Source organism: Carcharhinus amblyrhynchos, chromosome 22, assembly GCF_965287045.1.
Source record: "Carcharhinus amblyrhynchos chromosome 22, sCarAmb.v2.hapA, whole genome shotgun sequence".
Taxonomy (NCBI): domain Eukaryota; kingdom Metazoa; phylum Chordata; class Chondrichthyes; order Carcharhiniformes; family Carcharhinidae; genus Carcharhinus; species Carcharhinus amblyrhynchos.
Genome location: NC_137345.1, coordinates 12,222,231 through 12,366,409, shown reverse-complemented (window position 1 = coordinate 12,366,409; position 144,179 = coordinate 12,222,231). Strand labels below are relative to the sequence as shown.

Here is a 144,179-nt window from a genome sequence, read left to right as displayed (position 1 = left end):
ATACACAATATTAAAACAAGTGAGGTTTTAAAGTATGAGGCTGCCATAGATGAATAAAAGGAGAAGAAATAAACTTAAAATGAAGAAGGGGATATCATAGATTATAGAATCCCTACAGTGCAGAAGGAGGCCATTCAGCCCATTGAGTCTGTACCGACACAATCCCACCCAGGCCCTTTTCCCGTAACCTCACATATTTACCCTGTTAGCCCCCCTGACACTAACAGACAATTTAGCATGGCCAATCCACCTAACCCGCACATCTTTGGATTGTGGGAGGAAACCGGAGAACCCAGAGGAAACATACACACACACACAGGAAGAATGTACAAACTCCACACAGACAGTCACCCGATGCTGGAATTGAACTCGGGTTCCTGGTGTTGTGAGGCAGCAGTGCTAATACTGTACCACTGTGCCACCCTTATATCTATACCCCTGAATCTATCTGATGCCCCTGAATGTATATCCAATTATACAAAAGAATATTGAAAGAGATTAAAAGAGGGCAAAGGAAAGGAAGGACTGAGGGTGAGAAAAACTGTAAGTACATTAAAAAGAATAGTAAAATATTCCACAAATAGATCAGGAAAAATAGAATTGTTAAATGGTTTCACCCTTAATTGGAAAGGATAGTCAGGGATACTTAATGGATACTGGCATCAGTGTTCACAAAGGTTATTGAGAAGGAAATAAATCATCAGTTAATTAAGTGTGAGGCAAGAAACGCAGATGGCATGGTAGTACAGTGGTACCAGTACGGGTACATGGTAGTACTGCTGCCTTACAGTGCCAGGGACTCAGATTCAATTCTTGGCTGTGGGTCACTGCCTGTGTGGAATTTGTGGGTTCTCCCTGTATCTGTGTGAGTTTGCTCCAGTTTCCTCCCAAAGTCCAAAAAGTTGTGTTGGTTAGGTGCATTAGTCATGCTAAAGTCACCCTCAGTGCACTCGAACAGGTGCTGGAGTGTGATGACTAGGGGATTTTCACAGTAACATCATTGCAGTGTTGATGTAAGCCCACTTGTGACTAATAAATAAACTTTTAGAATTAAACTTCTGAAGAAGAAATGAGGCAGACTCTACAAATTGTATTTCAGGGCTCTATTCAGGTTGGGTGTATGTCAGAAGAACGGAGAGTGGTCAATGCTAATATCTGCTTTCAAAACAAGAGACAGAACCAAGCCAGATAATTATAGGCCAGTCAGTTTAATACCTGGGGGACCTGTCATTTTGGAATCTGTAATCAAAAGACGAAACTACAGAATTTATGGAGAAGGAGGAAATAATTTGAAACAGCTAATAAAAGTTTGCTGAAAGGTACATTGTGCTGGATAAACCAGCTGGAGTTTTCTGAGGACGGGCTTTGTCCATTTGAGATTGCAGATATTGAACAGAATCATAAGATAATTACAGAGCAAAAAAAGGCCATTCAGCCCATCGAGCCTCCACTGACTATAATCCCACCCAGGCCCTATCCCCATATAATCCCACGTGTTTACCCTACTAATCCCCCGATGCTAAGAGGCAATTTAGCATAACCAATCAACCTAACCAGCATGCCTTTCGGAAGAAAGCTGGAGGACTGGAGGAAACCCACGCAGACACTGGAAGAGGGTACAAACTCTGCACAAACAGTGACCCAAGCTGGGAATTAAACCCAGTTCCTTGGTGCTGTGAGGCAGCAATGCTAACCACCTTGCCATCGTGCTGCCTTATGACGGAAATAAAATGGATACAGCATACATGGATAGGCAACAAGCCAAAAGAAAGAGGATTAAAGATTGTGGGGGTTGGGGAGAGGACTAGAAAACTGCATTAGAAACTAATTGGGAAGGAGGGAATGGAGAATCAGAGAAAAATATAGCTGTGAGACTACAGTGAAGTCCCAAAGGGTTCTTTCAGAAAACAACAACTGGCATTGATTCACAGAATAGTTCAGAACAATGGAATTCAATTCTGAATCTCTGCTTGAACGCCAGAGAAATGTTATCACACTAAACATCATAAAATCTTCAAGTGATGTGTGGCAAAGCTAATGACTAGTATACTGAAAAAATATTGACATATTTACTTTAACGCACAACAACAGCAGAATGTTTTAATGCAGTTTATGTAATAATAAATACAGCTGTAGTAAAGGACACAATGAAAACAGAAGGTTAACCACTCCCATTGAGCAAGGGAAGAGCTAGCTCTTCCGTCATGATTTCCTCACCATTAACACTTCACTAGAACATTCATCTCATAATATTTCGGAGGTCAACATGCCACAATTAACACACAAGTGTGATTTAGGGAACAGTACGGCAATAAATGTGCCAAACCTACCTCCATACCGACAATTGGATTCTGCAACATACACCTGTTCTTGACAGTTGCCTATTTACCGTACTTTAGATCTGAAGGATTAAGTCAAGTTAGCATTAACAATTGGCTCTGTATGAGTATAGCACCTCAATTAGTCAGCTCCAACAGGCAATGGAAATGGAGTAGCAAAAATTAATTATTAATCAAATAACAATATTATAGGCACTCACATTCTAGCAATTTATAACAGTGCCAAAGGTTTTGATATAAATGCAATCAATCAATCAGTAAATGGGGTTTAACATTGTGCAAACCTACATTTGGGGTGGAGCAGGGCCATAAACAATGCATACCTGGCTGAGCAGGACTTGTAACTCTGTTCAGACTTAATTTTAGCTTCCATAAATCATAGACTGCCTACAGTGCAGAAGGAGGCCATTGGCCCATTGAGCCAGCACCGATGAAAATCTCACCCAGGCTCTACCCCCATGACCTCACGTATTTATCCTACTAATTTCACTGACTCTAATGGGCAATTTAACATGGCCAATCCACCTAACCCACACATCTTTGGAGTGTGGGAGGAAACCGGAGCTCCCAGAGGAAACTCATGCAGAAATGGGAAGAATGTGCAATCACCACACAGACAGTGACCCAAGCCAGGAATTGAACCCAGATCCCTGGTGCTGTAAGGTGGTTGTGCTAACCACTGTGCAACCATGCCACCCTGGTATTTCAGATGCAGAATTTAACATTCTTCTACCAACCTATTCATTGTGGAACCTACCACATGTTTATATTTCAGTGACAGACACTTTAATACATCTGAGTTAACACTACAATGGGGTTTTTCATATGGAAGAGTTACCTAACTTGCGACAAGATTATTGAAAATGTTTTAAACCCTTTCAGTACTGACTGCATTTTCCAGCTTTCATAATATCCATGTTTTGCCCAAGTAACTATCAATTCTGTCGCAGTGGTTAGCACTGCTGTCTCACAGCGCCAGGAATCCAGGTTTGATTCCCAGCTTGGGTCATGGTTTGTGCGGAGTCTGCACATTCTCCCTGTGTCTGTGCGGGTTTCCTCCTGGTGCTCTGGTTTCCTCCCACAGTCTGAAAGGCGTGCTGGTTAGGTGCGTTGGCCGTGCTAAATTCTCCCTCAGTGTACCTGAACAGGTACCGGTGTGTGGTGACTAGGGGATTTTCACAGTAACAATTGCAGTGTTAATGTAAGCCTACTTATGATACTAATAAATAAACATTCTATGGATGGGCATTGCAAATTGAAAAAAAGTACATTATAATATCATCTCCTGCGTCCTTAAATCAGCATTTTTCTAGACTGGCCTCAAATGTATGGAAAATTAACGTTTATATTTATACTGAGAAACTGGAAATCACGAATCATGGATAGAAGTCAAGAAATAATTAGCCATGGTTTGTAAGAGATCATTGACATCTCTCTCTGTTTGAGAAAGACAAATGGTTATATACCCTATGGGGCACCACTGTGTACTGAACATGTAGGGTAGGGAAAGGAGACAGGCCTCCAGTAACTTTCTTTTATTCATTTGTTCATGGGGTGTGAATGAGACTGGCTAGGCCTGTATTCATTGCCCGTTCCTCAATGCCCTTGAGTAGATAGCGGTGAGCTATTTTCTTCGACTGTTGGCCAGTGTCATCCATGCAGTCTACATCTCAGAAAGGGGGTTTCAGGAATTTGCGACAGTGAAGGAACGGCAACCCAAGTCAGGATGGTGTGAGACTTAACGGGAACTTGCAGGTAATGTGGTTCCCACACATCTGCTGCCCTCATCCTTCAAGGTGGTAGAGGTTGCACGTTTGGAAGGAGTTTAGTAAATTGCTGCATTGCGTCAACTGGATGGTACAGACTGCTGCCACTGTGCATCAGGGGTGGAGGGAACGAATGGTTAAGGTGGTGGTGGAAACTGGCTGCTTTGTCCTGGATGGTGTCGAGATTCTTTATTGTTGTTGGAGCTGCACCTATCCAGGCAAGTGGAGAGTATTTCATCACACTCCGGATTTGTGCCTTGTAGACAGGCATTGGGGAGTCAGGAGATGAGTTACTCGCCGCAGGATGCCTAGACTCTGACTCTGAATTTCACAGTAACTTCATTGCAGTGTTAATGTAAGCCTTACTTGTGATTAATAAATAAACTTTAAACTTTGTAACTCCAACCAGTGGAGAGTTTTGCCCCTGATTTCCATTGAGTTCAGCACCGCAGCTGGGATTGAACCCATACTTTTGGCATTATTCTGAACCACACTCTAGCCAACTGAGGACTAAAGAAATACTCCTGGATAAAACATATTTTAGAAGCAATAAATGGATCGTTTTGTTATATTTAATGTACAGGATAATCCTTGCCCTTTTGCTTTGATTGTTCCTTCGAGGAATGAGCCTTGTTTATTTCATGCCCATTTGTAATCTTATTCTATAATGCTAAAATGAGTACAAATCTTTTCATTATTAGTAACTGGCTGTATGATCAGTGTCACCGTTCCCTTGTTGTTTCCTAGACTGAGCAGTTAGGTTTCCCAGTTGGTTCCGTCCATTGAACAGGAACTGGTCTGTCATAAACAGATATCTATCTGCTGATACATCTCACACAATGGGTGAGATTTTCCAGCCTCACTTGCCCCAAAACTAGAAAATCCCAAGGTCAACAGACCTTTGCACGGTCCGTCTCCCGCTTGCTGCAATTCTCGCGGCAGGCGGGATGGGAAAATTCCACCCAATGTATTCCCACTTCCAGGTATCTGCCTGTTTTCAGGCGTGGAAATTAAGATGATATGAAAGTGTAATTTAGACATCTGTACAATAACATGTGACTTGTTATATAACCCATGGAAAAGACTGGGTTGCTGGCTTGTCTTGTCAACAGATATGGATTTTAATTTATTTCCTACTTCCATTTCATTGATTTGATTTGATTTATTATTATTGTCACATGTCTTAATATAGAGTGAGAAGTACTGTTTCTTGCTCGCTATACAAAGCATACCATTCGTAGAAAAGGAGACAGAGGTGGTCAGTGCATATTTGATGGGCCAAATGGCCTCCTTTTGCACTGGAGAATTCAATAACTTTCAAACACTCTTGCACTGTTTCCCTTCATGCTGCAAAATGACCCAATGTGGAGGGTGTTCTGGAGTGTCAAAAATCTTTGGAGTTCCCAGAAAGCAGTGGAGGCTGGATCACTGAATATATTTAAGGTTGAGTTGACAGACTTTTAACCTACAAGAGAGTCAAAGGTGGTGGGGGAGCTGGCATGGAAGTGGAGTTGAGGCCATGATCACATCAGCCATTGCTTCATATATGTTGCATCAAACACCCTGGCAGTGGACATACTTGGTTATTTCACAATATTCCAAATCAAAAGTTACAAGGAGGAGGTTAAGAAACGAAAAAGGAGGAACAAATTGATGCCAAGAGTTTGCACCAGAGGCTGATTCTGTCCTTTCTTTGCCAGTAAATCTGTCCTAGGCACATTTTCAAATAGAGGTGCAACTTACTGGTGATGACTCAGCTGAAATGCGTGTGCAGGCCCATGGAGAGTTTGCTGCAAAGAAGTGTCTTTTCTTGCAAGTACCTCACTTGACCCTGGCAGCAAGTAATGTGCATTATAGGGACTGGCATCACTAGTGATGGAAAAGTGCAGTTGTGACTTAGAGTGGCATGGCTCCACAGTGCTTAGCACTGCTGCCTCACAGTGCCAAGGAACCAGGTTTGGTTCCTGGCTTGAGTCACTGTTTGTGTGGAGTTTGCACATTCCCCCCCATGTCTGCATGGGTTTCCTCTGGGTGCTCCGGTTTCCTCCCACAGTCCAAAAACGTGAAGGTTAGGTGGATTGGCTCTTAGTCAGGGGGACTGGCTAGGGTAATTGCATGGGGTCACAGGGATAGGATTGTAGCCAATGCAGATTTGATGGCTGAATGGCCTTCTTCTGTAGGATTCTATGACTTCAACCACTCTTGCATTGTTTCCCTTCATGATGTAAAATGTGGAGAGTATTCTGGGGCATCAAAACTCTTTGGAGTTCCTAGAAAGCAGTGGAGGCTGGATCATTAAATATATTCAAGGCTGAGTTCGACAGATTTTTAACCAACAAGGACACAAGGGTGGGGGGGGGGGCTGGCATGAAAGTGCAGTTGAGGCTATGATCACATCAACCATGAAGTTATTGAATGGCTCAAGAAGGTCAAATGTCCTACAGATCCTTTTTTTTTTAATGTTCTTCCGAGATGGTTTCCAAAAGGAACCACCTCAATGACCTTGAGGCTTTGGTCTTCCCAGAACTAATTGAACGTCAACCTGACAACAAGAAAATAAGTAGCTCTGGCTTTGCTTCGCTTCTGAAGGTGACTACCTAAACTTCTGCCTCACCAAGGCTTCATTCTGTACCACATTCATTTCACCACTCCTCAAATAAGGCATATGAGTATTGAGCCACTCCATCCCTGAGTCAGGCAATCGGCCTTTCTGCTCCATCAGCTTCCTATGGGGAAACAACTCCATATCGTGATGCACCACAGATAACTATCAATGGCTTGGTTTGATCAAAGTGCACCAGTGTCATGACTATAAGGTGGGCCTTACTTTGGTAAATGCTTCTTTTTGTTCCTTTCTCCACATTTGAGATGTGCTGGCACATCCAGTGACTCCCACATCCTGCCAATGAATAAAAAAAAACCTCACTGTATTAGTTTCAAAATTCCCAAGATTTCACTCTGCCTTATCTCTTCACCACTAACAGAAACATCATTAGTGATCTAGGCTCTCTGCATTCTGGAATTTTCTTCCAGAAATTGCATGCCTTACTTCATCTCTTCTGACCTTAAACAGCTTCCTCACAATCTATCTCTTTGAGCTAACCCCCCTCTGCTAATTCTTCTGCCAGATTCATTACAATGGACTGGATTATATGGGGAGCACTTTCCCAGTGCATTACCCTGACTGAAAAGTCAGTTCTGACCCCACTCAAATCCCTTCCTCACCCAAAAGCTGGCTATCCCACAACCACTTGGAGCAGCTTTAATCAGTTTCAGGGTTTAACTTCTGTAATGACTTCAGTCAGGCCATTGAGGTTGGCCAATTGGATTATGAACTCCTTGATTAAGGATCCAACTGATGAGCCAATCAGGGGGTCTTTGCCTTGTACCTAACCAGGTGTATCAGGTCCTCTGACACTCCCAGAGGTAGATTGCTGACTGCTAGCACTCTGCTGTTAGAATTTGTAAATAAAAGGATTTTGGTGAAGGGTGTCCAAAGACTTGTTATAACTCTCACCCCAATATGAGCAAAACCCCACCTTAGAGAGCAGTTGGCTGAAGGAGTTGGGAAAGCAAAGTTTTGGAGCTTAGGCGAGAGTATCAAGAGTGGGTATGATCGTGGGGGTGGTGTGGGGGCAGGGGCAGGGGTACCTCGATGGGCACAATGGACCCAAAGGAGGTTTCCTGGCAATGCCACCATCCCTCCTCGCTGAACTCACCTTTGCCCCACACCAACCAGTGAAAGCTTGGTGTGGCCTTTGACCTACTATGGGTAAAAAAAAGCAATAGAGGCAGAATTAGGTACTTAAGTGGCCATTTGTTGCCCTCTTAGAGGCTTCTATAAGTACAAGCGTGGGCTGGCTATCTGTTGTTATCCATGTCCACCAGAAAATGAGCATGGTTGGCAGTTGGGTGTGGGTGGGAAGGCCTCACACTTTATTAGACAAACCCATCTAACTTTAAACATGCCAGTGAGGGTGGGAATATTAAATCTAGCTTGGGGTCTGAATTTAACAAATGTGGGATGCAAATTAATATTGAATTCCATTTGATATAGCAATAACAGTAGAGTCGAGAGTTTATTTTACGGTATTGTAGTGTATTGGTCAGAATATTGCATTTTCTTTTGGCCTTCACTAGGAAGGCACAGGAAAGGGCAAGAAGAGAGTTTGCAAGAGCAAATATGAGGAAGGGTTACAAACAAAACCTTTACAGACGCCAATGAAACGATTTAAAGGGGGATCATCACTGAAGCACAATACAAAATAAATTTAGGCTATTACTTCAAAGCAAACAAGTAGGGCCAGAGGGCTGAATGAGAATCAGTGGAAATTAAATTTGAATCCTAAGATAAACACAAAATACTGCAGATGCTGGAATCTGAGACAAAAACAGAAAATGCTGGAAAATCTCAGCAGGCCTGACAGCATCTGTGGGGGGAGAACAGAGCCAACGTTTTGAGTCTAGATGACCCTTAGTCAGAGCGAAGAGCAAAGAGAACCTTTTCACACTGGAACCAGCACTCTGCTACTTTCTGGTAAGATTTTGCCGAAGGTTTTTGGCTAGGTAGTTGAACAGGCTAAAAATCATTTTAACCCCAACCCTCAATCAATATGTTAAGGTATAAATTTAATTCAGCAGTCCAGGAGCCAGGAGAGGCAGTCTCAGGTTTTGTGGCTAGATTGAGAGGATTAGCAGAACTCTGCAAGTTTGCACCAGCTTTAGGAGACGTGTTAAGAGACCGGTTGGTCTGTGGCATAAACAGACTAATCATACAGAGCATGTCACTGGCTGAGACCAAAATCTCTTCAGAAAAAGATGTGATTGAATGTGCTGAGAAAGGTGTAAGTGAGTTACAAAGCATGCCCAACAAGGTTAACCATTTGTCGTGGGAAACAGCTATTGTGAAGAACAGCCTGAGTGCGGGAGAGGCAGAGTCTGAGAAGGGGAGTACAGCAATCAGGATGGAAGCTTGTTTCCAATGTAGGGGAGAGCACTCCCAAGAAGCTTGCCAATGCAGAAATTAAGAATGTTATTGATGTAGTAGGAAGGATGATTTATAAGCAATGGCGCAAAGTGAAGCAGTCAAGACAGGACATGTAAAAAAAGAACCAAAGCAAAAATTGGATGAAGGGTTCGACATGAAACCCGAGTTATGATTTCTGAATCAGGTCTAACACAATAAGGCCCCCCTACAGGGATAGCCTTGATGGTAAACAGCAGATCTTTAAAGTGGAAGTTGACACAGGAGCCACAGTCCCAGTCATAGGGGAACTGACATTTCATTATGTTCAAAAAGGTCTCCAACCATTGAGATTGAATAAATCAGGAGCCCTGTTTTCTACATATACAGGAGAGACATTGAAGGCCATTGGATGTCACCGTGGTTGGCACAGCTACCTCACAGCGCCAGGGACCTGTGTTCGATTCCAGCCTCGGCTCACTATATGTGTGGAGTTTGCACATTATCCCTGTGTCTGTCTGGGTTTCCTCCGGGTGCTTTGGTTTCCTCCCTTTCCTGCAGGTTAGATGGATTGGCCATGCCAAATTGACTGTACTGTCAAGGGGATTAGCAGGGTAAATATGTGGGGTTACGGGAATAGGGTCTGGGTGGGATTATGGTCAGTGAAGATGTGATGGGCCGAATGGCCCCCTTCTGCACTGTAGGGATTCTATGATTCTATGACCTTAGGGTCAGCAACAGTTCCTATAGAAACCAAAAAGTGCAACTACCTGTCCTACTACTCAAAGGTCAGAAACATTGCCTAATGTGTGGAGATTAGCTAAAGCAGATAAAATTAAATTAGTTGGAAATATTGAACCTATGGGATGGGGGGATTTCAGGCAATCCTGTGTAAACATTCCAAGATTTTCCTAAAGGAGCTAGGATGTATAAGGAAAGCTAAAGCCAAAACTTATCTGAATGCTAGTGCAACGCCAAAATATTTTTAGGCCTGTTCAGTGCCCTGTGCACTTCATCGTAAGGTTGAAGTCGAGTTTAGGAGATTGGAAGATTTTGATGTTATAAAATCTGCACCCATTGTTCCTATCCTCAAATCTGTAAAAATTTGTGGGGATTATAAACTAACTGCAAATCGAGGAGGTCAGATAGACAGATACCCCATTCCATGAACTGAGAACCTCTACGCCAAACTAGTCAGGGACCTAAGTTAATCCTCAGTCATGCCTACCAGTAGCTGGAGTTAAATGAAGATTCCCAGAGGTTTGTTCCTATCAACATCAACAAGTCGTTATACTAGGAAGCACGATTACCTTTTGGAGTCCCATTGGCGGTGCCATTTTCCAATTACCGTTGGAAAGTTTATTACAGGCACCCTTAATGTAGTGGTTTATCTGGATGATGTCCTAATTAAAGGGCAACACAATGGCACGGTGGCTAGCACTGCACCTCACAGTGCCAGGTAACTGGGTTCAACTCCAGTCTCGGGTCTCTGTTTGTGAGGAGTTTGCACATTCTGCCTGCCGCCAACCATGCACATCACAAAGCCATGCTGGTTAGATGGATTGGCCTTGCTAACTTTCTCCTTAGTGTTGTAAGATGTGTAAATTACATGGATTAGCCATGATAAATATTTGGGGTTATGGGGATGGGGTGGGGAGGCCTGGGTAAGGTACTCTGACAGACAGGGTCAATACAGACTCAATGGGCCGAATGGCCTCCTTCTACACTGTAGGGGTTCTGTGATGCAGGAAGTTCACCTGAGGAACGCAGATGAAATTTAGAGGAAGTTTTGAGAAGATTTGAAGAATTTGGTGTCCATTTGAAAAGAGAAAAATTCACTTTCCAGGTGGATGAAGTTAGATATTTGGGTTTCAGAGTGGACACTAAAGGGTTGCATTTCTCCTCCATGTATCCTTTGGAGGATAAATTTAAAGCCATTAACAATGTTCCATAGCCAAAAAATGTATTGGAGTTAAAATCATTCCTAGGAATGGTGAGTTATTACGGTAGATCAGGGGTCTCCAAACTACAGCAGGCTACATCTGGCCCGCAGCCAGTGGGGTGGGATGGGATCCCTGCTGCCGGAAACATTCTGCGTCCGGAACCACGCCGCTGACTCAGGACCCGAACACGGAGACGGAAGCCACAGGCCGGACATTTGCTGCTGCTCTGCGCGGTGTCTGATGGACCCGTGGGAATCCCCACCCTCTTTACTGGCCTATTGTCCAATCAGAGCTGCCATCTTGTGACTGACAGTTCATTAAACGAATCAGCAATTGAGCCATCTGTTATCCAATTGCCGCTCTGCATTGACAACGTGCCAGCTGCCTTATCCAATCCGTAAGCTCCATCCGTCTGAAATGAGCGAGAACAATGATGGCGGCAGTTCAGACCAATCGTAGAGCGATGTACAAAGGGCAACACCCACATTGTGATTGACATCTGCTGCAGCCAATTGCCATGTGCTGATGTAACGCAGTCACCATTCACAATGAATTTGGCGCCTTTTTTAGAAAAAGAACCTTATTATAAAAGTAACCCCCTAACTTTATAACCTTTTTTATCTTTGGCCCACGAAAATGTGTAAAATATACTCATACTGAAAAGTTTGGAGACCCCTGCGGTAGATTCTTAAAAAATGTGTCTACCAGTTTACCCCCAACTCCTTCAGCTTTTAAAGAAACGTCAGTGTTGGAGATGGGGGGAGGAACAAAATGAAGCATTTACCAAAGTAAGGCCCACCTTGCAATAATGGCACTGCTGGTGTACTTTGATCCAAGTGAGCCATTGGTAGTTACCTGTGGTGCATCATCAAATGGAGTGGGAGAAGTTTTTTTCCCCATAGGAGCCTGACTGAGCAGAAAGGCCAATTGCCTTTGCATTGAGAACATATCAGATGTGGAAAAGTGTATTCCCAGTTGGATAATGGAAGATTGATGGTAATTTATGCGGTAAAGAAGTTTCATCAGTATATATATGGAAGACATTTCACAATGGTATCAGATCAAAAACCATCGTTGGGTTTATTCCAACAGGATATACCAGTGCCACCAATTGCCTCTGCAAGGGTACAGAGATGGGCTTTATTGCTAGCAGTGCGCAGTTATTCGTTCCAGCATTGTTCTGGAAAACAAACATCAAATGCAGATTCACTCACTTTACTGCAGCCAGTATATTCTCCACCGGTCCCTCAAGAGTTAATGCAGGGACTGTACCTGATAGAGACTTTGCCTGCCTCAGCTAAAAAGATAAGAACCTGGACTGAAAAAGACCCAGTGTCATCAAAAGTTAAGAAAATGGTGTTGCAAGAAAGGTGATATTACAAGTCAGAGCTATTTAAATCTTACCAGCAGTGGAGAATGGAGATAACATGTCAGGACTGCACGTTATTCTGGCAGACTTGTGTTCCTGTGCCACCCCAGGAGACACAACTCTTATTACAGGAATTGCTGTTCTATCCAGGGCAAAACAGGATGAAATTACTTGTCCAAAGTCATGTTTGGAGGCTGGGCATTGATAAAGAAATCTAAAGAATGGTCAATCACTGCCCTAGCTGTGAAGCCCAACTGGCATTGGTACCATTGACAAATAAGCATCCATGGGAGTGGAGGGTAGGCCACAGGTAAGACTGCACATAAACTTTGCAGGGCTGTTCATGCACCATATGTTTCTCACCTTGATCGATGCACATTCTAAATGGTTGGATGTCCGATTGATGAAGTCTAAATGGCCACTGCCGCCACTGACAAACTGAGGCAGCTTTTTGCTATCCGTGGCATCCCAGAGGTCTTTGTGTCAGAGAATGGTACAACATTCACAGCGGAGGAGTTTCAAAAATTTGTCAAATCAAATAGTATTTGCCATGTTGGGTCAACACCTTTACCACCCAGCCTCCTTTGGGTTGGCAGAATGTACTGTGCAAGCGTTCAATCATGAATCAGTTCCAGCCTCCGGACTACCTGGATTCACTACAGTTTGCCTACCGATGCAACAGATCCACAGCAGACGCCATTTCCCTGGCCCTGCACTCAACCCTGGAAAACCTAGATAACAAGGACACCTATGCCAGATTCCTATTTATTGACAACATTTCAGCCTTCAATACTATTATTCCCATGAAACTCATTTCCAAACTCCGTGGCCTGGGCCTCACTCCTCCCTCTGTGACTGGATCCTGAACTTCCTAACTCACAGACCACAATCAGTAAGGATAGGCAACAACACCTCCTCCACTATCATCCTCAACACCGGTGCCCTACAAGGCTGTGTTCTCAGCCCCCTACTATACTCCTTATACACCTATAACTGGGTAGCCAAATTCCCCTCCAATTCAATTTTCAAGTTTGCTGACTACACCACCGCAGTGGGTCAGATCTCAAACAATGACGAGACGGAATACAGGAATGAGATAAAGAATGTAGCGAACTGGCTCAGCAACAATAATCTCTCCCTCAATGTCAATAAAACAAAAATGATTGTTATCGACTTCAGGAAGCGTAAAGAAGAACATGCCCCTGAAGTAGAAAGAGTCGAAAGCTTCAAGTTTTTAGGTGTCCAGATCACCAACAACCTGTCCTGGTTCCCCCCAATGCTGACACTATAGTTAAGAAAGCCCACCAGTACCTTTACTTTCTTAAAAGACTAAGGAAGTTGGGCATGTCAGCTATGACTCTCACCAACTTTTACAAATGCACCATAGAAAACATTCTTTCTGGTTGTATCACAGCTTGGTATGGCTCCTGCTCTACTCAAAACAGCAAGGAACTACAAAAGGTTGTGAATGTAGCCCAATCCATCATGCAAACCAGCCTCCCATCCATTGACTCGGTCTACACTTCCCGCTGCTTCAGAAAAGCAGCCAGAATAATTAAGGATCCCACACACCGCGGGCATTCTCTCTTCCACTTTCTTCCTTCAGGAAAAAGATACAAAAGTCTGAGGTCACCAACTTACTCAAGAACAGCTTCTTTCCTGCTGCTGTCTGACTTTTGAATGGGCTTTCCTTGCATTAAGTTGATCTTTCTCTATGCCCTAGCTATGACTGCAATAATACATTCTGCACTCTCTCCATTCCTTCTCTATGAACGGTATGTTTTGCCAGTATAGCGCACAAGGAACAATACTTTTCACTGTATGTTAATACAGTGACAATAATAAATCAAATCAAATCAAATCATCAATAAAAAACAAGTTAATCAGCTTTTTACTTCTACATGTAGTTAGTTTCTTGTTGTCGTACAATACCACGTCAAATGTGACCATAGAGTTCACGCCAGCTGAGCTATTGGTGGGATGCTGTTTCAGGACTTACTTGGATATGATATTCCCAGAGTTGGCAGAGAGGATGGAAGCCAAAAATGCCTTTCAAAAAGAAAATCACAACTCAGGGAAAAATGACAGTGGACGGGATTTTATGGCCTCGCTCGTCCCAAAACCCTGAAAATCCAGCCCGGAATCAATGGACATTCTTATTGTCCGCCCCTCGTCCACTCCAATTCTATGATGAGAGGGGCAGTAAAATTCCAACCAGTATTTTCCAAATTGATGATTTAGTTCTGGTCAGAAACTTTACAAGCAGGACTGATCTCCTACATTGTAGAGATACAAGGTTGCCATGTAAAAAAATATATGTAAACCATTCAAGAGGGATAGTTGGGCCTGATCCAGGGGATCAGCACACAATCCCTGCAGTAGATTCAGATTCACCAGGGATGGTTACAGAGATGCAGGTTGTAAATGTGGAACTAGAACAATCAGCGGTCTCTATAGCTGAGGAGACAGCAGCTACACAGGATGGTCTCAGAGTGGTGGGTGTCATAAGTTCATAAGATATAGGAGCAGAATTAGGCCATTTGGTCCATCGAGTCCGCTCCACCATTTGATCATGGCTGATATGCTCCTCATCACCATTTTTCTACCTTCTCCCCATAACCCTTCAACCCATTACCAATTAAAAATCTGTCCAACTTCTCCTTAAATTTACTCAAAGGCATCCTTTGGGACAGCGAATTCCATAGATTCACAACCCATTGGGAGAAGTAGTTTCTCCTCAACTCTGTTTGAAATTTGCTGCCTCTTATCCTAAAACTCTCATTCTAGAGTGCCCCACAAGAGGAAGCATCCACTCCACATCTATTTTACCCATGCCTTTTATCATCTTATATACCTCAATTTGATCTCGCCCCATTCTTCTAAATTCCAGGGACTATGTCAGAACATTGTTTGTGTATACACTTAACATGGTAATAAACCCTTTATGACTTGAAGCTACAACGAGTAGCCTTTGAAATTGTTGCACAGCGGAAGCAGAGTCTTTGAATATTTTTAAGGCAGAGCTATATGGATCCATAGTTAATAAGGGGGTGAAAGGTTATCAGGGGTGGGCAGGAATGTGGAGGTTAGGGTACAATCAGATCAGCCATGTTTGTATGGAGCAAGCTGGTGGGGCTGAGTAACCTACACCTGCTCCTCATTCATTTGTTTGTATATTCCAAGACTTTATTCGAAGTGGAAAAAATTTATTTGCGGCAGCTGGTTTGAATTCGATAGGTTCGATGTTAATTCTCTGATATATTGGAAGTATCAGCCAGACTTGCCAAGGTAAAAACAAGGGATGTAATCCTTCTTAATGTCAATTAAGGTAAGTTTGTGTTGTGACTTGTTAGCTAAGTAGTTGACATTCAACATCAACCAAGTAGAAGAAAGTATCCAAAACAATATGAGGCTCAGTGCATGCCTTCTAGTGCCACTATATAATGAGAAATCACATCTATTTCAGATATGTAATCCTGACACCAATTGCCAGATTCACTTTGTATTCACGAACTAACATGTGCACAAGGTTGTAGGATTGGACAATGAGGGATTGTCTACACCACAAATATTGGGGTCGTAGAGTTCTGTTGATGGTCAAAATATTGTTTAAAATGAACATGCCATGTGTCACCTCTGTCAAAGGCACAAGGTGCCAAAATACTGACTTTGATGCCAACGTATTTTAAAATAAATTGCTTCCGTGGCATCAAGTGCTCACTTAGCCTTAAAGAAGAATCATGCACTGTCACTAGAATAGTATTTGTGGAGTTTTTTTTTCCATTACAATATAATTAAAGATTAACCTTACTGCCTGAACAAAAGGCTTGTGTTTTTGCAGATAAGCCAACTGTTGCAATGCCTCCAGCTCATGCTGACAGTGCATTTTCCGGCACTCCACTCCATTCTGCATTGGGCAGTGTAGATTGCCACACAACAACAAAAAAGAATAACAGCATATCACCTTCTAAATTTACTTATTTAGCTTCCTGAATCCCAGCAGTTTCTTGCTATCCTGCTGAGTTGAGTGCGGATAGACCTCCATTCAGTCTATGGATTGGAAACTCTTCAATGTTGCATGCACAATTTTCTCTCTCTGATGGTCACATTGGGAACTGGCACTCATGCCCCATCTGTGGAGGTTGGCCAAGCCGGTTCTGAACCTACTGAGGGTGGACCACTCTTTTCTTGGAAGGTTAAGGCCAGGCAGTAATTGGGTTGGGTTTGAGACCAGATACTTGATTATTGTGTCCAATGATTCCATCTGGGTGAAATTTGTATTGAGACCCTGTGTAAGCTGTTTTTTTTGGTAATAAATGCCATTACCTTTCAGAGTGCTGCTCCTTCATCGGGTGAGTGCTATCTTCACTCACATTGTCTGCACCTTTAAGACTTGATTAGGTGTAAAGACTCGCATTCTAATCAGTATTCTGTAAATTCTGTGTGCCTTTATATGCTCCGTTAGTGATCAGAACTCCCCCACTCACCTGACGAAGGAGCAGCGCTCCGAAAGCTAGTGGTGTTTACTACCAAATAAACCTGCTGGACTTTAACCTGGTGTTGTGGGACTTCTTACTGTGTTCACCGCAGTCCAATGCTGGCATTTCCACGTCATAGGCTGGTTTTCCCAGATCAGCCTTCTTGATGGAAGTTGGTTGTGTGGGGGGGTGGGTGGTGGAGCTGAATAGATCAGTGTGAAGTGGCAGGTGGGGGGCATTGAGAACTGTCTCTATCAGTTTGTGGGTTGTTGAAAGTCAATGGATATGTGGAGGAGTGACATTTGGCAGGACAGTGATCCAAGGGAGTGGCGTTGAGTGTAGCATTCTAGTAGCGACACATATGGTAGCATGGGGGGAGATGGTTGTTGAGGTGGTGTGTGTTAGGGGGAGGGAGCTGTTAGGTTGGGGGTTTTTGTGTGTCTGGGGGTTTTGGTGGCTGTCAAGGTGTTGTGTGGTCAGAGTTGAATGATGTTACTGCACTTTGACAGGAGAATATCCCGTGTCTCATTACTTTGCTCCAAGCCTTATATCGAAAGAAGAATTCAAATTTCAATGCAAGGGGGCATGATGATAGAGAAGAGGGAATTAAGTTAAAATAGGCTTGAAGGTCGGAACAAAGAAATCAAGATAAAGAAGGGAAATATGTGATTAAAAGCTGAATGCTCAGTAGGTCAGGAGAAGGAAGGAAGAGATGATACTCAAGAAAAGGGAAGTAATGGCCCAGGGGTATTACCACTGGATTATTAATCTAGAAACTCAGCTAATGATCTGGGGCACGTGTTTGAATCCTGCCACGGCAGAAGGTGGAGTTTGAATTCAATAAAAAATACCTGGAATTAAGAATCTAATGAAGACCATTATTGATTGCCGGAAAAACCCATCTGGTTCACTAATGTCCTTCAGGGAAGGAAATCTGCTGTCCATACCTGGTCTGGCCTACATGTGACTCCAGAGCCACAGCAATGTGGTTGACTCTTAACTGCCCTCAGGCGACTAGGGATGGGCAATAAATGCTGCCCATCCAACAACACCCATGTCCCATGAATGAGTTAAAGAAGAGAGGTTACAAAAATGAAAGAGAGTGAGCAGGTTTAGGGGAGGCCTTAAAGAAAATAAATAAATAGTTTGCTAACCAGCTCAGACCACTGGTGAAGTTATTTGAATTCAGTAGGGCTGATTCCAGTGCAAGTGCTAATGGTGTTCCACAACCATGGATGAGAGATTGCAGTGATTATTTTGGGAGATTTTGGATACTAAAGGACTAAGGTTTAAATTGACAAGTGGGAAGTGAAATTTGTTTGTGCCTCGCTTTTAAATGGCATCAATTGAGAAAATGGTCCAGGCTACAAACGGCAGGATGCAAAGGAGGCTATCCCCCTCTTTCTTTTGAAATGTTCTTACCAAATGATACAATTAATCCCAAATCTTCAAAACCGAAATAGGATATATTGAACAAAGAACAATATAGCACAGGAAACAGGCCCTTCAGCCTCCCAAGCCTGTGCCGCTCATTGGTCCAACTAGACCGTTCATTTGTATCCCTCCATTCCCAGGCTGCACATGTAACTATCCAGGTAAGCCTTAAACGATGCCAGTGTGTCCGCCTCCACAACTCTACCTGGCAGTGCATTCCAGGCCCCCACCATCCTCTGCGTAAAAAACATCCCTCTGATATCTGAGTTATACCTCGCCCCTCTCACCTTGAGTCCGTGACCCCCTCGTGATCGTCAGCTCAGACCTGGGAAAAAGCTTCCCACTATTCACCCTATCCATACCCTTCATAATTTTGTACACCTCTATTAGGTCTCCCCTCATTCTCCGTCTTTCCAGGGAGAACAACCCCAGTCTACCCAATCTCTCCGTTGAGTACCGTGTCCAGTTCGCCACATTGTAAGAAGGATGTGATTGCACTGGAGGGGGTTCAGAAGAGATTCGCCAGGAATGGAATATTTAAGTTATGAGTTTGGATGGGCTGGGATCATTTTCATTGGAGCAGAGAAGACTGAGGGGCAACCTGATTGTGGTGTACAAGATTATGAGAGGCATGGGAACAGCGGATAAGGAGCAGCTGTTCTCCTTAGTTGAAGAGTCAGTCACAAGGGAACATATGTTCAAGGTGAGGGGCAGGAAGTTTAGGAGGGATGTGAGGAAAAATGTTTTTACCCAGAGGGTGGTGACGGTCTGGAATGCGCTGCCTGGGAGAGTGATAGAGGTGGGATAGCTCACGTCCTTTAAAAAGTATCTGGATGAGCACTTGGCGCATCATAACATTCAGAGCCAAGAGCCAAGAGTTGGAAGGTGGGATTAGGCTGTAGTTCAGGTGTTCCTACTGTGTCGATGTGGACTTGATGGGCCAAAGGGCCTCTTGTGCACTGTACGATTCTCAATTCTATGAGGTTGGAAAAGGGGTGGACAATTTAACGCCGGCTTGTCCAATGTTTTCACTCAGAGGCAATATTTATTTTTCTTCCCCCACTCAAGGGTTGATGAGCAAATTTCAACAATAAAGTTGGACACAATGTTAAACGTAAGTTTTTTAAAAGTTCATCTCAAAACAATAATGTGATTTTTTTTTAAGAGCAATGAAAAGGACCAACAGAGTTAACCAATCAAATCTTTTTTTTTTGCCTTTTGCTGTGACTCTGCTGTTCCTCGTGGCATTCCGCCATCTTGACCATTGTGCTCCATTATGGAGCTGGTGCCTGCACAGGAGGGAGGGAGAGAGCGAGAGGGAGAGGTGAAGAGAGAGAGGGAGAGAGAGAGAGGGAGGGAGGGAGAGGGAGAGGTGAAGAGAGAGAGGGAGAGAGAGAGAGAGGGAGGGAGGGAGAGGGGGAGAGAGTGAGATGAAGAGAGAGAGGCAGAGAGAGAGGGAGGGAGGGAGGGACAGGGGGAGAGAGGGAGAGATGAAGAGCGGGAGAGGGTGAGAGGTGAGGGGAGGAGAGAGAGAGGAAAAGAAGTGGGGAGAGGGAGACAAAGAAGGAGAGAGGGAGAGAAAGAGGGGGGAGAGAGAGAGAGAGTGCGAGAGAGAGGAAGAGAGAGGGAGAGAAGGAGGGGAGAGAGAGAGAGAGGGAGAGAGAGGAAGGGAAAGAGAGAGAGGGGAAGAGAGGGAGAGAGGGAGGAGGGAGAGAGAGAGAAGGAGGGAGAGAGAGGGAGGGGGAAGAGAGAGAGAGAGATGAGAGAGGGAGAGGGGGAGAGAGACAGAGGGAGAGAGAGGGGGAGAGAGGGAGGAAGAGTGAGAGAGATTGAGAGAAAGGAAGAGAGAGATAGAGAGAGGGGGAGAGAGAGGGAGGGGGAGAGAGGGAGAGAGAGGGAGGGGGAGAGAGGGAGAGAGAGGGAGGGGGAGAGAGAGGGGGGAGAGAGGGGGAGAAAGGGAGAGAGAGAGGGAGATCAAGAGAGAGAGGGAGGGAGTAAAAAACAGAAAGAGAAGAGGAGAGAAGAAGGGAGAGAGAGAAGGGAAGGGAAAGAGGGGGGAAGAGAGACACAGACAGACAGAAAGAGACAGAGAGAGAGAGAGGGAGGGAGAGAAAGAGAGAGAGAGAGAAGAGAGACAGAGAAACACAGAAAGAAAGAAAAAGAGAGCGAGAGAGACAGACAAAAAAGAGGGAGGGAAAGAGAGTGAGAGAGTGTGATAGAGAGAAAGAAGAGTGAGAAAGAGAAAGAGAGAGACATAGAGAGAGAAAGAAAGAGAGTGCAGTCAAATGTAGAGAAAGCTGTGCAGAGATGACCCATCCTCTCACTGTTCATAGACACGATGTGGGTATGCCGGCGTTGGACTGGTGTAAACACAGTAAAAAGTCTGACAACACCAGGTTTTAGTCCAACCTATTTATTTGATAATATTATCAAATAAATAGGTTGGACTAAAACCTGGTGTTGTCAGACTTTTTACTGTATTCATAGACACACCAGAGCTGCTTTCTTCAGGATTTGCTTCTGATAGGCTCTGTCTGTGATTGGAGGAGCAGCAGTCTGCAGAATCTTTCACTGAACCCACTCGTTGGGTGAAATCTTACTGAAAAATGGCAGAGTTTGGGTTCCATATTTCACACTGTGGTGCTGGTGTATTTCCAGCCAAATTTTATGGTTCATTTATATTAACTTCTATTTCCATGAGATTCACACCACTCCAGCTGCGTGTTCCCTCTGATTCACTCGCCGTGTAACGACCTAACTGGGGAACTCCTTATAAATGGCTTCTGAGCACTTGTTCCACAACAACTGCAGGAGACGAGGAACAAGGAAGCCAGCAGCATGCTTGAAGACAGACTGCTCGACAGAGTGGTACAGAGCTGGGAAACCATGTACCCACACTCCAGGAGACGACCATCCAGCAGTGTGCCCACCCTCGCCTGGGATCCAGTGGTGAGTGCGAGTGCTCTACAGAAGAGGACGGGGCAGAAGTGCCGGAAGAAGATGAATGATGTTCTTCGTTAAACCAGTGTAAGTGAACCACCCCCAGTCTCCCACTGGACCCACTCACACAGTAATGCTCTGATGCCATCTCCCTTCTCTTGCAGGTTGACCAAGCAGAACAGGCCGGATTCCCCTCGCACCCCCGGACCCACCACACTCCAGGAGTTGAAAGGGGACTTCTCCCACCCCACCAGTGAGGATATATCACAGCTGTCATGTGAACCTGGTACCAGCACAGATACTCGCACCTTGGTGAGTCCAATAAGTAGACAGGCTTCTCTCGAATCACTTGCATAAATTTAAGTAGCAAAGTCAGAAAAGCAAATCCTAATTCTGAATGTAATTGCTACACTTTGCCTCTTAAATTAATTAATACCTGAACAGGCAACATTTTGTGCAACTTCTAAATCATCTCCACCAATGATACCACGCATACGCTAAGAAATCTCATAACACCAGGTTAAATTCCAACAGGTTTATTTGAAATCACAAACTTTCGGAGTCTCGCTCCTTCTTCAGGTGAATCTTCATCACTCATCTAAAGATTTGCTATCCAAAAGCTCATGATTTCAAATAAACCTGTTGGACTTTAACCTGATGTTGTGAGACTTCTTACTGTGCCCACCCCAGTCCAACGCCAGCATCTCCACATCACACATACATTGACAAGGTTATCGCTAACTAGGTGATACTATTGCTCTCATAGATTTTGGGGAAGTCAAAAGAAATGAGTTTATTGTTATGATGGAATGTGTTGGGTATGATTATCACAGTCTTCAACCACCCAACTGTACATAAAGCACACATCCCAGAATAGACAGCTGATAGATTTACATTGCACAGCAGCCAGAATTTTACAGGATTTATTACCTCTCTAACTTCCTTTAAGATGCTTAACATCATTTGCTTTGACAATGCTATTGATCACTTATCTGCTTTGGTCACTTTTTTGTCTAATGTGTATTTCTTCCTTTATTCACAGAAGAATTCACAGGTGCCTAACCATAGGTTTTTGCTGTCACTTTAATCGAATTAAATATAAATGCATGCATGCTCCAAGCCTCTCCCGATCCTTTCATGATGTTAACAAAGCAAGACCTAACTATTGACATCCTCACATCCCGCAACGCAATTAGGAAATGTTTCAATCTGAAATCGGAAGCAGCACTGCTCATATTTGCAAAACGGTCTCCAGTTCATCATTGACTGGTTGAATCTTATCGCAGGTCTGAAGAAGACAGAACTCTTACCAGCGAGCTTCTAGAAAAATACTGCATCAAATCTACCATTGATAAAAGTTTCAGGGGGATTAGCAGAGCAAATATGTGGGGTTACAGGAATAAGGCCTGGGTGGGATTGGGGTCAGTGCAGACTTGATGGGCTGAATGGCCTTCTTCTGTAATGTAGGGATTCTATGATTAAAGTTTACTTATTAGTGTCACAAGTAGGCTTACATTAACACGGCAATAAAATTACTGTGAAAATCTTAAACTTTAAACTCTATTCAGTGTGCGCAGCTCTGATGAAGAGTCATCCAGACCCGAGATTTTGGCTCTATTCTCTCTCCACAGGTGCTGTCAGACCTGCTGAGATTTTCCAGCATTTTGTTTCAGATTCCAGCAATTGCAATAATTTGCTTCTATCCCACAGCTTGGAGTTGAATAATAGCAAAGAACAAAAGAGTAGTGTAGCTCTAAGGAACCGGTTCCAGGCAGGTAAGAACCTAATGGGCTTTTAAAACCCATTTGAAATGGACAATATCAGACTGACACAACAATATTGTAGGAACATAAGGAAGTCAAAGGGTTCCTCTTTAATACCTAGTTTGGCCAGCAAGGTCACACTCGCAGTATAAAGCTCGAGAGGAGCACTTAGCAGAGTGGTGGCACAATGGTTAGCAGGGCCAGAGACCTGGGTTTAATTCCCAGCTTGGGTCACTATCTGTGTGGTGTTTGCACATTCTCTGTTGGGATTCTATGAGAATGGGGCAAGGTTTCAGAATTCACGACACATTTCAGGAACATCCTGCTAGAAGCAACCAGGTGAGGAAATTGTCACACTTTTGTGGTAAGAATTTCTTAGACTTGTTTTGTAACTTTTAGCTCATGCTGGCCTTTGAAGAAAGAGAAGTGGAAATCCACCAGTTTATTTGAAAAGACACCAACTTCTGTCACTAGCATTGCAAATACTTAAAAATCAAAAACCTTATTACCAGGGAAATGTGTAATTTAACTTTTCAAAATTCACCCTCACCTCATCATGTTCCATATAGAATCCCTACCATGCAGAAGGAGGGCATTCAGCCCATCGAACCTGCACCAACGACAATCCCACCCAATCCCTGTAACCCCAACCTGCTAATTTACACATCTTGGGATACTAAGTGGCAATTTAACATGACCAAACTTCTCACGCACCAACCGACTCAAGAACAGCTTCTCACGAACTAACGGACTCAAGAACAGCTTCTCATGCACCAATCGACTCAAGAACAGATTCTCATGTACCAACCAACTCAAGAACAGCTTCTGACGAACCAACCAACTCAAGAACAGTTTCTCACGTACCAACTGACTCAAGGACAGAATCTCATGTACCAACCAACTCAAGAACAGCTTCTTCCCTGCTGCTGTCAGACTTTTGAATGGACTTACCTCGCATTAAGTTGATCTTTCGCTACACCTTAACTGTGACTATATAACTGTATCACTACATGCTGCACGCTCTCCTTTCCTTCTCTATGAACAGTATGCTTTTTCTCTATAGTGCTCAAGAAACAACACTTTTCACTGTATGTTAATACATGTGACAATAATAAATGAAATGAAATCAAAATCAATCTATCTATCCCCCAAATCTTTGAAATGTGGGAGGAAACCAGAGCACCCAGAGAAATTTGTTTATCCAGCTAGTCCCCACACAGGCGCAGAGGGGATGTGCAAACTCCACACAGGGAGTCACCCGACGCTGTGAAGCAGCAGTGCTAACCATTGTGCCATTGTGCTGCCCCTAAAGCAATTTGTAAAACAATTTGTACTCAAAAATCCTGTTGTGTTTGGATAAAGTTCAAACTTTGAACTACGTTTACAATCCCATCTCATTGCCTCTCATTGATCAGGTATCATGGATTAGGCATGGCCAGCCATCTCCTTTTGTACTCCTGGCACTGACTGGCTTCAAGTGAGACAAGTATTAAAATGGTGGGCATAACGTGTAGCAAATCTTTGCACAATCGGTCACTCAATCATGTCTGGTACCATCAGGAAGAGAAAAAGGAAGGTGATGTGATAACATCCTGAAGAGGAGGCGAGGAAGGCCCCTGATGAAGGGTCATCCAGACACGAAACATTGGCTCTATTCTTTCTCCATAGATGCTGTCAGACCTGCTGGGATTTCCCAGCATTTTCTGTTGTTGTTTCAGATTCCAGCATCTGCAGTCTTGTGCCTTTACCTAAGCCTGGCAGACATACTCCACTTTCCACACCACTCTCACCTCTTTTGTAAGATCTCCTGGTTACATGTGTCATTATATATACTCCTCAACACCACTTTAGGGTAAAGGAACCATTTCCATGTTTTCATCAATGTATTTTCTAACCGTTGATTTATACAGTAAGAAGTCTCACAACACCAGGTTAAAGTCTACTTTCCGTCTTCAGCTGCTGCAGTGATGGCGATTTCATACAATTGCACAGCTTGCTGGGCTATTTCTGAGGGCCACTTTGGGTCAACCACAACAGTGTGGGACACATTTTGGCCAAACCAAATAAGATGTCACATTTCTTTGACTTTGGGGCATTAGGGAGCTGGTTAGTTATGTATGACAATCCAACAACTTCACAATTCCTCACCCTCCACCAAATTCATAGCATGCAACATGGTGGCACAGTGGTTAGCGCTGCTGCCTCACAGCGCCAGGGATCTGGATTCGATTCCTGGCTTGGGTCACTGTCTGTGTGGAGTTTGCACATTCTCCCTGTGTCTGTGTGGGTTTCCTGCGGGTGCTCCAGTTTCCTCCCACAATCCAAAGATGATTGGCCATGCTAAAATTGTCCTTAGTGTCCTGAGATGCGTAGGTTAGAGGGATTAGTGTAGGGATATGGGGGTAGGGCCTGGGTGGGATTGTGGTCGGTGTAGACACGATGGGCCAAATTGCCTCTTTCTGTGCTGTAAGGTTTCTATGTTCTTTCTATGTTCTAAATTGCCTCTTTGTGTCAGGGGGACTAGCTTGGGTAAATGCATGGAGTTATGAGGATAGGACTTGGGTGGGATTGTGGTCGGTGCAGACTCGATAGGCCGTGTGGCCTCCTTCTGCACTGTAGGGATTCTATGAATTCTATGAATTCATGATGCATTCATCTATTCATAACATATTTTGCTACATGCATGCATTCAATTGAAGCCAATCAAATTCAACAAAAGTAGGTGGCTGATAGCATCTAATACACATCACCTGATCACTGAAAGGGATAAGAACATAACATAAGAACGTAAGAAATAGGAGCAGGAGTAGGCCATCCAGCCCTTCGAGCCTGCCCCGCCATTCAATAAGATCATGGCTGATCTGTCGTGGCTCAGTTCCACTTTCCCGCCCTCTCCCCATAACCCTTAATCCCCTCGCTTATCAAAAACCCATCAACCCGCGTCTTAAAAATATTTAGCGAGGTAGCCTCCACCACTTCAACGGGCAGAGAATTTCAGAGATTCACCACCCTTTGAGTGAAGAAGTTCCTCCTCAACTCTGTTCTAAACCGCCCCCCCTTTATCTTGAGGCTGTGCCCCCTAGTCCTACTATCCTTTCTGAGCAGGAAGAGTCCCTCCACCTCTATCCTATCCATCCCATTCATCATCTTATATGTCTCAATGAGATCTCCCCTCATTCTTCTAAACTCTAACAAGCACAAGCCCAGTTTATTCAGCCTCTCCTCATAGCTCAACCCCCTCAACTCTGGCATCAGCCTAGTAAACCTCCTCTGCACTCCCTCCAAGGCCAAAATATCCCTGCGTAAGTACGGCGCCCAAAACTGCACACAGTACTCTAGCTGCTATGAGATAGGAGTTCTTTTTCTCACATTTTGTTCAAAGTTCAAATTTCATCTGACCGCTGCAGTATTTTTATGATGCGTGTCATGAAGAAAGACAGATTAAGTGCAGTTCAAGTTGATACGCTGATAGTTTTCCTGCACTGTGAACCTAGCGTTGAAGCTTGGCTGTGGTGCTATTTTAGTTCTTTCCAAGTCAAGCAGATGCTCAGGTGATCCATATCGTGGTTCCTCCTCCATCACCTCCGCACGCCAACTTGGGAAACCACAAAGTGAATTTGCCTACCTCTTATCTGACGGCAAAGTGAAGAGAAGAAAATCGGCACATGGTGAACTGGAGCGACCCAATTCACTGCATTCCAGAGTACAACATATTGGAGCGGAAAGAGTTGATACCATCATCGTGATTGGAATAAAGTATGAATTTTACTAATGTTTTTCATAGGTGCTAACTGGTAGGACTTTTTGTTATATTGTGTATAATAAAGAATATCCTTTACATAACAAAATGTTATATGTTATAGAACCATAAACCAGGTTTGGTCGCCTAGCTGGTATGTTACTGGATGAACAATTCTGCAATTGGATGATTAATGAGGTGGCAGGGTGGCACAGTGCTGCCTCACAGTGGCCAGGGACCCAAGTTCGATTCCTGGCTTGGGTCACTGTCTGCACAGAGTCTGCATGTTCTCTCCGTGTCTGTGTGAGTTTCCTCCGGGTAATCAGGTTCTCTCCCACAGTCAAAAAGGCGTGCTGGTTTAGATGCATTGGCCATGCTAATTTCTCCCTCAGTGTAGCCGAACAGGTGTTGGAGTGTAGCAACTAGGGGATTCTCGCAGTAACTTCATTGCAGTTAATGTAAGCTTGTGACACTAATAAATAAACTGTAAACTAATTCTGCTCAGGTCATCTGAATTTGAATTCAGTTTTTAAGGGATCTTGGCATCAGGAAGAGTTGCCATGCAGCTAGGGCAGTCTCGTGGCGTAGTGTTTGTGAACTTACCCCTGCGGTAAGAAGCTCCGGGTTATATCCCATACCAGGACTTGGTGACTACAGAAGAAACCTACATGGCGTATGTTGCAGAGGCTAATAACTAGCCTGGGAGGTTTTCCAACTGCCACTCTTTCTCTTTGTGTGAGACAATATGTTCAAAAAGGGTTGTAAGGATCAGACCAGTCAGTTTAACTTCAGTGGAAGCTTCCAGAAACAATTTGTTGAGATAGAATGAAACATCACATGGAAAAATGATTATGACGAGTCGGCATGAATCTCTTGAAGGAAAATCATGTTTAACTAACTTTCTGGATGCAATTTTGACGAAGCTTGATGTACACGGGTTGAGAATGAAAGGCATTCGATACAGTGCCACATCACTAAGAAAAGTTCATGGATTAAAAGGGACAGCATGAATGTGGATACAGATTTAGCTGAGTAATGGTTATTTATCAGATTGGGAAAAGGCTTGCACCGGAGTTCCCCAGGAACCTTTGCTTTTCCTGGTATAAATTAATCATCTAGACCTTGGTGTGCGGGGGACAATTTCAAAGTTTGCAAACTCGGAAATATTGTGAAGGAGACAGTGTCCGATTTCAAAAGAGCACGGGCAAGTTGATGGAATGGGAAGATAGGTGGCAGATGAAGTTCAATATGAAGAACTGTGAGGTGATTCATTTTGGTCGGAAGAACATGGAGATATAATACAAAATAAAGGGTACAGCTCTAAAGGCTGCGGGGAGAGATGGTCAACCTCCGGAAAGGATCAAGAACAAAAAGGTACAGATTTAAAGTGATTCGCAAAAGAAGCAAATGTGATTTTAAAAAAAACTTTATCGCACGGCACCTGGTTGGGGTCTGGAATGCACTGCCTGGAAGTGTGATGGAACCAGGTACAAGCAAGGCATGCGAGGGGGCATTTGATGATTATTCTATGAGAAACAATGTGATTATGGGGAAAAGGCAGGGGAATCGAATGACCTCACAATGCTCACTTAGAGAGTCGGTGCAGACATGATGGGCTGAATGGCCTTCTGCACCATATAAGTTCTCTGAATACCACGTAGACATCAAATAGTGATTCAAAGAAACACCCCAACAAGTTCAGTGATGCGCTTTTGACAATGAAAACTGCTATTTTTTACCCAGACTAGCCTTTATGTGACTCCAGTCCCCAAACAAATTGACTCATACAGTTACCTTCTGAAGTAGCCTAGCCAGCCACTCAGTTAAGAGCAACCAAGAGCTTTCTTGCTTTGCCAGTGGCACACACTTCCAGAGAATGAATTATTCAAAAACATTCAGAGAATGTACATTTATCCCTCTGAAAATATAGCGTTCACATATCTGCATATAAATTTCTAAATGCTACATTTAGCATGTTGAACTACTTTCTTCAACAAATTATCAGGAAAGTTTAATTGTCTGCCGTAGATAATGAAGACAAAATAAGTAACATTCTTCACAATCCTAAAATAGTTTGGAGTTCCCTAAAAGGTTTCTTGGGTGCAACTTTCGAAGGTTTTAATGAAGGTTCCGAAGTGGGTCATTAAATGTTTTCTTTCTCTTTTTTCCCTTTTTCCTTCTATCTGCTGGTCACAGAATTATTTAATTTTCTCTGCTGGAGTCCAGTACTGACTGTCATTTAAGCAAAATCAACAAATCATTTTCAAATGATAGTATAAGCAACACACTCTCACTGTACCTGATGACTCATTTCTCTATTTAAGCAGTAGCAACCAATCAGTTCAGAACATTATACTGAGAGGTAATGCACGCAAGTTTGTAACACCTGAGGGAATAGATAATCCAGCTGTACTTGTCAGTGTTCTGAGGTAAGAAAATTGCTGGTGTTTTTTTTATTTCTTAAATAATGGAACTTATTATTAATCTGCAAAATATTACTAGTGCTTATGATAACGACAGCTCCAATTTTCACAATGTGGCAATGTGTAAGTACAAGCCAAAGTCGACTAGGATTCAGATTATGGGCAGTATGTTGCATCAACTTTAGGCTTTAGTGATAAAACTTGATAACTTTGGAAGCATTTGTGTGTCAGGTAATTTAGATACCCGTGACTTCTCTTTAGTCATGTTGACATTAAACAAGGTAAGATTTTAAATGTTGAATTTTTGTTTTCCTTTTTAACAATTTGAAGTGTCCAAGTTTAGGCAGGAGGAACCATATGAGGTTCTGGAGAATATTAAAGCACACAAATCTGTGATTTCCACCACGTATGGCGTTGTTTGTGATCTTGGCTGTGCCATTTCATGGGGAGGTTGAGATAATAAGGTATTTCCAGCCGGGCAAGGAAGGTTGGATGTCAACAAGCCCATGTTGACAACAGTTGCTGTCAAGCATCCAGTGCATAGACAACACCGAAACATTGCCTGGACAAGGTCACCCAGCTGAGTTTTGCTCTTGTAATATCCCAAGTAACCGGAAGACCTCGAGAAGCAGAGAAACTTTTTTTTTTAAGTTCAAAAAGGATCCGAATGGGAATACCGTTCATGAGAGAGCTTTTGAAAAGTCCGATCTCTGGCTTTGAACAGGAAGGAATCAGAGCTCAGATTTACAAAAATGTGCAAATATATATTCCAACATGCTTTACGACATTGTATCCAGTCTTTATTTATGCATGAAGAAAGGTCAAGAGATATCTGTTTGTGGGGACTTTCTGCTGTTCTGGTGGAAAGAAAGATACTCTTTGGGTTTCTAACTTTCTCCCTTTCTTAAATGTTTTTTTTGGTAGATTTCATTCTCACGGAGGTGAGGGCTTCCGGTTGCCAAAACAGCAGTGTATTTATTCTACTTTTGTCACTCAATATCAGTATTAAGCACTCCCATGTAAAGTTAGCATGGCCAAGTCCATTACAAACCTCTCTTCACTCTGTTCCAAGAATGTGCCTTAACCCTAATTTGAAAAGAGTGCCCCCTACTGCAAAAGTCAGATTTTATTTTTCTCTTCTCAGTATCTTGTAGCCTCTCTGATGAAGATTGCCAACTCATGTATAAGTTTACAGGTAGCTTTAGTCCAGTGGGACCATATCCAATAGGAACAAATGTAATACTGTCCAAATGATTTTACTCATAGAATCCTTATAAGCAGCAGAAATAAGAGACTTGCAAAAGAAAAGCGTGTCCCCCCCCACCCCTAACCACTCCCTCCTCCCCAGCATGAATCGTCCATAGCCACTAGTCAGCCTCCAGGTGAGATTTCTTTAAAGCCTCTTTGTAGAAATATCTGGAACACTTAATTAGCAATTCTATCTTATTCATTGATTCAAGATTATTTGACAATGAACCAAAACTCTGAAAGTTCCTCATTTACAATATCACACAAAGAGTGGTCTTAAACCTTAGCTAGCTCTCCAATCAAACCTGTTACAATGAGTGTTCTCCCAAGACTAATAATACGGGTGGCATAATGGCATAGTGCTGCTTCATTGCGCCAGGGGTCCAGATTTGATTCTTGGCTTGCTTCACTGACTGTGTGGAGTTTGCACGTTCTCCCTGAGTCTGCATGGGTTTCCTTCGGGTGTTCTGGTTTCTTCCCACCATTTGAAAGACATGCTGGTTAGGTGCATTGGCCATGCTAAATTCTCCCTCAATGTACCCAAACAGGCACTGGAGTGTGGCGACTCAGGGATTTTCACAGTAACTTCGTTGTACTGTTAATATAAGCCTACTTGTGACACTTGTAAATTTATTTGATAGGTGATAGCAAGTGTTGACATAGTTCTACTGTTAATCATTTGATAGCTCACGCTAGTAATCATTTTTTACGCATGAGGCTAAAATAATGAGTTACTGTTTATCGATTATTTGTCTCATTGGAATATGACAATGGCACCCAGGCATCTCTAATATCCCTACACTCACCTACAGGGTTCACTGAATAGCAAGTAGCAGAGGATGTCCAATGTTTCCCTATCCTACTTTGGAGCTATTAGATAGACCTTCAGCTTGCTGCCCAAGTGTTGTGACTTGACTCTCCATTACAAATCTGCAGGTCTGATGTCTTTCCTTCCCCAGTGACTTGTGTTACCCCTTCGCTATTGAATCCTGAATCACTTCACTCTCCCAATACTCTACCTCCTCTTATCACTCCAGTTATCTTTACCTCTTTCCCTTTGAAGTACTTGCTCAAACTTATTTTTGTTATAATCCAGGTCAGAAACTCTAAGGTTTAGTATGAGGTCAGCCTAGATCATAAATTTTGTACTTTGAATTTTGGCATGGGTAAGTATAAGATGTTTCATTCCAGGCATGGTTCAAATGACCCACTAGGGAGCATTTATCAAACAAAATTTATTTAAGAACACAGTTAACATACAATAAGACAATTAGCAATAATTTTTACCATTTACAACCAAGAGAAAAGTTCCTGATATTGTATATACCTTAACAGTTCAATGTACTGTTCCAAACAAATGAACACTTACAAACATACACTATCCCAAGTTTAACACAGAAAATAAGGATGCTCACGTGATTTTCTAGCTCTGCAACACCTGCTGTGGATTAGTCCTTCAGATGAATTGAAACTCTGTATTTTCCATTCTGGAATTCCCAGACCCTCAAGGTAGAAATAGAGCCACTGCTAGATTCTAGCTAGCAAACTACAAAGTTTTCAGGCCAGGAAAGTAAAAAAGACTGCTCCCAACTAGGTAGCAGAATTTCTAATATCAGGGAGAGAGACCAACACTGCCTCCAGCCTGGAGTCCAAACACCTTCTCACTAGCCAGCACCCAAAACTGAAGGTAAAACAGCTCTTGGAAGAGGAAAAAAACCTATCCCATCTGACCTGTCAATCAATCTTCCCACAACAATGCAAGTAGTATCGTAATCTCCCAGAGAGTGCATTAGGCCCTGATTAAAATAAATAAAAACCTATTGGACATCATGGTGCCAGTAACAAATAAAAAAAGGTTTGCTTATAAACTGCAGAGAGCATGATTAAAAATACATCTCTTAAAGGTACAGTAGTGTCACAGAATGTATTGCTATCCCATTGCTCTGCTGTCATTCACCTCATCTTTAACTTTTACTGACGCTTTCTGGCGTATCATTTCCCACTAATAAACTTTGTTTGAAAATCTTATTGAACTTAATGTATATTAACCAGAAAACAACAGTTAGGGAGTATCTATTCCAGTGTAAATACTTTTTAACAGCAAGGTAAGGTTTGATTACTATTGAACAACTTCTCTGGTTGTGAAAATTAACTTTAATGTGTTTGGATAATCAATCTTTTAAACTTTAATTATTGGTAGAGATTTAAAAAAATACAAAACATTGAATAATTCATGAATTTCTCTTATTTTTATCTCTTTCTGTCTTAATGCAATCTTTCTTCCCCTCTCTTCTCTTTTGATTTATGCACAATAATTCAATTAAATATTCTAGCTAATATTTCTGGGTCTAGGCTTTGCACTACCTGATTATTCAATCTGTTTGGTTAAAAGGACACATAGTTACTTTCCCTTTTAAAGTGTATATATCAACGTTACAAGTCAGGTTACATTAACACTGTAATGAAGTTCTTATGAAAATCCCCTATTCGCCACAGTCTGGCACCTGTTCGGGTACACTCAGGGAGAATTTAGCATGGCCAATGCATCTAACCAGCATATCTTTCAGACTGTGGGAGAAAACCCACACTGGCACAGGGAGAACATGCAGACTCCACACAGACAACAACCCAAACCAAGAGTTGAACCAGGGTCTGCAGCAGCAGTGTTAACCACCGTGCCACCGTGCTGCACCTATTTCTTCACACAAATCCTGGGCACTATCTAGAGGGTGCCATGCTCATTGAATGGTTAACGAAGAGGAATTCCAGTGCAAAAGCCTATGAAAAATCTATGGGTAAGTGTGCATGTAACAAATGTTGGAGTCATTTATTTGTCGATGAGAGCAAAATCAAACTCCATCATGTCTAAGAAATTAAATTTGGCAGAGAAAGGAAACTGTCTACCTGACATTTTGGAAATTAGAAATTTCAGTTACTGCAAAAAAAACAATGAAAACATTGAGAAGACACAGTAAGTGATTTACGTGAACCCAATTGCCAGATTTTAATCAGAATGACAAGGTTATATCAGAAGGCCATCTGCTACAAACATGGATGTAGAAACTTAGTTGGCAATAACGTGACAGCAGGAAATTCAGTTGTACAGACAAGAGGTGCATGCAGATGTATGCCAGAATTTTGCCGGCACGCCCATCCCAATTCCAGGGGCGGGCAAAGCTCAGAGAACAGCAAACTCTGTTGGCCTCAGGTGGGATTGTATGAACCTCAGGCAGATGTGCCAGTAAAATTCCACCCATAATTTTAATCAAGGTTTAACCATATCGCTTTCCTGGAACAGCTTTTTCAGCTTCCCAACTGGACAAACAACCAAGTCAGGATGAATTAAGAAGTTTTTGAATCATAGGAATTACTCTATAATATCAATTTCAAACTCGTCCAATCTTTCAGTTAACACTGAAAAGTACAAAAGTTCTAAGAAAGGGTGGCAAAACAATACAATATCACTCTGATCTCAAACAGGACTATCTTTGTTGCGTATTATCATGTTTTCACATCACTGAAAAGATGTACTAATGGACTGGATTTTCCCGGTTGGCCTCTGGTCCCAATGTTAGCCTCAATTCTGGGCTGGGAACCCATAAATGGCTATGGTGAGACATTGCTCACAAGCCTCTCCAGAGCAGTCAATTAAGAAGCTGCCTTCGGCAACTTATCCAATGGAGGAGCTGGCAGGCAGACCAGTGAAGGAAATGTTCACTAAGATGTTCGTTCGGAGAGTTAGTACAGACTCAATGGACCAAATAGAATCCTTCTATACTGTGGGATTTCTAGAGTTCTGTGGTTCCTGGTTTGCCGGTTTTGTGCATCCATATTTCAGAACCACATGAGTGCAATCTAACACTTTAACAACAATTTATTTATTAGTGTCACAAGTAGGCTCGCACTAACAGTGCAACAAAGTTACTGTGAAAATCCCCTAGTCCCAACACTGGGGCGCCTGTTCGGGTGCACTGAGGGAGAATTTAGCATGGCCAATGCATCTAACCAGCACAACTTTTGGACTGTGGGTGGAAACTGGAACACCCGGAGGAAACCCACGCAGACACGGGGGAGAATGTGCAGACTCCGCATAGACAGTGACCCAAGCTGCAAATCAAACCCCAGTCCTTGGTGCTGTGAGGCAGCAGTGCTAACCACTCTGCCAACATGCCACCCCCAACTATTTAAACGGTAACGATGTACTTTTTTTGTACTTTTTCCTTCAAGCAAAAGGTTGTCCTATGGATCTTAGACCATATTATCATGATGTCTGCAGTGTCACCAAGCACCTTGGTCAGTTCTCTGACTGCCAGTTTATTAAATCAGCTGAAGCAAAGGACTCATCCCTTCTAAAATGAATTTCTTCATGATTGTGTCGTGTGGCATCAGGTTTGGCTGGGAGAGGGCGAAACTGCAGGAAATTATGTAGCAAGGCACTTGGGACGCTGTTCAGGCCGTGCCTTATTTCCCTGTGACTCGTGCACCATTCTGCCCGCACACACCAGCCTCACAAAACCTGTGCTCCGGCTCCCAGTCTTGACACCAGTTTTTCTTGGATTGACACCAGTTTTGTCTGATGTTGCTCCATATTGAGGGAAAAGTAGTGACGCAGGTGAGTATATTGAAATCCATAACTTTAAAAATAATTAGAAGTTTCATAACACCAGGTTAAAGTCCAAGAGATTTATTTGGAATCATGAGCTTTTGGAGCACTGACTCCAAGATTCCACTGGTGGCCTCTAGTGGCCTATGTGTGGAATCCCTTCAGTGCAGAAAGAGGCCATTCAGCCCCTCTTTATGAAACATTGTTAGGCTGCAGAAGAGCTGAACTGCTTTGTTCAATTACTGACCAATTTCTAAGGGGGACTTTCTGCAGGCATTAAGCTGCTAATTAGTCTGTAGAAGCTGCAAAATGAACGAACTGAACATCGCATAATGCAATGGGTTTACCCATCAGGCTCACTAGATTGATTCCAGAGATGAGGGATTTGTTGTATGAAGAGAGATTGAACGGTTTAGGCCGATAATCTGCGGAATTTAGAAGAACCAGAGAAGATCAATTTGAGGTATATGAAGTGATAAAAGGTATGGATAAAATAGACATGGAGCGGATGCTTCCGCTGGTGGGGCATTCTTTGATGAAAAGACATAGTCTTAGAATAAGGGGTAACAAATTTAAGACAGAGATGAAGGGAAGCTACTTCTCCCAAAGAGTTGTGAATCTGTGGAATTCGCTACCCCAAAGTGCAGTGGATGTTGGGACAGTGAGTAAATTTAGGGAGGAGTTAGACAGATTTTTAATTGGTAGTGGGTTGAAAGGTTATGGGAAGAAGGCAGGAAAATGGAGATGAGGGAGCATATCAGCCATGATCAAATGGCAGAGCGGACTTGATGGGCCAAATGACCTAATACTGCCCCTTTATCTTATGAACTTATGAACTTATGAACTACGCTCTGTGTCAGGCATCTCTCTGACTTCCCATCATCACCACAGGGCTAAGCCCCAGAGTAGAAAATTTCACTCCAGGATATCTCGACCATTTAAATTATTAATGCCATAAGTATGTTTTTTAAAATGTCTAAGTTGAGAAAGGAGTTCTTGTGGCGCATTGGTACTGTCCCTTTGTCTGGAGTGGAAGTCTCTGGGCCACGGAAGGTGCATTCATAATGTGGCCAAACAAATTGAGCATCAGTCTGTAAATCCTGCCAATATGCCTGAGAGCAGGCAAAAATAGCAAGGATGTTTCTGGATCAGCCATACTACAGAAGGCAATGGCAACCCACTGCAGTACCTTGCCCAAATATCTATGGGGAGACGATGGCCTAATGATATTATCGCCAAAATATTAATCCAGAAACACAGCTAATGTTCTGGAGGCCAGCGTTTGAATCTCGCCATGGAAGGTGTGGGATTTGAATTCAATAAAAGAAATCTGGAATTAAGAATCTACTGATGACCATGAAACCATTGTCAGTTGCCAGAAAAACCCATCTAGTTCTCTCATGCCCTTTAGGGGAAGAAATCTGCCGTCCTTACCTAGTCTGGCCTACATGTGACTCCAGAGCCTCAGCAATGTGGTTAACTCTCAACTGCCCCCCAAAGTGGAGTAACAAGCCACTCAGTGGCAAGAAGGCAGCTCTCCACTTCCTTCTCAAGGGCAACTAGGATGTTGGCCAACCAGTGACCTCCACGTCCTATAAACGAATTATAAAAAATCATGGACCAATCTAACAATAGAAGTCCATGGTTGCCATAACAATTTTAATGACGCCCACAATGTGGACACCTTAGAGTACAAGCTCCCAGGTTAAGGCAGTAGTGGTTTGTCCAGTCAGGTAGCCCTGCTTGTGTACATAACGTGGAGTGTCAGTGTTACAGGCAGTCCGGGTTTACAATCTGTTACGAGGAAGTACCTGTCTGAGTTTGCTTACTGTGTAAATAAATCTAAGTTTGGTGAAAGCACACCAGCCTCTGAGGAGTTATTTCAGTTGCCGATGCCCTTCTAAGGCAGGGTACTTGAAGGTAAGTTAAAATGTTCCTGCAAAACTGAATAAAGTAACTGAGTGTGGCCAAAGCTCAGTCTTTTACAAATGAATAACTGACTGAGTGAAATTATTTGAAATTCTGATCTCTCTGACTTTGGACATGCTAATATTGACTCAATTAATGCAATCATTGATAAGGCAGAGAAATTCATTGACTCCTCCTGAGGTTTCTGACTCATCACTCTGCCGAATGAAGCATATTCAAATTAATATACTCGGGAATTTTGGAGTATATTTGCAACAGGAAAGTCTAAGACAGTAAATACAGTAATTAATGTCATGCCTGTGCCACCCAGGAAATTCCAACCTAGTACAATCCCATGTAAGTGTCAATTTCAATGGCCAAGTATCAATTTCTCTGACAAAAAGTCATCCAGAGTTGAAACCTTGACTCTATTCTCTAGGATAGAGAATTATTTCACACAGCCTTGTAAGCATGCTATCTACCAGGCTATGCCTTGGCACTAAGTTGATATGTAGCTCTTCGTAAACAAGACTGAAAATGTAGGGACAACAGTTGTACCCATCCATGTGTCATTCATTTCTAATTAATCAACACAAAAATAGAAAATGCTTAAAAATCTCATCAGGTCTGACAGTATCCAGGCTTGGGTTGACAAGTGGCAAGTAACATCTATGTCACACAAATATCAAGCAATGACCAATACCAATAAGACCCTTGACATTCCCAATGGTGTTACTGTCACTGAATCCCCTGCTTTCGTCATCCTTGAGATTACCATTGGCCAGAAGCTCATCTGGACTCGCCACATAAACACAACGGCAACAAGAGCAGGTCAGAGGCCAGGAATGCTGCAGTGAGTAACTTACTTCCTGACTCCCCAGATCCTGTCCACCATCTGAGGAAGGAGCAGCGCTCTGAAAGCTTGTGATTCCAAATAAATCTGATGGACTGGTGTTGTGAGACTTCTTACTGTGTCCGCTGTCCACAAGGCACAAATCAAGAGTGTGATGGAATAATTTCCACTTAGCTGGATGGGTTCAGCTCCAACAACACTCAAGAGGCTTGATACTATCCAGGACAAAATAGCCTGCTTGATTGGCACCACATCCATAAATATCCATTCCCTCCGCCATCGATGCTTGGTAGCAGCAGTGTGGACCATCTACAAGATGCATTTCAGCAATTCGCCAGCACCTTCCAAACCCACAACCACTTCCATCTAGAAGGACAAGTGCAGCAGATACATGAGAACACCTGCAAGTTCCCCTCCAAGCCACTCACCATCCTGACTTGGAAATATATCGCTGTTCCTTCACCATGGCTGGATCAAAATCCGGGAATTCCCTCCCTAACGGCATTGTGGGTCAACCCACAGCATGTGGACTGCAGCAATTCAAGAAGGTAGCTCACCACCACCTTCTCAAGGGCAACTAGGAACGGGCAATAAATGCTGGCCCAGCCAGCGACACCCATGTACTATGAATGAATAGAAAAACAACCGTGGCCACTGTGCCACCCAATTCAATGGCTGAGGTTATCCATGAAGGCCCAGCCACCTCAACCTTGCCTCTTGCCAGAGGTCTGGTGACCCTCAGGTTGAATCTCCACTCGTCAGGACTCTCGCTCAAAAGGGGTCTTCTGGGATAATGGCATCACCTCATTCGGCAAGGTTTAACTTTATCAGAGATCATTTTAAACAGGATAGAAATTGAGAGTTCACATGGTTTCCGTAATCTTCCATTGAATTCCGCCTTTGAGGATTTCAACAGCACGCCCCATGGAGGAGCAGGGAAATCACAGACAGCAGCTGCTGGATTTCCACATTTCACTTTCCGTTTTCAGACACAAGGGGCGGGTACTTCCGGTCGTGCTCACTCCAAAACTGGAAAATTCTGCAGAGGTCAACAGTCTATACTTAAGAAAGTGAAGACCTATAGTTAAGAAAGCCCACCAACGCCTCTACTTTCTCAGAAGACTAAGGAAATTTGGCAAGTCTGCTATGACTCTCACCAAGTTTTGCAGATGCACTATAGAAAGCATTCCTTCTGGTTGTATTGCAGCTTGGTATGGCTCCTGCTCCGTTCAAGAAAATACAAAGATTCGTGAACGAAATCTAGTCCATCGCACAAACCAGCCTCCCATCCATTGACTCAGCCTGCATTTCCCACTGCCTCGCATAATAAAAGACCGCACGCACCTCGGACACTGTCTCTTCCACCTTCTTCCATCGGGAAAAGGATACAAAAATCTGAGGACACGCACCGACCGACTCAAGAACAGCTTCTTCCCTGCTGCCATCAGACTTTTGAATGGACCTACCTCACATTAAGTTGATCTTTTTCTACACTCTAGCAATGACTGTAACACTACATTCTGCACTCTCTCCTTTCCTGCTCTATGAACAGTATGCTTTCTCTGTATAGCGTGCAAGAAACAATACTTTTCACTATATAACAAAACACGCGGCAACAATAAATCAAATCAAGTCAAAAGGCCTCTGTGTGGTGCACCCACCCACCCACAGCCACCACGATGCCTATGGTAGGCGGGATGGGAAAATTCCAAAAGTCACCATCAGCTTAACATTTACAACAGTGAATACTTAGAGGTTGTCCGTCCTGACGACTGAGCCAATATCGATTAGAGCCTTTAATAAGAACCTTTCTGGGTACTTGGTTAAGACCAGAGTGAAACATAGCTGAAAAAGTGCAAAGATTATCTGGGACGCTACCATGTTTAAGCTGCTGGAGTGACGGGGATGTTTGATGCCACTTATCTTCGACTTGTTGTAAGTTAGCCCATATCATTCAAATGACTGATTTACTTCTTCCACTAGTGGGGGAGGTGACGTTAAGGATTAATGAAGACTTAATCTCCCTGTTGCTATATTTACAAAGACCGAAAGGTTCCACAGTCCTGTCTCCCAGCCAAGCCCATCAGTTGAACATTTCACTTTGAAGTGAGATAGCAATAAACAGAGATCGGGCAACCTGTAATCTTTTAAATATTGATTGTTTTCTTCAGCACCTAGTTTGAGCTTATATCATCAGAGCAGTGCTGTGAAAACAAAACCAGGGGGAAGCAGCGCTTTCTAAATGATGTTTTGCTGTACACACTTTCCAAATTCCTCGGGCAGTAAGGTGTCACAGTGGTTAGCACTGCTGCCTAACAGCGCCAAGGTCCCAGGTTCAATTCTGGCCTCAGATCACTGTCTGTGTGGAGTTTGCACATTCTCCCCATGTCTACATGGGTTTCCACACGTTGCTCCGGTTTCCTCCCACAGTCCAAAGATAGGAGTTAGGTTGATTGGCTGTGCTAAATTGCTCCTTGGTGTCAAGGGGTAAATGGGTTAGGAGAATAGGGACTGGGTTGGATTGTGGTCAGTACAGAGTTAATGGGTCGAAGGACCTCCTTCTGTACTGTAGGTATTCTGTGATTTGGATTTGTTTCATTATTGTCACTTGTATTCATATTATAGTGCACAAAGTATTGTTTCTTGTGCACTATACAGACAAAGCATGCCGCTCATAGAGAAGGAAAGGAGAGAGTGGAGAATGCAGTATTATAGTCATAGCTGGGGTGTAGAGAAAGATCAACTTAATGCAAAGTTGATCCATTCAAAATTCTGACAGCAGCAGGGAAGAAGCTGTCCTTGAGTCGGTTGGGACGTGACCTCTGACTTTTGCATCATTTTCCCAACAGAAGAAGGTGGGAGAGTATAAGCCCGGGGTGTGTGGGGTCCTTGATTATGCTTTTCTGAGGCAGCAGGAAGTGTCGGTAGTGTCAATGGGTGGGAGGCTGGTTTGAGTGATGGACTGGGCTTCATTCATGACTCCTTGTAGTTAGAAGTTGTGATACAAGTTGTGACAGGACACCATTGAGAAAGCATGAAAATAAGGGCATCAAATGTGTCCATATGCAAAGAGAGCTGAGAGTAACAATCTGAAGTAAATCACAGGCTTTTTAGAGTGGGTTGACTGGGATAAATAGAGGGTTTTCTTGCTCAATGTGTTATTTTCCACTGACTTCAAAAGAATTGAAATTTGGGAGAGATGTGCAGACAGCAAATTGTTCAATCGTCATTCAATATTGAGGTAAATTTAAGTGATCCCCGGGGGGGAGGCTCAGTTTCCTCGCTGTTATTGCCCTCCTCCCACCATAAGCTCAGCAATCTCCCTCCTCACCCCCTCCTCCCACGAGCCCAGCAAGCTCCCCCTCACCCCCCCATCCATTGACTGCTACCTTAGCAAAGCAGCCAGTCTAATTAAGGACCCCATGCACCCTGGACATTCCCTCTTCCACCTTCTTCCGTCAGAAAAAAGATACAAAAGACTGAGTTCACCTACCAACCGACTCAAAAGCAGCTTCATTTCCTGCTACCATCAGACCTTTGAATGACCCTATCATATATTAAGTCGATCTTTCTCCCCACCCTACCTGTAACTGCAGCACTATATTCTGCATCCTATCATTTCCTTCTCCCCTACGTACTCTATGAATGGTATGCTGGATCATGTGGCGCGCAGGAGACAGTATTTTTTACTGTATCCCAATACATATAACAAAACAAATCAAATCTCTATAATAACCGTGTTCAAACAGTGAGTAAAAGTGGTGCCTGATGGCCAAAGTAGAGGTGGTGACATGGGAGAACCCCCAATACAGAATTATATTCTGGTTACAGAACAGAAGGAGGCCATTCAGCCCATTGCATCCATTCTAAAACTAATACATTTCCTTGCATCTTGCCCCAACAGCCATATCGTTTCAGCAGTCTGACAGCATCTGTGGAGAGAGATCAGAGCCAACATTTTGTGGCTGGATGACCCTTCGTCAGAGCTTCTATTCTCACTCCACAGTCACTGTCAGCCCCTGCTGAGATTTCATAGCATTTGTTTTTGTTTCAGGCTCCGATACCCACAGTAATTTGCTTTTAGTGGCCGCAAGGTGGCACAGTGCTTAACACTGCTGCCTCACAGCGCCATGGACCCGAGTTCGATTCCTGGCTTGGATCACTGTAGCCAAGGGACTCTCATTTATCCTGTTTACATTGGCATGGTTGAAGGAATTGCGCTGCGCAGTATCAGCATGTGCTTGCATGGGCTAACAGTGTCCGCTATTACAACAAAGCGAAGAGAAAATCCTCCATTGAAACCTACGGATTAATGAATTTCTTATGAACGCTTTAATGTGTGACCAATGTCACACATTAGATGTGATCAGACATCAGAGGAAGGGTAGGGGGTTAAATCATCACATTATAGGAAGGATGTGGAGGCATTGGAGAGGGTGCAGAGGAGGTTTACCAGGATGTTGCCTGGTATGGAGGGAAGATCCTATGACGAGAGACTGAGGGATTTGGGGTTGTTTTCGTTGGAAAGAAGGCGGCTAAGAGGAGACCTTATTGAAACATACAAGATGATTAGAGGTTTAGATGGGGTGGACAGTGATAGCCTTTTTCCTCGGATGGAGAAAGCTAGCACGAGGGGACATAGCTTTAAATTAAGGGGTGGTAGTTATAGGACGGATGTCAGAGGTAGGTTCTTTACCCAGAGGGTGGTGGGGGAATGGAATGCCCTGCCTGCTGCAGTTGTAGATGTGTCTAGTTTGGGGGCGTTTAAGAGGTCCGTGGATAGGTTTATGGATGGAAAGGGATTGGTTTAGGTTAGAGGGTCATTGCTTTTTTCTTAATTGGTCGGCGCAACATCGTGGGCCGAAGGGCCTGTTCTGTGCTGTAATGTTCTATGTTCTATGTTCTATCAGACATCACTGTCTGTGTGGAGTTTGCACATTCTCCCCATGTCTATGTGGGTTTCCTCCAGGTGCTCCGGTTTCCTCCAACACTCCAAAGATGTGCAGGATAGGTTGATTGGTCATGCTAAGTTGCCCCTTAATGCCAGGAAGTTAGTAGGGTTAATGGGTCGGGTTATCTGGATAGGGGCTGGGTGGGATTGTGATCGGTGCAGACTCGATGGGCTGAATGGCCTCCTTCTTATGAGAGGCATGGACATAGTGGATAGTCAGAAGCTTTTTCCCAGGGTGGAAGAGTCAATTACTAGAGGGTACAGGTTTAAGGTGTGAGGGGCAAGGTTTAAATGAGATGTGCAAGGCAGATTTTTTACACAGAGGGTGATGGGTGCCTGGAACCTGTTGCCGGGGAGGTACTGGAAGCAGATACAGTAGTGGCTTTTAAGGGGCATTTTGACAAATACATAAATAGGATGGGAATAGAGGGATATGATCCCCGGAAGGGTAGGGAGTTAAATCGGGCACAATGGTTGGCGCAAGGAGCGCCGAAGGGCCTGTTCCTGTGCTGTAATTTTCCTTGTTCTTTGTTTCTCAGTACTGTAGGAATTCTATGATTTACTGATTTTAAAACGGAAAATGATTGATTAAAGACGGAAGATGGCCATGGCGAATTTATCCGTTTCTGTTTTCAGTTCGCCCCTTAGCCAAACTTCACTGAGCACCGTGATGTAGGTCGTGCATTAACTCGCCCATAAGAAATCCGCAGGTTTCAAATGGAGGATTTTCCCTTTGCTTTGTTGTAATAGCGGACACTGTTAGCCCGTGCAAGCACATGCTGATATTGCGCAGCGCAATTCCTTCAACCGTGCCGACATAAATAGGATAAATGAGAGTTCCTTGGCTACAGTGCTCGCTATGGCACTGCCTGGGCAACTTGCTGTTCATGGGAGGGATGTGGAAAGATAAAAACAAGAATGCCCCCAAACCTGTTTTCTGTCTCTCTGTGGGTGCAAAATGCGAACTGGGGAAGAATTAGTCTCTGAGAGCCTACATGCTCCCAAATCATAGTTTATTTTTTTTTTAAAGTTGGTAGCGATTCAACATGTGTGTAAAGATTGTGGAATTTATAAAGATAGCGTTAGGCTGATAAACGTCTACTGGTATTAAAAGTTCCACCTCTTCGCAGTCCTAATGTTTCTGCTGCAGATAATCCCAACCGGTTCAAAGCTCTCGGACTAATATTTACCTCTGCGAAGGTGCTTCAGGTAATTAGGTATTCTGGTGTTACGTCATCCCTGGCTTGCTGCTACCTCAATACCTGTGTTTATAAAATAGAGTGCAGGCAGATACCTAGCTCCAGTACAAGTGGGAGTGCTTACAGTTCAGACAGCAGCCCATTGAAGGAGAGATTGGTGGAACGTGAGAGTTGATGGAAGTATTACCACCCTCACCCTGAAATATAGACCAGGTAGGTCCCTTCTGATAATCACCTTCCTTTCCTTTGCCTCAATTGTCCACTCCTCTTTTTCCGCATTCTTCACAGTTGTTAAGAATGTTGATTCCAACTTTGGTTCTGCTGACTAAGGGGCTTAGATTTGATTTGATTTATTGTTGTCACATGTATTGGTATATAGTGAAAAGTATTGTTTCACGTGCAGTATACAGGCAGAGCATACTGTTCATAGCTTACATTGGGGAAAAGGAAAGGAGAGGGTGCAGAATAGAGTGTCGTAAGTCATAGCCAGAGTGCAAAGAAAGATCAGCTTAATATATGGCAGGTCCATTCAAAGATCTGGCGGCAGAAGAAGCTGAGTGAAACTTTGCTGTGAGGTTCACGTTTTGACAATTTAGCAGTTAGCACTGTTGCCTTAAAGTGCTAGGGACCTGGGTTCGATTCCCACTTAAGTGACTATCCGTGTGGAGTCTGCATGTTCTCCCCATGTCTGGGTGGGTTTCGTCCCACAGTCTGAAAGACACCCTGGTTAGGTGTGTTGGCCATGTTAAATTCTCCCTCAGTGTACCCAAACAGGCGCCGGAGTGTGGTGACTAAGGGATTTTGTTAATGTAAGCCTAATTGTGACACTAATAAATAAACTTTAGAAACTTAAAAAAAAGCCCAGAAAATAGGACTCGGACATTGTATTCATTAAATGGAGTGGTGGGTCCTGTTGGAGCACTGCTTAACAGACTTGGTTATTTTGTCTCTCTGAACAGCAAAGGCCACGTTTCCACTTTGTCCAGGACAATCTGAGAGATCGGGGGAGGGGGGGAGATAGTATCAATCCAGAATAGAAAATAGCTCAAAGTATAGACAATTAAAATTCACCGAACAGAGGGCGCAGCCCCCTGTGATCCAGCCCCCCCACCCTCTACCCTTCAAACCCCACAGCACTTAAGAATATCAGCTGTTCATTTAAATTTCATTCATGGTCAGATCTATTTGTTAGAAAACTGGGAGAAACTATTCACTTGTTGCCTCATTGATTAACGAAAGGTTCCCCTAATTAAAGTACTCTCATTAGTTATTTATGTGATGATGAACGCATGTTCCATCTTACTGTTAGTTACTGACTGGAGCACAATTTTAATGAGATATTACGATAATCTTGGCAAAATTTTGTTCAGCAAAATGGGTCACTTATCACATGAAATTAATTTAATATTTTACTCTTTATGACTGTGGGACACATCAGACTAATTTGTTTCCTGCTCTCATTTTGCTCTCTGTTCTCTTATTGACTGAAAGCTTACAGTTATCTTTCTGTGGTAACTGGAGATAGAATCTAGAGCGCAGAAGGAGGCCATTTGGCCCAAGAGGCTGTGCCAGCTCTTTGAAAGAGCTATTCAGTTAATCCCACTTCCCTACTCTTTCTCACTAGCCCAGATCAGTTTTCCTTTGAAGCTACTTATCCGATTCGCCTTGGAAAGTTATTTTTGAATCTGCTTCCAGCGCCCTCAGGCAGTGTGTTCGTTATTCATATGCTTTCCCGGAGGCAAATATTGCTATTTGAATTAGATTTCCAGAGCACTTGTTGGCCAAGGTTAATGCGCAGTTTAATCTGAATGTCGCTCTGCAATAGGATCTCAAGGTTGTTGTGTTGTTCAGGAATTTGCTGCCATTCTGCCTCCTTCTTCGTGTATGAAGTTGGCAGTTTTTGGTCAGTTTTTGTTTTAAATGTTGTTTATTTCACACCTGACCCACTTTGCAGAAGCATTCAGCCATGGGACGTTGAGTCAGGAATACAAAGATGTAAGATCTTCACCGAAAGGAGAGAGAGAGGTTAGATGGTTTGTCTTGTATGCAAACATTTGCTAGTGTGTGAAACAGCTGAATCTAAAGTTTATTTATTATCACAAATTGGCTTACGTTAACACTGCAATGAAGTTACTGTGAAAATCCCCTAATCGCCTGTTCGGGTGCACTGAGGGAGAATTGAGCATGGCCGATGTACCTAACTGGGACATCTTTTGGACTGTGGGAGGAAACAAGAGCACCCAGGGGAAACCCACGCAGACACGGGGAAAATGTGCAGACCCTGCACAGACAGTGACCCAAGCCCAGGTCCGTGGCACTGTGAGGAAGCAGTGCTAACCCACTGCACTTGTACAAAACCTTTCACAAATAAAGAAGTGGATCATTTGAAATGTTGTTGGGTGAGGGGGGAGGAGGGGAAATGAGGCACCCAGTAGACTGAGCTTTCAGAGAGGCAGCACAGGACCGATGGCCGAGTGGCCTCATTCTGTGTGGCAAGATATTTTCCCTGCATGCGGCTCTGGGCAGTTGGCTGGCACAGCTGGATTATCATCGGGTAGTGCCACCTCATTGGCACCGACTCAAGAACAGCTTTATTCCCTGCTGCCATCAGACCTTTGAATGGTCCTATCATACATTGCGACAATGGGTCGTTACTGGACAGTGTCAACTCAATAGTATTAGGATGCCAGACCCAGCAACAACCTATTTATAAAGCATCTTCACCATAATAAAACACCCAGCTCTCTTCCCAGTAGCGTGATGAAACAAAAAATAACACTGAGTCACTTAAATGGATATTGGGTGGGATTTTACGGCCTCGCTCATCCTGAAACCGTAAAATCCTGTCCGAGGTCAACGCCCATGGTCCGCCCCTTGCCCACCATGAGGCAACAGTGCTAACTGAAGGTGCAGCCACCAATGATGGTGATGAGTAATGGGATTGACTCTTTAGCATGGGAACACGGGGCAGTTTCTGGATAACTGCATTGGGCCTCTGGGCAGTAGACACCAGTGCCACAGCTCTCCTTGTCAATGCCATTCCACTGAGATGCCCAGGAAAGCACTGACATCCCTAGCCATGACAGAGGGTGGTTACAGCCTTCCCCACACATGTCACTATCCCGGTTCAGCCAAGTTAAAGGAAACTGCACCCCCTCTGACTCTAGGTCATCCTAGGCCATTCGTAAATGACTGAGGGAACCCTCAATCTTCCTCTGTGTTCTTGCCTGTTCTCCCAAGTGTGTGATAAAGAAAAGACTGAGGTGAGTCCCCCAACGGTTACCTACACTCAGTATCACATTCCCCATGGCATGGCCGAAATTTGATATATTGTGCATAAAGAATGGCACAGCCTAATGCACCACATCATCACGTCACTACGCCACCCCATGGGAGGGTTAAAGATGTATTTGGATATCAGATACCAAAATGTATTTATGTTGACATTTCATGAAATCTGAACCATTGTTACAACACTTTCTCACAGAGATCACTCAGAACATTACTGACACGGAAGCAAATCCTTGCAGTTGCTGGAAATCTGAATTAAAATCAGAAACTGCCAGAAACACTTACTAGGGTGCCAAGGTGGCACAGTGAGTGGCTAGCACTGCTGCCTCGCATTGCCAGGGACCTGGGTTCGATTCCCAGCTTGGGTTACTGTCTGTGCGGAGTTTGCATTCTCTCTCCATGTCTGTATGGGTTTCATCCGGATGCTCCGGTTCCCTCCCTCACTCCAAAGATGTGCAGGTTAGGTGGATTGGCCATTGCTAAATTGTCCCTTAGTGTCAGGAAGTTAATAAGATTAAGATTATGGGGACAGAGGCTGGGGGTGATTGTAGTCAATGCAGACTCGATGGGCCAAACGGCCTTCTTTTGTATTATAGGATTCTATGATTTAGCACTGCTGCCTCACAGGGCTAGGGACCTGGGTTCGATTCCAGCCTTGGGGAACTTTACAGCCCCGTGTCTGCATTGTTTCCTTCAGGTGCTCTGGTTTCCTCCCACATTCCAAAGATTAGGTTAGGTTGATTGCCCCTTAATATCAGGGAGATTAGCAGGGTAAGTACGTGGGATAGGGCTGGGTGGGATTATAGCTGGTGCAGGCTTATAGTCGGAGCTGAATGGCCTCTTTCTGCGCTGTTGGGTTTTTATGATTCTAAGTCTGGCAGCGTCAGCGCAGAGAGAGGTTTGTGACCTTTTATCAGAACTGAGAAACGTTAGAAAGATTTTCAAATTAGATTGGGAGGGGTCATGGAAAGAAGAATTAAAGGAGAAGTCAGTGATAGAGTGAAGGGCGGGAGATTAAGTGACACAAGGATTTTCAGGGATTTTCCAGCCTCGCTGCAGGGGACGCAATGACTCATTCAAACGTCTGTTGACTTTGGAAGATCCCAGCTGGTAAGCAAGACCAGAAAGGCACTGAACCAAAGGGATTGGTAATGGGACAAGAGGATGTAACTAGTAGAGTCGACTAAGGAGAATCAGTGGATGTGGTTTATTTAAGTTTTCTGAAGGCTTTTGACAAGGTCTCACATAACAGATTATTTTGCAAAGTTAAAGTACATGGGATGGCAGGTATGTTTTGAGATAGATCGAAATCTGGTGAACAGTTAGGAAGCAAAGAGTAGGCATAAATGGGTCTTTTTCTGATTGGCAGTCAGTGACTAGTGGGGATCTGCAGGGACCTGTGCTAGGATCCCAGCTGCTCACATTATATATTAATGATTTGAAAGAGGGAACTGAATGTATTATCTTCAAATTTGCAGATGAAACAAAGTTGGGTGGGAGGGTGAGCTGTGGGGAGGAGGCAAAGATACTTCAATATAATTTGGAGAGACTGAGCATATGGGCATCTGCATAGCAGATGCAGTATAATGTGGATAAATGTGAGGTTATCCGCTTTGGTAGCAATAATCGGAAGATATTATTTGAATGGGTGTAAATTGAGAAAGGTAGATACTCAACGAAACCTTGGAGTCCTCGTACATCAGTCACTGAAAGTAAGCACGCAGGTGCAGCATTAAAGAAGGCGAATGGTATTTTGGCCTTCATAGCGAGAGGATTTGAGTATAGGGATAGGGATATTTTGCTGCAATTGTGTAGGGTGTTGGTGAGGCCACAGCTAGAGTATTGTGTGCAGTTTTGGTGTCCTTATCTGAGGAAGGATGCCCTTGCTATAGAGGGAGTACAGCAAAGGTTTACCAGGCTGATTCCTGGGATGGCAGGTTTGTCATACAAGGGGAGACTATGTCAGTTAGGATTTTATTCACTGGAGTTTAGAAGAGTGAGAGGGGATCTCATAGGAACTTATAAAATTCTAACAGGATTAGACAGAGTAGATTCAGAAAGAATGTTCCCAATGGTGGGGGAGTCCAGAACTACGGGTCATAGTTTAAGGATAAGGGGTAAACCTTTTAGAACTGAGGTGAGGAGAAATTTCTTCACCCAGAGGATGGTGAATGTGTAGAATTCACTATCACAGAACATAGTTGAGGCCAGAACATTGTCTGATTTCACAAGAAATTAGATATAGCTCTTGGGGCTAAAGGGAGCAAGGGATATGGGGGAAGGAAGGTCAAGATATTGAATTTGATGATCAGCCATGATCAAAATGAATGACGGAGCAGGTTTGAAGGGCCAAATGGCCTACTCCTGCTTCTGGTTTCTATGTTTCTAAGTGGAAAAACAGAAGATGCGTCTGGAGGATGTGTGAATGGTAGCCTCGCAACCATCTGAACACAAAGAAAGGGATAAGCAGAAAATTGAGAAAGAAAAGTGAACAAGAAAAGGAAACCAAAACAAGATGGGGGAGGGGGCAGAGGTTATGATCTAAAATTGTTGAATTCAGTGTTGAGTCTGGAAGGCTGTAAAGTGCCCTCATATTTTTGCCCGTATATCATCACAGGAGCGTTACAAAGAAAACATTGATAGTGAGTCAGATAAGAAATCTTAGAATGACTACAGCACGAAAGGTGGCTATTTGGCCCATTGAGTTCGTGCTGGCTCCCTGCAAGAGCAATGTAATTAAACCCACTCCCTGGCCTTTCCCCGTAGCCTTGCAAATGTTTTGCGTCCAGGTGCTTGTGCAATTCCCTTGTGAAAGCCACAATTGAATCCTCCCTCTCAAGCTGTGCAATAAGACCTCAAATACTTGTTGCTTAATAAAATGTTTCCTCAGGTACTTTGGTTCTTTGCCATCGCCCTTAGTTTGATGTCCTCTGATGTTGGCTGTTCTGCCAATGGGAAGTGTCTTTATCAAGTGTGTCCACATCCCTCATTATTTTGAACATCTCTGTGAAATCTCCTCTCAAGCCTTTCCTTCTGGAAGGAGAACAACCGCAACCAATAGGGAGCAGCAGTGGGTGGGGAGGGAGTGGTTTAAACCCAGCTGGCATCCCTGAGGCCAGAGGACTCTGGAGCTTAACCTGCACACTATTGCTGCAGAATAAGGATCTTATTTCCATTGTAAATAAAGGGTGTTGGTGATGGAAGACTAATCTTGGCAAGATTAATACACTGTCTAATGCCTTCCCATCTCTCTTAATGGGCTGCATCTAGAATTGGGCACAACACCCTAGCTGGTGCCAAACTGGTGCATTTTAAAGAGCTACTAGTTCAGATTATCCTACATTTGATCAAAGAAATGGACTTAATGAGTGTTTTAAAGGAAGGAGCGATAGAGAGTCACAGAGTGTCTTTGTTGTTCTTTGTTCTTTGAGTTGGAGATATTCACGGAGGGAATGCCAGAAATTAGGGCCTGGATGCTTGAAGGCGCGGCCATCAAGGATGGAGTGATTAAAATTGGGAATGCTCAAGGAAGAGATTACAGAGATGGGTGGGGTGGGGGTGGTGTGCAGTGTAGGCAAAGTCACGGAGATATTTGAAAATAACGGATGGGAATTTTAAAATGGAGGCATATGAACAAGGTGACAAATTCTCCTGGCAACATCAGACACCACAGTGGGTGGGGGAGTCGCTCCCAGACCTCTGACTATTTTGTGACCCACAGAAGAAATCCTAGGTGTACCCTGTCCACATCACTGTTGTGATTGCCACGTTGTTGGAGCTTCTGTAGGTTGCAGGAACCAATCAAAGTTTCTACATGCTATTAGCGCTAACACAGGAACACACAAACTGAAACCTCTGTATCCCTTTACTCCCTCTTGGCTCCTCTTTACTATCTTTCCTTTATCTCCAAGCCTCCGTTTCCTTGATAAGATGACACAGCGGTTAGCACTGCTGCCTCACAGCGGCAGGTTCAATTCTCGGCTTGGGTCACTCTCTGTGCAGAGTCTGTACACTCTCCCCGCGTCTGCGTTGGTTTCCTCCCACAGTCTGAAACACTGTGCTGGTTCTACCAAGTAAGCAAGAAGGATCTCGGGGCTATTCTTGTAAAAACTTCCCTGCTAGTTATCTCCATATGAGTATTATTCAAATCTATTTTATCGGGACGTGAGGCATTTCATTAAAGAATGTTTTGCTGAGATAAAGTACAGTTATTGATAAGATTTCTATTAAGAGGAAAAAAACATAGGAGAGTTCTCCGCTGACAAACAGTCCCTCAGCTGCATGTGTAGAAATTATTGTACAAGGGGAGTTGGAGGAAATCATTATATCTGGATCATTAATTTAAATAAATGTTACAACAAACCTACATGTTTTACATGACTGTAAATAGTGCTGTGGCTGAATTTGAGTGGCAAATGAGGAGAAGAATAGCTTAGAAATTAGAGTTCTCTAATTCTGTTACCATGTCTTACTCCACACTGTCGTACAGAATAAACACAGAACATAGAATTCCTACAGCGCAGAAGCAGGCAATTCGACCCATCAAACCTGCACAGTCTCTCCAAAAGAGCATTTTAATCAGACCCTATCCCCGTTACTTACCTCACTAATCCCCCTAGCCTACACTTGGGACATTAAGGGGCAACTTAGGATGGCCAATCCACTTAATTTGCACATTTTTGGACTGTTGGAGGAAACAGAAGCACCTGGAGGAAACCCATGCAGACATGGGGAGAATGTGCAAGCTACACACAAACAGACACTCAAGATCGGAATTGAACCCGGGTCCCTGGCACCGTGAGGCTGCAGTGCTAACCACTGTGCCACCGTGCCACCCTTGTTCGAAACATCCCCATTTGCAGTGAGATTTGAAAGCAAGGATGAGAATTTGAAAAGCGAGGCGTCGGCACACTGATGGGTGGGAGTGCAGGGGAGCTGGGTGGGAGCCTCCCTCTTGAGGATTTCAGACACGGACGGATCAACTTGCCACGTTGACGAGGAACTTGCCCAAGTCTAGCATCAGGCATCTGAATCTACTTCCTCTTCTCTTCTAGTGAACCCCCCTCCCTCTTTCGAATGCAGCGAGTGCCATTAGAAGATTTAATATCATAATTATGCAGGAAACAACAATACTGTGATAAAAATATTCCTGCAAATTATGTTTTACAATGTAACAACGCAGACAGCTGCAAAAAACAGCACTCCAAAGATAACACAGAAAGTGCTGTATGAAAAGTCAGAAAAATGATAAAAATTTTTAACCTGTAGGTCTCACCTAGACAAAGCTAAACCCTCGAACCAGAATAAAGAAACACTGGTTTTAAATAGTGGGGTATTCCCAAAGTGAAGCACAAAGCAATACAGCAAAATCTGGCATTTACCAGAAGATTAATTCACAGTAGTACAGTGAAGAACTTTAAAAAGGTCCACATACGGTTTTGGGCGCAGGTTTCCGAAACAGCACAAATTGCTGGAATACCAAGCCGGTGCCATCACGAGTCTGTGCTTACTTCAGTGAGGTACGCTTGTGGAATGCACTGTCAGCACATCATCAGAGAACAGAAGGGCTAGGAGCAGGAGTAGGCCATTCAGCCCCTCGAGCCTTCTCCGCCATTCAATACGATCGTGGTTGATCTCGTTTCAGCCTCACCTCCACCTTCTTGCCCGTTCTCCATCACGGAACTACCCTTGCACTTCCCGGTTCAAATGCTGACGATTCTCCTTACAAACAGTTAAAGCTGTGGTATCCTTCTTCAAGGTGTGCCACGCAAAAATATGTGCCACAACACATTCTTCATTCCCTACCTAGATTCTTTAATATTTCAGCATTTGTGAACGAAAAAAATCCCAGATAAATAAAGGAGGCATATCTGGAGCTACTGAGTATGAAGTTTGTCCATCCAAGATGTACAATTAAGGCCCTCGCAACATTAGGCGAGTTGTACAGTAAGCACAACTATGGGCTAAAACTTACCAAAAAAATGGCAGGGTGTTGCTTCTGTCAAAAAAAAATCACCTATTTCACCACCATCACCCAAGGGGGAGACAGAGCCTCAAAACACCAGCAATGCCCGGCTGCACTGAGATCGGGGCTCCGATTAGAACCTGTATAAACCTCCCCCACTCACCCAGCCCACCATAGAGGTTCCCCCAATCTGAGCTGGTTCTCCACCTCTTCCCCCACTGCCACCCACACCCCTTCGTCACCCACCATGATCATCAGCATCTTCTACCCACTCCCACGCCAAAGGCTGAGTTGGCACCCATCTCCACCCCCTCCCCAACTTTCCAAGCTCTTCTGCCCGCTCCTGACCATCACCACATCTGAATGGATTCCCTCCCCCCTTCTCTATAAAACCTTGGCTGGGGCTCACCAGCTTAACCTGGTGGTGCCAACCTGTGCCAAGGGGCAGTGCCGCCAGGCCACTACCTGGCCATGTCCACCTCTCCCCAGGGCTGTACTCACCTTAAACCTCCCCCACTGGGATAACCCCACTACAGGTTCACATCTGGGTGAACTTGTTGTAAACTGCATCGACATGACATTACATCGGCACGGGGTGGGGTTTTTAACATCTATTGAGGCAGTGGGGTAATCATAATTAAAACCATTCAAATCAGGTTCACACCCACTACATCGGTGACCTGTTGACATCATTGGCAAGGGGCAGGAAAGATCTGAAATATCTACTTAGACCGTACTGTTTCCTCTCCCCTCTACCCGCAAAACCCTGAATTTAAGCCTCTTATTTACCCTGTTAATCCCATCAAGGGGCCTCTATCATGGCCAATCAACCTTTTCCACACCCATCTTTGGAGTGTAGGAGGAAACTAGAACACCCAGAGGAAACCCACACAGACATGGGGAGAATGTGAAAACTCCACACAGACAGTGACCCAAGCCGGGAATTGAACCCAGGTCCCTGGCTCTGTGAGGCAGCAGTGCTAACCACTGCGCCACCATGCCGCTCTTCTTCAAATTAATGCCATGGGAGCCGTTATAAATACCTGTAAAGGCAGACAGGGCTTTGTTTAAAAATGTCAACTGAAAACTATCAGCTCTGACAGTGTGGCACTCCCTCGGTTGTGCAGTGGGATTTCAGCTTGGATTATGTGCTCACATCTCTGGAGCAAGTTATAAACCCACACCTTCCTAAAGCGAGGTGCAATTGTTACCAAGTGACCAATGGTACAATTGTAAACCACAATATGTGCAATGTACTGATGATGCTGGTTAGCCTCACAATGCCAGGGTCCCAGGTTTGATTCCAGCTCTGGGTCATTGTCTGTGGAGTCCGCACATTCTCCCCACGTCTGCGTGAGTTTCCTCCAGGCGCTCCAGTTTCCTTCCGCAGTTTGAAAGGCATCCTGGTTAGATGCATTGGCCGTGCTAAATTCACATGCCCGAACAGGTGCCGAAGTATGGTGAATAGAGGATTTTCACAGTAACTTCACGGCAGTGTTAATGTAAGCCCACTTGTGACACTAATAAATAAATTTTAATCTTTTAACCAATGTAGATATGCTGGGTGAGGGGGACAGGGTGGAGCAATGGGCCTGGGTTAGGTGCTCTTTCTGAGCGTCAGTGCAGACCTGACGGGCCAAATGGCCTTTATCTGCACTGCAGAGATTCTATGGATACAGGCATATGTCAGGAAAGAAATTACAGTCAATGTTATCAAATGAATGGTTAAGGGGTTCATATAAAATACTGGTTTGATCAAAGCTGCAGCATTGCAAATGGATCTGGATGCCACACTTTAGGTAGAACGCAAAGTGCAGAAAAGGTTCATAAGAATGGTTCCAGGGATGAGGAAATTCAGTTATGCAGATAGGTTGGAGAAGTCAGTGCTGTTCTCCTCAGAGAAAGTGGAGAGGAGATTTGATAAGAGATATTCAAAATCCTGGGTCTGGACTGAGTAGGTGGGGAGAAACTGTTCCTATTGGCAGAAAGATCAAGAATAAGAGGGCTCGGAGTTAAAGTGAATAGCAGAAGAAGCAATGGCGACATGAGGGGAAACTTTTTCACACAGTCAATGGTTAGGATTTGGAATGCACAGCCTGAGAGGATGATTCTATCAGGACTTTCACACAATATTTTGATTTGATTTATTATTGTCACGCATCCAGTATTGTTCCTTGCGCGCTATACAGACAAAACGTATCGTTCATCGAGAAGGAAAGGGGGAGGCGCAGAATGTAATGTTAATGAGAGTAAAAAATAGAATTAGAGGATATGCTGGGCACAGCTCGCAAGAGGTCACCACGTTCAGGCGCCATCTTGAAAGAATTTTATCAGTCATTATTTGAAGAGGGAAATTCGCAGGACAATTGTCCCTAAATTAGTCTCCCCTCAATCTGGTTTCCAATGTGGAGTGCCATCAGCGTAGACAAAGGTCATGGGTGTAAGAGGGAACTCGCAATGTTAAAATGGCGGCGCAGGCTCGTTGGGCTGAAGGGCCTGTTTCTCATGCTGTGTTTTGTTCTTTGTTCTTTGAGAATGGTGGAAAGGCAGGAGAGTGACAGGGAGGATGGGGGGATGGGGGGGGTTTGAATCTGGAAAGGGGTGATGGGGTGGTGGGGGTCAGGGTGGGTGGGGTGGGAGATGGGGAGCTGGGGGGAGCAAGCGGGGGAAATTCCTCCTTCATGGACCAGCAATGACACTACTCACAATCCTGCCATTGCTGCCAGTGAGGATGAAGATTTTGGCCAAATCTCCGTTCATTGCAGCGGGAGTGAGAACCCCGGTTGCCAGCAAGGTCAGAGAATCCAGCCCATAGCCACCTTCCCCACTGCAACCATTCTATATTTCTATAATTTCTTTTCACCAATGCTGTAATAAACTTAGCATCAATCACCCAATGCAAAGCAATCCACCTTCCAATAACCTACTTGCCAAAAAGTTTCAGTATTATAACCGCCATATTTTGTGTTTCAGTGAGAGATATCTGTGTTTACATTGCCTGTTATTTTGTTGCTTTAAGGCCTCTATCAGATACCCAACTCAATCCTTTCAGAATAAGAGAATACAGCCGGGGTGCCTCACCCTCCTGACTCCCATCAGGGATAAGATACGTTCACAAGATATAGAAGCAGAATTAGGCCACTCAGCCCATTGAATCTGTTCTGCCATTTCATCATGGCTGATATGCTCCTCATCCCCATTTTCCTGCCTTCTCCCCATAATCCTTCAATCCAATTAAAAATCTGTCTAACTCCTACCTAAATTTACTCACTGTCCCAGCACCCACTGCACTTTGAGGTAGCGAGTTCCACAGATTCACAACCCTTTGGGAGAAGTAGTTTCTCCTCAACTCTGTTCTAAATTTGATACCTCTTATCCTAAGAGTATGACCTCTCATCCTAGGGAATTAATTGGTCTGGGGTAATTGGCCATTTTTTGGTCATATGTGCTCAAAAAGCGCAAGTGTAACTGGAGACAGGGGCCACAGCTGTTCAATGAACCCAACAGCTGCTTCATTCAATCTAAAATGTGCGGGAGAGATGTACAATGGGGTCGATTTATTGTCACACAAAGTCAACATTACCCCACCGTGTGTGAAACTGCTAGACAATGCCTAACTTCAGTTTCAGTCACTGACAATTTGTTGCTGTGGTAAAACTAGAGCTCTTACCGCAAGACTGTGGAAATATCATTGAGAAACTGTTTACTATAAATTACTGGGACCAATATGTAGATAGTGTGGCATGTTCCACGAGGTTTGATAAAGAACAAGTGTCACCTTCAGGAGCAAAAGGAATGTCTGCCACAACCTTTAAAAGAAAACAAAATAACAGTTCTGCACCCATATCCTTCTTGAACATGTCTGTCTGGAACAAGAAATAATAATTAAGGCTTAAGACTAATTAAGACAAGCCTTCCCTTGGAAGATGAAGGGATGGTCAAATTGAGGTGTTTAAGATGATTAAGGGTTTTGATGTTGTAGATAAACTATTACCTCTGGTCGAGGATTGTATGGGGGCAGGGGGGAGGAGGGTAGGTCACAAATAAAGAGGCATAGCCTGAAATTAAAACTGAGTTGTTCAGAGCTGATGTCAAGAAAAACGTCTTCACACAAAAGAGTAGCAAAAATCTGAAATTCTCTGTCTCCCCCCCCGTGGAACATTGAAAATGGAAAATTTCAACCTTAGGGCTAAATTTTCCAACACCTCTTGCCGGCAGGATTTCCGGGCCTGTCTTTGTACCCGCTCCCCTCCTCCACCCTCCCCCCTGCAGCCCCCACCACCCCACCCCTCTCCCCCTCCACTGGGCTTTCCCTAGTGGCAGAGGGTGTGAAACGTACACAATGCTTTCAATGTCAGCAAGACTGGAAGACCTCGTCGGCGGCCAAAGGTAGGCCACCTTCGCTGCGGAGGATGTTGGGAAATCCTGTCTTTAGAAATATGGAAACATAGAAAATAGGTGCAGGAGTAGGCCATTTGGTCCTTCAAGCCTACACCACCATTCAATATGATGGTTGTTGATCATGCACTTTCAATATCCCACTCCTGCTTTCTCTCCATATATCTTGATCTCTTTAGCCACAAGGGCCACGTCCAGCTCCCTCTTGAATTTATCCAATGAATTGGCTTTCTGTGGTAGAGAATTCCGCAGGTTCACAACTCTCTGAGTGAAGGAGTTCTTCCTCATCTCAGTCCTGAGTGGCTTACTTATTCTTAGACTGTGACACCGAGTTCTGGACTTCCCTAACATCAGAAACATTCTTCCTGTATCCAGCAGGTCTCAGTCCCAACAAAATTTTATATATTTCTATGAGATCCTCTCTCATCTTTCTAAATTCTTTCTAAATATTTAGAAGTATTTCTAAATAATATATAACAGCCCAGTTGATCCAATCTCTCTTTACATGTCAGTTCTGCCATCCTAGGAATCAGATAGATGAACCTTCACTGGACTTCCTAAATAGCAAGAATGTCCTTCCTTGGACTCAGAGACCAAAACCGCACACAATACTCAAGGTGTGGCCTCACCAAGGCCCTGTATAATTGCAGCAAGACATTCTTACTCCTATACTCAAATCCTCTTGCTATGAAGGCCAGCACGCCATTAGCTTTCCTCACCACCTGTCGTACCTGCATGCCAATCTTCAGTGACTGTTACATCATGACACCTAAGTCACGTTGCACTTCCCCTTTCCCTAAACTGCCATCATTCAGATAATTATTTTCTTTCCTGCTTTTGCCATTAAAGTGAATAACCTCACATTTATCCACATTGTATTGCATTTACCAAATATTTGCCCACTCAGCCAGTCTGTCCAAGTCCCTTAGACCCTCCTCAAAGTACACATTGTCACCCAGCTTAGTGTCGTCTGCAGATTTGGAGATATTGTATTCAATTCCTTCATCCAAATCATTAATGTGTGTTGTGAACAGCTGGGATCCCAGCACTGAACCCTGCGGTACCACATTTGTCACTGCCTGTCACTCTGAAAAGGACCCATTTATTCCCACTCTCTGCTTCCTGTCTGTCAACCAGTTCTCTATCCACATCAATCCATTACCCCCAATACCATGAGCTTTAATTTTGCTCATTAATCTCTTGTGTGGGACCTGTCAAAACCTTTTTGGGAGTCCAAATCGATAAGTGTATAAAAAGTTTTGTGACTAAGGCAGGCAGATTGAGTTAAAAAACAAGTCAGCCATGGTCTAACTGAATGTCAGGATAGGCTTAGATGCCTAAATGGCCTCCTACTGTTTGTTAGAATGTAATCGTTGATACTTTGAATCGGATATAATGTGACCAATGGTAACAAGCTGGGAGGGTCAGCTGACCCAGTAAACCATGGAACAAATTACAGAATGATGTGATGCTCAGCTGACTCACTATAAATAAGAACCTGTTGGCAATTGTGGGGAGCTTGGTGTGGTCCAGGGCGAGACCCCAAGTTTGGAGTAATGAAGTTTCTTTATTAAACCCTTCCTTTGATTTATAAGTTGGAGTAAGTTTTGTTATATGTTTATTGTCTGCATTTGAAGAGTTGCTTCAGAAGAAACACACTTGCCGATACAGCTGGAAAGGTTCATCTAACAGCTGGCAAGCCGGCTCCTCTATAAAGACAAGGAATAGACTGTTACCATTTTATAATCGTGTATGGCCACAGTTTACACATGCAGGAAAAGAATACAATGAATTCAGAACAAAGGCAATTTTGTGTTTCGGGCTGTAATTAAATGGGTGTATGCAAGAGCGGGAGGAAATATGAGAGGCAGCTACAGGTTACTTGTTCAGCAGTCACTTTTAAACCCATAGCAATCAAGGAGCTTCATTCAGTCAAGTGTTTAAGTGTGCATAAACAAACAGAGTGATAAAATCTATAGCATTGCTCGGTATGTTGAAATTGAATCAGTGGAGAAACTATTAAAGACATGTATTTCTTCTGTTTATTTGATGCCCTTTCAAATGATTGAAGTGTGGAATAAATACAGCCAGAAAAGAATAAAGATAGGCCAAGAAAGGCAAGTTATGGGAGGCAGGCACAAGAGCATAGGCCAGGCAAAGACATGTCGGGAAAATATTATGGATAAATAAACTGTGAAGTGGCACTGAGGCTAAAATTTCACTGTCTGATCTTAGCACGATCACACTGAATTATGTTTGGCTTTCCAATTTCATAGAATTCCTACAGAGGCCATTCAGCTCATCCAGCCTGAAACAATCCCATTCAGGCCCTATCCCCATAACCACACATATTTACCCTGCAAATCCCCCTGATGCTAAGGGGCAATCTAGCATGGCCAATCCACATCTTTGGACTGTGGGAGGAAACCAGAGAACCTGAAGGAAAGCCACACAAACACAAGGAGAACATGAAAACCCTCACACAGACAGTCACCAGAGGCTGGAATTGAACCCCGGTCCTTGGTACCGTGAGGCAGCTGCGCTAACCACTGTGCCACCATGCTGCCCCCAACAACGATCGCTAAAGATGTGCGGGTTAGGTTGATTGGCCATGGTAAATTGACTCAAGTGTCTGGGAGATTAGCAGGGTAAATATGTGGGGTTACAGGAATAGGGTCTAGGTTGGATTGTGGTCAGTGATTACTTGATGGGCCAAATGGCCTCCCACAGCACTGTAGGGATTCCATGGATGCTAATTTTTCAAGCACATTAATACCCAATATCAGAAAAATGTCATACTGAAGTATCAATATACTCATTCTAATATCACCCAGCACAGTCCAGCTTCAACGTCAAACCTTACCCTCTGTGGTGGTTGCCTCTTTAAGGGCAACACAGCAGAGTAAGGGTCAACTAGCTTAAGTGACTAATCAGGACTAAGTATGGAATCACCCCATGGTGAGAAAAGCTCCTAGGCAGAGACATTTTGGGGAATGGCTACAGCCCATGCGGCTGCTGTAAAATTCCTATTAATGAACACCTTTTGTGTTCACTAATGAGGTGGGTGCAAGTATATATTTGCACCCATCTTCTCCAATTTTTCTCCTTTAAACTCCACTTTGCTTCCATTTACGTTGGAGCAGCTACTGCTTCTCCAGAGCCAAGCTGTGACATTTCATCTCAAACTTCTTTCTTCGCCCTACTTTTGACAAAAACGGTTGACATTCTTTTAATCATTAGCCGTTCCAGTTCCATTATCCATGCGCATCTGCACTTGCGCTGCCAAGGCATTTGGACCATGTTCTGGAAAAGGGGATTGGAATAGTTGGCTGTTTTGCCTTTGTCCGGTGTAGACATAATGGTTGGGCCCAAGGGGCTTTTTCAGTCCTGTATATCTCTATGGCTCAATGACGCAAACTTTCCCATCCTGCCTGCCTTGAGAATCTTAGTGGGCAGGCGATGGCATAAGTAAAGGTCCGTTGACCTCGGATGGAATTTTCCAGCACAACCAGGAAATCCTACCCTATATCCATAACCTTATCATTTACCATCAATTTTTGCTTTGGTCTGTCAGAAGAGTTATTCCACATTCCTTCACCAGCCTCACCAAGGATCTATGTGGGACAATTTTAATATTAAGATCCATTTTCATACGTTTTTAAAAGTTATTTGGTTGAGGGATAAGGAGCATGCTGGCTCCTAGTTGCCTAGAGAAGGTGATGGTGGGGTATCCAAAGGTGTGCAGGTTAGGTGGATTGGCCATGTTAAATTGGCCCCTTAGTGTCCTAAGATGTGTAGGTTAGAAAGATTAGGGGGGTAAATATGTGAGGTTATGGGGATAAGCCGTGGGTAAGATGCTCTTTCGGAGAGTCAGTGCAGACTAGTTGGGATCCTTCTTCACGGTAGAGATTCTATGATTCTTCCAGAAGTTCTACAACCCCGTATGGTAATGATGCTTCCACAATGGCATTACATACGGAATTTCAGGATTTTGATTCAGTGGCAGTGAAGGAACAGCAAATGCCCAAGTTAGAATGGTGTGCAACCTGGAGATGATGATATTCCCACAATATTCCTGCTTTGTCCTACTGTGTATTTCCATAATCCATTGATTTATTTCATTTAATTATGTAGTTTGAAGGAATATTCAACATGACTTCAATAACTACAACTACAAGTATAATATCCCCACAAATAATGTGTGTTTCCCCATGTCTATCTGACTACAATGGACTTTTCTTTGCTATGGTAAGTCTTTAAAAAAAGTCTTGGAGCTAGTAACCCCAGACTCGGAGTAAATAATAAGGTAACATATTGGTGTTGTTGCTGTCAGTGTAATCAACAAGAGCAAGAGTCTATTTGGTCCATTGCATTTGCTGCTCCCAATGCGGTCTCCTCTATATCAGAGAGACCAAGCATTGACTGGGTGATTGCTTTGCTGAGCATCTTCGGTTGTGAGCCATCAGGACCCTGCCCTTTCTGTTGCTTTGCCATTTTAACACATGATCCTGCTCCCATGCCCACATGTCTGTCCTTGGCTTGCTGCAATGTTCCAGTGAAGCTCAACGCAAACTGGAGAAACAGCATCTCATCTTCTAGCTAGGCACTTTACAACCTCCCAGTCTCAACATCGAATTCAACAGCTTCAGATGATTAGCTCTACCCCACCTCAATTCCTTTATTTTCAGTTTATTTGATTTTTAACTGTTCTATACCTTTTATTTCTTTATTGACTTTCTTTATTTCTCTTCCCTGCCCCATTCTTTCCCCCTATTTTATCCCCCTTTCCTTTTCTCCCCCCGCTTCTCCTTTTCTACATTTTATCTCTGCCCCATCTTCACCCCCACCTCTTCCAACGTCTTCAGCTGTCACAGCCACTAGCTTATCTACCGTTTGTCCATTCACATCCTTTGTTCTCTCTATGGACTGCCATCAGCAGCCTTTCCCCTAGTTTCTGTGGCTATGGCTCATCTTTCATTCCCTCATCTTGCAGTATAAATATCTTCCACTTTCTATGCCTTTTATCTTTGACAAAGAGCCATCTGGACTCGAAACGTCAGCTCTTTTCTCTCCTTACAGATGCTGCCAGACCTGTTGAGATTTTCCAGCATTTTCTCTTTTGGTTTCGGCTTCCAGCATCTGCAGTAATTTGATTTTAAACAGCAAGAGTCTCCAAAGTGCTGGTGGTAAAAATTTGACTCAAAAAGACTACCAGCCAGGGGGCAATTATGCAAACTCTTCCAATTGAGGATATGTTGGTTCTACCATGTGTTCTTGACTGGGATATATTGGGTGATTAAAACATCACTACAGGTTTTTATAGAATCATTGAATAGAATCATAGGCTACAATTATACTGTCTCACCTGCCGCAATTCCGAGGCGGGCGAGGTTCGCTGAACAGAATTCTCTGTTGCCCTCGGGCAGGACTTTATAAGCTTTGCCTGAGGAAAGTTATAAAATAGTGGCAATAGAATTGCTACAGTGCAGAGAGAGGCCATTTGGCCCATCAGACCTGCATCGGCAATAATCTCACCCAAGCCCTATCCCTGTAATTCCATGTATCTACCCTGCTAGCCCTCCTGACACTAAGGCACAATTTTTCGCGGCCAATCCACCTGACCCCTACACATCTTTGGAGACTGAGAAAGAGTCCAATGGCTTGTCTAGGATATGTAGAAAGCTCTGTGAAACTCTGCGTCACTGATAAGGGCAGTGGACACCAGGAAGGAATAAAAATTGTTGTCAACAGTTTAGGTCACAATCAAGACATTGGGTTTGGGTGTGTGGTGCTGAATATAAAATTAGTCACGAACTCCGAAGCTTTGCTTTATTTATCTTTCGGGAAGGGCTGAGAGCAATTTTACAGAATTTTCCCTCAGGTTATTAACTGGATTGGGTAATATCAAAGACCATTAAAGTCAGGTTTTATTTGACAATTTAAAAGTCTTTGAGCATATTTCAAGTTTAAGTAAGAGGTGCCTAAATTCACTCGACTCCAAAACTGGGCATAGCCGGAATGGAGAGGTGTGTCCTGTGTCAAGCCTGAGGAGAGACCATAAGATGTAGGTGCAAAATTAGGCCATTCAGCCCATCAAATCTGCCCTGCCATTCAATCATGACTGACATGTTTCTCAACCCCATTCTCCCACTTTTTTCCATAACCTTTACCAATCAAGAACCTATCTATCTGTGACTTAAATGCAATCAATAACCTGACCTCCACAGTCTTCCGTGGCAGTAAATTCCAGAAATTCACCACCTTCTGGCTGAAGAAATTCCTCCTCATCTCGGGTTGTTCCTTTACTCTGAGGCTGTGCCCTCAGATCCTACGCTTTCCTATTATTGGAAACATTTTCTCCACATCCACTTTATCCAGGTCTTCCATTATTCTGTAAGTTCCAATGACCTGCAGGTCTGATCACCATAATTTCAGCGAATTATCTGCGTCAATTGGGTCCACTTAGCTCATCGGTCAAGCCCTGATACCTTGTAGGTGCAGAGGGGGACAATTGGGAAGCAAGGTGTGTTGAGCCAAGAGTGGCTGCAAAATTAATGTGAAGTCATTCCTGCTCACCCTGACTCTGCGTTAAGGCAAGTTCTAAGATAACTTGGCGCTCAGCCAAGTCTCCATTCGCTGCAGCAGGACCTGAAGATCCCGCCGGTGTGAATGGCCAGAAAATTCCACCCTAAGTGCAACTTGCATTAACACAAACTTTGCCTCATTTGAGCCAATTTTGCAAACCAGTCAACTTTGAAATGAGCGCTACACTCAATTTCAGATAGTTGTAATGTCCAAATTTGACAGTGGCCTGGGCATGTGGCGAATCTGATGTTCCACTGTCAAATTTGCCAGATCCGGGCTTACTTATGTTCAAGAGATTCAAGATGAAAATTTGCATCCCAGAACACCAGCTAAATTAAGAGGGAACAGGTTAAAAAAAAAACACAATCAATTTCCATTTGGAACATGGTAAAAATTTCAAGACAACATGCTAGTAAATAAAGAAAAGAGGAATTTGATCATTTATAAACTACAGGGACTGGCTCAGTTTTTAGGCGTGTTGTGAGGCTCTACTGCATCAGAGGAATTAAATAGAATTTTCACTTGTCTATCTATTCAAAATATTGATAATAAAAGATTGAAAAAATTTCATTCAGCCCATTTTTGACAATATCTGACCTCCATTGGAAAATAATTATATGGGGGAAATATTGGCCAGAATTCTCCAGCTGTTCACATCCCATTGCCGCTGCCAGTGAGAACTCAATCACCATTCATAGCAGTGGGTCCGGAGAATCTTAGCCACTGGACAAGGTTGGAGAAATCTGACCTACATTCGCAGCAGCGGGACTGGAGAATCCCAGCCACCAGGCAAGGTCGAGAATTCCAACCTACATTCACAGCAGCGAGACTGGAGAATCCCAGCCACGGGGCAAGGTCGAGAATTCCAGCCTACATTCACAGCAGTAGGACTGGAGATTCCCAGCTACCAGGCAAAATTGGAGAATTTCAGCCTACATTCACAGCAGCGAGACTGGAGAATCCCAGCCACCAGGCAAGGTCAGAGAATTCCAGCCTACATTCACAGCAGCGGGACCAGAGAATCCCAGCCACCAGGCAAGATCGGAGAATTCCAGCCTACATTCACTGCAGCAGGACTGGAGAATCCCAGCCACCAGGCAAGATCAGAGAATTCCAGCCTACATTCACTGCAGCGGAACTGGAGAATCCCAGCCACCGGGCAAGATCGGAGAATTCCAGCCTACATTCACAGTGGTGGGACCGGAGAATCCCAACCACCAGCCAAGATCGGAGAATTCCAGCTACTTAATGAAATGATAAAATTTTGCAGTGAGAGTGGAAACTGTAAGATTAGGCAGCATAGAATAATTAAACCAACTTCCCCACTACTTAAAAGAAAGAGATACTTACTTACTTTACAGCCGATGATGTAATCCTTGAGGTGTGGGAAATGTAGCAGCCAATTTGCATGTAGCAAGCTCCCACACAAGGCAACTTGATAATATCCAGGCAGTGATATTGATTGGATAAATATTGGCCAGGATACTGGGGACAACTTCCCTTCTCTTGAATTCAGGAGTTGGGATGTTGAAGTTGTAGAAGACATTGGTAAGGCTGCACTTGGAATACTGTGTACAGTTCTGGTCACCCTATTATGGAAAGGATATTATTAAATTAAGAGTGCAGAAAAGACTTACTAGGATGCTACCAGGACTTGATGGTTTGAGTTATAAGTAGAGGCTGGATAGACTGGGACATTTTTGCCTGGAGCGTAGGAGGCTTAGGGGTGTTGAGGGGTACAGATCAGCTCAATAGTCAACATCTTTTTCCAAAGGTAGGGGAGTCTAAAACTAGAAGGCATAGGTTTAAGATGAGAAGGGGGAGATATAAAAGTGTCCAGAGGGGAAGTCCTTTCATACAGAGGTGGTGAGTGTATGAAACAAGCTGTGAGAGTTGTAGTAGAGGCAGGTACCATTTGTCTTTTAAAAAGCATTCATACAGTTAGATGGTTAGATGGGTATATATAGAGGGATGTGGGGATGTGGCCCAAATGCAGGAAATTTGGGACTAGCTTAGGGGTTAAAAAAAAGAGGCGGCATGGACAAGTTGGGCTGAAGGGCCAGTTTCCATGCTGTAAGCCTCTATGGCTCTTCGTCAAAATAGTGTCACGGGATCGTCCAGAAAGTGGATAGGACCTTGGTTTCACATCTGATCCAAACGATGGGGAGCGGGATTTTCCATACACGCCTGCCCCAAAATCGGAAAATCCTGCCCGAGATATTTGCATGGTCCATTCCACCCTGCCCGCTATGATTGCCGATACGAGTGGGAAAACTACCCCCCCCCCCACCCCCCCCCCCCGCCACCCAATGCCTCCAATAATGCTATGCTCCCTCAGTACTGGGCTAGAACGTTAGACCTGGATTAAGGTGCCTAGGGTCCGTGCTGTGGGACTTCAACCCAGTATTGCAGGGGAATATCAGTCAGGATAAGTTAATGAGGGAGTGAGTGTGACCGACTGGGCCACATTTCACATCTATGTTCCGTATTTTGGAGAAGTGGAGGGGAAAACAAAGATTTTCTTTTAAGATCGATTAATCTTGTGTGTGAGACTAATTTTAATTATTCAGACAGTGTGTGACTCACCTCCACTGTAGGATTAGCAGTCCTCCAGGAACGTTCCGGAATATTCAGGAATTGAAGGCTGCAAGCAACCCGGATAAAAATAAACCACTGGGGAATTTTTTAAATGTTTGTCGTTCCATTTTCTTTGGGCACTTCTGTTTGCAGCTAGTTATAACAGTACTGAAAAGATGGAAGCATGTATTCACATGATAAAGCCACCTACAATACATCATGGTGGATTTGGTAACCGTACTCCTGTGTCATCAGGAAAATTGAATCTCAGAAACATTAATATTAGAGGAGAGATTGTGACTGTGCTCTGCTGGATGGCTGCCTGATTCCCTCAGCAGTGTGGGAGATTGGGGGTAGGGGAGTGCATGGTCCATGTCCTGCTCACTACAATTTCCGTGGCAGGTGGGACGAAAAGTTTCCCCCCTCAGTCTTTTGAGGTGGCACAGTGGCGCAGTGTTGAGCACAGCTGCCTCACAGCGCCAAGGACCCGGGTACAATTCCGGCCTCGGGTCACTGTCTGTGTAGAGTTTGCACATTCTCCCCGCGTCTGTGTGGGTTTCCTCCAAGTGCTCCAGTTTCCTCCCACACCCCAAAGCTGTGCAGGTTAGGTTGATTGGCCACGCTAAATTGCCCCTTGGTGCCAGGGGGATTAGAAGCTAAATATGTGGGGTTACGAGGATAGGGCCTGGGTGGTATTGTGCTGGTACAGATTTGATGGGCCAAATGGTCTCCTTCTGTGCTGTAAGGGTTCTATGATTCCAAACACCAATGATACAAGCCCAACCTGTCCAACCTTAAGGGCTCGATGGCCTACTCCTGCTCCTATTTCTTATGTTCTTATGTTCTTATAACCTCCCCACATCACAGCTTTCAGTTTAGTGAACCATCTCTGAATTGCTTCAAAAACGCTTGTATCCTTTGTTAAATAAAGAGACCAAAACAGTAGTGTCACCTACCCCCTATACAACTGTAATGTCCTCTTCTGGAAACTCTGTTAGGGAACAATAGTACAGGAGTTAATATTTTCTGAGTCTTACATTTATTTGCAAGTATACATCTGCTAACTCAATCACCTTGCAGGCTGAATAAGTGCCATATTTATAGGTTCCTGTGAAACCCTGATTAATACACATAAACTGCATACAATTAAATAAATGAATGTACAATTAACATCTAAGCACATTACAGCTACTTAGTCTCACATCCCAGGAAGAATGTATTTGCCTTGGAGGTGATGTAACACACATTTCCCAGAATGAGACTCCAAGAGCTAAAATACAATGAATAATTACACACGGTTTTTGGGGCAATTTGATTAAGATATTAATGGGAACTGCTAGTGTAGAACTAGAGAATCTGTTACCACTAGGCCAAGGGGCCAATCTATTAAAGGCAAACCTTTCAGGATTGAAACTAAGAAACATTTCTTCACACAAAGTGTAGGACAGAGTACAAGACATTGGTGAGGCCGCACCTGGAGTATTGTGCACAGTTTTGGTCCCTGTATTTGAGGAAAGATGTAGTGGCATTTGAGGCAGTTCAGAGAAGCTTCACTAGATTGATTCCAGAGATGAGGGGTTTGTCATATGAAGAGAGATTGAACAGTTTAGGCCAATACTCTCTGAAATTTAGAGGAATGAGGGGAGATCAAAGTGAGGTGCTCAAGATGACACAAGGTATGGATGGATAAAGTAGATGTGAAGTGGATGCTTTAACTGATGGGGCATTCTAGGACAAGAGGTCATAGTCTTAGGGTAAGGGGTAGCAAATTTAAAACAGAGTTGAGGAGAAACTATTTCTCTCAAAGGGTTGTGAATTTGTGGAATTCGCTACCTCAAAGTGTGGTGGATGATGGGGCAGTGAGTAAATTTAAGGAGGAGTTAGACAGATTTTTAATTGGTAATGCATTGGAGGGTTATGGGGAAAAAGCAGGAAAATGGGGATGAGGAGCATATCAGCCATGATCGAATACTAGAGCAGACTTGTTGGGCCGAATGGCCTAATTCCGCTCCTATATCTTATGAACTTATGAAGTTTTGAACTCTCTTCCACAAATGGCAATTGATGCCAGATAAGTTGATCATTCTAAAACTGAGACTGAGAGATGTTAGCTGGTCAAAGATATTGTGGGATATGGGGCAAAGGTAGGCGTGTGCAGTTGGTCACAGATCAGCTATTATCTCACTGTTCAACATAACAAGCTCAAGGGGCAAGAAGACCTACTCCTGTTTCTATGTATAACACCATCAGCCATTTTATACTTTCACACAAAGCCAAAATGTCCTCAATGGTTGCTGTTGTAATACAGCCTAACGTTGGTTTCCCGATACCAACACCCTTTATTCTGCACTAAAGCAAAGGGCCATGCTTGCAGCCTACAGTCAGGTAATCTTCACCTTGAGACTTACAACAACAGTCGGGGTAGAGTAACTGCTTCATAACCCCTCATTGGCTGCTTCCCATTGGGTGAGCTTCCCTTCGCTCAGTCAATAAAGCAGCTCGTACTCCACAAAGCCCATGGGCATACTTATTGATGATTCCCCCTTGGCCTTCATTGACATCATAACATCCCTCCCCCTTTAGGTCCGCATCTCCCCCAGCACCTCCACTTCAAGGAGGTCCTTTTCATTGCTTGGTGCTAAGTCAGAGTCCATTGAAGGCAGGGCGGGGTCAGGCAGTGTAAATCCAACAGGGGACCTTCTTTTCCAGAGGGAACATCACAGGATGCAAGTTCTTCTTCAGAGACCCACTTCCTCAGCTTCCATTTTGAGTCCATACTTTGACTACCTGGAGGTGTCAACGTGGAGTCAGCTTCAAGCTGAGGGCTAGCACTGGCTGTGGCTATCTCCATGATCAGTGGTGGGGCTCCTCAGACAAGGACTCCCTGGTTCTGAGACATCCAAGTGTTTCTTTAGTGTTTTGCTCCGAACTTTGACCTTGCAATGGCTTTTTCTTACTGGAGAAGAGTCTTGATTTACAGAGCTTGTCCAGAGGGAAAGATAGAGATTTAAAAAATTATCCTCGTTGCCAATGTAATAATCCAGTCAATGCCAGTTTCCTGATACCAACACCCTTTATTGTACGCCAAAGCAAAGGACCGCACCTGTGGCTTAGAGTCAGGTAATCTTCACCTCCAGACTACAACATAAGTCCTTCTAGAGTAAAGGTTTTAAAAACGCATGTTGGCTACTTCCCATTGAATGAGCCTCCATTCCCTCTATAATCTGGCTTGTACTCCACGAATCCGATGGGGATAATCCCCCCTGGCCCTTGTGCCATCATAATAGTTACAATTTCCATTAACGTCAGTCTTATTGGTTTGAAAAGAAACTCTGCACACCAGATATAGTTCCACATATCACACCCCCATGGCACCATGGTTTATGATTTTCTGTCCATTCAGATGTGTAGCTTTCTGAGCAGGGAGCATTGTATAAAACACTGTATTGTAGGAGTAACATAAATGCTAAACTTTGACACAGATGTATCCTGATGTTTACATTTCTGGCCAAACCTTTATGGGAGGGAGAATTATTACCACTGGCCCATCAGATTTGTAATACAGTGAAACATGAGAAGATTTGTTGAACACTTCTTAGTACCGGGGTTGGACTTTTTATGTAGGGTGCCTTTTACAACATGTATTAGTGTGCTAAATTTACAAATTAAAATAAAAGTGATTACTACTTACTTGGCACTGTACTCAAGGGTGACGGATCACATTAAATCGCTGAGGCAGTCATCAGCTAAAGAGTTGTACAGGGATTGCCAGTAGTAAGGTGTGAAATCATGTGGAACAAGAACAATCTTATCCTAATAGGTACAGATCAACAATACAAGCTGCTCAACTGGATAGAAATCACCTGCATTATATGGTATGGCCAATTTCACTCTAAGAGGCCATTAGATAGCAAAAGTGGTAGCCTCTGAAGCACGAGAACACTTTGAAGATATCTTGAGATATCTCTATTCCACACTGGACCAGATCTGAGAATGATTGATGTTGCTGAATGTTAGTACTGATATCCATCGCTGTGACAGAATTCACCTACATCCCCAACACTTACACCCTACAAATAAAATTAAAATAGAAACTTCTTTACCCAGGCAGTGTTTAAATGTGGAACTTACAGTTTATTTAAAGTTTATTTATTAGTGTCACAAGTAGGCTTACTTTAACTCTCCAATGAAGTTACTGTGAAATTCCCCTAGTCGCCACATTCCAGCACTTGCTTTGGTGAATGCACCTAAACAGCATGTTTTTCAGACTGTGGGAGGAGACCAGAGCACCCGGAGGAAACCCACGCAGATATGGGGAGAACATGCAAATTCCACACAGAAGATGACCCAAGCCGGGAATCAAACCTGCGTCCCTGGCGCTGTGAGGCAGTGCTAACACTGTGTCACTCCTTGCTATAAGTACTGCTGCTTCACAGCACCAGGGACCTGGGTTCAATTCCCAACTTGGGTGACTGTCTGTGCGGAGTTTGCACATTCTCCCTGTGTCTGCGTGGGTTCCCTAGGGGCGCTCCGGTTTCCTCTCACAGTTCAAAGATGTGAGGGTTAGGTGGATTGGCCAAGCTAAATTGCCCCTTTATGTCAGTGGAGGATAAATGCATGGGGATAGGGCCAAGGTGGGATTGTGGTCAGTGCAGACTTAATGGGCCGAATGGCCTCCTTCTGCATTGTAGGGATTCTATGATTCTGCGATAAATAGCAAAATGAGCTGAGTGTCACGGATGCCAGAGATCCAAAATAAAAACAGGCAGCGCTGATATTTCATTTGATTTGATTTATTACTGTCACGTGTTAACATTCAGTGAAAAGTATTGCTTCTTGTGTGCTATACAGACAGAGCATACCGTTCATAGAGAAAGAAAGGAGAGGGTGTAAAATGTAGTGTTACAGTCATAGTTAGGGTGTAGAGAAAGATCAACTTAATGAGAGGTAAGTCCATTCAAAAGTCTGACAGCAGCAGGGAAGAAGCTGTCCTTGAGTCAGTTGGTACGTTTCCTCAGACTTTTGAATCTTTTTCCTGACAGAAGAAGGTGGAAGAGAGTTTGTCTGGGGTATGTGGGGTCCTTAATTATGCTGGCTGCTTTTCTGAGGCAGCGGGAAGAATAGACAGAGTCAATGGTTTGAATGATAAACTGGGCTTCATTCATGACCCTTTCGTAGTTCCTTGCGATCTTGGGCAGAACAGGAGCCATACCAAGCTGTGAAACAACCAGAGAGGATGCTTTCTATGGTGCATCTGTAAAAGTTGGTGAGAGTCATAGCTGACTTGACAAATTTCCTTAGTCTTCTGAGAAAGAAAAGACATTGGTGAGCTTTCTTAATTATAGTATCGGGCTGGGGGGCCCAGGACAGGTTGTTGGTAATCTAGATACCTAAAAGCTTGAAGCTCTCGACCAATTCTACTTTGTCCCCTTTCATGGAGGCTATAAACTCAGTGGTCCTCGTTGCATCTGTAAAGAAGGAAGCAGGATAAACATTTTGAGGCTAACATGACTTGTTTTGGAACTACAACAGAGTGGGGTTGAATGGAATGGCATTTTTTGGCACTTAAGGGAAAGTCAGGTGAATGCAGAAGGGAGAAAGGGATAGAAGATTAGAGGGTTAGAGAAGCAAGTGTGGAAGGAGGATGATAAGTACCAATATGGACCAGTTGGACTGAATAAAAGCATTTCCCATAGTGCCTTTCGTAACTACAAAACATCTCGAAAGGCTTTACAGTCAAGAAAGTGAACTGTAGGGTTTCAAGAAGGCAGCTCACCTCCATCTTCCCAAGGGCAACCAGGGGCAGGCAACAAATGCTGTCCCAGCCAGCGACGCCCACATCCCATGAATGAATAAAAATGAAGTACTATTTCGAACTGGAATGTGAACACACAGAGTACGAATGCCAGCAACTGAGCCAAGGCTGACACCTGGAAGCTTGAGTGACCTGTTCCGGTACTGTGAATGTCATGCAACTTTTGCAATAAGATTGCAAGGGGTGAAATTGGTCGCAGGCAACAAGGAAAAGGAACCTGGCAAATGGTGCATTACCAACCAAGTTAAATGTCACCCTCTATAAGCCAAATCTGTAGCCTTCCCAAAGAGTTGAAGTCTTGTTGATTTGTTTCTTGTTATCTACATTCCAGGTATATCTATCCATCCAGCGTTTAAGGCACGATGCATTTCCGCCCGCGTTACATCGTCGACCGGTCGGCTTATTCAATTCCTGAATTTGATGAAGAATATCAGAAGAAAATCAGGAGTTACCCCCATTCACAAAAAGCAAAGAAATTATTCAGGTAAAATGGCCACTATCCTACTGAGCTAATTCGAATGTTTGTATCTTTCTCTGGTACTATTAGCAATCATTCTTTAGTTACTTGAGTTTTTTGATCAATTTGAATGTTTGCCTTCTTGGTCATAGAGTCATAGAGGATTATAGCATGGAAATAGGCCCTTCGGCCCAACACGTCCATGTCGCCCAGTTTGTACCATTCAGCTAGTCCCAGTTGCCTGCGTTTGGTCTCTATATGAAGTCATAGAGGTTTACAGCATGGATACAACCATTGGTTCTGTTGGCATGTCCTCCCTTCGGTTACTCTCAAAACCAAAAAAAACAAGGACAGTCACAGGTCTAATCCCTGGTCTATGAGATGATGTCTAGGACACTACCAGTGGCATTGGGAGAGAGGCAGGCAATCAGTCAAGGTTTATGCTACGTATCATCCATCTGATGAACTCAGCTGGCAAGTATGTGAGATAAGGTTACAATAGAGCTCAGTCACATTTCCCTATTTGGTATGCTGGTCTGATGGCATTGTCAAAGACTATATTAAGTAGAGAATCTACCAACCTACACGCCTTTGGACACTGCGAGGCAATTTAGAATGACTAATCTACCTAATCTGCCCATCTTTAGACTGTGGGAGAAAACTGGAGCACCCGGAGGAAACCCACGCAGACACAGGGAGAACGTGCAAACTCCACACAGTCACCCAAGGCTGGAATTTCACCCAGGTCTTTGGTGCTAACCACTATACCACCATGCCACCCATTTTACGTATATACATGAACAATGAACACTTGTATACAAAACCTAATTTGGGGCTACATCTTGCCATGAGTCAGCAACTTGAGGTGGGGCGAAAAATTGGATTTCTTTATTCCAAAATGAAACAGCTCCAGAACTCTTCATCTTAAAATAGTTTGGATATGGTCATCCAATAGGCAGCACAGTGGCACAGTGGTTAGCATTGCTGCCTCACAGTGCCAGGGACCTGGGTTCAATTCTTGACTTGAGTCAATGTCTATGCAGAGTTTGCACATTCACCCTGGGTTTCCTCCAGGTGCTCCAGTTTCTTCCCACAGTCCAAAGATGTGAGGGTTAAGTGGATTGGCCCTAAATTGCCCCTTAGTGTCAGGGGGATTAGCAGGGTAAATATATGGGATTACAGATGGGATTGTTGTTGGTATAGGCTCAATGGGCCAAATGGCCTCCTTGTACACTATAGATATTCTATGAAAATATAGTGCCGCCTTCAAGAAATTCAGAACTTTTAAAAGAGGAATCTTGGATCAGTTGCTCCTAGAAGCATAATTAAACAATTTTCATGCCGTCAAATTTTGCATTAGGTCTGAATTTTTCTTTGCTATTTCCTAGCTGCTCTACGGCCAGACTCAAAGCCCTTCTCATTCAGTTCTTCCCAATCATCGCATGGCTCCCAAAATACAACATCAAGAAGAGCCTCATTTTTGATATCATTTCTGGTATCAGTGCTGGGACTATCCAAGTCCCTCAAGGTAAGAAACACTCTTCTTTCAACTGAAGTCCAGAAACATTCACGTGACTTTGAACTGGCAAAGCAAAAATACAAATAAAAACTCTGGACTTCAATCCTGTGATAACAAACTCACGGCACCCAACATCCAAAACCTTTGTTTCCTGCAATTGTTTTCCTTTAGCAAGGTGTACATCTTCCCCGTTTTATTATACAATGGTTTCCCAACAGGAGCCAGTCACTGTTTTAATTATGATGAGATCCCATTGAATTCGATATTTTAATACATCAAAACCACGCAAGAGCAGAGAAAGATGGGAACTGGAGCAGGTCACTCAGCAAACTTTCTGCCTGTTCCACTAGTCAATAGAGGTTCTCTTTCCAAACCCTACTACATACCTCGGCTCCATATTCCTTTACTTTTGCCAGGTAAAACCTGCTGATCTCAGATGTAAACTGTTAGTTGAGTCAATATCCTCTACTCTTTGTGGGAGAGAGTTCCACACTTCCACCACCATTTCTGTAAGAGGATTTTCTGCTGTGCAGCCCATTTCATTCTGTCGCCTTACCCTGGACTCTCCAACAATGGAAAACGCTTCTCTGAGTCTGTCAGTTCTGTTCAAAACCATAAAAAGGCTCATCCCTTAACCATCTGTATTCCAGAGAATACTAGTCTAGTTGATGTAATCGCTCCCCATAATCTAATATTCTGAGCACTGGTAATATTCTGGTGAAGCTGTACTCCTTCCAAACCTGTTAAGCATTTTCCAAAGTGCAGTGCCCAGAACTGCAAATCATAGTTCCATGGAATCCCTACAGTGCAGAAGGAGGCCATTCAGCCCATCAAGTCTGCATCGACCCTCCAACAGAGCAAATCAACGCAAAATACTGCAGATGCTGGAAATCCGGAACAAAAACAAAAAATTCTGGAAAATCTCAGCGGGTCTGACAACATCTGCGGAGAGAAAAGCCAACACCATCCAGTGAATACGCGAGGCCATGTATCATTGTGGGATGCCACGACTTGCTTCCTTCTGATTTGAGTATTTATTATTAAGCACAAACTAAAGCCATGGCATTCATCCACCGCTCCCAACATTCCTTTTGGTAAAGGAATTGAATAAAAGCAAACAAACTGAAGGGCAAAGTAAGAAAGGCAAGTCCCAAATCGGGGGGAGCCTCCTGAAACAAAACAAAACGGAAAGGAAACTTAAAACATTAAACCAAAATGTGATGAAAGGGGTTAGTAATACACTCCAGCCCCTGCAGTGCCCAATCAGCCTGGAAGACCTCGATGGTGCCCTTCGACACCACGCTTCCTCTCCAGGGACCCTCAGCTGTGAATATAGCCATGGTAGAGTGGCAGGCACTCGGGTCAGACGATTCCCTCGGTCACCCACTGTCTGATCTTGTTAATAATGTATTTGGCTAGGCCCAGGCACAGATTCATGAGGAGGTCCCTCACCTTCCCGCCCCCCACTGCACTGGGTGCCCATAAATCCAGAGCGGGCCATTCCTCCCTAATAGCTGTCTTAACACAAATTGCCAACCAGCTCAATAATTCACCTTCTATTTAATATGCCTTAATTTGAGCTGGCTGCTTTTTGTTTAATGTGAACCTTATGTAATACTTCCTGGAAGCCCGGATAAATGACATCTATAGACATTCCCCGTCCAATGCTCCAAAAAATTTAATCAAAAGGGTTTGACGTGACCTACTTTTTTTTTTACAAAACCACGTTGGCTCTCCCTGATCAGCTCAAATTTCCTTAAACACTCAGTCACACTGTCCTTAATTATAAATTCCAATAACTTCCCCGCCTCAGACATTGGACTGGCAGGTCTATCATTTCCTGGTTTCTCTCTCTTACCTGATTTAAATCGCAGAGTTACGTCTACATTTTTCCCATCCCAGGGGAGAATCCCTGAATGGAGGAAAATTTGAGAGCTACCTTTAAGAACCCAGAGGTGGAAACCATCATGCCCCCGCTACCCTTCTGAATGTAGAGATGCCGGCGTCGGACTGGGGTAAACTCAGTAAGAAGTCTCACAACACCAGGTTTAAGTCCAACCAGTTTATTGATATATCAAATAAACTGGTTGGACTTAAACCTGGCGTTGTGAGGCTTCTTACTGTATTTAAATGTCATTTTGCTCCATCGACTGGACTTTGAATTTCTGCTGGATAAATACTCAGGACCCAACCCTCTTATTTAATTCCTCTTCTGGTTTTGGTGCGGAGGGGGTAACATAGATTTTTGTGAAGCAAATGGAAGCCATTTCACCTGTGTTCCCAAAACCAAAGAGTTGTCCACGTAATTCCGAATCCCTGCCTAGATTCAAGTTCCAACATTCTTCTTGGTTATTAGTTCACGTTGTAACAGATATTCTTTTAAATTCTCCTTTTGTTAACCTGCAATGAATTCTGTTTGTCAGCCCCATGTAATATATAAACTGATTGACATTGGCTCGAGTACACTGATAAGAATCTTACCTTCCCGAATATCTTTTTGTGGTCTGACCGGTGGACAGAACTCTTTGTGAAACTAGTTTATACATTATTTTGTTGAACCATTTCCAAAACACTCCACACCTAAATACTTCAATGAATCAAACATTGTGTGAAGCATTGCGATGATAAGATGTTATTTAAATGCAACTATTATACTAAGCTATCTTAAATTTTTTTATTTCATTCAGTTATATGGAGTTTCATTATGATTATTGCAATCTTTGCAAACGTTCATAAGTAAAACCGCTTAAACTCGGGAAAAGGGCTGGTCTCTGGCAATCACAATACGAACCCGCATACACAAATGCTCTGACGCAACATGCAATTTGGCAAATTACCCTGACAATACAAATCTTGCATTGAATATACAGGAACAGAAAATTTTAACATCAGGGAATTACCATAAAATCTGGGGTTAACAATTTAGTTCCTTAGTATGTGTGGCATGGTGGCACAGTGGTTAGCACTGATGCCTCACAGTACCAGAGACCCGGGTTCAATTCTGGCCTTGGGTCACTGTCTGTGTGGAGTTTGCACGTTCTACCTGGGGCTGTGCGGGTTTCCTCTGGGTGGTCTGGTTTTCTCCCACACTGCAAAGATGTACAGGTTAGGTGGATTGGCCATGCTTAAGTTCCCCCTTAGTATCCAAGAATATGTGGGTTAGATGAATTAGCCATGGGTTACAGGGAAAGAGAGGAGGGCCTGGGTGGGATGCACATTCAGAGAGTTGATGCAGACTCAATGGGTCAGATGACCTCTTTCTGCACTGGGACTCTAAGCCTGAGAATTATGGAGGATGTATCATTATACGAGCATGGTCTAAATTGATTTTGTTTTCTTTATTCTTTAAAGCGATGTGGATGTCACTGGAAAGCGCAGCATTTATTAACCACCCCTAATTGCCCTCGAACTGAGTGTCTCACTAGACCATTTCAGAGGGCAGTTAAGAATCATCCACATCACCATGGGGTCTGCAGTCACATGTAGGCCAGACCGTGTAAGGGTGACAGATTTATTACCCTAAAGGGTATTAGTGAACAAGTTTTTTTTTAGGAAACAACAATTGATAGGTAATAGTTATCCATAACTAGCTTTCAATCCCAGATTGATTAATTGAAGTTAAATCCAGCCAACTACCATGGTGGGGTTTGAACCCCTGTCCCCAGTCCAAAGACATGCAGTTAGGTGGATTGGCCAAGCTAAATTGCCCCTTGGTGTCAGGGATCACTAACAGGATAACTGTGTGGGGATATAGGGTTAGGATCAAGGTGGGATTGTTGTCAATACAGACTCGATGGGCCAAATGGTCTCTTTCTGCACTGTAGGGATTCAATGATTCCATGATTAGCCTGTACCTCTGGTCTACTAATCCAGTAACATTACCACTGCAGCAACATCTCATTTTATTTTGAACAGTAGGGTCGGAATTCTCCTATCCCACTTGTCACTGAAATTTTAGAGGGGAAGTTCATGGAAAATGTGAAACGCCATTGATGATCGGGCAGGAATTTCCAGCTTTTAGACCAGCACGGCCAAAGAATTCCGCTCTCAAAGTGGAGAGAGGATTGTGGCATTAGTGCCATTGGTCACTAGGATTTAAGCAAATTATGAATTATGTCAAGGAAGAAGAAATCTTTTTATGTTGTTAGCTGCAGTGATGAAGCAATTGTTTATTAATGTGTCAGATAGGAATATGCTGCTTTCTATTACGACATGCTTTGTTTACTAGGAATGGCGTTTGCTCTGCTGGCCAGCCTTCCACCAGTCAATGGGCTGTATTCCTCATTCTACCCTCTGCTTGTATACTTCTTCCTCGGAAGTATACACCACATGGTACCAGGTCAGTCTATCTTGCTGCTATTTTTATTCTGAGAATGAGATAGCTTGCATTTTTAAACATTTTAGTTGTAAGGGGATATAATCTAAAGCAAATACCGATCTTTCATTGCAAATTATGGACCAGGAGCAAAATACCACAGATGCTGAAAATCCGAAATTAAAAATCAGAAAATGGCTGAAAATGCTCTGCAGAGCTGGAAGCGACTGTGGAGAGAGAAACAGAGTTAACACTTCACGTCAGTGACCATTCCTAAGAATATCTTTTAGGATCTATGATAACCTCCATGATTTGCATGATGAATTGACCTCCCAGTTGAGGTCATTGAATACAAGCTCCCTGAAGATTGGTAACTAGCCAGCCAGATGTTGCTTGTGTATTAAGTCCTGTATAAAGCAAGACCCAGAGTGGGTCCATTAACATTTTAGTCCTGATTGGGATCTATTGTGTTCACCATAGGCTTGTGCTTAGTGCTTATTTTCATTTTGTGCAATAAAAGCAGTGTTCCTTCACAGCCAACTCCTTGAGTTATTATAAGAACTGTTACTGAGCTAAGCTGAGTTTGTTTCTTCTGAAATTGTGATCTTATTTCTATTGCCTTCATTTTGACAATGGATTTCATTCACCTTATTTTGTGCTCCATTCCACAAACCAGCCAAGCAGGCAAACGAAGTGACCCTCTCTGTTCACGCTACTCTTGAAGCAACAAGGGAGGTGTATAAACAGAAAACTTTGGAATTACAAATTAGCTAATTAGCACCGAAAGAGAAAGTTAAGCTAATGTTTCAGCCGAAACGTATCAAAGATGAAGGATTCTGATGAATTCTGACATCTAAAACATGCCCCCTTCCAGCTATTTGCTAAGCTGCTGTCAATTTCCAGCAACACTGATGTAATCAGAATGTATTTCCTTCTGAGCCCCTGTTTTGGAACTATGTTGTTGTTCCTTTACTGTCACTGGGTCAAAATCTTGGAACTTCCTCCCTGTCAGCAGCATTGCACAGTTCAAGACGGCAGCTTACCAATACCTTTGTACTCAGGGATAGGCAATTAATTCTGGCTTTGTCTCTGATGTTCACACCTCAATGAATGAATTTTTTTTATAGTCTCACGAGTGGTCTTTCCAGTTAAATTTGCTCCCCGGGAAAAGGCCTCAGGGGCAGCACAGTGGCACTGTGGTTAGCACTGCTGCCTCATAGCACCAAGGCTCAATTCCAACCTTGACGACTATCTGTGTGGAGTTTGCACATTGTCCCCATATCTGTGTGAGTTTCTTCCGGGTATTACGGTTATACACACACACACACATACACACACACACACACACAAATGCACACATGTATGCACAGACATACACACACACACGCACACACGCGCGCACACAAACACACACATGCATGCACAGACACACACACACACATACACACACAAACGCACACACAGACACATACACACACAAACAAATACACACACACACAAACGCACACATGCACGCACAGACACATACGCACACACACACACATGCATGCACACTTTCCAATGCTGCCATGTGGCAGGATAAGTAAACTGTGGAATAGTGAGACCATGGACCTCGCAAGTTCTGAGTTACTGCTTTGAGGGACCCAATGATTGCCGCCTGCCCAGTAACAGCAGCCCAAGTGGTAAGAGAATGAGCAATGAGTTAGCACTGATGGATGTTTCTGTCAACTGCTCTGATACTCACAGGTACCAGCTCAGATTCTGGCGCATGTTATAATCCAGGTCAGAAATTCCAAAGTGCTTTATGAAGTCAGCCCAGATCATAAGCTTTGCACTTTGAATATGGATAGGGTAAGCGTAGGATTTTCACTCCAGAGATGATTCAAATGACCCACTAGGGAGCTTTTATCAAATAATGTTTATTTAAGAGGTGGAGATGCCGGTGTTGGACTGGGGTGGGCACAGTAAGAAGTGTCACAACACCAGGTTAAAGTCCACCTGATGAAGAAGCAGCGCTCCGAAAGCTCATGAATGCAGATAAACCTGTTGGACTTTAACCTGGTGTTGTGAGACTTCTTAAAGTTTATTTAATAATACTGTTAATATATAGAAAGAAAATTAACAATAGCTTTTACAATTACAAACAAGGTGGTAAAAAAACCAAGATATTATGTAGATCTTAACAACTATATGCACTGTTGCAACAAAGCCTTATAAAATATACCATCCCAGGTTTAGCATGAAAATAAGAATAGTCACATGATGCTGGATTTTCCAGCTCTGCAATATGTGCTGCAAATTAGTTCTTGATTCAAGAATTGAAACGGCTTCTCCATTCTGGGAATCTGCAGCACCTCTCCAGGCGGAGATAGAGCCACCGCTGGGCCTCTGGCTTGTAACCTGCAAACTATTGACAGCAAGGTTTTCACTCCAGGAAGGCAAGAAAAGTTGAAAATTAGCTGAGTTTCGAACATCAGGTTTAGACATTGAGACACACTTGTCAGCCTGGATTTTACACAGCTTCTACTAAGCCAGCGGCCAAAACTGAAAGTGAAAGAACTCCTGGGAGAGAAGAGACAACTTTGCCACCTGACCTGTCAATCACTCTTCCCACAAAGGTTGTAAACTCCCACAAAGTGCATTAGGCCCAGATTTAAAAGTAAACAAAACCCCATTTAAACCATTTAAGCAGCAATTAAAGAACATCTAATCAGGCAGCCGGGGCCTCAATATTAATGACGCAGAGCTGCTTATTACTGCAGAGAACATGCTTAAAAATGCATTCCTTAAGGGCACTTCCCCATGCCAGGTACCCCAATCAGTGCCTTTAAATGATGAACCCCCTGGGAGCCCATATGCAACCCCGCACGGGCTTGCTCCTCGCGCTCCCCACATGTTGAAACCTCACCCCCACCCACTACCCTGCTACAGCTGTGTGAATACCAGCAGCAGCGGCATGGAGCCTCGAAGTGGGCATTAATGAGGGCCTCAAATGAAAGCCTGGCAGAAAGGTCACTCAACCGTTGATCTTCACACTATGGACTTAATGTGAGCGGAGGAGGGGTCCTACCCGGCACATCCTCATTTGATTAAATACACCCCAGTTCACAAATTCACCATGGGGGAGGGTACAATGTTCTACCGCAGGGTATTATTGATCCATGGCCTCCCAGCACATGACAGCGGCTCTGGGCCTCTGGAACACTGTGGGCAATGGTTAATGGCAAGGAACAGAATTTTGTGTGCCATGTTTCTCATGCTGGTTGTACTTACCACCCTTTATGTTGTTAACAGGTACATTCGCTGTGCTGAGTATTATAGTCGGGAGTGTGGTCGACGCTCAGATGGAAAAAATTGACAAATTTCAACACTTCAATGAAACTCTAAATAAAACCATGATCGAAGTCATGAATGAGGAGCGCATGAAAATTGCAGGAACTCTCACCTGCCTAACAGCTATTATACAGGTAAACCATTCAAACATATCACTGACAGACTCGTCTGGAAACATAGTTCAATGCCAAGGGACTCATAGGTTTAATTTCTCTTTTGTTTTCAACTTGCTGTTTAGAATAATGGAAAAATAAAAGAAAATCATTCCTGAATCTGAAAAGGAGTAGTGTAAGACAGCAGAAAACTCATGGAATGTGGGTGTCACTGTTGAGGCCAGCATTTACAACCTAACCCTCATTGCCCTTGAGCTGAGTGGCTTATTCTGCCACTGCAGAGGGCAGTTAGGAATCGGCAACATTGCTCTGGATCTGGAGTCGTGTGTAAGTCAGACTGGGTAAGGGTGGCAGATTTATTTCCTTACAGGGCATTAGTAAACAAGATGGACCTTCACAACAATCGATGATGGTCACCATTACCAAGGCCCTACAGATGCATTATAGAAGACATTCTTTCTGGTTAAATCACAGCTTGGTATGGCTCCTGCTCTGCCCATGACCGCAAGGGACTACAAAAGGCCGTGAATGTGGCCCAATCCATCACGCAAACCAGCCTCCCATCCATTAACTCTGTCCACACATTCCACAGCCTTGGCAAAGCAGCCAGCATAATTAAGGATCCCACACATCCCAAACACTCTCTCTTCCACCTTCTTCCTTCGAAAGAAAGATGCAAAATTCTGAGGTCAGGTACCAACCGACACAAGAACAACTTCTTCCCTGCCTCTGTCAGAGTTTTGTAAGGATTTACCCTGCATTAAAGTTGATTTTTCTCTACACCCTAGCTATGGCTGTAACACTACATTCTGCACTCTCTCGTTTCCTTCTCTATGAATGGTATGCTTTGTATACTGCGCATGAAACAATAGTTTTCACTGTATGTCAACACATGTGACAATAATAAATCAAATCAAATCAATTCCAAATGTATTAATTTAATTCAAATTCCCCCAGCTGCCATGGTGGGATTTGAATCCGTGTACCTGGAGAATTAGGCTGGATTACTAATCCAATGCTGTGCCCAACATCACCAACTCTTCATTGTCTTAACGTCAGAAAAACGGGTCAGGAATGGCAATGGAAAGACCCAGTTCAAAAAGCAGCTGGTGGAATTTGAATTAAATTAATAAATCCAGAAATAAAAATTGGGCTCGGTAATGGTGACCATGACGACCATCATTGATTGTTGTAAAGGTCCATCTTGTTCACTAATGCCCTGTAGGGAAATAAATCTGCCATCTTTACCCAGTCTGACTCCAGATCCGCAGCAATGTAGTTGATTCTTTGCAGCCCTCTGCAGTGCCAGAGTAAGCCACTCAGCTTAAGAGGAATGAGAGTGGGACTGTAAATGCTGGTCTCGCCTTGTTCTGTGCTGTGATTCTGTTCTTCCTCATGATATACAACATTAAACAAGATGCACTGAATGGCCATCTCCCTCTTGTTGATTAACAGATTTGCTTAGGCTTCATTCAGTTTGGCTTTATCTCCATCTATCTCTCCGAATCCTTCATCAGAGGATTCATGACAGCAGCTGGGCTACAAATCTTAATCTCATTGTTGAAGTACATCTTTGGACTGAACATCCATGCATACAATGGGCCTTTGGCAATAATTTACGTGAGTAACTGACAGGCAACCATTGATACCATCTTTCATCCTGAGCCTCGGCTTAATTGTTCTGACCTTGTTGTTTTTCTTCCGACTAGACGTTCATAGACATCTGTAAAAACCTTCCCAAAACCAACGTGGCATCATTGATTTTTGCTTTGATCACTGGCATACTCCTCTTCATTATCAAGGAGATTAACGTCAGATTTAAACACAAGCTTCCATTCCCCATCCCAATGGAAATTGTTCTTGTAAGTAAAGCCTTGTAAGTAAAGTCCATCTTTTCCTGGATCTTGTATAAATTCCTGTCTTGGTCAGTCATCGCACTTGACATCTTCTGAAATTATAAGTGGTTTTCATTTGAAATTTAAATTGTTCTGCTATTGGTCGGGAGTTGGGGGTTGGGGAGGAGCTCTGGGGGGTTTGTGGGGGGGAAGTATGTTTCGCAATGACTTGGTGAGTAAATTCATCACCACGATTTGTTTGATATTGAGTGCTTGGACCAGGAAAGATGGCACAATGGTTAGCACTGCGGCCTCGCAGCGCCAGGGACCCAGGTTTGATTCCAGCCTTGGGAGACAGACGGTGTGGAGTTTGCACATTCCTCCCATGTCTACGTGGGTTTCCTGTGGGTTTTATTCCATCGTCGAAAGATGTGTCAGTTAGGCCATGCTAAATTGCCCCTTAGTGTCTGAAAGTTATGTGGATTTGCTATGGTAAAAGGCTAGGGGTAGGCCTGGGTAAGATACTCTTTTGGTAAGTTGGTGCAGACTCAATGGGCTAAATGACCTCATGCACTGTTGGGATTCTATATTCACTTATTGAAGAAAGAGTATATGATTTATTGAAGAACTTTGAGGAAGAATGCATGAGAACAAAATTGACAAGCCCAGATATCTTCCCTCTTGAGAATAAAAACACTGAGGATTATTTAAAATGAACCAATGGAATGCTGTGGATAAGTGGGATGATTGGACTAAAAGATGTAGTTAGCCTGAAACTGTTGCATGTTTATTCTCCTGCTCTTTGTCTGTGACATTTAATATTATTCCTCCCAAGATTGGCCATGCTAAAGTGCCCCTTGGTGTCCCAAGATGTTCAGCTCAGGCGGATTAGTGGGGTAAACTTGTGGGGTTACAGTAAAGGGCCTGGGTTGGATCCTCTGTCAGAGAGTCAGTGCAGACACGATGGGACAAATGGCCTCCTTCTGCACTGCAGGGATTGTATGATTCTATGGAAGTCCAAACTTTGAACAGATGGGTTGATGTTGCAGGATGAACAAACTGAGTTTGGTGGGCACAATTGTGAAGCTGAGTAATAGTGCGACAGGAATAATATCAATTCTACTGCCTGCTAAATGTCTTTCCTATCAATGTCAATGAACCTAATTATTGCTGAAAAAGGGTGACAGCCTGCCAAAACTTCCCATCTTATACTCATCAGGACAAATGCAAGAATGCCAAATTTCAGACAAACGCCATTTATATCTTAGGAGGAAAGATTTGGTTACCAAATCAACTCTAATTGGTTGAGAAAGCAATGGAGAATCATAAGCTCCCCAAGCTCCCAGACAAATCAAAAAGACACAAGACTTGAACATATTCTTTTTTGCTCCACGCCAATGATTTAATCAATCAGAGTGAATTTGGCAATCAATCAGCAATTTTTTATCATGTCGCATAAATTGCTGTGATCATTTGAAATCTAGTATTCTTGTGTTTGTCCTGATGAGTGCAAAATGAAAAGCTTTGGGAACATGTCCCTCTTTTCAGCAATCATAAAGTGAATGGTATTGAATATCCCCAAGTTAGGTAAGGGAAAATTATTGGGCAGCATCTGACCATTATTGTAGAACCACAGAATCCCTACAGTGCAGAAGGAGGCCATTCAGACCATCTGCACCGACTCTTAACCAGCACTTTTCCCTGACTATCCTATTAAGTCCTAGTATTCACCCTGATAATCCACCTAACCTACACATATTGGGTAGGGTCAATTTAGCATGGCCAATCCACCTAATCTACACATCTTTAGAGTGTGGGAGGAAACCGGGGCACCCAGAGGAAGCAAATGCAGACACAGGAAGAATGTGCAAACTCCACACAGATGGTGACCCAAGACCAGAATCGAACCCGGGTCCCTGGCGCTGTGAGGCAGCAGTGCCACCCCTGATCATGCAAACCTGATTGGGAAAAGAGCATTTGTGTTTGGGGAGAGAGGAACAAGGTGAATAACCTGCCCAGAATGACTAACCAAACTTCAATGGTGACTGTGGATTGCGTAGCAAAGAGCTGCAAAAAACATCACCTCCAGCAGAGAGAGGATAAGAAGGGGGAAACGGGGATTAATTTATTACTTCTTTCTTTAAACAAATATTGAACAATCTTCTATTTTTACCTTTAGGTTATTGTTACCACCGCAGTCTCGGGGGGCGCAAAAATGCCAGAAAAATATCACATTGATGTTGTGGGAGTGATTCCTCTGGGGTGAGTGAGAACGACGCACACAAGCTGATGGTGAATGTTAGAGATATGCAGTGTAACTGGATCAAAGATACAGTCAATGCAGATGTGATCTATGATTGCAATTTGATTCTGGATACTAGGGAGGTCAAAATCATAGAATCATAGAAACCCTACAGTGCAGAAGAGGCCATTCGGCCCATCGAGTTTGCACTGACCACAATTCCAACCAGCCCCTAATCCCATAGCCCCACATATTTACCCTGCTAATCCCCCTGACACTCAGGTCAATTTAGCATGGCCAGTCCACCTAATCCGTATATCTTTGGATTGGGCAGGCAGTGGAAAGGAGCTTTGCACACCAGTAGAATACCATTGAAACTCAGACACTTTCGGCACACAATTTTCCATCTATTAGTCTTTTCTGATTCATTAATGGGACATGGGTATCGCTGGCTAGGCCAGCATATTGCCCATCCCCAGTTGCCCGAGGAAGTTGAGTCATTGCTGTGGCTCTGGAGTCACATGTAGGCCAGACCGGGTAAGGATGGCAGATTTCCTTCCCTAAAGGACATCAGTGAACCAGATGGGTTTTTGCAACAATCAATCGGGCAGTGGCACGGGGTCCAAGCTGGCACAGCCAAGGTGGCAATGCCCAGAGGGCACATCCAACAAGTGCCTGGCCCTCTGAGGGGCCTTGATTGCCCCCTCCTCTTCACTCTAGCTCCCCGCAAGTGAAGAACTATAGTAATCCCCTCTGGAGTAGAATGCTCATGGCAGTGGGGGAGAGGCTGTGGGCCCAAGATTTCAGTCTCAGGCCCATTAATTATAAATTCTCATCTGTATAACTTATGCTGCTCCACACCGGCTTCCGATGGGGAGATGACGCGCCAGATATCTAGCGTTGGGAGAGGCACAGAGGCCCAGGCTGCCCATGAAACAGCCCCTGCTACAGTCTCCCAGCCTGCTGCGCTCAAAAAGCATTGATGTAGAGATACTGGCGTTGGACTGGGATGGGCATAGTAAGAAGTCTCACAACACCAGGTTAAAGTCCAACAGGTTTATGTGGAATCACGTGCTTTCGGAGCGCTACTCCTTCCTCAGGTGAGTCACCTGATGAAGGAGCAGCATTCCAAAAGCTTGTGGTTCCAAATAAGCCTGTTGGACTTTAACCTGGTGTTGTGAGACTCCTTATTAGAAAAGCAGTGCAATGGGATGAGAGAATCGACCCCTTTTTCTTTGTCTTTCTAATGAAATCAGTGAACGTGCAACATTCTAGACCTTGTTGAAGAGTACAGAAATTGGAGGGATTTGAAAATAAGGATGAGGATTTTAAAATGGAGGTGTTGTTTGACTGGGAGCCAGTGCAGGTCAGCAGGCACAGGGTGCAATGGGAAGGAGGACTGGCTGCAAATAGAGGCAAGGGCAGCAGGACTTCAGATGACCTCGTGTCTATGAAGGGTGATAGAACCTTAATTGGTTTGGGACAGATTTCATGCTGATTATTTATCGTGAGATATGGAGTGGGTTTAATGAGTAGGTTCTTGGTCCTGTCCAGGGAATTGGGGGCAAGTGGATATCGGCTGCAGAGGCCAAGGACTGGGATCGACACAGGAACCTCTGTGTCCATATGCCTGATAAACGTGCTGCAGTTAATCCATAAAATCCAAATTCCCAACTAGGATATTAGTAGTATTGATCAATAATAAAATGGTGTCCCTGTTTTCTTACAAGTTCAGAAGAAAGGTCATCGACCTGAAATAATAACTCTAATGGGGGGGATTTCCCAGCCATTAACACTGGCAGGATTTTCCAGTTCCGCTGCAGTGAATGGAGATTTGGCTGAGGGCCAAATTCTCCGTCCTCGCTTGCAGGGGCGACAGGGCATGGACAGCTGGGAGATTTCGCTCTGTTTCTCTCACAGATGCTGCTGGACCCTTTTTCATAGAATCAAAGAATCCCTAGAGGGAGGCCATTCAGTCCACTGAGTCTGCACCGACCACAATCCCACACAGGCCCTATCCCCATAACCCCATTTGCCCTAGCTGGTCCCCCTGACACTTAGGGTCAATTTTAGCATGGCTAATCCATCTAACCTTCACATCTTCGGAGTGTGGGAGGAAACCGGAGCGTCCGGAGGAAACCCACACAGACACGGGGAGAATGTGCAAACTCCACACAGACAGTGACCCAAGCCGGGAATCAAACCCGGATCCCTGGAGCTGTGAGGCAGCAGTGCTAACCACTGTGCTACTGTGCCTAGTTCAGCTTTGTGTGCCTAGTTCAGGTTTCCAGAATCCTCAGTATTTTGCTTTTGTGTCACTGGGTGGCATGTTTGGATTAAGAATTTCCACCCACAAGAATTAAAATATGTTCCTTGGCTTGGGAATCAGATCTTTAATCAACACCAGTAGTCAGTAATAAATCCAAAACCACCCATCAAGAATTGTCATCACACAGGGAGAACACAGAAAGCTGTTAGAGAATAAATCTGTTGTTCACCACTTGGAAATGTTGGCTTTGAAACACAAACCTGATCGACTCCCAGATAGAATCCGTTATCCACAGCCTGATGCTGTAAAGATCCCTTATCCCAGAATTGGGTTTTGCAAATCTCAATACAGTTCTTCAATATTAAGAAGCAGCAAAGTATTCACAGTTCTTCATTAAAATATTGTATTAATAAAATAATATTGGTAATTATTTTCACTGAGAGTAAAAGTGAAGTAAATAGGAAATGGGATCAATGATTTTTCGCACAATTCACCTCAGACTTGGAACCACTGGACAATGTATCTGTGTCTCACTTGTCCAATATGATTGGATTGGAATAAAGTAAACAAAAAAAAACACACCTTGATTTTTACCCTGCGTTGATGACTAACTTAGCGTGAGTTAAAATCATGCCTAATTAGGGGAGGTGATGGCATAGTGGTATTGTCATTCTGAATAGTAATGCAGAGACCCAGGGCAATGGCTCTGGGACCTGGGTTCAAATCCAAGTGTAGCAGATGGCAAAATTTGACTTTAATAAAAAAGAATCTGGAATTAAAAAGTCAATGAAACTATTGAATACCATAAAAGCTCATTACGGGTAGCACAATGGTTAGCACTGCTTCCTCACAGCGCCAGGGAACCGGGTTCGATTCCGGTTTCAGGTGACTGTCTGAGTGAAGTTTGCACATTCTCCCTGTGTCTGCGTGGGTTTCCTCCGGGTGCTCTGGTTTCCTCCCACAGTCAAAAGAAGAGCAGGTTAGGTGGATTGGCCATGCTAAATTGCCCCCTTAGTATCAAGGCGATCAGGAGGGTAAATATGTGGGGTTACAGGGATAGGGCCTGGGTGCGATTGTTGTTGGTGCAGACTCGATGGGCCGAATGGCCTCTTTCTGTACTGTAGGGATGCTCTGATCTATGATTTAATATATGTCTGAAGTGGGCAATCCGTTTTGTCCCCGCTGTCTGGCATTCCTCCCCTAGATGTACACAAACGCTCATTGGAAAATATAACGTTTTTATGGTAACTGGATTCCATCAAGTGTAAAATGAGAGCTTGCAAAACAAGAGATAACCCTACATGTCCTTCCGTCACAAAGCTTTACCTGGTGGGAAGTCAGGTGAGAACTCCCTGCGATTTTCAATCCATGGACGGGAAATGAGTCCAAGAACATTTCGAAATTCTCGATGAGCATTCACACGCCAGGTGGAACCTGTGCATCCATCATTTCCAAAATACTCCCTGTGGGTGAATTACCTTACCAAGAACTCCCAGTCTAAATAACGTTGATACTTTTAGAACATATAAACCTTCAGTTTCTGCTTCTGAGCCAATCTGACCAAAAGGACAAGTTCAACTCTAGGAAGGATGAACTGTCCTACATTATGTTTTGGAAGGAGCTACTCTATTAGCCCTGGTGTGCGGTTGCTGGCTTGTTTTCTTCGAGAGCTGACCTGAATCTGAACTTCAGCTAAAGAGGTTTTGCCAGTTCTGCTGGCTGGAAAAGCAGCAATGCAATCCAGCTCAAAGAGAAGCTGCCACACACAGCGGCAAGTCAGGCGTTGGAGGGGCATCCTATCGAATTAAAATAGCACCCGGAGCAATGCAGGTGCCCCATTTGCCTTCTGCCTGCGTCTACCGGATGGCAGTAGACCCAACCCTGGCAAAACCTGTTGTGCTCTGTCCTCACCCCCAGCTGTAGGGGGCAGAGCACGGTCCCATTTATAATTTTGTTCAGAAGTAAAAAGTGAGATATAAGACCATCAAGTTAAAGGTGCAGTGGCATTACGGTAATACCACAAGAGTTAGAGCAATAGATAGATAAAGGTTTACAGCATGGAAACAGGCCCTTTGGCCCAACTTGTCCATGCCACAGTTTTTTTTAAACCCTTAAGCTAATCCCAAATTGCCTACATTTGGCCCATATCCCTCTATACCCACCTTATCCATGTAACTATCAAAATACTTTTTAAAAGATAAAATTTTATTTGCCTCTACTACTAACTCTGGCAGCTCGTTCCAGACACTCACCACCCTTTATGTGAAAAAATTGCCTCTCTGGACATTTTTGCATCTCTCCCCTCTCACCTTAAACCTATGCCCTCTAGTTTTAGACTCCCCTACTTTTGGGAAAAGATGTTGACTATCTACCTTGTCTATGCTCATCACTATTTTATAGACGTCTATAAGGTCACCCCTCAGCCTCCTGCACTCCAGAGAAAAAAGTACCAGTCTATCCAGCTTGTTGTTATAACCCAAACCATCAAGGCCCAGTAGCATCGTAGTAAATCTTTTCTGCACCCTTTCTAGTTTAGTAATATCCTTTCTATAATAGGGTGACCTGAACTGCACACAGTATTCCAAATGTGGCCTCACCAATGTCTTGTATAACTTCAATAAGATGTCCCAACTCCTGCATTCAATGTTCTGACCAATGAAACCAAGCATGCAGAATACCTTCTTCACCACTCTATCCAGTTCACCATTTCACCACTCAGTTGTACCCCTGAGTCCTGAATTAATGCCCGCAGCATGGTGGCACAGTGGTTAGCACTGCTGCCAGGGACCCCGGTTCGATTCCCAGCTTGGGTCACTGTCTGTGCGGAGTTTGCACATTCTCCCCGCATCTGCATGAGTTTCTTTCAGGTGCTCCACTTTCCTCTCACAGTCTGAAAGATGTGCTGGTTAGTTGCATTGGCCATGCAATATTCTCTCCGAACAGCTGTGTGGCGACTACGGGATTTTCACAGTAACTTCATTGCGGTGTTAACGTAAGCCTACTTGTGACACTAATAAATAAACTTAAACATTAGTTCAACTCCCACTAGGGCAGCCAGTGATCTGTAAGTGCAATTAATTAAACCTGATTTTTTTTGTGAAAAAAAGCTAACAATTCTGATTCCTTGACTGTTGTAAAAGTCCATCTGCTTCGGAGAAGAAATCTGCTGTCCTCATACCATCTGGCCTACACGTGTTGCCAGACACAAAGCAATGTGGTTTTCGTTTAATTGCCCTGTCAAAATACCTAGCAAGCCATTCAGTTGTATCAAACAGTCCTGTGGGTTTATCTGCACAATATGGACTGCAATGGTTCAATGGCACAGCGGTTAGCACTGCTGCCTCACAGCGCCAGGGACCCAGATTTGATTCCCTGCTTGGGTCAGTTTGCGCGGAGTCTGCACTTTCTCCCCGTGTCTGTGTGGGTTTCCTCCGGGTACTCCAGTTTCCTCCCACACTCCAAAGATGTGCAGGTTAGGTTGATTGCCCGTGCGAAGCTGTTCCTTAGTGTCCCACGATGTGCAGGTGAGAGGGATTAGGGGGGTAAATACATGGGGTGACAGGGATAGGGCCTGGGTGGGATTGTTGTCAGAGCAGACAAGATGGGCCGAATGGCCTCCTTCTGCACTGTAGGGATTCTATGTTTCTAAGATGGCTCACAATTGCCTCCTCAAGGGCAAGGGATGGACTGACCTTTCCAGCAACGTTCATGATCCATGAAAGTAAGAAAAAGTTAGAGAAAACAGGTTTTCAAAGGGTGGGATTTTACGGCCTCGCTTGTCCCGAAACCGTAAAGTCCCGCCCGAAATCAACCGACCTTTCCATGGTCCGCACTTTCTCCCACTCTGATTCTCGTGGGGGACAGGATGGTAAAATTCTGGCCAATGTTTAGGTTTCTATGTTCATAGAATCCCTACAGTGCAGAAGGAAGCCATTTGGCCCATCGAGTCTGCATCAACCACAATTCCCTTCCCAGCCCCAATCCACATAGCACCACTTATTCACCCTGCTAGTCCCCCGACACTCAGGGGCAATCTAGCATGGCCAGTCAACCTAATCCGCATACCTTTAGGCTGTGGGAGAAAACCGGAACCCCTGGAGGAAACCCATGCTGACACGGGCAGACAGTCACCCGAAGCTAGAATGGAACCCAAGTCCCTGGCGCTGTGAGGCAGCAGTGCTAACCGTCATGTCACCGTGCTGTTGTTAGTCAGCCGGAGAAAACTATTGCAGTTTTCCAGCCTCACACCACGTTCAGATTTCGGTAGCTTTGGTTAAATTGGGATTTGTCCAAGTGATCCATCATTTTCCAGCGGAATTGCTTCCATTTCCTTCAAGCAGCAAGTAAACATTGACATTTTCTTTTGTCTCAAAGGTTGCCTCCTCCAGATGCTCCTCTGGTCCATCTCTGGAGTGAAATGGTTGGACCTGCTTTCTCGCTTGCTATTGTTGGATATGTCATCAACTTAGCTGTGGGAAGGACAATCTCTGCCAGGCACGGCTATGATGTGAATGCAAACCAGGTACAAAGTCTTACAAAACTATATGAAAAATTAGCTATTTGCAGTCCTTTTAAAAATTAGCAACATTCTCCTCATTGTTACTGCAAACTGTTTTATATCAAACTATTCCCTCAGTATCGATCCATTAAAATTGATGTCCATCTCTCATAAAATGAATCACTTTGCTATGGACTTTGTTAAGATTTTTTTAAATTCATTCTTGGGAAATGGGTGTCGCTGGCTGGCCAGCGTTTATTGCCCATCCCTAGTTGCCCTTGAGAAGGTAGCGATGAGTTGCCTTCTCGAATCGCTGCAGTTCATGTTCCATGAGTTGACCCACAATGCCTTTAGGGATGGAATTCCAGGATTTTGACCCAGTGCTTCCCACCACTGCTCCCCCTCTACTTCCTAGGAGCAAGTGTAGGACACGGAAATAGATGTGCCCTGCAAAACTTCAGCCCCATTTTTTAATCCCACCAATTCTTTTGGGTCTTCCGTGCACTAAGCTACAATAACACATGATGCTAACAATATCTCTTTCAGACAAGTTAAGCACTGAAACTTCTCCCACTGGGAGGGAAGCAGTGGAGTGGACAGGAATTTTGTACAGTTGTAACAGAGTATTGCTGAAACAAAGGGACATTTTGTCAAAGCTTTTCGCCCTGCACTCATCAGAAATTTAGCATTCTTGCAGCTGACCTGATGAGTGCGGGGTGAAAAGCTTCGACGGCAGGTGTCTTTTTTTTCAGCAATACTCAGGTTCTGCACTGCCAAGTGATGAACTGTGACAGAGGGTGTTACAATTCAAGTCTGAATCCAAATTTTAGCTCCAGGGAATCTCAGCCAATTTTGAGTCTGCCATTAGCAGGAAGGAGGAAGCTGGTCACAAACAAAAACCTAAATGAGAGGCAGGTACTCAAGTTCCAACTTCAGAGTCGAACCCACACACACAAAGGGCTAATGAGCAAACCCCACCTAAACATCAGTTCTGATGTTTCAGCAGCTGTCGGCGGTTTGGAGACACTCCCTGATTACAGCAGGAACTGTAACCTTACTGATATATATTCTCATTGCTTGCACAACTTCTTAAAATTCCGATCCTCCCAATTCTTCCTTTTTTCACTAATTATTGCTGCCTCTTCTATACTCCAGGAAATGTTGGCTCTGGGCTTCGGTAACTTCTTTGGATCATTTTTCAACATCCATGTTATCTGTTGCGCATTGTCAGTGACTTTGGCCGTGGAAGGAGGTGGTGGAAGCTCACAGGTACCTTAAACTATGTCTCTACCACAACTGCTGAGGAAGCTTTGAATCCTTATTGGCAGGGCAAAGGTTTGAGTGCCGCTAAGTAGGTGCAAGGGCAGCACTTCAACTTAACAAAGGAAAATCACACTGCTTAGCATCCTGTTGCTTACTCATTCATTCCTGCCACTTGACGGGGCGTGATGTGGTCACATAAAATCATAGAAACCCTACAAGTGCAGAAGGAGGACATTTGGCCTATCCAGTTTGCTCCCACCCTCCAACAGAGCATCCCACTCGGTCTCTATCTCTACAACGCCACACACCTACCCTGCTAATTCCGCCAACCTATACATCTTGGGTCAATAAGGGACAATTTGCTATGGCCTAATCTTTCGGACTGTGGGAGGAAACCGGAGCGCCCAGGGGAAACACACACAGACCCAATCAGGGTAGTACAATTTAAATGACAACTTACTCCTTGATTGAGGGTGCCACAGCGGCGGGAGTGGAATGGAGGCATTATTGTTACCTTATTTGGTGGGGGAACCAGTCCCCTCCTCCCACCAGCTCAGAAAGGTTCAAATGAAATATGTACATGCAGTATTTTACCTAGGGGACTGCACAGATGTATGGCTAACCCACCGAAAGCTGCTTAATCCTATATCTCCCACTTCACAGGAAGAGAGGCAGAGGCCATTGAGGTCCCCTTGTGACCTGTAGCAAAGCCCACCTCACCACCCCCCATCAAACCCTGACATTTCTCGATGGATTTCAGACCTTCCATTACTTTTGCTGTTTTTGCATTTAGACTAAAATCTTCCACCTAACATGTCGCTCTCTCTCACTATTTCTCATGAATACCCTAACGTTTACTGCTTCATAGAATGATATAATCCCTACAGTGCAAAAGGAGGCCATTTAGCCCATCATCTCTTCACCGACAACAATCCCACGCAGGCCCTATCCCCGTAACCCCACGTATTTACCCTACTAATCACCTTGACACTAAGGGGCAATTTAGCATGGTCAGATCACCTAACCTGCATATCTTTGGAGTGTGGGAGGAAACGGGACCGCCCGGAAGAAACCCACACAGATACGGGGAGAATGTGCAAACTCCATACAGACAGTTGCCCAAGCCCGGAGTTGAACCAGGGTCCATGGCGCTGTGAGTCAGCAGTGCTAACCACTGTGCCACCGTGCCGCCCACTGATTACACAGTGCCTCATTTATTCAGTGAATTGACTATGACCTAAATGAAGTTAAATATTATTCTTGCATCTAGTGCACTGACAGGAACACATGAGTTTCCTCAGAGTGTATTCTTAGAAGTCAAGTACATGAGAATTAACTGAGCAGCCAGTCATACCAATGTCGAACTTGATGAATACTTGTCAAAACAGGCCATCTGCTAGGTCTAAGGTTGCTTGCACACTGGATGGGTCTTTCGATGTCCACTGCTGTCTGGAGCAACCCATTGGTAATTTATTGCAGTTGTCATTTTTACTATTTATCCTTGGCTTCAGGCCCTCAAAATGCACCTCTTGATATGATGTGTCATCTTTTCTTTCCAGTTTGCAAGTCTGTGCGTAGTACTTGTGGTATTTGTGGTGCTAATGGCTCTGGGAACATACCTGGAACCACTTCCGAAGGTAAGAACCTTTTCACGTAACGGAGCATGCAGTAGGAAGAAAGAACTTGCATTTCATGAGCTTAGGACACCCCAGAGTGCTTCACAGCAGATTAATTGCTTCTTACGTGTAGGTGGGGGAAGTATGGCAGCCAATTTTTATGTTGTAGAGATGCCGGCGTTGGACTGAGGCAAACACAGTAAGAAGTCTCACAACACCAGGTTAAAGTCCAACCAGTTTATTTGATAGTAAACCACAAGCTTTTGGGGTTTGTCCCTTCGAAGGCACTTTAACCTGGTGTTGTGAGACTTCTTACAGCCAATCTTTACACAGCTAAGATGCCACAAACAACAATGTGACAAATAGCGGGGACGAGATTCTCCGGCCTCCCAGCTGTGTGTTTCCTGCAGTGGGATTCTCTGGCCCCACTGTTGCCAACTGATGTCACCGCGCACCAGCAGAAAATCCGTGGATGGGGGTGCACTGCCAGCGGGACTGGAGAATCTTGTCAACATGAACAGCTGGAGAATTCTGGCCCAGATTTTTTCTTACTGCCTTTGTTGAGGAAATTATGTGACCAGCGCACTGGGAGGGGTCCACCAATCCTCTCCAAATAGGACCATAGGGCGTTTTGCAGCCATCCGAGGGTGCAGTGTCAATTTAGCGCCTCATTCAAAAGATGGTACTTCCGACAATGCAGCACTCCCTTGGTGCCTGTCTGGAACATATGCTTGAGCAGAAAGGGAGCATTGAACTGATCAGCATTTACAGACAGAGCACAGAAGTCAACTTTTCAAAGATGTGGATGCTCTTGGTCATAGAATCCCTACTGTACAGGAGGCCATTCAGCCCATCCAGCCTACACATACAACAATCCCATCCAGGTCCTATCCCCATAATGCCAAAGATTTACCCTGCTGGTGCCCTGACACTAAGGGGTAATCTAGTGTGGCCAATTAACCTAACCCGTACATCTTTGGGCTGTGGGAGGAAATCGGAGTACTTGGAGGAAACCCACGCAGACACTGGGAGAAACTCCACACAGACAGTGTCCCAAGACCGATATGAACTCAGGTCCCTGGCACTGAGACAGCAGTGCCATCATGCCACCCAGAGTGCAATGGCAGGGATTAGTTTTGATTCATCGACTTCTGGGCTATGGGCCCAGTATACTTCCACTGGGCCATTCTGCTACAGTGGGGCTTCAACCCAGCAACCCTCTGAGCTCGGGGATAAGAGTGTGAATGAAACGCAGCTGAAAAGCTGACCCATCACCACCAACCTAAAGGCAACTAGGCACGAGTAACAAATGCTGGGTTTTTCAGAGGTGATCACTTCCAATGGATGAATAATGAATGGTAACCCTGAGAACAATTTCCAGTTAATACATGACTGTAGAACAAGAGGACAAAAAGGATTGTTGTAAAAGCCCATCTGGTTGACTAATGTCCAGGAAATCTGCCACCCTTACCTGGTCTGGCCTACATGTGATTCTAGATCCACAGCAATGAGGTTGGCTCATAAATGTCCTCTGAAATGGTCGAGCAAACCATTCAGTTCAAGGCTAATTTGGAATGGGCAATAAATGCTAGCCCAATGAATTTTAAAAAACGATAAAATTATATACTGCAAAGAGACTCATTTTTGAGCATGAGTTACAATGTTTCCCTCAGGTAAACACATGCTGCTGTGAATGTAAACCTGCATAACCTGGGCACCTTTTTGGGGTATCACACTGTGACAGGGCAGTCAGACTAGAACTAGATGGGCCAAATAGCCTCTCTCTTGTCTATTTATGTGACAGGAAGCTAAGGAGTAAAAGCATCACAGTGGGCGGAATTTTCCGGCCATTCACACTGGTAGGATTCTCTGATCCCGCTGCAGGGAACGAAGGCTTGGCTGAGCGCCAAATTCTCCTTCCTCGCTTGTAGCAGTGGCGGGTGGTGAACAGTTAGAAAGTTCCGGCCAATATTTTAAGCAGATGCTGACAGCAAACAAATGTTAAGGATTTACCCTGATGTATGTTTTGATGCCACATAAGCCTTACATTTGTTTTAGAAAGTAGCGTTTGCTATCATTTGCATACAATGAATGGGCTTTGTTTTGCATCTAGGCCGTGCTGGGAGCATTGATAGCAGTGAACCTGAAAAACACATTGTTGCAGATCACAGACCCCTACTACCTGTGGAAGAAAAGCAAACTGGACTGTGTGAGTGGACTTCCCTTGTAATAAAGTGCCAGATACATGGATACTGCGTTAACTACGATGGGTAAAAGACATGTGTATAAGCATAGGTTTGAAATGTGCACCCCATAGCACTGTTGCTATAACCATGCATTTTTAGGGATTGAATATTTTGCCTGCATTTTAAAAGCTGTAAAGAATTAGGTCACTCAAAGATCTTGTGAAATTTATAAGAATTAGTTGGGCCACTTATCAAGTGCATTGGGATGGCCACGTGTTATTATCACTAGACTATTAATCCAGAAACTCAACTAATGCACAAGTGTCATAATTGAAGGAACACAAAGTTCCCCGAGGATTGTTGGAGGGTACAGATACACAGCAATGAAAAATCAACCATTTTCCTGACTGAACACGTTTGCCCCTTGCTGGAAAGTGAGCAGGTTTGGACACTGGGTAAGGGCACAGTCGGTCCCTTCCGTGTCGCCTTTCAGAGTTGAATAGCTTGCCAGCATTGGCTGCCTAGGCTCACCTGCGAAGAATGGACACATTGGAAAAGTGCACAAAAGCAACTGGCGCCCACAGAACTGTGTCCTAAGCATGATTCAGCAGCTTCTGGAGAGAAAACTGGAAGGTAAAATTAGACAGCAGCACAGGGGAACGGTGAGTGGGCGGGAGTGGGGGGGGAGCGGGGAGACAAATAGTTGTGGTAAAAGAATTGCAGTGGGGAAAAGAGTTGGCAAAACCGGGAAAGCCACATGAAAGTGCCAGAGGTATGATTGTGCAACAGCAATTACAGATGGCTTGCTTGGGTCAACTTCATTGGTTTCCAAGTTCTGTGTTTGAAAGTGGCTGTTAAGCAAGAGCTACTGACAGACCCCACTCTGAGTCTTTACACAAAACTGTTGTTTCTGTGGTGAACATTCGCTTCTTTCATGTACCAACTAACACATCCTCTCTCTGTCCCTCAGTGTGTATGGATAGTGAGTTTCCTGTCAGCGTTCCTGCTCGGATTGCCCTACGGCGTGGCAGTCGGTGTCGGATTTTCAGCACTGGTTGTTGTGTTTCAGACCCAGTTGTAAGTACTTTGGCATTCCTCAACGGCTCTTAAAGCTCACGTTATGTAGCCAGGAGAAAACACTAAGCTCTGAAGAATCAGGGCCTCACAGCGTCAGGGGCCTGGGTTCGATCGCCGGCTTGGGTCACTGTCAGTGTGTAGTTCGCACTTCCTCCCCCTGTGTCTGCGTGGATTTCCTCCGGGTACTCCGGTTTCCTCCCACAGTCCGAAAGACGTACTGGTTAAGTGCATTGGCTGTGCTAAATTCGCCCCCAGTGTATCCGAACAGGTGCCGGAGCCTGGCGACGAGAGGATTTTCACAGTAACTTCATTGCAGTGTGAATGTAAGCCTGCTTGTGACACTAATAAATAAACTTAAACTCACAATCCAGGTCTTGGATATTTGAAGTGAGTGCAACAGGCACAGAAAAATGAGGGAAATGCAGTTCCTGTAAACATGGAACGCTGTTGTATAAATTGGGCATTGCATTCCTTTTTATCTCTTTGTTTAAGGACCTGATTTTTTGTGATTCCTGCTGTGTTTGCCAGTTTTCTTTCAAAATGGCTGCTGGAAAAATTTAGGCTGAGATTTTCCAGCCCTTTACGCCCCATTGCTGCTGAAAGTGAGGGTGGAGAATTTGGCACTCAGGCGTATCTCCATTCACAGCAGCAGGACCAGAGAATCGTGCCAGCCAAAAGATACGACCTTTAGTTTTATTTTTTAGCCTATAATCATAATCTACGAGGGACCATTGGCATATCCCTCGTTAGCAACAGAGGGAGAGAGAGAGAGACAAGCAGTTTTATATGGTTTGAGGGGAGCACTCCACACCAAGTATGGGGCAAGTCAATGAGGCAGACTTCCAGGAGGTGCCACAGCTAGTATGGGGATCAAACCCCACCACTGGCATCATTCAGCAGCTCACTGTAGCCAACTGGTTCATCCCTTAACCCAATCCCTAACATGGATGGTAAAATCACTATAATATTCTGCTTCAATAAAACTGAGAAAGAACCCATCTTTGTCTTATCTAAAATCATAAAATCCCTGCGATGAAGAAGGAGGCCTTTCGGCCCATTCAGTCAGCACCCACTCTCCAGTAGAGCATCTTACCCAGGTCCTATCCCCATAACCCCACATATTTACCATGCTAACCTCCTTAACCTATACATTGTGGAACATTAAGGGGCAAATTAGCGTGGCCAATCAACCTAACCTGCCCATCTTTGGACTATGGGATGAAACCGGAGCACTCAGAGGAAACCCTCGCCAACGTGGGGAGACCATAAGACATAGGAGCAGAAATAGGCCACTCGGCCCATGGAGTCTGCACATCATTCAATCATGGCTGATATTTTTCACATCCCCATTCTCCTGCCTTTTCCCCATAACCCTTGATCCCCTTATTAATCAAGAACCTCTCTATCTCTATAAGAGCATAAAAGGGGGATGTGCAAACTCCACACAGTCAACCAAGGTCAGAATTGAACCCAGGTCCCTGGTGCTGTAAGGCAGCCGTGCTAACCACTGTGCCACCGTGCCACCCATGGTTTAGATTCAGAAACAGGTAGCAATTATGAATTGCCTCAAGTTTACAGAGGGTGGGACATGGAAGAGCAGCCCAGAGTGCTTTGGAATAATCAAGCCCGCAGGTAATGAAAACAAGATTGAGGATCTCAGCAGCAGGCGAGCTGAGGCAGGAGCACAGTTGGACAATGTCGTGAAGGTGTGTAGCAGCAATCCTTGTGATGGGGCTAATATCAGGTTGAAAGCACATCTCCGGGACACCAAGGGGAAGCCTTAGAATGAAGCTGGGCTATTGAGGGGAAGCACTTCCTCAGTGAAAATTTGGAATCCTCTCCCTCAGAATGCTGAGGAGGCTCAGAGTAAATGAAAAACTTCAAAAGTGAGATTGACAGATTCTCGTGAATGAGGTTATCGAGAGATGTGAAGCCAAAGTGGAATTAAGATACAAAGAAGCCAAAATCTGATTGAATGGTTGAACAGGCTTGAAGGGCTGAATGGCCATCCCATCCCTGTGTGTTTAATTCCCCCTCCCCCTCTTCCCCTCATCATATTCTTCTATATTCAACAAAATGCCCCAGCTTGATAAACTTGTGTTGCTGAAGGACAAAAACGGGTGCTTGGGTCTAAATATCTTACAACATCAAACTTCAAACAGAGTTTATGCAGACTGTCCAATCATGTCCCTTTTGATGTGGTTCCTCCTGAATTTTCCATCATCTCCCTCAAACCCAACCTCGGACTTTATTTTTTTTTTATCCCATCAAAAATACATCTTTTCAGAACAGTTTATGCAGCAGTTTTTACATTTGTTTTTGCATAAAAATGAATCCCCCAGCTACCAAAAGAAAACTACAAAGTACAAAACAGGCGCATTTAGTTTGGAAATAATTTCAAAGGGCAATTCCAGGACAACCAAATAGTCTATCGAGGTCATAGAATCACAGAATCCTACAGTGCAGAAAGAGGTCATTCAGCCCATCAAATCTGCACCCAGGCCCTATCGCCATCTCTGGACCCTAGCTATTACTGTAACGCTACATTCTGCACTCTCTTGTTTCCTTCTCTATGAATGGTATGCTTTGTCTGTATAGCGTGCAAGAAACAATACTTTTCACTGTATGCTAATACATGCGACAATAATAAATCAAATCAAATAACACCGTGCATTTACCCTAGCTAGTTCCGCTGACACTGAGGGGCAATTTAGCATGGCCAATCCACCTAACCCACACATCTTTGGACTATGGGAGGAAACTGGAGCAGACATGGGGAGAATGTGCAAACTCCACACAGACAGTGACCCAAGCCAGGAATCGAACCCGAGCTCCTTGCGCTGTGAGGCAACAGTGCTAACCATTGTGTCACCATGTTGCCCCTCCATGGCCCTCTTCCTCTTCAGCAGTTCACACTCAGCTGAGAATCTTTTTTGTTTATTTAATCTTTTTGATAATAGGATTAAGACACAAACTCAATGGTTCCTTCAACAATTTTCGCCCTTTAAGATAAAGTGCAAAGTAATGGCAAACCAGGCAACAAGCTGTGTAAACATCAGCCCCGAGGACTTGTATTTTTTATTTTGCTTGGCTCCAGAAATTAACCTCAGCGAACATGCCGCTCCTCATAACAACTCACAACTGACTGGACTACTCCTTAATACCCTGAGATTCATTGAAAGCCAATAGGAAGGAACTTTCCAGTGAACAATAGATAGTTGTCAAGAGACACCTGAGGTGAATTGAGGAGAATTTATTTTTCTGAGGCATTACAATCTGGAATTCACTTGCCGAAAGTGTGGTGGAAGGAGATTTAATAGTAACTTTCAAAAGGGTACTGGAAAGGGAGGTGTTGCTGGGATTTGGGGAAACAGCAGGGCAATGAGACTAATTGGATACACCCACTGCGAACAAAATGAGGGTCTGGCTACTACTTTTTATGGCCTTTTCTTGGGATCCCAATGTGTTTGTGTCATTAGTGGCTGGCACAGTGCTTAGCACTGCTCCCGCACTGCACCAGGGACCCGGGTTCAATTCCCGGCTTGGGTCACTCACTATCTGTGTGGAGTCTGCAAGTTCTCCTCATGTCTGCATGGGTTTCCTCCGGATGCTCCGGTTTCCTCCTGCAGTCCCAAAGATGTACTGGTTAGGTACATTGGCCATGCTAAATTCTCCCTCAGTGTACCTGAACAGGCACTGGAGTGTGATGACTAGGGGATTTTCACATTAACTTCATTACAGTGTTAATGTAAGCCATCTTGTGACGCTAATAAATAAACTTCAATTTAGAATGCTTGAGGAAAACGATGTTCAACACTAACAAAGGAAAGACAATGGCTGGAATCTGACCTGTCATCCTTCTCTATCAGATTACAAACTATTCTCCCTCACCTTTCCACAGGTAGAAATAATGAGTGGATGCAACTCTCCAATGAATGATAGGCAGAGAAAGGCAGCTGACACTTGGTTTACTGGTTAAAAGCTTTCTTACTATTTCACAGAATATCAACTTCACTGTTTGCCATGATGTATTTTAACTCATCATTTTCAACTGGAGAAGGACTTAAGAGGAATGTGTCAAGTATAGGAAAATACTGAGGTTAACTGTACCATATAGAGAAAGATACTGGGATTAACTATACAACATAGAGGAAAATACTGGGTTAACTGTACCATATAAAGAATGATACTGGAATAACTACTATATAGAGAAAGATACTGGGGTTAACTGTACAATATAGAGAAAGATACTGGGGTTAACTGTACAATATAGAGAAAGGTACTGGGTTAACTGTGCCATATAGAGAAAGATACTGGAGTTAACTGTGCGTGTAAGATTGGGATGGGTGGATGACTATGTCAGGTGCTGGAAAGCAGTGACTGGAGGGATATTGGGAAACCTGTGTCATGTAGAGCAGCTGTGATGAGACAGACTGCAGCGGAACACCACACCAGGGAAGGGAAAAAGACCGTGGATGAGTCAGGAGTACTGACTGGCTTTGTCCATCAGCCGGCTCAGTGCACCTTCCCACTGGAAACAGGAACTGTTGCTGCGAAAGTTTTTCCTCTTCAACAAGATGACTGCAAGCCCACACAGACCCATCTCTCTGTTTACAGGAGAGGTTAAATCACTGAACTAATAGTCAAGATCTGAGTTAATACTCCAAGCATCCTGAGCCAGAACCCTTCCATGACAGCCTGAGAACTTTAACTTGGCCTTAGAAACAAAATAGTGGTGTCTTTCAGTGTGATCAAGGCGTTTACTGAAGTCCTTTAGTAAATGAGACCAATGATCATTATCCAGTCTGCCTATATGTGACTCCAGTCTCAGACTAACCTGGTTGACTCTTAACTCTGATACGCCCCAGTAAACCACTGAGTTGCATCATACTCCACATAGACTGCCATGGCTGAAGGAGAAAACTCACAACCACTCATTTTGTTATCAAGTCCACATTCCAAGAATGAATTTACTATCAAATTGATTGGAATTCAGCAGGGATTTCAGCAACTAAATTATTATTAATAATCAACCATCAGCTAGTTAACTTGTGAGGAGGATGCAGAGATGCTTCTGTATGATTTGGACAGGCTGAGTGTGTGGGCATATGCATGGCAGATGCAGTGTAATGTGGATAAATGTGAGGTTGTCCACTTCAATAGCAAAAATAGGAAGGCAAATTATTATCTGAATGGGTGTAAATTAAGAGAGGTGGATACTCAGCGAGACCTTGGTATCCGCATGCATTAATCGCTGAAAGTAAATGTGCAGGTACAGCAGGCGGTAAAGGAGGCAAATAGAAAGTTGGCCTTCAGAGCGATAGGATTTGAGTATAAGGATAGGGATGTTTTGCTGCAATTGTACAGGGTGAAGATGAGGCCACGCCTGGAGTATTGTGTGCATTTTTGGTGTCCTTATCTGAGGAAGGATGTCCTTACTATAGAAGGAGTACAGCAAAGGTTTACCAGACTGATTCCTAGGACAGCAGGTCTGTCATATGAGGAAACATTAAGCCAGTTAGGATTATATTCACCTGAGTTTAGAGGAGTAAGAGGGGATCTCGTGGAAACCTATAAAATTTTAACAGGAGTTAGACAGGGTAGATTCAGAAAGAATGTTCCCAATGGTGGGGGCGTCCAAAACTAGGGGTCATAGTTTGAGGATAAGGGGTAAACCTTTTAGGACTGAGGTGAGATTCCTTTATCCAGAGGGTTGTGAATGTGTGGAATTCACTACCATAAAAAGTAGTTGAGGCCAAAACATTGTGTGATTCTAAGAAGAAATTAGATATAGCTGTTGGGGTTAAAGGGATCAAGGGATAAGGGCGGAAGGCAGGAAGAGGGCATTGAATTTGATGATCAGCCACGATCATAATGAAAGGCGGACCAGGCTCGAAGGGCCAAATGGCCTACTCCTGCCTCTATTTTCTATGTATGTTTTTATGTTGATCCTTTGATTGGGTTGAACTCTCAGTATTTTGCAGCATTTGAGGTACTTTATGAAGTGAAGTCACGGTTGTAATGTTGGAAACACAGCAACAATTTGCGCACAGCAAGCTGCCATGCACAGCAATGTGATAATGACCAGATCATCTGTTTTTGTGATGCTGATTGAGAGACAAATATTGTCCAGGGCACCCAGGATAATGCTTTGAAATAGTGCCAGGGGATAGCTTCCATCCACCTCAGCAGGTAGATAGCACATCGGTTAAATATGTCAAACAAAAGACAGCACCTCCAACAATGCAGCACTCCCTAAGTACTGTGCTGAACCATCAGTCTTGAGTTCAAACTCTGGAGCAGGACTTAAACCCAGAAACCTGTGACCCAACAATGCTACTGTGAATCCAAATTAGCTGCCAAACATCTGACATAAAAGCTACGAATATATATACCAAAAGTACTTCATTCCCTGTGAAACACATCGGGGTGTTCTGAAGTTGTATTAATACAAGCTCTAAAGCATGCAACTGATTATGGAGAAATGTTGGTGTCATATTTAAGCATGGACTACGAGTGTTGTTTCTGTTGGTGTCGCTGTTACAGGAGAGTTGGGACTCAGAAAGACACTCACGCCTTTCCTAACATGTTTCTTTCTATGTCTGTCTCCCCAGCCGGAATGGTCACCTTGTGGGACAGATAGGATCCAGTGACATTTATAAAAATCCCAAGGTCTATGAAAAGGTAAGGATAGTCACTAATGCAAAGGGAAAGCATTATTTCTTTGTAACAAAAACAAATGTTGGAAATACTCAGCAGGTCCAGCAGCCTCTGGTTAGAGAAAAGCAGAGTCAGTGGGCGATATTCTCTCATTTTGACTCTAATTCCTGTGGTGGGGGTGGGAGCTTAGGATGTTTTCTGCCACAGCCAGTTGAAATACGCACCAAATCTTCTGGCTCAACCTCATTAATTATAGACCTGGGTGTTTCACGCTGTGCCCAGTGGGGGGACAGGCCTGAATGGTGCACAGTCTGCTGTCATATCCTGGTGCTATTATGAATGTCACTGTCCCATTATTGAAGGAAGTAGGTGAACTTCCTGACATTGAAGATAAATGCCTGGGAGTACTCTGAGACCGGAAGATGAACTTCCTGAGAACAAAGATGGATCTACAGGAATGTTCTGGAAGATGGACTCCCTCCAGGGCTCCTGATCTGGCAGGTTGACCTTCTCATGCACCCCTGACCCACTGCGGTGGTGTCCCAGGATCCAGGGTTGGGAGAACAGCCTCCATCCTGAACTCTGGAGGCAGCCCTGGTCACTCATTGTTCAGATGAATCCAAAATCTGCACATTTGTTCCAAACAGCCCTGACGAAAGGTCATCTAGACTCAAAACGTTGGCTCTATTCCATGCGGGAGGTGGGAAGACAGATACTGTCAGGCCTGCTGGGATTTTCTGGCATTTTCTGATTTTATTCCAAATGTGTTTCTCACCAGTGTGTTCTCCCAACAACACTGCAGAAAATCTGGGAAAGTGAGGGGAGTGTGGGAGTGTGGGTGCTTAAGCTGCATCCCCTTATCGGAATTCAACTCAGGTTCATGCCAACATCTGGTGGGTTTTCCGACACACCATGGCGGGCACCAAGAAAGATCTCATTGTAAATTCATATCAATGCGAAACCATAAAATCCAGGCCAATAACAGAGGGGGCATTCATAGCTGTTTTATTATGAGTTTATTTGTCTAACCATATTATTTATTATCCCAAGTATATTACATTGTTAAGTTTATTATTCTTCTAATGTATCATTAATAAATTACTAATACATTTTTGAATGAATCATTTCATTTGTTGTACTTTTTGTTTGTTGTACTTTTTTTTACATCTCCAAATAGTAATTGAGTGATCATTGCTTTCCTCTTCCAGGCAAAAGAAATCAGTGGAATAAAAATCATTACCTACTGCTCGCCATTGTATTTTGCAAATGTGGAGTTTTTCAGGAAAAAAGTGATTAAAAAGGTAAAATGCCTACATTCATTTTAATCTTGAAATGTAAAAGAGATCCAAGTTACAACTGTAAAGTCAAGTTTATTTATTAGTCACGAGTCGGCTTACATTAACACTGCAGTGAAGTTACTTTGAAAATCACCTAGTCGCCACACTTTGGCGCCTGTTCTGGTACACTGAGGGAGAATTTAGCATGGCCAGTGCACCCAACTAGGACTGTGGGAGGAAACTGGAGCACCTAGGGAGGACATGCAGACTCCACACAGACAGTGACCCAAGCTGGGAATTGAACCCAGGTTCCTGGTGCTGTGAGGCAGCAGTGTTAACCACTGTGCAGCTGTGCTACCCAATTCAAATGCATGGAAACATTGACATTCTAAGTGTGCAGAAGGGATCAGAAATATTACATAAATAGTTTGTGAGCCTGAACTCAAGCCTTCTCATAGACTCTCTTCCATGTACTTGAACTCAAGAGGGTTGAAATTTCCTCAAGAATCTCCAATAGTGAACTATACTCAACTGCAGAATCCCAACTAGTCTTAAACACTCCCTTTCCTTGGCCTGGCGTTTTAGCCTACTCTAATAATTCTAAGATCTATTAGGTGTTGCCTTGAGGAACTGAGTGGGATTTTCTGTTGCCCTGCCGTATGTTTTCCAGCGATGGAGAAGTCTCACCATGGGCTGCCACCGGGATCTTCCAGTCCCGGTGTCTTGGTATTTTGCATGGCTCCGCTCTCCCCACCACCAGGGAACCCACCATGCGGGAGGTGGGGAGAGAGGGGAAGCAGCTGTTGCCTTTGGTAGGACCAGCAGGAAGAATGGAAAGTCTCTCCCATTGTCTCCACATGACGGTATGGTGGCGCAATGGTTAACACTGCTGCCTCACAGCACCAGGGTTCCAGATTCATTCTGACTTTGGATGACTGTCTGTGTGGAGTTTGCACGCCCTCCCTGCGTCTGCATGGGTTTCCTCCAGGTGCTCTGGTTCCCCCCACAGTCCAAAGGTGTCCATAGGTAGATAGGCCATGCTAAATTGTCCTTTAGTGTTGCAAGACATATAGGTTAGATTGATTAGCCATGGGAAATGTGGATAGGGTAGTGGGGGTGAGGGTACTTGGATAAGATGCTCTTTCGGAGGCTTGGTGCAAACTCAATGGCCCGAATGGCCTCCTTCTGCAGTGTAGGGATTTTATGGTTTTTACCATTGGCTATCCTACACAATTTTTCAAACCCACCGGATTTTGAATTTGTCCTTCAGGATTTATTCAAATTACTTGCAGGCGTTCAAAAAATATTTGAGTTTATATTTTCTGTTTGACTGTTTTAGTTGTTTATGTTGACTTGCATTCTTTCCCTGTGGAACCCACAGTTCCACACTTGAGCAAACGGGAAGTATATGTGGGTTTCACACAATAAATTGACAAAGTCGTAAAATTCGATGCCCAAAACCAGTTGGAAAAGCCCTTGAATAACAACTACTAAAAATGCAGTTTGTCTTCTTCACTCACTGTAAGTCATTATCTTGATGATATCCAGTGTGTGATATAAATACCCTAACATTACAAACTAGAAATTCCTCCAATTTGCTGAAAGCATAAACAACCGTTTCCTCAATTCACACCTAATAAACATAGAAACATAGAAGATAGGAGCAAGAGGAGGCCATTTGGCCCTTCGAGTCTGTTCCTCCATTCATCACAATCATGGCTGATCGTCCAACTCAATAGACTAATCCTGTTTTCTCCCCATAACCTTTGATCCCATTCACCCCAAGTTCTATATTCAGCTGCCTCTTGAATACATTCAATGTCTTGGCATCAACTATTTCCTGTGTTAATGAATTCCACAGGCTCACTACTCTTTGGGTGAAGAAATGTGTCTTCACTTCCGTCCTAAATGTCCTACCCCCAAATCCACCTGGTTCTGGATTCCCCCACCATCAGGAATATCCTCCCTGCATCTATCCTGTCTAATCCTGATGGAATTTTATAAGTCTATCATTTGAGAAAATGTTATAAGAATTTTAAAATGTTGGGGAGAACAGAAAACGCCTTCATCATCACAAGCAGTAAACACAGACACAGTTAGCTAGCTGTGTAATTCTTGAACAAATGATCACCAAGGGGATAACACAGAAACTGCAAAGAAAAATAATGTCTTGCATGAATATTGCACCTTTTACAAACTCAGCACGTCCCCAAAATATCTGACACCCAGTGAAGCACATCTGGAGTGTAGTCACTTTTTTTGATGCGCCCATGGGATCTGGATGTCACTGGCTGGGCCAGCATTTATTGCCTGAGAACATTTAAGATTTTGAATTGATTTATTATTATCGCATGTATTGATATACAGTGAAAAGTATTGTTTCTTGCACACTATACAAAGCATACCATTCATAGAGAAGGAAAGGAGAGAGTGCAGAATGTGGTGCTGCAGTCATAGCTTAGGGCGTAGAGAAAGATCAACTTAATGCAAGGCAGGTCCATTCAAGCAGGCAGCAGGGAAGAAGCTGTGCTTGAGTCGGTTGGTTCGTGACCTCAGACTTTTCTTTCAACCACATTGAGTCAACCACATTACCGTGGGTTAGGAGTCACATGTAGGTCAGACCAGTTAAGGACGACAGATTTCCTCCCTTAAAGAACATTAGTGAACCAGGTGTGTTCTTACAACATGGACAATTGATTCATGGACATCATTAGGCCTTTAATTCCAGATATTTATTAAATTCTAATTTCACCTTCTACCATTGCGGGATTCGAACCTGGGTACCCAGATCATTACACTGGTTCTCTGGTCCTGTGAGAATATTGCTACATCAAGGCCTCTCCTTTGTAACATAGAAAACATGGCAGTCAATTTGCAAACCTCATCATTTACTTTAGTTGCGTTGGTTGAGGGATAAATATTGGCCAAGATGCCAGGAGAGCTCCTCTATTCTTCTAACAAATAGTGAGTGCCATTGGGTGGATTTCCAACCAACTAAGAGAGTCTCAGTTTAATATCTCATTCGATTGCATCTCAGACATTGTATCATTTCCTTAGTATCGTCAACTGAAATTCTATAGACTTCAGCCTCTGAAGTAGGACTTGAACTCACAACCTTCTGGCAAGACTGCCATCCACTTCAGCACAGGAGATATTATGAACTAACAGGTTCAATGATCATAGATTCAACATTACAGAACCAGGAGTCACATATAGCACATTGCACTTTCACCCTAACTTTTCAAACTGGAGACCTCTTCTCTAATTCCTTTGTCGTGTCTTACTGCACACTGTTATCTGGAATAAACATAGAACATAGCAACCCTACAGTATAGAAGCAGGCCAGTCAGCCCATCAATTCTGCACTGAATTATCTTACCCAAAGCCTATCCCAATAATCCCATGTATTTACCCTGCTAATCTCCCTGACCTACACATCATAGGACACTAAGGGCAATTTGGCATGGACAATCCACCCAACCTGCACATTTTTGGGCTGTGGGAATAAATTGGAATACCCAGGTCCTTTTTAAGTGATATTATAGTATAATTAGGCATTTATTATAATGCATTTTATAAACATCTGGTGAAAAAAATTCTTTTAAGCTCCTTCGTTGTGTGTGCGCATGTATGCATGTGTGTATGTGTGTGTATATGTGTGTGTGTGTGTATATGTGTGTGTGTGTGTATATGTGTGTGTGTAAGGAATAAGAAGTATTAACAAGATAGATTCTAGAATGAAGCACAGGTTGTCTGCTTGTAAGCCTCAGCTGAATGAATCTCTCTTCCAGTCGGGATTTGACCCAGCGAAGGTTTTAATAGCCAAGAAAAAATACCTCAAAGCTGCAAAAAAGGAGGCACAGGAAACAGAAAACCGAAGACCGAGTAATCTCTGCACTAAGGTACGAGTCCATGCGATTGCACCCCAATAGACAATTGCCAAGTAAAGTTGCATAATGAATTACATAAAGACCCAGATGTCTGCAGTGTGACCAATTCTTTCCACATTAAAAAGAAAAAAGGATTACAAGTGGGGAAAAATACACAGAAAACCCATTCACAACTAGACACAAGAAGCTGTAATCTGAAGTCATTGAAGTTTTAACAGGAGAAGTGAAGGGATGGCTGGTGTCCTGTCCACTGGGAGATGTTGGTTTGTTGATGTTTGCAGCTGCAATAACTTTGAAGGCAACTCATTGTGGCTTCAAGTAATAAAGGGTTTATTAGCAACTATATTTATATATGTACAAGTAATCATTCCTTTTATTGTACATATATAACAGAACTGAGCATACATCTACTCTATTCTGCTCCCCAACTCCAACTGAAGATCTCCCCTGACCCAAGACATGTGTTCTTGCACCCAATAAGCTTGGTTTCCCATGCTGCCTCTCTCCATAGGGTCCGGCCCAATCATGTGACCCTCATGGATCCTACCCTTAAAGGGGCCACACTACCACAGATCCTTAGTCAGAATGCAGCTCTTGCAAGTTTCCTCTGCTGGGCTTCAAATCCCCTCCGCCCCCAACACTCCAGCTACCCCTCCAAACCACGGGCTCGATTATCAGCGGGTTGTTCTTTTGGTGGCTAATGGATACTTCCTACTGCTTAACATTTCATTCCCACTGGGCAAACAGTGGCTGGGACCCAGGTAGGAGACCAGGGGAGGTGGTGGGGTGGGGTAGGTAATGGGGAGGTTAACACTGCAAGCTGCCCAGCTCAAAATGGCTCAGCCCCTGTCACAAAAACACTGCTTCCACCAACATTGCCACCCCAAAACCAGCTCCCTACCAAATACACCTCTGATAAGAGTTAAAATTAGGACTAACATTCAAGCACTACTGTAGACATTGATCAACTCTCAAGTCCCTACCCGCCTTGCTCAGGCCCTTGCAATTCCTGTGCTTTGATTTCGGGAAAGCCATATAATGCAAAAGCAAGGGAGTTAATGTTTACAGATCAGTGATTAGACCTCAGCTGAAGTACTGCAACCAATTCTGGAGCCCAAGCTTTAAGCAGGGTGACAAGGTGTGAAAGAGATTTACCAGAATGGTACCAGCGATGAGGATCATTATAAACCATTGTATTGAAAGCTCCTGTTTGAAGTGTTACAGAATCTCAGAATCACAGAATACTGCAGCGCAGAAGAGGCCAATCAAGTCGGCACTGACACATGAAAGGTCCTGACCTGCCCACCTAATCCGACTTGCCAACACTTGGCCCGTAGCCTTGAATACTATGGCGTGGCAAGTACTCATCCAGGTACTTTTTAAAGGATGTGGGGCATCTCACCTTCACCATCCCCCCAGGCAGTGCATTCCAGATTGTTACTACCCTCTGGGTAAAAAGGTTTTTCCTCAAATCCCCCCCTAAACTTCCTCACTTTTAACTTGTCTCCCCTCGTAACTGACCCTTCAACTAAGGGGAACATCTGCTCCCAATCCACCCTGTCCATGCCCCTCATATTCAATTAGGTTGCCCCTCAGTCTTCTCTGCTCCAGATATTGTTCCAAATACATTCAAGTGTTTGTTCTCTCTTGCTGTCTGGTTTGCTGTGTGTTTCTTTCTTCCTCCTTAACCCCTTTATTCTCTTTTGTCTTTTACAGCAAGTATCTTTACAGGAGTTGGTGAAAGAGGTGGAAGCTGAAACATCGATGGACTGTAATAATAACTCAGTGGATGAAACTCCCAGAATATCCTACATCACAGTCAACACCCCGAACGGGTTACACGAGGGAACGCAGAAACCTGCAATCGATCCGGAGAATGCCGAAGATCCCATCAAACTTGCACACCCCATAATTGACATCCACACTCTTATCTTGGATATGAGTGGAGTCTGTTTTGTGGATCTCATGGGAATCAAAGTCCTGGGGAAGGTAAATATTGACCTTAATCAACTGACATGCCACCGTGACCCGATCCCATCATCGCACTCCTGTGTCTACAGCAACCTTTGCCATTTCCTTTGTGATGGCAGGCCTGTTACGTGAGGAGAGACTAAGTCGCTTAGGATTATATTCACTGGAGTTTAGAAAAGCGAGAGGGGATCCCATAGAAACTTATAAAATTCTAACAGGATTAAAAAAGGGTAGATTCAGAAAAAATGTTCCCAATGGCGGGGAAGTCCAGAACTAGGGGTCATAGTTTGAGGATAAGGGGTAAACCTTGTAGAATTGAGGCGAGGAGAAATTTCTTCACCCAGGGGATGGTGAATGTGTGAAATTCAATGTAGTTGAGGCCAAATTCTCTGTTCTCGCTGGCAAGGCGTGCGAAATTGAAAAATTCAGGCCATGATCATTTATGTTTTGCCTTATCACACCTAAAATCACATTGCACGCAATTGATTGTTTTGCTGTCGAGTGATTGGTGTGATTTAGGCAGCAAGGATGGAGAATTTGGAACTCAGTCAAACCTCCATTCACTGCAGCGGGACCAGAGAATTCCAGCTACAACTGCGGTCAGAGAATCCGGCCCCAAATCTAATATTTCCTACGTTGGTTTCATCAAATTTCTGCTGAATATCATCTTCTGATTTTTTTTGTAACTTATTGTTTACACAGATGTGTTCGAATTACAAGAAAATTGGGGTCACAATTTATCTGGCTGGGATACGAGGTGAGACTATTTACAACTAAAATGTCATCACTTGATTTGTAAATGAAGAGCATTGAATACAGGAGTTGTGGCGTCTTGTTGAAGTTGTACAAGACATTGGTAAGGCCACACTTGGAATACTGTGTACAGTTCTGGTCACCCTATTATAGAAAGGATATTATAGAAAGTGTTCAGAAGAGATTTACTAGGATGCTACCAGGACTTGATGGTTTGAGTTATAAGGAGCAACTGGATAGACTGGGACTTTTTTCTCTGGAGCGTAGGAGGTTTAGGGGTGATCTTATAAAGGTCTACAAAATAATGAGGGGCATAGATCTGCTAGTTAGTCAATATCTTGTCCCAAACAAAGGGGAGTCTAAAAGTAGAGGGCATAGGTTTAAGGTGAGAGGGGAGAGTTACAAAAGGGGAATTTTTTCACACAGAGGGTGGTGAGTGTCTGGAACAAGCTGCCAGAGATAGTAGTAGTGGGGGTTACAATTTTGTCTCTTAAAAATCATTTAGACAGTTACGTGACTATCGAGGGAAATGGGCCAAATGTGGACAATTGGGACTAGGGTTAAAAAAAGGCAACATGGACAAGTTGGGGTGAAGGGCCTGTTTCCATGCTGTAAACCTCTGTGACTCTATTATCAGATTTGGTTTGGGGTCACCAAGGTGAGCACGTCCATGCTGGGGGGGGTGTTACATTTCCATTCTGAGTGCTCAGCGTATTGTCAACTGCTCCCAGTTGAGGTTCCCAATGGTTGGATATTTGTTCTACACTTCTTCAACAATAGGAATAAACCTGCGGTCAATGCAACACCCTCAACTGCATGAATATGACAATTTTCACTTCGCACAATAGTCTGTAGCCTCATCTTAAACTCCAAGAGATGAGAAGGAAATTCTGCAGCCAGCGGATGATGAATCTATGGAATTCATTGCCTCAGAAGGCTATAGGGGCCAAGTCATTGAGTGTCTTTAAGGCAGAGAGAGATCGGTTCTTGAAGGGACCAAAAGTTATGGAGAAAAGGCCGGAGAATGGGATTGAGAAACTTATCAGCCATGATTGTATGGCGGAGCAGACTCAATGGGCTGAGTGTCCTAATTATGCTTTTATGGTCTCTGAGTCAATCTGATAACATCGGTGCTGAATTACTGCAAATCTTGGAAATCTGAGATTTAAAAAATACAGAAAATGCAGGAGATTCTCAGCAGGTTTGGCAGCCTCATTGGAATGAGAAACCAAGTTAATGTTTCAGGATGATGAAGATCTCTCTCCATAGGTGCTCCCAGACCAGGTAAACATTTCCAACATTGTGTGTATTGGAGAGAGTTTTGGATCAAGATACAGGGAAGTATCTCGATTTAATAATAAATGCAATTAGAAATGGCAAGGTTGTGCAGTGCGTTGAAGCATTAACGTTCTGCATGGTGGAGAGATAGGATATGGATTCAGGGCCACTATTCTCTACACAGCGAGGTCCTGGTCTTGTGAACAGAAGCCAATCATGTCTTCATGAGGATGGAAGAAGATCGTCTTGAGTTTGCTCGTCCCCTTCAGCCGTATTGATAAAGACTGGGAAGTCAGGCTCTATCACAACTATTCAGCTTGAGAAGACACTGGAGGAAGCTGAATGCCCCTAATGATTTTCTTCTTCCCCTGTGGAAATGGAGCTGGCCCCCACTCAGTATAGAAGTCCAAGAACTTGCTACATGAGCCACGCTTTACTTAGCAAGCACGCTGGTTCTCATAATAGTCTAGAAACTCAGGTGTCATGAATTTAAATGTGAAATAATTTTATATAATCCAAAATAATCTGTGAGCTAGCTGGTACCAATAAAAGAAAAGGTTAAAATGTGGCAGATTGTCCCCAGTTACTTCACTAATCTCATTCAGTGAAGGGATGCATTACAGGAACTCATCAAGGCTCCTTAGGCAACACTTTCCAAACACACAACCATTACAATCTAAAAGGACAAGAGCGGCTGATATCTGGTAAATCCACTACCGGCAAGTTTCCCTCCAAATCCTCACCATCCTGTCTTGGAAATGAGAACAAAGAACAATACAGCACAGGAATGGATCCTATTCTCCGTCTATTCATGTGTTTATCCAGATAAGTCTTAAATGTCATTAACACGTCTGCCTCAACCTTGGCAATGCATTCCAGGCCGCCACCACCCTTTGTGTAAAAAACTTCCCCCCACACATCTCTACTGAACATTTCCCCCCTTATCTTGAACTTGTGCCCCCTTGTAATTGTCCTTTCTGCCCTGGGAAAAAGCTTCTGACTGTTCACCCTATCTATACCTCTCATAATTTTATAAACTTCTACCAGGTTGTCCCTCAGCCTCTGTCTTTCCAGGGAGAACAATGCCAGTTTATTCAATCTCTCCTCATAGCTAATACCCTCCACCGTCACGCCATTGCTTCTCAAGCGGAAGGATATTAAATGCTAGCCTAGCCATGCCCACATCCCATGCATGAATAAAAAAGTAGGGATCAGGTCACCTTCTCCCAGTCTGGCCTCAATATGTGCCCAACCTTTCATACAAACACAGTTACAATTCAGAAGAAGGGCTCACAAGGATGGGCAATAAATCTGGTCTTGCCAACATCACCCACACCCTGAGAACCAATGAAAAGAAACCATAAGCTTTGACAAGCAGAGGGTGAAAATAGCAAAATGTTCCAATGTCAACATTCACCTCATTTTGCAAGGAAAATCTATACTTTATCTTTGTCACTAAGCACTGGCACTCTGAAGCACATCAGATCAATGAGAACAGATGATAGTCATCATTTCAACATTTAAAAAAACAACAAATGCCATATACCCAATTATGTGCAATTTAATTGTGGGCCAATCACAATGTCAATTGTTTGACATGGCGTTTGACCTCCCCATGCCAAAGAATTTATGACGTGTTAGCAGCTTTTGATTCTATACTTGTTCTAATCTAATAGCAATAACTACTCTTTATCAGAGGCTCCTCAACAATAAATTGCTCCTGCACTTTGATTAAATACCTTTGACCTCAACATTAGCATGGGTGTGTTTTATTGACTTGTCTATGCCTCACTATATTTAATAAGTATTGATTATGGAATAATTACTATGTATTTATATATAATGTAGTAAATACATGTGCTTTGTTAGACTGGAAATGTCATGATGTTCCATTGCTACAATCTGACTCTAGGAGCTATAGTCATAGTTATTCATTGAACATAAAACTTAGAACATAGAACAGTACAGCACAGTACAGGCCCTTAAGCCCTCAATGTTGTGCCAAGCTATGTCCGAACCCAAGATCAAGCTATCCCACTCCCTATCATTCTGGTATGTTCCATGTGCCAATCCAATAATCACTTGAAACTTCCTAAAGTGTCCGACTCCACTATCACAGTAGGCAGTGCATTCCACACCCCAACCACTCCTTGAGGAAAGAATCTACCTCGGACATCCCTTCTATGTCTCCCACATGAACCTTATAGTTACGTGCCCTAGTAACAGCTACATCCACCCAAGGAAATAGTTTCCGAACATCCACTCTATCTATCCGTCTCATCCTCTTATAAACTTCTATTAAGTCACCTCTCAACCTTCTCCACTCTAAAGAGAAAAGCCCCAGCTCCCTCAATGGTTCCTCATAAAACCTACCCTCCAAACCAGGCAGCATCCTGGCAAACCTCCTCTGCACTCTCTCCAATGCTTCCACATCCTTCTTATAGTGAGGTGACCAGAACTGCAACAATATTCCAAATGTGGTCTCACCAAGTTCCCATATAGTTGCAGCATAACCCCACAGCTCTTAAACTCAAACCCCCTGTTAATAAACGCTAACACACTATAAGCCTTCTTCACAGCTCTATCCACTTGTGTGGCAACCCTCAGAGATCTGTGAATATGAACCCCAAGATCCCTTTGTTCCTCCATATTCCTCAGAACCTTGCCATTGATCCTGTAATCCACTTTCAAGTTTGTCCTACCAAAATGAACCTTATCATCATCTGAAAAACTTCAAAAGCAGCTAAGTGCTTTCAGTTCCTCTTTTGTGTAGACACTGTGGTGGAGGAACAATGGGAGGAGGGTGCTTGAGATGCATTCAGCCCTGAAGGGAAAAATTCATCAAACAAAGCTGACTGCATGTTGTCTAAAAACCATTAGGCTGTCAATCAAAAGCGAGTTACAAGACTGGACTGAAACAAATGTTGTTTAATGGGATTTCAAAGGCTTTCACTTATCTCCATGACCCCCTCCCTCAGAATCCACTGCACCAGGTCCACAATACTCATGACTAGCACCAAAACCCACCCGACGCAGATCCCACTGTGTGTGTGTGTGTGTGTGTGTGTGTGTGTGTGTGTGTGTGGGGCAGGGCGGGGGTGGGGTAGTGGTGAATAGTGGGGTGACTTTGAATCAGGCTTCCAGACTGCCAATTACAATAAAATGAGATGCTTGGAATAATCAACAGGTTACCGCCCAGGCGGGAATCTGATCAGGGCAGGCTGGGTGAATTGGGACAGGTTTGAGGCCTGTCGGGAATCCTGTTTTAGCTGCAACACCCATTCAGCAGGATATCGGAATTCCTACCAGTGGGATTGGTGAATCTCCCCTCCTCACATCCCCCCATTATTTCCCTTTCACCAAACCATGTTGACTCTGCCTGATTACCTTGAGCTTATCCAAGTGCCCTGCTACCTACATCTTTAATAAAAACTTCTCACATTTTGCCTATGATAGACGTTAAGCTCACTGGCCTGTAGGTTCCTACAATCAGTCAACCTCACTTTCCATGGCCCAGATCTGATCGAGAAACTTCTCATCACCTCAACCGTTTGACATTATTGGGTAAGAAGTCTCACAACACCAGGTTATAAAGTCCAACAGGTTTATTTGGTAGCAAACGCAATAGCTTTTGGGGCTCTGCCCCTTCGTCAGGTGAGTGGCGAACTCTGATCACAAATAGGGAGTATAAAGACACACAGTTTACAGAATACTGATTAGAATGCGAGTCTTTACAGCTAATCAAGTCTTAAGATTGTGTGTCTTTATACGATCTGTTTGTGATCAGAACTCCCCACTCACCTGACAAAGGGACAGACCCCCGAAAGCTGGTGGTGTTTGCTACCATATAAACCTGTTGGGCTTTAACCTGGTGTTATAAGACTTGTTACTGTGTTTACCCCAGCCCAACGTCAGCATCTCCACATCATGACATTACTGGGACCAGTGACCTCGGTCACAAATCGTGACAGGGCGCTAGCCCCTGGAAAGATAGCAGTATCACTCTCCCACAAACACAATGCATGGGAGTGTAAAGAATAGTTTGTCTGAAGGCACGAGGACACCTAAGAAGGATTTGTTTTCCTGCTTTCAAAAACGTTCATTTCTAATCGCATTCCTTTCTTACTTTTATGTGACAGATCAAGTGTATGAAGACATGGAGAATGGTGGAATGTTTGATGAGGGGGGCCTAGAACGCAGTTGCCTTTTCCTATCAGTGCATGATGCTGTCCTGTACACTTTGGCAAAGTCGAACGAAAACACTCAGGATGCAGCCAAGGAAAAAGTAAATAACATCTTTTTTTTTCAAGAATCCTTATTTACTTAAATTTTGGAAGAATGCTTTAATCTTTAAGCTCAAATAAACAGAATATGATGGTTCCCTGTAACAAAACCAAAACTAATTCAATCCAGCAGGTCAGATAATGCTGTGGGTTCAGTTTACGTTCTTCATCTCATTAGACCGATGTTTTAAATTCCCCAAGTATTGGACTTACTGTGCCAAATAAATCCAACTGTTCCCCTTAGTAATTGTATTTTATGGAGTTTTTTTTTAGGATTGTTTTGGAGCCGAATTTAGCACCAACATGAAATTGTAAATTGGTGAAATGAGCATGTTTCTTATGAAGGGTTATGGATGGTGACAGATTATGGATGGCGACGGTGGCACAGTGGTTAGCACCGCTCCCTCACAGTGCTAGGGACCCGGATTCAATTCCTACCTTGGGTGATTGTATGGAGCTTGCACATTTTCCCTGTGTCTGCTTGGGTTTGCCCTGGATGCTGTGGTTTCCTCCAACAGTCCAAACTTGTGCAGATTAGTTGGACTGGCCATGATCAATGTGTGAAATCATAGGGCAAGGGAATAGGTCTTGGTGGAGTACTCTTTTGGAGGGCAGGTGCAGATTCGAGGGACAAATGATCTCCTTCTACCCTATAGGGATTCATTGAAAAAGACCTGTCTTAGTTAACAGATCGAGGGGATGATAGGGTTTCTTGTTCCTACTCAGTGAGACACTACCAGAGCTCTGGGACCAGATTACTTGTCCACCTTTTAACCAAGAGTTGGTGCGGGCTATACATGGGACTAGAAAGGATGGAAAATTAAAATGAACAAGAGAGACAAAGGCAGGACATTCAAATAACAAAAATCCAATTGATAAAATGTATATTAAAATGCACAATCTTATGGACCAAATAAATTCTAACAGGACTAGACAGAGTAGATGCAGGGAGGATATTCCCAATTGTGGGGGAATCTAGAATGAGGGGTCACAGTCTGAGGATTCAGGGTAGACCATTTAAGATGGAAGTGAGGAGACATTTCTTCACACAAAGAACCTGTGAAATTCATTACCACAGGAAATAGTTGATGCCAAAACATTGAATGTATTCAAGAGGTGGCTGGATATAGCACTTGGGGCAAACAGCATCAATCTTTATGGGGAAAAGACAGGATTAGGCTGTTGGGTTGGACAATCAGCCATGATCGTGATGAATAGCAGAGCAGGCTCAAAGGGCCAAATGGCCTCCTCCTGCTCCTATCTTCTATGTTTCTAAATAATTTTAATAATAACTTTAAAGTTAATAAATAAACTGAGTGTTTTTTCACTTTTTAATTAAAATTAGCAACTATATTAAATTTGCTCTTAAAATCCGAAGCACTGAGCAGTGTCTCGGCACCAGGTTCTGAGAGGAATAAATAATGGAAAATTAATAATCTGGCACAATCTGCACACAGTTACTCAAAGTCATTGAAACAATCTCACCTCATGACACTGAGCAAATAGTATACAGCTGTGTATTTCACACAGTGTGGCAGTGCTGAACAAACAGTTACAGCTGGTATGTGGTTGGAAATCTAGCCCTTAGATTATATCAGTGACCCTGAACTCAGGCACTCAATGCCAGTGGTAAAGTGTTTGTAGCTGACCCCATACCAGGGAGGGGTGGGGGCAAAGTCAGCTCAAATCAAACAAGGGAGGGGTCTGGGGTCCTACAAATTGGAGTTAGGTGAAACGTGTGCATGGGCAGGACCATTCCATCACCAACAATGGGCAAAAGAAACTTAGCATTGTAAGAAAACTCAGATAAGGTAAATATTCTGTGAGCAGTCTCATAAACACTCAACACTGAGAGGCTTGAATGAGTTGGTAGAATTGAGCAGTAACAAGGCTGTTAATTAGCAAGCTAGAGTAGGTCCTATCAAACCTGAACAGCATGCCGGTCAGACTTACTCACCATTGAAGACTGTGTCCTGTTATGCTCAGCAAGAAGCATAGAATCCTTACAGTGCAGAAGGAGACCATTCGGCCCATTGAGTCTGTACTGATCACAATACCACCCAGGCCTTATCCCCGTAAACCCACGTATTTACCTTACAAATCCCCCTCACTCTAAGGGACAATTTAGCATGGCTACTCAGCCTAACCTGCACATCTTTGGAAACTGGAGCATCTGGAGGAAACCCACATCGACATGGGGGGAATGTGCAAAGTCCACACAGACAGTCACCTGAGCTGGAATCGAACCCGGATCCCTGGCGTTCTGAGGCAGCAGTGCTAACCACTGTGCCCCCGTGCCACCCAAGAAATAATCAAGACCTGGATTGGAAAAATCATGAGACTGAAGCCTTTCTTTCATTCGTTCATGGGACATGGGCATCGCTGGCTGGGCCAGTATTAATTGCCTATTCCTAATCACCCTTGAACTAAGTGGCTTTCTAGGCCATTTCAGAGGGCAGTTGAGAGTCAACCACATTGCTGTGGCTCTGGAGTCACATGTAGGCCAGACCAGGTAAGGATGGCAGATTTCCTTCCCTAAAGGACATTAGTGAACCACATGGATTTTTCCGATAATCCACAATGATTTCATGGCCATCAGTAGATTCTTAACTCTAGATTTTTTTAATCGAATTCCAATTGCACCATGGCGGGATTTGAACCCAGGTCTCAGGAACATTAGCTAACGCTCTGGATTAATAATCTGGTGATAATACCACTAGGCCATCACCTGGCCCACTGGTATGTGAGGGTCACTGAGACCTTCCAGTTCTGAAAGCAGACTATTATGATAGTAAACGTACAGAAAAGCACTAATGAAAAACATTAGTAAGAAAAGGTAGCATAGAATCAACTTGCCAGTAAACAGATTTAAGAATATGGTCAGCAAGAGTTCCTTTGTGCAAAGAATAATTAACAAGGAATAATTGGTCTTCCCACAAGAATAGAAGGGATGGAAGTCTTTATTCAAGAACTTGTGATTGATGTTACGTTAGGATTGTAGCTCATAAGAATTAAGACAAGCTCTTCAATATGCCTGCCTCTTGCAAACCAATGATCAGCAGCCCCAACACAGGTTCCAGAACTTGACCCCCACCTATTGGCGAAAGACAGGATGACACATTGCCCATGCAATTGTATAGCATCTCCATTGAAGGAAAGTTGCAGAGGGCTGGATTTTCAAAGTGGGGTTAGGAACCCAACATCCAGGTGAGTTTCAGGCTACACCTCAAATTCAAAATGGACTAATTGGCCTGGAAGCGAGCAATTGGCCGAGTAGCTCCAGGAGATGGGAGTAATCTGCCTGGCGCCAGAGAGAGAGGCAGATGGCAGCCATTTTGGAGGCAGCTGCTGTCTGGCTGAAGAGGGCAGGCAGCTCCTCAGAGGGCCAGCAACATCAATGAGGATGAAAGAGGCCCTGAAGGGAAAAAAAAATTGGCCTCCACATTTCCATTACCACAGTGACTCTAGACATCCAAAATACTTCATTGGCTGCTCACCACATGTTATATAAATGAATGCAAGTTCCTTCTCTGGCAACCAGCTGAAAATACGTGAGCTGCCCAGTTCTCTCCTAAAATAACAACTGGTCCCAGTTTGTCATAAGACGCTCATTTACATTTTTAAAGGGGCCTAATGCCCCACAGGCAGTCCAGTCACTCTTGATAACTTGGCATCTGCCAAACAGTTAGAGGGAACGGGGGTAGGTGGGGTGGGAGAGAGGGAGGAGGTGGGGGGGGGGGCGGGGGGTTGGGGAGTGCGACAGGCCATGTCCCATCACCACTTTCCGACTAGGTTAGAAGATGTAAAAATCTCTTTCCCCTCCCCCACCCGCTCCCCCCCGTCCCTGCCCCCGGCCCACGACTGACTTCATGGGATAAATAAAGGATTAAAAGTAATTCCTCGTGTAAGATAACACATTGCGATTCTGGGACATGGCTCCTTGTGTTTGATTTTTGAAATGACACTCTGTGTACACTTCTGATAATTTATGCCCAGCCACTCTGAGCCGTACCAGCCTTTTATCAATGATATTTGCCATGCTGTAGTGTCAAAGTTAAATCATTAACAAATATATGTCTAACTGTCCAAGGGAAGGGTAAATGTAAGTCAGAATCCCCTATGAAAACTTTAGCAGAGTTTTTCATAAAATGAAGACAACATTCGTGATCGAGCTTTGAACTGGGGCCCTGGAACTCTGCAGATTAGCACAAGACACAAGAATTAGAAGCAGGAACAAAAACAGAAAATGCTAGAAAATCTCAGCAGGCCTGACAGCATCTGTGGGGAGAGAATAAAGTAAGAAGTCTGACAACACCAGGTTGAAGTCCAACCAATTTATTTGATAGTAAATGAACTGGTTGGGCTTAAACCTGGTGTTGCCAGACTTCTTATTGTGTTTACCCCAGTCCAACGCCGGCATCTCCACATCGGGAGAGAATAAAGCCAAAGTTTTGAGTATAGATGACCCAAGGGTCTTGGATGACCCTTGGATGAACCAGGCCTAAGATAGCCCCTTCCCAACAGACCATCCTGGAGTCTCAATCGTGGTCACCAAAGGACCTGACTGTGTCCCTTACTATTGAATCCCCGACTGCATGCCTGCACTATAACCATCCCCCCCATCGCTCCCACACAGCAGAGCCAGCAGTGGTGTCACTGTCCTGGCCACTGCTGTCATCATCCTCTGATGTGCTGTCCTCCCCAGCAGTATCTAAAATGAGATATCAGTTTGAGAGAGGGAGGGGCACCGCCTCAGGGGACTCCTGCACTGACTCCCTAATTTTTTGTGACTGCCACCCATCTATCTCCCTCAACCTTGGCTGCGGTCACCTCCCTGAAACTTCTGTCTATGATGCTCTCCGCCGTAGCATGCTCCTAAGTGCAGAAGTGTGTAAAGGGCTAGTAAGAGAATTCCAGTGCTCCCAGCGAGGAGTGGACATGACCTTCAATGGTAGGACAACTGGCCAGAGTTAAAGAAAAGCAGAGGGTTGCAGAACTGGAGGAGGGTCAAGGACATCTCTCAGAGGGCACAGGCATTCTGAAGTGAGAGGGCGAGCAGCCAGTGGTGGAGGTCCATGGTGGAACTAACGACATAGGTAGACAGGAAAATAAATTCAGGGAGTTAGAAAGGCAGCTTAAACGCAGGATCTCCAGGGCTGTGTTCTCAGAAATATTCCCTCTGCTATGCAATCGTGAGGCAAAAAGTAGGAAGATAGTGCAGCTTAACAAGTGGCTTGAGAATTGGTGCAGGAGGGAAGACTTCAGATTTTTAGAGGGGTGGGCCCAGGGATTTAAGTTTTGCTCTTCAAGAGTTGGATAATGTCCCTGAACTTGAAGGCCTCAGCTTAATGGAAATCAGTATTGGACGAAAGATTTGCACTTCAGTTGCAGGGAGCCTTCATCCAGCAGTAACACTGCAAGATAAATTGGGCAATGCTTTATGCCTCTGGATTTTGGGCGACCCATATATGCCTTGTCTGAAGATTTATTTTCCCTGCGCTACCATTGGCAGATATAATCATCCAATGTAGAGAGCACTGGCTGTCCATCTGAGGCAGTGAGCGTCCTGAGAGACCATAAAGAATTCTGTGTTGTTAGTTTGTACAGACCACTCCAACTCCACAGCAACCACCCCAACTCCCACCTCCACCAAAATTATAGAAAGAGGTTTAATCAAAATGACTTGAATAGATTTTAGCTGGTGTGCGGATTCTCCATTGTGGACTCGGACATCTCCAATTTGAGGCAATTGGAAATGATTCCATAGCACCAGGAGGTACAACAGCACCAAGGTCACCCAGAGGGTTGTGAATTTGTGGAAGTCACGATGGCAAAAAAGTAGTTGAGGCCAAAGTGTTGCTTGAACGCAAAAAGAAATTAGATGTAGCTCTTGGGGCTAAAGGGATCAAGGGATAGGAAGGGGAAAGGAGGGATCAGGATATTGAGTTTGACGATCAGCCATGATAATTAATGATGGAGCAGGTTCGAAGGGGCGAATGGCCTGCTCCTGACTTTAGTTTCTATGTTTCTATCTAAAACCATGTCAAGTTGGAAGCATTATACAATGTGATTCAGCTCCCTTTCCATCCGCCAACTTATCTATTTTCAACAACAATTTAGATTAAGTGGTTAATCGCGATGTTCCAACAGACATTTTAAATGATCTTCCCTTTTGTTATTCTGTAGGCTTCTGGAGCAGCAGCAGTCTATATTAATGATGACATATCAAGCGATGAAAATGATAATGATCAGGATTTGGAGCAGGTAAGAGAGGTTGAAACACCTGGGAAATCAAGCACCCTCAATCTTTCCATTCCCAGGAATGTAGGAAATTATCCTGCCTTCTCCCTCCTCCGGAATCTTCCACTCCTGCTCCCTTTCCGCCCACCCACATTTACTTTGATTTGATTCGATTTGATTTATTATTGACACATGTATTAGCATGCAGTGAAAAGTATTGTTTGTTGCGTGCTATAAAGACAAAAACATACCGTTCATAGAGTTCACAGGGGAGAATGAAATATGGTGTTACAGATTTCATAGCTAGGGGATAAGGAAAGATCAGCTTTATATAAGGTAGGTCCATTCAAAAGTCTGATGGTAGCAGGGAAGAAGCTATTCTTGTGTCGGTTGGTACGCAATCTCAAACTTATTTATCTTGTTCCTGACGGAATAAGGTGGAAGCGAGTATGTCTGGGGTGTGTGGGGTCCTTGATTATGCTGGGTGCTTTTCCGAGGCAGCAGGAAGTGTAGGCAGAGTCAATGGGTGGGAGGCTGGTTTGTGTGATGGACTGGGCAACATTCAAGCCTTTGTAGTTTCTTGCGGCCTTGGTCTGAGCAGGAGCCATATCAAGCTGTGATACATCTGGAAAGGATGCTTTCTGTGCTGCGTCTGTAAAGATTGGTGAGAGTCATAGCGAACATGCCAAATTTCCTTCGCCTCCAGAGAAATTAGAGGCTTTTGATTCTAGGAAATCATCACCAACTCTCCTGTGGCGTGGACTGCAAACACTGAACGGCTGCTGCAGTCACTGGAGACATGCAGTCCAACCAGACTGAGTCATTCCACTGCCTACCACTTCAACACCCAGTGCAAACGCCAAGGTTCGGCACAGAGTCTAATAATCTACGCACGTGACCAGAATTGTTAAACTGCCGCCCACAAAGAAATGACAGTATTAAAGAACATGGCAACGTCTAAAAAGATTTCCAAGTGAAACAGACATTTAAAAGTCATCTTTCCTTTGAAATATGAACAGAGAAGTTTCACCAGCACCAAGACTGCACCAGTAACAGCAGAGACACTTCAGGATAAATAGACCATTAGTCACATGCAATTCCTCAATGTATTAGTATTTCATGCTCGGGCTTTAGGTTGTGGTTCACTAGTCTCCAAATTCCAACCCACCCCCGCCCCACCTTCACCACGCCCTCCTCAACTCACTTAATTAATTGACAAACCATGGTCGTTGTGTTTTATGCCTCAGAGATATGCAGAGGTGATACACTGATTCCTGTGCCTAACCAGGAACTTTATTCACAGTGTCTGGGAGAATGTCACCTCTCTCCTGCTTCCAGCTTCTTGTCTCTTGTTAATTTGATGGAACCACACCCAGGCTTGATTAACAGCAGAGAGTCAACAGATTCAGACAACCAAGCACTGAACACTTGAAAACTACAAGGTTCAAAGCCTGTTGTGATTTGGTCTCTGGGAACATAGTAGAGATTTGTGACCTTCCAATGCTACAGACCGCTTCCTATGATATCTTTGCACTGCATGTGTAGTGATTGACCTCTGCTTTCACCTAGCCGTTCACACCAGACCCATGGCTCATCTCTTGACCAAGCTGCCCTGAGTAATCACTCAGCCTTAAGGCTGGTGATTTGCACTTTGGTGTGTTTTCACAGACCCCACCCCCACCTAGAGACCCTGAGGGGGTTCATAGAGCCCTAGTTTGAGCTCAAGCGCGCTAATGGATGATCTGTTCACCGTGGAAGTACTGTAACTCCACTGCCATTATCGCATGACAAGGCCAATAAACCATCATAAATAACACTATTAGGGTTAGGGTTAGGGTTTCATATAGAACCAGAAGAGATGTTTTATCACATATAGACATTGTGTTGTGCACAGTATTCAATTTTTCTGCACTTGATTATTTGAGGCTGTTTACTATGGATGTTCACCGTGTTCAATTGGTTAAGCCTAGGTGTGGACTCAGAGTAAAGAAAGCAGTGTTGTGGGATAAGCTGGTCTAGAGTTTAACATTGCTCAGACAGGCACATACCCAACAATGAAACTTGTGACATCACGTAAAAAGATGTTGGTCGTGCATCTCAACACTCCATGCAATATTTCAGTTAGTGGACGCACATGAGAGTCAGAAGTAGATCCACCAATGATCAAGCAGGGAATTTAGCCCATCGGGGGACCAATTGAATGTAGTTTCACGTGGCCCGTCTGCTCTTACAGTTGGCCGATTGTCCAGGCAGCCTTTGTGTTTTAGCTTCAATCCCGGTCCTTTATTCATTCATGGGCGTAGCTGGTTGGCCAGCATTTATTGCCCATCTCTAGTTGCTCTTGCCCAGAGGGTATTTGAGAGTCAACCACATTGCTGTGGCTCTGGAGTCCCACGTAGGCCAGAACGGGTAAGGATGGCTGATTTCCTTTCCTAAGGTCCAGGCTGGAATGAACTGTGTGGGTTCAAATAAAATTTAAAAAGCTATCAGGGGCTGAGGTTTGTGTTTGAACGTGCTGTCTTAGACACTCTTTGCATAGCTCTCCCATCACGATTTTTTTTTCTACATCTTCACAATGCCTGACCCCTGAGGGAGCTCATTAGAAGCATCATCCCACATTTTGTTTTCTCCGTGCTCACCCTCTTTCCCCACTCCCCTGCATTGTTGAGCTTTTCCCAGCACCTGTTTCACACTGGCTCCCTGTTACTTGGCCAGCTAGTGTGAAATTGCATTCTGGGGCCACCCACAGCTAGGAGTGCATTCTACACCCACCTCCAGGCCCACTCGGTACACATGCCCAATGGACAAAACATACAGGCCCAGGAATCTTGAGCATAGAATTCTATCGTGCAGAAGGAGGCCATTCGGCCCATTGAGTCTGCACCGACCACGATCCTCCCAGGCCCCATCCCCATGCATTTACCCCAGCTAGTCCCCCTGACACTAAGGGGCAATTTAGCTTGGCCAATCCGCCTAACCCACAGGTCGTTCAGACTGTGGGAGGAAACCAGAGCACCCAGAGGAACCCCATGCAGACGCGGGAAGAACGTGCCTACAGACAGTGACCCAAGCTGGGAATTGAGCCCGGGTCCCTAGCACTGTGAGGCAGCAGGGCTAACTACTGTGCCACCGTGTTACCTCATGCAGCAGACATTTTAAAACATTGTGAATGAAATCTGTTACACATTGAAGCTGGTGTATCATCTCTGCATAGATCCAAGATATAAAAGACACAACAGAGTAAAAATTAACCCCAGGCAGGGGCAAGAAACAGGCAATATCTAATTAGTCAGTATTCAGTAGTACAGCCACTGACTAAGATGAATCTCTACCCCTCAGTAACGAACCCTAAAACTTTAATGCTAAATCTTCATCAGTAATGTTTGAATTCTTCTTTTGAACGCTAATCCCCCAGCATACATGAGATACTACACAAGTTCTAACAGACAGTATTGACTGTGGCATTATTGGATAAAGGCCAACAGGCTTTGGCTTTTTTTTTTGGATTTTAATGAGGGAACAACAGTAATTTTCCAGCTGTGCACAATGACTATCAGGCAAGGAATTACAAATCTGAGCCTGGTCCTGATTAGGAAAACAGACCTTTCTGTTCGTTCCAGCCTAAATGTCAGACTCCAAGCCAAATTCAGAGCGGGATATGTTTGTTCACCTTGCGGGGCTGCCATAGAACGAAGAGCATCACCTCAGCCGCTACCTGTGCCGAGGCAGCGCCGCCGGCCCACAGGGAATCAGCGTAGGCCTACCTCATATAATCCTCCCGCAGCATCCTGATCAGGTCATGTCCCGTTTGTATCAGCATGAGGTGTGAATGGGGAATAGTTCCCATGATACCGTCTCCCTACCAGTCACGCCCAATGGGAGGGAAAAATTAACCTCCAAGTCTTCGCTCTGTCAACTCGTTGTCCCAAAACCTGGTGATTTATTTTGCCAGTTGTTTAGATGAAGGATTTAATGGGATTGAGAGTTATAGATAGGCCTGGTAGGTATGGATATGATCGGTGCAACTTGTGGGCCGAAGGGCCTGTTTGTGCTGTAGTGTTCTACATTCTATGTTCTTCAAACCTAGTGACACATAAAAACCTGTGAGGAAAAATGTTATGTTACTCCTAAGTGGGGCAATTTTCCCAAAATAACTCAAAAGGTGGGAAAACAGGTGGGTTTCTTGCCTATTTTTATCTGTGAACTGAGTTCTGGTTATTTATGGAACTCTGTGCAATGCAGAGGCCATGAGGTGATTCACGCCAATAGGGAGAGCTGGAGTCTATACCCACCAGAGAGGCCAGCAGAGGAGTGATCAAGGCCCCGTCCAGCAGATGCCTGATCGCCCAGTGTACCAGGAGATTGATTGACGTTCCCCTCCCCCTCTCCCGCAACAGACATGGCCTTCCCCCCACGGGAATGGCTGCTCCTGGGCATCGCCTGCCTCCTGATTGCGCCCATCCCTGATCACCAGCCTCCTTATCATCCCCTGCCACACATATACTGGCACCGACCACCCTCCGCCTCCACCTCAGCATCCTGATCGCTAGCCCTGACCCCAGCCCCACCACTAGCCCCTAGGCCCCAGTGCAGAGATCCCCCCCCCCTTTCCTCCCCTCCTATCTCCCCCTTGTCTGGCTCCCCTCCCATTTGGTCCTGCCCCCATGAGGCCCCACCCTCTCAGATTCCCACCCCCTTGGCACTGCCCAGTGGGCAATGCCATTGTGCCAGGGTGGCTGGTGGGCAGTCCCGGGTGCCAGGCTGGCTCTGACAGAGCCCTGGGCTGCTGGTGCCCCAGCTGGCATTGCCCAAGGGGCACTGACCCCCTCCCCCCCGACTTCCTAGAAGGCTCCAGTGCTCTACGGTTCCACCGACAAGGCCATCACATCTGGTCTTTGTGGCTGGGGACCAGCTGTGATTCCCCGTTGGTGTGGACCTCCACCAAAGAGGTCAGAAGGCCAAATGAACCCAGGAAATAGCATCCGGGGCTCACTAAATACACTGAAATAATATTTAAATCAGCCTCGCATCAGGGAACTGCGCGAGGTTCGTCACGACACAAAAGGTAGCCTAGGAAGATGGTGACCTGCCAGATGCCAGAGGTGAATCCAATTTTTTGGGTCCTGCTGAAAATTCCCATCCCACTACAGTCGAGTAACATAATGGGGCAGAAAAATCACACCATTGATATTGGAGATAGAGCCAATCAGCACATGTTCAAGAAAAATGAGACTTGAATGGTAATAATATTAAATAATACTAAATGTCACAGATATTTAGATCATCAACGACCTGTCCTAGTTCCCCCATGCTGACGCTATAGTTAAGAAAGCCCACCAACATCTCTACTTTCTCAGGAGACTAAAGAAATTAGGCATGTTAGCTACGATTCTCACCAACTTTTACAGATGCAACATAGAAAACATCCTCTCTTATTGTATCAAAGCTTGGTACGGCTCCTGCTGTGTCTAAGACCGTGAGAAACTACAAAAAGTAATGAAAGTAGCCCAATCCATCACGCAAGCCACCCATCATTGACACTGTCTACACTTCCTGCTGCCTCGGCAAAGCAGCCAGCATAATTAAGGACCCCACGCACCTCAGACATTCTCTCTTCCACCTTCTTCTGTTGGGTAAAAGATACAAAAGTCTGAGGTCATGTACCAACCGGCTCAAGAGCAGCTTCTTCCCTGCTGCTGTCAGACTTTTGAATGGACTTACCTTGCATTAAGTTGATCTTTTTCTATGCAGCTATGACTGTAACACTACATTCTGCACTCTTTCGTCTCCCTGTCTGTATGTGGTATGTTTTGTCTGTGTAGCGCGCAAGAAACAATACTTTTCACTGTATGTAAATACATGTGGCAATAATAAATCAAATCAAATCAAAATCAAACTCGAATCAAAGAGCAGGAGAATAAACATGTAAGAGTTTTGGGCTAACTACATCTTTCAGTCCAATCACCCACTTATCCACAGCATTTCATTGATTCATTTTGGATAATCCTCACTGTTTTTCATTTCAAGAGGAAAGACAATTTGTTTTCATACATCCTCCCCGAAACTTCTTCAATAAATCATGTACCCTTTCTCCAATAAGTGAATGCAGAATCCCAACAGTGCAGCAAGAAGTAATTCAGCCCATCAAGTCTGCACCAACTCACATCTTACACAGTCCTATTCCTGTTACCCAGCGCATTTACTATGGCTAATCCCCCTAACCTGCACATCATTGCACAGTGGCACAGTGGTTAGCACTGCTGCCTCGCAGCTCCAATGACCTGGGTTCGATTCCCGCCTCGGGTCACTGTCTGTGCAGAGTTTGCACATTCTCCCCGTGTCTGCGTGGGATTCCTCCAGGTGCTCTGGTTTCCTCCCACAGTCCAAAGATGTGTGAGTTAGGTGGATTGGCCATGCTAAATTGCCTCTTAGTGTTTAAAGATGTGTAGGTTAGATTGATTAGCCGTGGTATTTATGTGGGGTTAAGGGGATAGGGCAAAGGGGGCCGGATGGATGTTCTATGTGAGAGTCAATGCAGACTCAAAGGGGTAAATGGCCTCAATCTGCACTATAGGGATTCCATGGTAAGAGTGTTCATTCAGTGCCTTAATGACAGTGACTGTGAGCAGAATTCCATGGCCCATGGCAACAAAGGCAGGGCCATAAATGCAGCAATCCACTCAAAATTCCAATGACTTCAGCAGGAGGTTAAACTCCCACTGGTGTAGAATTTTGCCTTACGTTTCAAAAATATTTCATTGGCTGTGAAGCCCTTTGGGACATCATGAAAGCAAGAAAGGCGCTATATAAATGCAAGTTCTTTTTCAACTGCCTCAAGGCAGCTTTGCTGCAATTCTAAATTTACCACATGAGAATCCATTCTCTGTCAACTCATGGCTAATGTGTTAGTTCACCAACATACAATGCATAGAACTGACCCTCACTCGTTATACAACTTCAATTTGCAGAAGACTACTCTTAATTGGGTATCTTCAGTATTAAATTGTCCTTTTGCAAGCGCAAAGATCTTTCATGAAGTCAGATAATGTGCAAGGTCCACACTAAAGAACTGCAAGGTTAGTCCCAGAAGAGGAAACAACGTGAATCAGGATGTATTGAGGAAAGATCAATCTTCAAACCTTGCAGATTGTACAAGGAAGAGAAGCTGGGCTAATTATTACTGTTTAGGTGTCCTGCAAAGAAGTTAAAATGGAATTAACATTGTCCTTTTATTGCTGAGCTCAGGAGTTTTATTGCTATGGCACGGAGCAAATTGGTATCGTTGTCAAGTGCTTTAAATTCGGGTTTCAATTAGAACCATAGAATCTGCCTTGACTCTGAAGGAGCAGCCAACACGTGCCCTTCGCTCCGTCATATCTCCATAACCCCACGCAACTACCATGGCGAATCCACCTAGTCCACACATATTATTCACTAAGGAACATTTTAAGATGTCCAAATCCACCTAACCTGCACACCTTTGGAGTATGGGAGGAAACCTCCGCAGACACGGGAAGAGCATACAAACTCCTCACAGACAGTCGCCCAAACCGGGAATCGAACCCAGGTCCCTGGCACTGTGAGGCAGCAGTGCTAACCATTGTGCCACCCATTTTACCACTGAGCAGGAAGATCATTCAATCCCAACACATTGGCACTGACTCTCACTTACTCAATCCGTGCCTTTTCCAAAGACTTCTTCACTTTTAAATATTTAGTAATATTGTTTTAAAATCAATATGGATTCTGTTTCCAAACACTGTTTTCCAAAAGCACTCTGTGTAAAAGTAAAACTCTCTTCACTCTTTTTATTATTTTGGCTCTCATTTTAAATTTCCACTTATCAGTTTCTGACTCATTAACCAGTGGAAATATATTTTACCCTATTTGCCTCAATAGAACTCTTTATCATGTTAAATATCTCTATCAGATTTCCTTTTAACCTTCTCTGTTCTACTGAATTAAAAAGGTTTCTCAGGGATTTTGTCATAATTAATGTCTCTGCTATTACCCCAGTGAATCTTCTTCTCCGTGGCTTTAATCTCCTTCCTAAAGCAGGGGGCATATAAGAATATACAAGGGGCGGAATTCTCCAACCTCACCCACAGCTGGGATTCTCCAGTCCCGCTGCAATGAATGAAGATTTGGCTGAGCGCCAAATTCTCTGTTCCTGCTAGCGGCGGTAGCAGGGCAAGAATATCCTGGCCAATATTCTAAACCTGTCATAACTAATGATTTGTATAGATTTAGGATTACTCTTCACATTTTTAACTCCATTCTCCTGTTTATATAACTTCTGATTCCATAGGAGTTAGATTGTTGGAATATTTACACAGACTGTCAGTAAATATTGCTATTTTAGGTAGGTGTACATTTATACACACTGCCAGGAGCTATTGCTATTGAATACTGGCCCAATATTAAATGGTAGGTTTGAAGCAAAGCTATTAACCTGTATTTTTCTGTCTTCTTTGTAAAGAAAGACAGTGCTGCCTCACAACGCCAGGGACCCAGGTTCGATTCCTGGCTTGGGTCATTGTCTGGGCGGAAGCTGCACCGTCTCACCGTGTCTGCGCATGTTTCCTTAGGTTTCTTCCCACAATCTGAAAGGTGTGCTGGTTAAGCGCATTGGCCATGCTAAATCCTCCCTCAGTGTAAAGTTCGAAGTTTATTTATGAGTCACAAGTAGGCTTACATTAACACTACAATGAAGTTACTGTGAAAATCCTCTAGTCACCACACTCCATCGCCTGTTCAGGTACACTGGGACAATTTAGCATGGCCAATGCACCTAACCTGCACATCTTTTGGAGTGTGGGAGGAAACTGGAGAACCCAGAGGAAACCCGCGCACACACGGGGAGAACGTGCAAACTCCACACAGACAGTGATCCAAGCCAGTAATTGAACCTGGGTCCCTGGCACCGTGAGGCAGCAGTGCTAACCACGATGCCATAATGCCACCTGAACCAGACGTCGGAGTTGACAGCTAGGGGGTTTTCACAGTAACTTCATTGCAGTATTAATGTAAGTGTACTTGTGACACTAATAAATAAACTCAAAGGAGAGTAACACAAATTGTGCTGTAGTTAGATAAAGAATGTCAACGTGTTTTGTACTGGAAGTCTTCACACTTTTTTCTTCTTCCTATAGGTCATGTTTGGAACAATGTTTGACAATAACGTTGGCGACCACACTATTCTGTAAATAAATTCGGAAGAACTGAAGATCAAATGCAAGTGATTTGCACTCGAAGCCACGAGAGCTTTCAGAACAAATAACTTGGCAAATGTGTATTGTAAAGTGCTTTGCACTGGCTTCTGATACACTAAGTGATGTGGAAAAGAGCGTAAATGTGCAGGCACCAGTTATTAGTTAAAGTGTGCATCTTTCTCTTGGTTGTAGTATGCTATTTCTTATCTAAAACACAATGATTGGACAAGTCTTCTCATACTTGCGTGGAATTCTTGATTTGGCACATGTGAAAGTATGGACTATTGTACTTAGTTGACCAAGTCCCAGCCCCGATATTTCTCCTCTGGGTGAAGAGATGCTAATTTTATTTCAGGACACGTTCAGAAACACAGGGGGAAAAGCTCCAGCCTAAAGGTCACCTCAATGTGAAGCCCCCACCAAAGCGTGCAAGGGTGTCAGATAAAGCACAGTGCAGCTCATCGCTCTGTTGAGATGTAATGCCACTGTAAGAGAAGTGAAAACAACAGCTACCCAAATGCACCTTCCAGTGGCAATCAGTGGATGGCAATAAGGACCAGTGAGCCCGGCCGAAACTTTTTTTTTCCCCTTTTTCGGCCCAGGCACTGAATCCGGATGCAGTGCCCAGTCTGAAATCAGCCAAGACGGGGGCAGGCTGGAAACTCAATCTAGGGTCTTCCTGGTTTGTATGGCTGAGCAACAAGGACACAACCAAAGAGCACACTCATCCTTTTGGCAACTTGGAAGAGCATTTCGGGATGACTGCAGAGAAGCAGCGTGAATGTATTTTTTTTACATTAAAACCGGGCACACAGAAGGAACATGGGACCATTTGAAGCCCATGGAGTAATTTAATTTATTTGGTTGAGTGAAGCAAACTGCATTTTAAAGAATGGAATATGGCTTAACTAAGGTTTATTCTTTGTTCCTTTGATTTTACGCGTCTGTCATTTTGAAGGTCCCACAGTCACTGTCTAACTGTAGAGAAAATTGCTGCCTCTCATTCAGAAAAACAAAACCCAACTCCTGTGCCATTTCCACCCCTCCCCCACAACCCTTAGTGACACAAGTGCATTGAATGCATGGCTGTGACATCTCAATGTAAGTTATCTTGACAATACAGGAATAGGGTAGGGTTTTTCATCTTCATAATTATGAAGTATATAATTCTTAAAGTAATAAATTAATGTTTTGTTGCACTCCACTGTGAAATACATGCAATTGTTATTTAACTGATAAATACTAGTGTATGCTAATGATACATTAATAAATATAATATATTACCAGTAACCAACCTGTCATTCTCTTTATTCTTAAGAAAAATTGTGAAATTATAATTGGAGTATACAGTGCAGAAGAGGCCATTTGGCCCATCAAGTCTGAAGTGAATCCCTGCTAGAGAATCTTACGAGCCCAGATCCTATCCGCATAACCACATACATCTCCCATGGCTCATCCATCTAATCTACACATCATTGTATACTGAGCAGCAACTTTACCTTGGTCAATCCATCTAAGCAATGTATCCGGGAGGAAACCAGAGCTCCTGAAGGGAACCCATGCAGACATGGGGAAAATGTGCAAACTCTACACAGACAGTCACCCAAGGCTAGAATCGAACCCAGGCCCATGGCATTGTGAGGCAGTAGTGCTAACCACTGTGCCACTATGCTGCCCTGTCTTTCCATTCCCTAATTTTATCCATGTAGCTTTAGGTCCTAAATATCTGTTAAAATATGGAAGGGCAGAGAGAGCCACTAAATCCTGAGTTGATTTGATTTGACTTGTTAGTGTCACATGTATTCATATACAGTGAAAAATATTGTTTCTTGAATGCTATACAGAGAAAACATACCATTCATGGAGAAGGGAAGGAGAGAGTGCAGAATATAGTGTTACAGTCATATCTAGGGTGTAGAGAAAGATCATCTTAATGCGAGGTAGGTCCATTCAAAAGTTTAATGGTAGCAGGGAAGAAGCTAGTCTTGAGTCGGTTGGTACGCAACCTCAGACTTTTATATCTTTTTCCCAATGAAAGAAAATGGAAGAGAGTGTTTGGGGTGCATGGGGTCCTTAATTATGCTAGCTGCTTTCCCGAGGCAGCAGGAAGTGTAGACAGAATCAATGGATGGTAGACTGGTTTGCATGATGGATTGGGCTACATTCATGACCTTTTGTAGTTCCTTGCAGTCTTGGGCAGAGCAGGAGACATATCAAGCTCTGAAACAACCAGAAAGAATGCTTTCTATGGTGCATCTATAAAAGTTGGTGAGCGTGCTCAGTGGATTTATCTGCTGACAATACTCCCAAAAATAAACCCTGAGGCTGGAATTATCCAGTCTTGCCCACCTCACCACCACTGCTGACGAGAATGGAGAATGTGACACTCAACTAATGTTCCATTCACAGCAGTGGGACTGGAGAATCCCACCTGTGGACGAGGTCAGAGAATTCCGATCTGATATTCTCAGAGAAAACTTACAATTTATTGTCTTTGCTAGGTCTTTGTGAAGGCATCTAAAACTAATTCACTGTCTCTCTCTCTCTAAATATTTGCCTTTCTCTGTCTATCTCTCTCACTCTCTCTTCCTCTCACTCAGTCTCTCTCTCTTTCTCTCTTTCACTCTCTCGCTCTCTCTTTCACTCATTCACACTCTCTCTCTGTTTCTCTTTCTCTCTCACTCATTCACTCTCTCTCTCTCTCTCTTGCTTTCTCTTTCTCTCTCTCTCACCTTGGTCAATTAGCATAATCTGTTTCAAATAATTATCCAATTTTCTTCTGAAAGATGGTCTCTGCCTGAACCAATCCTTGTAACAAAACATTCCGTGCTGCAACAACCCCTCATCATCCCTCTCTTCATTTTTTCAGTCACAATTCTTAATTGTTAATCCTTTTTTTTTAATTCATTCATGGGACATGGGCATCGCTGGCTGGCCAGCATTTATTGCCCATCCCTAGTTGCCTTTGAGAAGGTGGTGGTGAGCTGCCATCTTGAATCGCTGTAGTCCACATGCTGTGGGCTGACCCACAATGCCATTAGGGAGGGATTTCAGGGATATTAACCCAGCGACTGCGAAGGAATGGTGTTATATTTCCAAGTCAGGATGGTGAGTGGCTTGGAGGGGAACTTGCAGGTGGTGGTGTTCCCATGTATTCCTTTGTCGTTAATCATCCAACTTGAAGTGTCCTTCTTGATTCAATTCATCAGAACACATCACAATTACAAACAAAAAACTGGAAATAGCCATGGGACGAGACCTGGGTTCGATTCCTGGTTTGGGTCACTATTTGTATGGAGTTTGCATGTTCTCCCCGTGTCTGCGAGGTTCCCTCCGGGTGCTCCGGTTTCCTCCCGTAGTCCAAAGATGCTTAGGTTAGGTGCATTACCCATGTTAAATTACCCCTTAGTGTCCCAAGATGCATAGATTAGAGAGATAAATATGTGGAGTTATGGGGATAGGGCCTGGGGTGGGATTGTTATCGATGCAGGCTTGATGGGCCGAACAGCCTCCTTCTGTGCTATAGGGTTCTTCTGGTTTCTATGAGATTCTCTGGAGTCCCAGCCGTGTATTACCAGCCAGCGGGAATTGGGAATGGGAATTCCCATTAACGTCACCCCAAGTTGGCGAGAAACCCGTGGATGGGGTGGTATTGCCAGCGGGACTGGAGAATCCCGCTGGTGTGAATAGGTGGAGAATTCCGGCCTTGGTATCTTGAATTTACCTTCTGAACAAAAGCCTCCCATCATTGGCCCTGTAGCATTGTGAGGTTGTGTCGGAACAATGATGAGGATTACAAGTTCAACTCTTCACCATAAAGTTCTCCAGCAGCTTTTACACGCCATACCTGTAGCCAAGACCGGTGAGAACTCCTGCGCAAGTGGCGCGTCACCTCTGGTGCAAAGATCATGACAATAGATGCATGAGTACCAGCACCATCTTGGTGATCTATACCATACTCAGATAGGAAGACTATCAAGCTCTTCCTACAATGTGCTGCCTGAAATGCATACAATACTCTGTGAACTAATCCTTGTATGGTACAAATTTATTAATTATTAGATTATTTATAAATTCTTTAGGATTAAGTTGGGGAGAAATTTCTTCACCCAGAGAGTGACATATCCGTGGGATTCATAGAATCCGTACAGTGCAGAAGGAGGCCAGTCGGCCCATCGTTCCTGCACCAACAACGATCCCACTCAGGCCCTATCCCAGAAACCCCACATATTCACTGTGTTAATGTCCCTGACTAAGGGAGAATATGGCATGGCCAATTCACCCAATCTGCACATTTTTGGACTGTGGGAGGAAATCGGAGCACCCGGAGGAAACCCACACAGACACATGCAAACTCTGCACAGTCACCAAAGCCGGGAATCGAACCTGGCTCCCTGGTGCTCAAAATTCACCTATCATAAGAATGATTTTTTTAAAAATTAACAACCTGAAAGTGGGAAAAACAGTAGGGAACAGCTGAATAATGAGGGAGGCGGAGTACGTTATAAATGTTAGTACTGGTGTGTTATAGTTCATCCAGGGCATCCAAATTGCTGTGACAACATACGCCTTTTATTAGCACGTTGTAGGCTGCTTGGAACTCTGGATGGCGATGGTAGAGACTCCAGTGTTCTTTCATTGAATCCCTTCAGTGCATAAGGAGACCATTCGGCCCATCCAGCCTGCAACGACAGCAATCCCATCCAGGCCCTACCCCATAATTCCACATACTAATCCCCCTGACACGAAAGGGGAATTTAGCATGGCAAATCCACCCAACCTGCAAGTCTTTGGAGCATGGGAGGAAACCGGAGCACCCAGAGGAAACCCACACAGATATGGCGAGAAGGTGCAACCTTCATACAGACAGTGACCCAAGATTAGAATGGAACCTGGGTCTCTGGTGGTGAGAGGCAACAGTGCTAACCACTGTGCCAATGGAAGCTGCCCAGGAATCTCATTCTTACTGTCTGCTTTAGACACAGAAACATCGAAGGTAGGAGCAGGAGGAGGCCATTTGATCCTTCGAGTTTGCTCTGCCATTCATTACAATCATGGCTGATCATCCAACTCAATAGCCTAATCCTGCTTTCTCCCCATAACCTTTGATCCCATTTGCCCCAAATGCCATATCCAGCCGCCTCTTGATTACATTCAATGTTTTGACATCAATTACTTCCTGTGGTAATGAATTCCGTGGGCTCACCACTCTTTGGGAGAAGAAATGTCCGCTCACCTCCAGCCTAAATGGTCTATCCTAAATCCTCAGATGGTGACTCCTGGTTCTGGATTCCCCCATCATCAGGAGTATCTTCCCTACACCTACCCTACGTAGTCCTGTTAGAATTTTATAAATCTCTATGAGATTTCCCCCTCATTCATCTGAACTCCAGCAAAAACGATCGTAACCTAGTCAATTTCTCCTCATACATCAGTCCCGCCATCCTTGAAAACAGCCTGGTGAACCTTCACTGCACTCCCTCAAGGACAAGAACATCCTCCCTTGACTTGTGCTGGAAGAATTCGCAGGTTGATATTCAATCCGTTTGGTTACTTTCTGCATGTCCTTCTCCATGACCATCAAGTCCTTGGCTTGGGACTCAAACCAAGAGCTTCTGGCTCAGACGTAGGAATGCTGCCCACTGCGTCACAAGACCTCCCGCAAATGTTTAGCATGCAAGCTTAAATGCAAACATATCTGCCTGGATCAGTGATCAAACAAAAGGAAAAGTTTGGCAGCAAGTTAATTTGTTCCAGTCCCTAACTTGTTTTGATCTCACTTTAGAACATGTAGAAGAGAAACTCAGAACAGTAAGGCAAAACCACAGGGGAGAACCTGCTCATGATCTGAGGCCAGCATTAACTTAAAGCCCAGGTACCTTCTTCACAATGAACCTGCTCCGAAGTTGAGAGTACAGCAGCATCCAGAATGTGGAGTCTGGGACGGAGACATTCAATGTTCGGCTTAGGTCACAACTGACAACAGCTGGAGATTGAATAAACAGGAAGTTAAAGGCCAGAAAGATCTGTCGATAACAATGGCCAAAATAAACTTCCAAAATTATCCTGGAAAAGAAACACAAAGTATTTTAAAGTTAATTTATTAGTCTCAAGTAGGCTTACATTAGCACTGAAGTGGAAATGCCAGCGTTGGACTGGGGTAAACACAGTAAGAAGTCTCACAACACCAGATTAAAGTCCAACAGGTTTATTTGATAGCACGAGCTTTCAGAGCATTGCTCCTTCATCAGGTGAGTCATCTCACTAACTGTCTTGGCTGGAGACAATTCACACCTCTTTAACCTGTGCTTAACCCTCTCTCCATTCACATCATCTGCACCTGTAACTCTTGATTACCTGTTAAGACTCGCATTCCAACCATTATCTTACAATTGAGTTTGTGTCTATATATGCCCTGTTTGTGAAACAAATCCTGATGAAGAAGCAGCGTTCCGAACGTCCGTGCTACCAAATAAACCTGATGGACTTCGACCTGGTGTTGTGAGATTTCCAACTGTACATTAACACTACAATGAAGTTCCTGTGCAATTCCCCTAGTCACCACAATCCGGCGCCTGTTCAGGTCAATGCACCTAACCAGCACGTCTTTTAGACAGTAGGAGGAAACAGGGGCACCCAGAGGAAACCCACACACACTGGGGTGGGGGGAGCATGCAAACTCCACACAGACAGTGACTCAAGCCGGGAATCGAACTCAGGTCCCTGGCGCTGTAAGGCAGCAGTGCTAACCACCATGCCTCCCCTCAAGCCCAAATAGGCAAAATACTGTGGATGCTAAAAATCTGAAACAGAAACGAAAAATGCCAGAAATAATCAGTTGATCAGGCAGCATCTGTGGATAGAGAAAAAGGGGCTACGGTTTTATGGCCCCTGCCAAATTCAATGGTGATTTAAATAGCTCTCTGCATCCACAAGGGGGAATCACAGTGTGATGAGGCCATGATATCCTGGCCAGAGTTAACATTTCAGGTTGATTAAAGACCAAGAGTGGGATTCTCTGGTCTTGACCATGGTTGGAACCATTGTGAGCGAGAACAGAAAATTTGGCATTCCAGCCAAGACCGGCGGCACAGTGGTTACTCTGCCTCACAACATCAGGGATCCCGGTTCAATTCCAGCCTCGAGTCACTGTCAATGTGGAGTTTGCACATTCTCCCCATGTCTGAGTGGGTTTCCTCCGGGTGCTCCAGTTTCCTCCCACACTCCAGAAATGTGCTGGTTAGGTCGACTGGCCATGCTAAATTGACCTCAGGGTCAGGGGGATTAGCAGGGTAAATATGTGGAGTTACGGGAATAGGGCCTGGGTGGGATTGTGGTCAGTACAGACTTGATGGGCCAAATGATCTCCTTCTGTACTGTAGGGACTCTATGAAAATTCCATTCATTGTCAGCGACGCTGGAAAAATCGCAGCTGCAGGCGAGAACAGAAGATCTTGGCCCTTTTTTTTAAATCCTTGCAGAAAGAAATAGACAAGTTACAAAAAAGAAGTTTTGGATTGGGGGAGAGTGGATTTTAATAAAATAGGGTAGGATCTTGCCCAAATAGACTGGGAACAGCTACTAATGGGGAAATCTACAGAAAAGCAGTGGAGAGGTGGCACTCAGAAATGAAATGGGAGAGTTACAGGACCAACATATTCCCTCTAGGAAGGCATAACAAGCCCAGTGAAGCATGGATAATCAGAGATATTCAGGTGAGGATGAGAAGGGAAATGGGATAAATAAGATACAAGGGAGGCAAATCAGCAGAGGCGTTAATGAAGTAAAGAAATTGCATGGTGGAGCTTAAGAAAGCGATTACGAGAGCAAAAAGGAGATTTGAGAAAGCTCTGGCTGGTAAACGTAGGGAAAATCCCAAGATATTCTGCAAGTATGTCAATAGAAAGAGGATAACCAGGGAAAGAGTAGGGTCCATTGGAGACCAAGGGGGCAATCTATGGGTGGAGTGCAAGGACTTCAGTGTTGAATGAATACTTCACATCCATCTTCACCCAAGAGAATGAGGATGATGGTATGGAATTCAGGGAGAGACTGAGGTTCTTGAAAAAATTGACATCAGGAAGGACAAGGTTGGCAGGATTAAAAGTGGGAAAATCTCCAGGTCCGGATGAATTGTGTCCCAGTCTGCAATGGGAGGCAATGATTGCAGGGGTCCTGACCCAAAATTTTACACCTTGTCTGGCCACAGACAAGGTGCCAGAGAACTGGAGAACAGCTAATGTGGTTCAGCTGTTTAAGGAGGGTTGTAGTGATAAGCTAGCAAACTACAGGCCAATGAATCTCATGTCTGTGGTAGGGAAACTACTGGAGAAAATTCCAAAGGAGACCATCTATCTCCATTTGGAAAGGCAAGGCTTGATCAGGGATAGTCAGCATGGTTTCATCGGAGGGAGGTCATGCCAAACAAATTTGTCTGAATTTTTTGAGGGAGTGACCAATTGTGTAGATGAGGGTAGTGCAGTTGATGTAGTCCATATGGATTTCAGCAAAGCCTTTGACAAGGTCCCTCATGGGACTCTTATAAAGAAGGCAAATGCACATGGAGTACTGGGTGATTTGATAAAGTGGATTCAAGAGATTTGGGGAGGGAGGGGAATGTGAGGAAAAACTTCTTTACTCAAAAGGTGGTGACAATCTGGAATGCACTGCCTGGGAGGGTAGGGTGGTGGAGGTGGGTTGCCTCATGTCCTTTAAATAGTACCTGGGTGAACACTTGGAATATAACATTCAAGTCTATGGGCCAAATGCTAGTAAATGGTATTAGGTGTTTTCCACGTGTCAGTGCAGACTTGATGGGCCGAAGGGTCTCTTCTGCACTGTGTGAATCCGTGAAGGTCATTAGCTTTGATATTGAAAATAGGCATTTGGATCTCTTGAAATTCATGCCAGACCAAAATGGTGTCATGAAAATGTGCTTAATGTCAAAAATTAATTTTTGAGTATATCAGTACGAAACCCAGAACTGAATTTTAAAAAAAAATTTCCAAGTGGCTTAAACTCGCAGCAAAAGATGACTGTACAATTTGCATCACTGTGCCTCCTATGTTCCAACACCATTGAGATGGAGTCTACCTTCTGTAAAAACCCACCAAAGACAATGGCCTCAGGAGAAGGTACAAGAATCCCCTGACACATTAACACAGCATCCAGATACTCACCAACTATGTGGAGACATAACTACTTGGACAATGGGACCCTGGCTGAGAGACGGATGCCCAAACATGGCTATATTAAGCTACAACTGGAATACACTGGAAATGACCTTATTTGGATAACTTGAAGAGGTAAAGTAATGTGACAACCTTTCGTGTGGGTTGATCA

General features: G+C 44.0%; 1 protein-coding gene across 2 annotated transcripts; it reads left to right on the top strand.

The window, feature by feature from the left end:
* Window positions 1–43,888: 43,888 nt before the first annotated feature.
* On the top strand, window positions 43,889–135,546 carry LOC145356846 (solute carrier family 26 member 9-like). 2 transcript variants are annotated; one of them, XM_080209779.1, is made up of 21 exons: window positions 43,889–43,929; window positions 72,882–73,034; window positions 74,396–74,535; window positions 78,755–78,865; window positions 82,136–82,308; window positions 83,743–83,907; window positions 83,997–84,149; window positions 86,302–86,384; window positions 93,008–93,155; window positions 94,287–94,400; window positions 95,954–96,031; window positions 98,124–98,219; window positions 99,167–99,273; window positions 105,888–105,957; window positions 107,142–107,234; window positions 111,002–111,112; window positions 112,817–113,089; window positions 113,774–113,828; window positions 119,242–119,387; window positions 125,572–125,649; window positions 134,778–135,546. In XM_080209779.1, exons 2-21 carry the CDS (start codon window positions 72,913–72,915, stop codon window positions 134,829–134,831), a joined length of 2,370 nt encoding a protein of 789 aa, XP_080065905.1. In that variant the 5' UTR covers window positions 43,889–43,929; window positions 72,882–72,912; the 3' UTR covers window positions 134,832–135,546. The 2 variants fall into 2 exon arrangements, with proteins under 2 accessions (XP_080065905.1, XP_080065904.1); XM_080209778.1 differs by lacking the exon at window positions 43,889–43,929 and adding an exon at window positions 44,030–44,132.
* Window positions 135,547–144,179: the final 8,633 nt, after the last annotated feature.

Bases quoted from the DNA above. Each gene is read 5' to 3' on its own strand.
- LOC145356846 (XM_080209779.1), top strand. From the start codon at position 72,913: ATGCATTTCCGCCCGCGTTACATCGTCGACCGGTCGGCTTATTCAATT. The intron at 93,156-94,286 runs GTACAAAGTCTT...TCTATACTCCAG, and splicing joins ATGATGTGAATGCAAACCAG to GAAATGTTGGCTCTGGGCTT. The intron at 96,032-98,123 runs GTAAGAACCTTT...TTTTGCATCTAG, and splicing joins ACCTGGAACCACTTCCGAAG to GCCGTGCTGGGAGCATTGAT.